Source organism: Bubalus bubalis, chromosome 3 (genome assembly GCF_019923935.1).
Source record: "Bubalus bubalis isolate 160015118507 breed Murrah chromosome 3, NDDB_SH_1, whole genome shotgun sequence".
Taxonomy (NCBI): domain Eukaryota; kingdom Metazoa; phylum Chordata; class Mammalia; order Artiodactyla; family Bovidae; genus Bubalus; species Bubalus bubalis.
Window position 1 is genome coordinate 110,196,754 of NC_059159.1, and position 144,179 is coordinate 110,340,932.

At 38.2% G+C, this 144,179-nt stretch overlaps 3 protein-coding genes across 5 annotated transcripts in view; 2 read left to right on the forward strand and 1 right to left on the reverse strand.

The window, feature by feature from the left end:
* Window positions 1–8,767: 8,767 nt before the first annotated feature.
* Window positions 8,768–57,668, reverse strand: ABHD17B (abhydrolase domain containing 17B, depalmitoylase). Of its 2 annotated transcripts, none has more exons than XM_006073948.4 (4): window positions 57,539–57,668; window positions 16,789–17,258; window positions 13,034–13,213; window positions 8,768–10,301 (listed from the first exon to the last, which is right to left on the reverse strand). In XM_006073948.4, exons 2-4 carry the CDS (start codon window positions 17,253–17,255, stop codon window positions 10,082–10,084), a joined length of 867 nt encoding a protein of 288 aa, XP_006074010.1. In that variant the 5' UTR covers window positions 17,256–17,258; window positions 57,539–57,668; the 3' UTR covers window positions 8,768–10,081. The 2 variants fall into 2 exon arrangements, with proteins under 2 accessions (XP_006074010.1, XP_006074011.1); XM_006073949.4 differs by lacking the exon at window positions 57,539–57,668 and adding an exon at window positions 57,299–57,404.
* Window positions 57,669–58,394: 726 nt separating this feature from the next.
* C3H9orf85 (chromosome 3 C9orf85 homolog) lies at window positions 58,395–117,423 on the forward strand. 2 transcript variants are annotated; one of them, XM_025281607.3, is made up of 5 exons: window positions 58,395–58,742; window positions 93,011–93,117; window positions 94,185–94,256; window positions 116,648–116,761; window positions 117,254–117,423. In XM_025281607.3, exons 1-5 carry the CDS (start codon window positions 58,641–58,643, stop codon window positions 117,396–117,398), a joined length of 540 nt encoding a protein of 179 aa, XP_025137392.1. In that variant the 5' UTR covers window positions 58,395–58,640; the 3' UTR covers window positions 117,399–117,423. The 2 variants fall into 2 exon arrangements, with proteins under 2 accessions (XP_025137392.1, XP_006074012.2); XM_006073950.4 differs by lacking the exon at window positions 94,185–94,256 and having other exon boundaries at window positions 58,456–58,742.
* Window positions 117,424–138,614: 21,191 nt separating this feature from the next.
* GDA (guanine deaminase) overlaps window positions 138,615–144,179 on the forward strand; it is a 254,581-nt gene continuing 249,016 nt past the window's right edge. Inside the window, exon 1 of the mRNA XM_044939952.2 lies at window positions 138,615–138,811. The gene's annotated coding sequence lies outside the window, so the exon portion shown is untranslated. The remainder of the gene's footprint in view (window positions 138,812–144,179) is intronic.

Consider the following 144,179-nt stretch of genomic DNA (forward strand, 5'->3'; position numbering starts at 1 on the left):
TTGAAAAATGGCAAAAATTTCCCACGTTTATTGAAAAACCATAATCTCCACATCCAGGAAATTCAACTAGCTCCAAGTATAAATACAAATAGACATATCATAGTACAAAACTCTGAAAGGCAAAGACAAGGAGAAAATCTTGAAAAAAACCTAGAGGAAAGCCACGCATCACTTACAACAAGAGAGTTTACTTCTGGATTATTAAGAAAATGATAAGAAAGAGAAAATACACTTACAGTACTATCTTTATTGACCCCATAAGTTTGTACTGTCCGTTTACAAGATGAATCATCTTTCTGTTAATACCTACACCAGTATTGTCTTATACGATATAAAACATGGTAGATGGTATATGTACCGCTAACACTAGGTATCAAAAATGAAAAGACAATGTGAAAAAGAAATTCATATTTATTTACAGGTATAATGATTCATACACTGATAACAAAGAAACAGCAATGTGATTGCTTTATGGTGGTCTAGTGTAATTGGCACAATTGCTTCAAGGTAGACCAACCTATCAAAAATCACTGCCGATAGTGATTGCATCAATGAAATTAAGACGCTTACTCCTCGGAAGGAACGTTATGACCAACCTAGACAGCATATTCAAAAGCAGAGACATTGCTTTGCCAACAAAGGTCTGTCTAGTCAAGGCTATTGTTTTTCCAGTAGCCATGCTTGGATGAGAGAGTTGGACTATAAAGAAAGCTGAGCATCAAAGAATTGATGCGTTTGAACTGTGGTGTTGGAGAAGACTCTTGAGAGCCCCTCGGACTGCAAGGAGATCCAACCAGTCCATCCTAAAGGGGATCAGTCCTGGGTGGTCTTTGGAAGGACTGATGTTGAAGCTGGAACTCCAGTACTTTGGCCACCTGATGCGAAGAGCTGACTCATTGGAAAAGACCCTGATGCTGGGAGGGATTGAGGGCAGGAGCAGAAAAGGACTACAGAGGATGAGATGGTTGGATGGCATCATCGACTCGATGGACATGGGTTTGGGTGGACTCCAGGAGTTGGTGATGGACAGGGAGGCTTGGCGTGCTGCGGTTCATGGGGTCGCAAAGAGTCAGACACGACTGAGCGACTGAACTGAACTGAGACCAACCTATAGACTAATGAGTAAACATTATACAATTTTTATGGCATATAGTATTATAGTCATATATCCATTATACAGTATTAGAAACAGTTACTTAAAAAAAAAAAACTCCACTTACCTGTGATAAGCTGATATGCAGTTTCTCCAATTATGAGAGAAGTATAAGAACACTACTGTACTGCAGCATAATTCTTTGAAAGCAAAGTCATAAAACAGTAAGAAAACTGTTAATAATTTTATATTAAATATCACTCACCTTATGCCTATGTAAGGATAAGCTACCCACTCACTTCAGTACAAATCTTGCACAGTGTCCTACATGATGGATACTTAGGCAATGAAAATGATGACACAAAAATATCTCACACAGTTCTTATCCTACAGTTACTAGACTTTCACACGAAGACACTCATATGCATACATAAGTTTATTAACTGTATGACATGGTTATTTACTATTCATTAAGAGGAAGTGAATAATCATAAAGGTCTTCATCCTCATTGTCTTCTTTTCTGGTAGGCTGAGGAGGAGGACCGAGAAGGCAATGGCAACCCACTCCAGTACTCTTGCCTGGAAAATCCCATGGACGGAGGAAGCTGGTGGGCTGCAGTTCATGGGGTCGCTAAGAGTTGGACACGACTGAGCGACTTCATTTTCACTTTTGACTTTCATGCATTGGGGAAGGAAATGGCAACCCACTCCAGTGTTCTTGCCTGGAGAATCCCAGGGACGGGGGAGCCTGGTGGGCTGCCGTCTCTGGGGTTGCACAGAGTCGGACACGACTGAAGTGACTTAGCAGCAGTAGCAGCAGCAGAGGAGGAGGAGGAAGAGAAGTTGGTCTTGTTTTCTCTAGGGTGGCAGAGGCAGAAGAGGTGGAGGTGGAAGGGGAGAGGCACATTTGGTGTAACTTCATGAAAATACATTGTAATTTCTGATTTTTGCCGTTTCTTTATAAATGTTTCAATGTGGCAGCAGTCCCCAACATTTTTGGCACCAGTACTGGTTTCGTGAAGGACAATTTTTCCACTGACTGGTTAAAGGGGGAATGATTTGGGGATGGTAGCTCACCTGGTAAAGAATCTGCCTGCAATGCAGGAGACCCGGTCCAATTTCTAGGTTAGGAAGATCCACCGGAGAAGGGATAGGCTACCCATTCCAGCGTTCTTGGGCTTCCCTGGTGGCTCTGTTGGTAAAGATCCCCTGGAGAAGGGAAAGGTTACCTACTTAAGTATTCTGGCCTGGAGAATTTCATGGACTGTATAGTCCATGGGGTCGCAAAGAGTCCGACACGACTGAGCTACTTCCACTTCACGTGCATTACATTTATTATGCACTTTATTTCAATCAGCTCCACCTCAGATCATCAGGCGTTAGATCCTGAAGTTTGGGGATCCCTGCTATATGGCACCAATCCTTCTTCCACCATTTGCTTTAGTTTCAGTGCCCATCATAGAAGGTCCATGTTGTAAAAGAAGTCAAAACTATCATGAATAATCAGAACTTTTCTGACAATTTGTTTTCTGGCACTGCTTCTTCTATTTCTTCCTCATTGTCTGGCACTGGTTCAGAAGCACTCAGCCCCATCAAAGTGTCTTCTGTGAATTCCCTAGGTGTGGGGTCTATTAGCTTTTGAATTTCTCCAAGATTCATATCTTGAGAATTTTCACCCCCACTTTTTTGCAATGGTCACAGTCTCTTTCATGATTTCCATGACTGGTTCTGTCATAAATTCTGTGAAGTCATGCACAACATCTGACCAGTTTTCTCCAGCAGGACTTTGTTTTGGGCTTGATGACTCTCATGGCTTTTTCTGTGATGACAGCATCTTTATGGTATAATCTTTCCAGACTTCCATGATGCTCTTTGGACTTCTTGTCCATAGTGTTGACAATCCTTTCCATAGAGTACCTTATGTAATGAGCATTAAAAGTCCTTATAACACCCTGATCTAGAGGCTGTATTAGAGATGTTGTGTTTGGGGACAAGTAAACCACTTTGAAGTCTTGAAGTATTGAATCTATTGGGTTCTGGATGGCCAGGGGCATTGTCCAACATCAAAAGAACTTCAAAGGCAGCTCCTTAGTGGAGAGGTACTTTCTGACTTCAGGGACAAGGCATCAATACAACTAATCCTGAAAAAGGGTTCTCATTGTTCAGGGTTTCTTGTAGTACAATCAAAAGACTGGCAGGTGGTATCTATCTCTTCCCTTCAAGGTTGGGGGTTCAGCTTTAGAGATAAGGGCATCCTGAAACATAAACCGGACTGCATTTTCACAAAACAGTAATGTATCCCTTTTTGTCTTAAATCCTGGTGATCATTTTTCTTCTTTACTAATAAATGTCCTCTTTGGCACATTTTTTTCTCCTTCCATAATGGGGTACTTTGGTTTACATGAAAGACCTATTCAGGCAGATAGTTTTTCTCCTCACTGATATTCTTAATGGCATTTGGGAACTTGTGTGTTGCCTCTTGGCTGGCGGGAGCTGCTTCTGTTATCTTGACATTTTTAAAGCCAAACCATCTTTCTAGAATCATCAAACCATCCTTTGCTGACATTAAATTCTTCAGCTTTAGATTCTTCAACTTCTTTTTGCTTTGTCATACATTAACTTTGCTTTTTTCTCAAATCATATTGGAGTCTCTAGGTACGCCTTTCTTATAATAATCCTTCATGCACATAAAGGCTGTATTTTTCAACACGTGATAAAAAGATATTTTGCACAAAGTAGAGGATGTTCACGCCTGCTGGTGTAGCCACAGCATGTTTTGTGAATTTCCTTTTCTGCTTTTATGATGGTTCTTATGCTGAAACAGCTGCATACCTCAACCTATAGCTAATGGTACATAGCAAGCAACTCGATTTTTTCTTGTAATGTCATGACATTTTTCTGCTTTTTGGGTGCACTTCATATATGTCCCAGAGTGTTAGTCAAGGTTTACAGTATTGTACCAAACAAGAAAAATATGTGAGAATGACAAGTGATCAATTTTTACTGCTCTATGCAATTTACTGGAGAGATGAACTGCTGACATAGCAACTTAAGCAGATGTTCACTTTAGCTCACAATATCAACAGGAGGTGGCTACAAAATTAATACAGTAATAGTGCATGCATTGGAGAAGGAAATGGCAACCCACTCCGGTATTCTTGCCTGGAGAATCCCAGGGACGGGGGAGCCTGGTCGGTTGCTGTCTATGGGGTTGCACAGAGTCGGACACGACTGAAGTGACTTAGCAGCAGCAGCAGCAGTGTGTGTATTATGAGTTTACTACATTTTATATTTACATTTCTCTCAATGAGAATGGCACCATGGATGGTCTGTTTAACTTTTGATAAATTGTAAGTTTTTATAATAGATTTATATTTTATGATAGTAAAAGACTAGTATTTACATATTTATATGCTTTTATGACATACCTCTTTCTTTTTAATTATTTCTAAGTTATGTGGTTTGTGTTTTCAAGTTGTCACAAAGCTCCAAAAAATTTTCAATATATTTGTTGAAAAAACTGCATATTAAGTAGAGCTGTGCAATTCAAACCCATGTCACTCAAGGGTCAACTGTGTTAACAATGCATTATTGAGTCTGCTTTATAAACTATAAATATATTACTAAAATACTTTAGACTTGGTAGAAAGTTTCAGATATTATACTATTTGTAACACTCCCTGACTCCCCTCCCACTCCCATAGAACAAAACAAAACTGGCAATATCTGCATATTAGGTAGAGCTGTGTAATTCAAACCCATGTCACTCAAGGGTCAACTGTTTAACAATGCATTGTTGGGTTTGCTTTATAAATATATAACTAAAATACTTTAGACTTGGTAGAAAGTTTCAGATATTATGCAATTTGTTACACTCCTGACTTCCCCCCACTCCCATAAAACAAAACAAATCCATCAACATCAGGCATTACCCAAATATGAGGAATATATTTGCTGTTCTGAGAGCCAGGCTAAAAACATTTGAGAGTTACTCTAACTGGTTAATACTGGGATCCTAGGATTTCTTAAAAAAGAATCAGTTCTTCCCAGTGAAAATAAAAACCATTAAAAATCATAAAAGATAGCATAGCAACACAAAAGATAACTTTCTAAGAAAAGGAAAATATTCACCCATAATCCTACTGCTGCAACATAATAATTTTTCATTTTATTTATTCCCTTCTGGTTTATTTCATAGGCATTTACATTTTATTGACTATAACCATTTATATTTTTCTTTTTACAGTTGATATTACAGTAGCTACTAGAGCAAGTATAAATATCATTTTTGATAGCACTGCATGTATTCAGGGATATATATATATATATTTTTTTTAAATTTTCTCATGTCTCTCTACCACTTGCCTATTCTATAGGTGAACTTAGAAAAACTGCAACACAAGATTTTCAGACTCAAACCAGCTAGGAAAAAAATATCAAAATCTCAAACTTTAGAAGTTAAAAGTTTTGATTTATAGTCTCAAATCCATGATACTTTGTAGGTAACCTGGAAAAGAGCAGTACATTTAAAATTTTTGATTCAGATGCCCTTATACTCATAAACCTATTTGCTACCTTTATTACTTCAATTAATATACTGTGTTAAGCTGTAACTTGGGGGAAAACAGTTTAACTATTAAAATTTCTGTCTAGAAGCATTATAATTGTATTATGCCAGTTCAGTACATGGTGGCCTACAAGAGGAAATAAAGACAGAGAAAAATAATTTCAGGACCATCTGGCTTCTAATGTAAGAACCAGTTTAACAGACTTTAGCTTACTGATACTTATACTCTTGTTATTTCCTGCTCCTCCCTTTCTGTCCCCCGACCAACTAATGTCAAGTGGGTCATTTCCAGGATAGAGGTATTTGCTTCCTTCCTTTGCATTACTCATTCAATTAATTCAGTCAGAGGCATAACCATTTATAGATGTAGTAGACATCTCTCTATTCTGCAAATTATAACTCAATTTCAGCTGTCATATGCATAGTTCCTTTTTTGATTACTCAACATTTGGGATATACATTGGTAAAATGCGATATGCTATCATGGTATATTGCCTGTTTTAAACCGAAGCAACAAATTTAAAAGCCTGTTCCGTCACCAATTAGCAGTAACTGCTTTGATGCTTTTTTCCCCCAACATTAACTGCCTATTCTTGGCATGCTATATAATTTGTAGTAAATGTGCTGCTGAAGGAAGTATTTGTTTGTTCATGTGACTATAGTTAAATGGTTAAATCTTCACCAGGTTTTAACACAACCAAGTAGCTGTTATTGAGCCTTGTAAAATGAATTAGTATTACTTAAAGACAGAAATCATTAGAGGAATGTTCAAGGTATAACCTACCAATTTACTATTCAATGAATTAACTAGCTGAAAGAGAAATGTAGGAGCCTCTTTAAAAATGCTTATGATTAACTCTGGAGAACAAATAAGTTTATATTGTATTACAGTTCAAGAGGACCATTGGCATAGTAGTGCAGATAAATTTGGTCAAGAGAAGATAATGACAGTACAACTCCTGACAATTAGATTGTAGACCTTGCAAAGTAACTTCTCATGTTTGGGCTTTCTCACCTGTAAAATGAAGGGATTAGGCTTTATGACACTTAAAAGTTTTCAAGATTTAAGAGTTTATCTGGCTTCCCATAATACCTGTTCTTGAAGTTTTTGCCATAATGTCTACTTGCACCTAAGAACATCCTATTTACATGACAAACGTCATCAGTTTACAACTTAAATTTTTTTTTCATTTATCAAGTTTTCTTAAAGTGAGCAACACCTATGTATTTATAGAAATCACCAAGAAAAAAACTACTGTGGGATATATTCTTAGGTGGAATGTAGGACTGGTGAGGAGAAGTGTGAAGATGATACACCAATTTAACTTCTGATTCTTCTTTTTTGTTATGTACACTGCTGACCATTTTCTCAGAACCCAAGACTACTATCCAAACTGTACAGTGTAGATATGCATAAAAGCCACATATCAAAATATGTTGTTTGGTGCTCCTGTTGTCAAGGAAGGTTAAAAATTGATGAGACATTAGATATGAATGGCGCTAAGAGGTTTTCACATTTCATTAGGAATGTAAGGGATCAATCTGTGCCATCTTTTCATTTCTAGTAGTAAGCTATGGTCCAGTGACTTTCCAAGGTCACGGATCTATTGTCATTTGAGAAGAGCGCACAGATATGATTGCCAATTCTACATCATACTGTCATTCTTCCAGATGTCAGAGCAGGAGATGCTCTGATTAGGCAGAACTCTAAATGAAATATAATATCTTAAAGACACTTTACAGATGGGCCATCTAGCTCAATTTCTCATTTAAAATCTGACATTTCTTCTGTAGCCCTGTGTCAGATGTCATTCAGCTTCTGTGCCAATGGTTAAGGTACTCACTTTTCCTTCAGAGGTGTTCCCTTTCCTTAATGGACACAGAACCATACATTCTTTCTTACACTGAGCTCTAATCTGCTGTTTCGCAACTTTCACCTAGTTTTACGGAGTCAAAAAGGATAAATTGTACATGCCTATCAAATATTTGAAGACAGCTATCATTCCTTAGTCATGTAATTCTTTGGTTATTCTTTGGGTTTCGGTTTATGAGACCCTTCCCAACTTGGTAAAACACCCCAGGATTTGCTCTAATTTGTGAATGTCCTTTCACCACATCTTGAAATTAGTATTGCAGATGTGGTTTAACAAGCATTTTGTACATGAGATTATTTCTCCATGATCAATTTTTCATTACCATGAGCTTACTTAAGGTTGTAATCAACTGGCTCACATGTTATTTCTTGCAAGCTACAATCTCCAGGTATTTTTCCTCCATAAGCTCTTTATAAGTATAGTTTCATATTTCTATCAGTGGCTTTCTGTTTTCAAATAATCATACCATGTGCAATTGTGCCCCTAACTAGCTTGCCAGCCTCATCCTTATGACATCCTTTCCCCTTGACCTCTGACCAGTCTTCTTAATTTCAAACACACCATATCCTTCGTCTAGGCTTCCACATACTGTTCCCTTCAGCCAGGAATGTTTTTTTTGGCCACCCAGGTCCAGTCTTTTCTTAAGTTATCCTTCAAAGCTCAGTTCAGATACCACTTCTTTGTGGGACTCCTCAACTTCTCCCTCCCCATGTTCCCTCTCAAGAATGCCTTTTACCTATTATAATACCCTATAAATCTTCTTCAGTCTTACACAAACAGTAATAATACGCATGCAATAGAGTGTCTGTCTCCTCAGTTATACTGTGAAGTCTCTGAGGACAAGGTTGATGTCTACCTTTATTTGGCATAGGGTTTTGAATGACTTAAACATTCAGTAAGTACCTCGTGAATGAGTGAGTAAATACTGAAGTAGTATGATCAATATTTTGATTTTCCCAGGTGATTATATATATATATATATATATATATATATATATATATATATATATATATAAAACCCACTTAGCCAAACTCTGGGGTATGTTGTACAAATAAGGAACTATCTAGGCTTCAAGACAATCATAAGAAGGAAGAAGTCTCTTTAAAAGAAATAAATTATAATAAAATTTAGAAAACTATAGATCTATATACTATAAAGATGAATGGTATTTTTTTCCAGTCCTTATTTTAAGTAGGAAGTGAGGAGCATGGAAGAAGGAAAACAAGCACAGCTGAGTGGCATATTTTTGTTTTACTATTAATTCGACACATCTGAACCAAAGCATTCACAATATTTGATATACTTTGAAAAGAATCATATACTATAGTCTTAGACATAACCACAGAACAAGCAGAACAATTAAAACTACATAAGGCCTTAAAATATATCCACAGTGTGTATATTCATTCACTTACAAATTAGACTACATACCATTAATTTTAATTTTTCTTTCATTGTTTTATTCAAGCAGGATTCATTCAAGGAAAGGCAACTTAGTTTTTGTGTGTGAGCTTTATTTTATTTTTTTTTTTACTACATTGGTTATTATAAAAGTTATGAATTAAACGTTTTCTTATCTCCTGCATCCAGGAGTAAATCCATGAAATTCTCAGAAAGTAATCCAAAACAACAGGTCTTATTCTTAAAAATAGTCAGAGTGAAAACGGATTGAATAGCCAGTCTGTGTGTGGTCTTAAGGAACATCTAAATGGACTTTCAGATTTTCTAATAATGATAGTATTGCATTTCTACGGGATTAGTCAAAATTTAAAACATTGTGTACAAAATCATTCTTGAAGCTCTAAATGCCTTTTAAATTACTAAATTGAAAATTTTAAGTAGTTGCCTCACAGTACCAAACTTAAAACTCAAAACTAGTTCAAATTCAGTTCTATTGTGACTTCTCATTTAAAGGTAACTAGTTGGTAAATTAACAGATGGCATAAAAATTAAGACTTATATCATTTTTTTTTTAGGAGAAAATGTATGATAACCAGGGAATACAGAAAATTCAATGTATTTTACAATAAAATAACCTTTTAAATCTCTATCCCTGTACAACAGGGTTTAGGTCATCTTTAGTGAACTTGCATGTTTTCATATAGTTTATTATGAGTACTTGAACTGTTTTAGATATATAGCTTTTTATTTAAAGAATATTACATTTGTATACCAGGATAAGATTTAGTACATTGAGATGTTTTAAAAATATTTATAAATTTGTTTCTGATATGCAAAAGCATTTGGCAATACTTTTATAGCATTTGATTTTATAGAATTAAAATTTCATACAGTACTCATCTTGATGTTTAAAAAAAATTCACAGAAAAAATATAAATTACACAGCTTGACTGCATGATACTGTTATTTCCAGTTTTTAGTTTGGTAATTAAAACCTTCATTAAGTCTGTTAACAAATCATTACCTGTACATTTATGAAGGCAACTGACACGATTTGCAAACAAAACCTTCAGGTTTTATGTTATTTACCAAAGAGTGCAGTTCAGCAAGAAAAGAAAACCCAATATGCAAATTTACAGAATATTTTACAAATTTACCAGTTCCTGTGACACAAACTGTTTCAATCTTTCAAGGTATTGTCCATAAAGTTCCACATCATTGTGACCTGCCCCTTCAACCCACAGAGGCTCCACAGGTCTTTGGCAACGCTCAAACAATGCGAGACCATGTGAAAAGTCTATGACTTCATCTTCAGTCCCATGAATTATTAATACTGGAGAGGTTATCTTAGAGATTTTGTCAATGCTGTAGGAAAAGAGAAGGGGGAAGAAGTCAACAAATTAAGTATGAGAAGGAAACATAAAACAGATTTTCTTGTGTTATATTAGATAATTCAAACATCAGAACCACCTGTAAATCAATTCAGAGGGATAGATACCTTTTAGATTAGAAATAAGATTCAAAAGTCATCTTTACTCCCTGCTTTAAGATTATCTGAAGATGTTAATTTCATGCACTTCTGTTTGAGAGAATGACTCAATTATTACAGTCACCTTAGTTTACTTTTCTACAGATATTTTTTTCTTTTTGGCTGTTCTATGGCATGTGGGATCTCAGTTCCAGGGCAATGGGAAGTGCAGAGTCTTAACCACTGGACTGCCAGGGGAGTCTCTCCTTTCTACAATGTTGATATTTAGAATAGAAACTTAGGTTGCAAGGAGAGGAGGAAATCAAGGGCTATTTCAGCTATGTGCTAACTTAATACCTCTCTGCACTCATATTTTTTTCTCCCTCCTAATCTCTTACTAAAATGATAGCAAAATATATTTTTTTAGGGTATTTAGTCACAAAAATAAAAATAAAATATAACATTTTGGAACAGGAAAGCAGACGAGAATGTGAGAAAATAGATTAAAAGTATAGGAGAAAACACAATTTTAAGAGGATAGAAGGGTAAAGTGAAGAACCAGCGCAATTTGTACCACGGAATACGCCAGAAGGAACTGACATGGGGATGAAGGCAGGTGATTCAAATCTATAGAATTTGTTCAAAGTCTCTTTAAGAAGTAGTTAGCCACCCCTGCCCCAGTTCTTTTCTTTCCCCTTGCTTTTGCAGCTGAGTAACTTCCCTGTACCTAGTGGACTAGGGGATTACCAGACACAGTTTAAGGCAGAGATATCAAATAACAAGTAAACATATACATGCTGGCATCCAGGCCTTTATTCTTAAGGCACAGATGTAGGAAGAGTCTTCTTTGGAGACTATATAATTTGCCTTAAGAGGAAAGATAAATAAATTCTGATGAGCAGCATGGGAATCCCCAACTAATCGGCTTGACCAGATCACTGGATAGTGAAACTCAGTCAACAAGTCTTAATCACCCACTTCAAGTCAGCTCTTTAATTCCTTACTTTTCCATATGAGCACACAACCAAGAATTATCAGACATCAGAGGAGAATACTTTAAATGCAACACAAGGATAAAAATAAACAATAAAAAAGGGCAACTTGGAAGAGACAAACAATACAAAGAAACCTTACAAATAACAATTCTTTAAAAATTTCCTGAGAGAAAGAGAGAGAGACGCCAAGGCATTTAGGTATTATAAGCATAAAATGAGGATAGAGTCTTGAAAAAGAAGAAAATCATCAATGAAATAATTCAAGGCAACATTTGGTAAGGAAAAATGCTTGGGTATATTATTTGCTGCCAACTATTCCATAATAGAGGAATTAAACCAAAAAGGAAATGTATGATGTTTTTCAAACAGTTCACTGTTAGTGCTTCTGTTGGTGTAGCTAAAATGAAAGAGGGTGTCAGACAGACACATAACTTGGCAGTGGTTTACCCCAAATGTCTCCCTATCATTCCAACCATTCAGCAAAACAGTATAACACACATACCCTCCAATCTTCCATTTTCTAAAATCAAAACAAATCCCCAATAAATGTAAACACCAAAAAACCCCATAGGCTTGCTCTGGTGATAGGATCATACGCTCCCATAAGCTTGCCTACCAAAGTAAGCCTTTAGGCTAATGAAGAAAAAATAGTTTTGAAATAACCCTTGCTGTTCTTATAAATAACTGAGTGATGTTTTGGCCTTTGGCCCATCTATCATTCACAAAAAACCTTCGTATTGCTGCCCATTTGAGAAAGAAAGACTGAAATTTGCCAGGCTCTCACTTCTTGCCTTTTCCCTTTACTGGGAAAAACAGGCCATCAATTTTTTTGTAATGATGAAGAGGAGCTAGCAGGAACTATCATTCTACGTTGAGAGACATGAAGAAATGTAGTCCTCCTTTTAAATCTAACACTTATGTTTGCAGACTTATGGGGCAATAACTATTCTGGTTCATTTAAGACAACATTTTTGCAATTCATTTCTTTTGTAAAACATATCACTAATGAGATATCATTCACTTATTTTTATGCACATGTATCTCTTTTTCCCTCTACTTGTTCCTCTCCTTCAGTATTATGCACCTCACTGGATGGCATTATCACCCATTAGCAACTCAACTCAGAAATTTGGGGGGACTTCCCTGCTGGTCCAGTGGTTAACTCTCTCAGCTCCCAAAGCAGGGGGCCCAGGTTCGATCCGTGGTCAGGGAACTAGATCCCACATGCTGCAACTAAGACCTGGTGCAGCCAAATAAATGAATAAATATTAAAAAAAAAAAAAGAAATCTGGGAATTATATTCAATTTATTTTGTTAATATACACTCTAACATTTATTCTATCAATTTTACTTCTCAAATTCATTCTCTTGTCTCCAATACGAGTGCCACTGTCTGGGGAATAAGGCTCACAGCACTTTTCGCCTAGGTTACTGTTGCGCAAACATTTCAGCCTGCTGACTGGTGTCCTGCCACCACCCTCTTCACAGATTAATTATTTCACAATTTCGATAATATATGTAAAATATTAATAGGAGTTCAAGGCTGAGAGAACTGTATCATGAATACCTTGAGCGATGGAAAAAAATTCCTTCTAAAGTTTTTTGAATTAAACTACTTGCATATTAATACTTACTTTGGGAATGCATCAAAACAGTAGGTCTTCTTGGTATCAGGAAAAGCAACTCGCATTCCTGAGGTCAAAGGAGAATGAAGAATAACAGCAGCACTCTCATACCGAGCAGCAAGATCCACAGATGGTACTGTCCCTATACTTTGGCCATATATAATCACATTTTCAGGGCGAATGCCATATCTACATAGTACAGAAGTTTAAAAAAAAAAAAAGGGTTGTAGAGTCAGACTGGTATGAAATGTTCAGTCACTAGTAAGTACTTAGTCTTATAAAAGAATGACTTAGAATGAGACAATGCCAACAAATTTATATTTAAAATTTAAGTTTCTTAGTCACCACTACCATATCTAATGCCATAATAAAATCTATATTCATTTATTTCATCGGTTTCCATTCCATCTTTTGAAAAAATAGTAGCTGAGGTCTCTTAGAATGTTAACCTTAAAGAATGAATTTATTAAATCATTTATGCAATTCAATGTAGCTTACTATTAAATATATTTGGAACATACTATGTCACTAATATTTTAATGGAGATTCAGTTTTTATATTCCGTTCAATGTAACAGAGGTTCTTTATTTCTCTAGGTATTAAAAGTGGCTCTTTTTATTTTCTGAAGTTGGTCATAGTTAACAGTAGGGAATGAATAAAATATATGTATTATAGCCTAGCGCAAACTACTTATTTTCTTGAGATTTGCATTTATTCACCCACAGAAATGGACTAATGTGGAAAAAGATCAACAGATGAATGGGAATTTCAAATGCCACATGCTTTGGTGATTTATGAATAGACTTCATGACAAAATCTCAAGAGAACTACCTTAATTCCTTTAAAAATGCTTCAGTAATACTGGGTACACACTATGTTTCTACAATATAATTGTCCTAACTATAAACTACTGGCAGTGTAAGTGAGGTACTGTGGGAGCTTATGAATGTGCATTAAGGGCTAGAGTCACATCAAATACACTGCCTTTCCACTTCAGTGGTCTGACAGCAGTCATTTCTGGATGCTGACAGTTATTTGCACACCAGTTTTTAGTTTTGTGAAAAGGTAATAGAATCTGAATATTTACCAGGAAAAGAGTAAGATAAACCCTTGTGCTTCCTATAGCTCTTGCCAGGGGCACAAGACTATTCGAACTATCTAGGTGGTGACGTACCTCCTTACAATTTCTTCAAATCAGTTCTACACAAGAATTTGGACCCTGGCCCAGAGACTGGGTTCGAGTTACTCCAGATTGACTCTAAATGTAACAAAACTAAGAAAAGTTTTTTTTTGTTTGTTTGCAACAGACTTAGCTTTATAGGAATGAAGGAATCAGGAAAATGAACATCTGGTGGCAATGAAGGGTTTTAGGCTAAAGCTAGCAATGGCAAGGCTCCAAAGTAGCAGAAGCAGCTGCCAATTTAGCATCAGAGGACTTGAGGCAGAAACAGAATTTCAGAATAGTACATGTTGGAAAGGACTTTAGAGACCATCTAATCTAGGTCAGCTGCTTACTGAGCAGATGTTCAAAGTCAGAGTAAGTTAATGACAGACCTATAATTAGGCTCAGGTATACTGACTCCAGGTCCAGTGCCTTTTCTATTACAGCACACAGATAGGAGCTCAGAGACTGGGGGAAAGGCCACAGAGTGAGTATTAGTCCCTTATTTCCTGTTGATCCATCAGAAGTTCAGTGATGTGGGTTATAAATATTCAATTACCCTTAAAAGGAAGTTACTCAAATAATAATTAAGCTCATTAATTATTTTTTCCCTTCCTGTTACTTAAAACCTAACTTTTTACTTTAATCCAGTAAAGGAAATGAAAGGCATGCATTCTAATTACACATATTTTATTAGATGATAGAATTCAAGAACTGGAAAGAATCTTGGAGATGATTTAACTCAACCTCTTCATTAAGCAAAGAAACAGAAAAGTTAAAGTTTTCAAGACTTCCTATACTTACTAAGTCCTCTAACCACATTTAGGGTTCAACGTAAGAGAAATTACAAGTCTGAAATTCTATGGTAAACGAGTATGTGAGATAATTTATCTATTCTGTTCCTGCTCTTCAATCATACTGGTCAAATGTATAAAAAGATTAACCAAGACAAGAAATCATTTTAGAACGTTTCTTTTAAATTGATATCAGAGAAAACTTAAAAAAGAAAAATAATAAAGCTGACCACTTACAAGAGGGGATTCTTTTACGTAAACATAGAAAGAACACCTGCTAAGTCACTTCAGTCATGTCCGACTCTGTACAACCCCACAGACGGCAGCCTACCAGACTGCCCCGTCCCTGGGATTCTCCAGGCAAGAACACTGGAGTGGGTTGCCATTTCCTTCTCCAATGCATGAAAGTGAAAAGTGAAACTGAAGTTGCTCAGTCGTGACCGACTCTTAGCGACCCCATGGACTGCAGCCTACCAGGCTCCTCCATCCATGGGATTTTCCAGCAAGAGTACTGGAGTGGGGTGCCATTGCCTTCTCCGAGAAAGAACACCTAACTGGATAATGTTTTACTTCAATAAATTTATACTTTTGTTTTACTTAGCACTAGTAAGGAAGGCTTTCTGCTTTTAGCACTATACTAATTCACTGAAGTTGATTATAGTATGTGAATTATATTGCATAAATCTGTTATTTAAAAAATTATATTTTCCTGACAGGTATTATACTATATTCAACTGGCTGACTCTGAAAGGAGGCACTCACTTTTGTTTGTATGCCTGAGGGGATTGATATCAGTGTAACTGAAGCAGTTTTTGCAGTCATTTACGGTGGTTGGGACGTTTATAAATATTTACCCTTCTATGCCTGCCTTCCTCCCACCCCGAAGCTACTTAATTACTACTTACCATCTCTTTTTTTTTTTACTTGTTAGAAATATGTTCTCATATCATTTCAATTGACTTAATCTCCTTTATACACTTCTGTCCAGAACTCTGCTATGAGACCATAATTCTATTATACATCTTGGGGGAGGGGGGTAAATGTTTCTAAAGACATTTTCTAAAAAGATTATACCTACTAATAAAATTGAGGAAGTTCTTCCCAGCCAACTGAAACCATTAATATTAATATTTAAAGATTAAATTAGTAATGGGAAGTTTTCTCTATGTACTCTAAAATACTCTGGAATTCAGGCAGCTTATTAATGTATAATGAGGAATAATTTGTACTAAGGTATTATTTCTGTTTAGTGTACATTATCTGTCTGATGAGAAAATACACTGAAGTATACAAAACTGCAATATTTTTCAAGAAAAAATTGTATCTTGGCGACTAGAAGATGATTAATGTAATTTCTATTTATTTTTAATTATATAAAATAATGCAAATCCTGCTTAGGATCTGAACAAAAGCAATCTAGTCTCTTATTCTGTTAATGACAGATCAAGTGAATGATTATTAAATCACTGTTTTTTCTCTCTTGAAATTCTGCAACTTTGAATAAACATTTTAATACCACAATCCAGTAAGTTTTTTTTTTCTCTAATAAGTTTCTAAAGCCAAACATTTTTCATTGGCTTAAATAAATTTTTAAGAATCTCTCTCACACACACACATACACACATAATTTATCAAACTTTTATGCTATTATACAAAATTTAAAATTATAATCTAAAACTGTAACTATTTATAGATTTATACTGGTAAATATAATCTCTACTTAGTACTTCAAGGTGTATTACAAAAACATGTTATTCTTACACAAGACAATTTCAGCGTGTGGAAAACAATTTCCAATCACTATTTACCTTGTCCTAAGAGCAAGCCAAGCAGCTTCTATGTCTGCATAGAGGTTCTTCTCTGTTGGTTTCCCAGAACTTGCACCATATCCAGAATAATCATATGAGAATATATTACAATTAATCCGTGATCCCAGTCCTATGTAAAAGCTGCTCATCTGACCAAGATCAACAGCATTTCCATGTGAGAAGAGTAAAGTATATTTGGCATTGGGTGAGCAACGTACAAACATGCAGGCAATTCTGTTGCCTTTACTGGTTCTAGTCATGAAACACTCAATGGCATCTTTTTCTCTAGAAGAATATTGCCAGTCTGCTCGTTCTGATAGGTGTAAAGTCCAACGGCTTCCACTTTCATCACACATCAGCGTATAAGTTGGATCAGGTGGCAAAAATGCTAACTTTGAAGCAATTTTCCCTGGACAAGGTGGACAGCAGAAGAGGCAACATAGCTCACTAAACGAAAGATTATTCATCTTCTGAAAAAGAAAATAGTCAATGTTTTAATCACTGAATGTGCATTCTGCATTTACATACAATAAAAGTTAAAACAAAGACACCAACCAGTAAATTCTACTAGTGGTCAGTGTCTACTACTGTTATATGAAGTATCCTTGCCCCAACAGATTTTTGGCATCTTTGTAGAAACACATTAAATCCTGAGGTGAGGCAAATACTCCTGAGAAGAAAACAGATTCAAATACTACATGACACATTTCAAATAGTAGTGATATCTTGTAATACTTAACCAAAATATGAAAAATGATATTCTTACCAGAGAATAGGGGTATAAATTTGCTATTTCTCCACAAAAAAACAACAAAGGAGGTATGAAATATCTTTAGTTTGTAATTTCAGTGAAAATTTTCAGAATCTCAAGAGAAGTTAGGGATTTAACATAATAAACATATAATAATAGCACTGGTGAAGCACTTACTGTCTATCAGGCACTGTGCTAAGTGTACCATGCCTTTTAGCATGTTTAGTCCTCTAAGCAGCCCTCTTTGGTAGTCTGAGAAAGAAACCTGCACAAGGTCAATCAGCTGCAGAGCCAGGATTTTACACCAGGCTCAGGCATCATTCTACATCACTAGGTTATACTGCCTCAAAGGCTCAGAACACTACTTGACTCAGAAGCCTATTATTTTAGCCATAGTGCCAGTGGCCTAAATAACCTATAAGACATTAAAATCAATATATGTTATGTATGTAATTATTGCCCAAATCAAGAAGGCATTATTATGGAAAAAAAGGTAAAATCTGCTCAAGGAAAACTTTCAAATGGTTGGACAGAAATAAGTGGAACGTTTGAAGTTAGAGTTGAGGGTAGCACTTGTTAACCATATAACCTTGAGCAAATTATTTACCTTTTTGACCCTTATTTTCTTCGTTAAGTAAATGCCTACAATGAACAGACTGGTCGTGAAGAACAAATACAATGATATTGTTAAAGCATTTAACATGGTAATAATGGCTATAGTCCACACTCAGAAATGGTCCCCTTTCTCCTGTGCCTTTTTCATCAATATTTTAAAAGTATCCACAGTTCATATTAACTCAGGAACATAAATAAAGTACTACTTGTTTGCCCTACCAGCATTTCCTTCTAATTATCCTTTCTTAAATTCTTATCTCTTTTTAGTGGCAGACCATTACTTAGTTCCAGAAAGAAGGCATTCAAAACAAACACCTTCCAGAGTAACCAGAGGTCTCTCTGGTCTTGTCTAATGTCATCTAATTTTCTCTAAAAAATCTAAATAAAGGATAGGAAAAAAAGTACTTCATTATACAAAAAAAAAATGGAAAAAAAATCACTCAGAAGAGTGACTAAAGTGTTGAGTACATAAAGGGATGCCTATTTCATTAATTACTGATTCAAAATCTAGTTTATATTGCTTAATACAAATGTGTTAATTTCCATGTATAAATTGAGTAGGTAGAAAGAAGCAGCAGAAACAGCAGAGAAAGAAGCAAGCAAGGGTAGGAGTGATATAAAAGCCCTTAAAAGATGAGTAAAGTAAAGGCAGAAAGGGAAGCATTTTACTTGCATTTCTATCTTTATTCCCTTTCAGCCTTCAAAATGAATACAACCTGAGTAAGTCAATGTCTTACTGTGGTTGGAAAGAGTCAGATAGAGCAGAAATGACAACTAGTTGTCATCTATGATGATAATTCTAATTGGTTCCATGAAGGGTTGTGCTGAGAAGGATTCTGAGGGGATACCCAGGGTTTGCCAGACAAAGAATGTGCTACAAATTAGTGATGTCTACTGCAGAATTTGGTTACAAATCTATTATCCTGGCCAGGTGAACAAAAGATCTGGCAGGGATGGTAGAGAAAGAAGTTCAAAGGGTCAGTTACAAAGAAGATGATCTGGAAAAAGATGAGGTAGAAGGTACAATATATCAGTGCCATCTGTTTAATACTCTGCCTATGGTTATTTCTCACTTCCAACTACCTTACATGCCACCAACTGCTCACTCTGAACAGCCTATTAAAAGCTTATTGGCTATACTATGTTCCTGTAATTTACTTCTTGAACATGAAGACTTTTATATACTATAGTAATTTTGAAATAAATCTGGCTGACTGAACATACACAACGCTGCAGAGATGCTTCTGAAGATAAACACCAAAGAAAAGATGAAGACGAGAAAAATCTGCTGTGCCACAGTCAAGTCTAATGAAAGAACCTAATTTTCTTAATGGTGGCAGAAGAAATTATTCCCACCTCCACTGCCTTGAATCCACATAACTAGTATCCACTTAATAACAAAACCTTGGAAATTATTGCTTTCCTAATAACAGCTCTGATAGGGCAGCAACACAGACTTGCTTAAAAGTTATTCTCTCCTTTCCTATAAATGTGAAATTTTTCCACAACAGAAAATATAAATAAAACAAACCTAAGTTTTACTATAATCAGAGCTGAGCAAACTACTGAGGGAGAATATCTTATTCTTGATAAGTCACTGAAATATCTTGTTAAATTTAGATAATTTAAACCCAATTTTTTTTATATAACTCACTTGACTATAAACATGTCATTTACCAGTTATTTCTTGGCAACAAAATAATCACAGGTAGAAAACAACAGTTATGACCAAACAAAAATAGGGATTTAAAATAAGTTATAATAAACTTATTTACACAGAGAGAGAGAAGAGAAAACTTAAAGATGAAGCAGAAAAAAATGTCAGAAAGAAAAATCCAACTGGAATCTCTGCAATAGAAAAATCAGTATCTGAAACAAAGAATTACACTGGTGGATGGGTACAAGTATCAATAAGAGTTTAAGAACACATTAGTGAACTGGAAAATCAGGATGAGGAATTCCCAAGTACAGAAGCTTTCAGGAGGATAAGAGATGGAAAATAAAGAAGAAAATTTAAGAAGGATGTAAGTAGAAATAAAAACTAATATCAATATTATATAAGAATCCCTCCAAAAAAACAGAGGATAAAATAAAGACAATCTTAGTAATTTTTCAGAATAAAAGAAAATTCAGACCGAAATAGCTCAGGATGCCAAGAAGGTATTTAAGAAAACATTCACAGTTAGACAAATTACAGTTGATATTAAAACTGAAACAAAAATCTGAAAGCTTCCAAAAAGAAGAAATTATTTACAATGGAACAAGAATCATCTAACTTGTCAATAGTGACGCTAGAAACCAGAAGATGCTGAATGGATAGGTTTAAAATAAGTTAAAAACTTTGAAGCTAGAATTTCACAGAGAGACAACATACCAATTTAACATGAGGACAAAATAAAGATATCTGCAGGAACACAAGAACTCAGATTAAACCAAGATCCTCTTTGAAAAATTTTAGTAAAAAGGAAAAGAAATCCAAGAGAAGTCTGAGTTATGAGTTAATATAATGTCTGTTTCTTTTAGTAAATAAGCAGTGAAGGAAAAAAGCAACAAAGTATATCCCTAATAATCCAGAATCAAAACTTCAGAGAAATACCAATATGGAGAGGATTGGAAATAGTACAAATGTGCAGGGGCACTGTCATCTGAACTGATCAGAATATTAATATTGATGAGCTTAAGACACAGAAGAAAAGCATGAATATGATTTCTTTGGGGAGTGACCCATCACAGGGCATGCAGGATCTTAGTTCCTTGACCAGGGATTACACCCATGTCCCCTGCAGTGGAAGCATGGAGTCCTAATCATGGGCTGACAGGGAATTCTGATTATGACTCTTAATAAGTCAGATATAAGCACCAAAAAATATTTGACAGTTTCTAGGAAACACCTGAAGTAATTATAGTCATTCATTACAAATGTTTAGCTTTATATATTTATCAGGATGTTAAACTTCAAGAAGGCATATAAACACAAATAATTATGGCAAATTAATGGCAGATATCAACAAAATAGAGAACAAAAAGCAACAGAAAAATTAACAGACCAAAAAAAAAAAAATTCTTAGAAAAGGCTTCCACTACTTTTAACAGCAACTAGCAGTAACTGAGGGTGGTAAACAATCTGCCTGCAATGTGGGAGACCTAGACTAGATCCCTGGGTTGGGAAAAGGCCCTGGAAAAGGGAAAAGCTACCCACTCCAGTATTCTGGCCTGGAGAATTCCATGGACTGTATAGTCCACGGGGTCGCAAAGAGTCAAACATAACTGAGCGACTTTCACTTTTCATAGCAGTAACTGAGCACTTACTAATCCTAAAGTGTCAGGCACTGTACTAATCCTTTTCACATATTAATTCACTTAATTCTTTCAATAATCCTCTTACATAAAGACTACCCTTATACTTGTTTTCCAATTGAGGAAAGAGAGGCACAGAGTAGTTATAAACCTGCCAGGGGTGACACAGCTAGTAAATGGTAGAACTCATAAGTGGCAGAATGACTCTGGAACCTGAATTCATAATCATAGTTTTATGGAAAGAATATTCAGACAAGACTTATCAAGAGAAAAAGATGAGCAAAATCTAAAATGCTAAATGAAAAACAAGACAGATTTATAGACAAGCTTTAAAAGTAAAAAATATCATGAATAAGTTAAATGACTGGTGAAATATATGAATTTCTTGAGTAACAGAACAGCAACAACAAAAATACCCAATAAAAAATGAACAAGATCTGAAAAGACATTTTCCCAAAGACGATATCCAAATGGTGCATAAACACATGAACGGATGCTCACCATCATTACTCATTAGTGAAATGCAGTTCAAAGCCACAACATACCAGTTCAATCCCACCAGGATGGCAATTTAAAAAAAAAAAAAAAAAGGTTGACAAGGATATTGAGAAATTGGACCCTTCATAACACTGTTGATAGGAAGTAAAATGGTACAATTATTTGGGAAACACTTTGGCAGTTCCTCAAAAACTTAAAACACAGAGCTACCACTTGACTAAGAAATTCTAATCCTAGGTATACACCCAAGAGACATGAAAACATATGTCTACACAAAAACTTGTAAATGAACGTTCACAGTGGCATAATTCATAATAGCTAAAAAGGCAGAAACCATCTAAATGGTCATCGTCTGATAAACAAAATGTGGGATATCCACATGATGAAATACTGAATAAAAATAAGAGCCAAGTATTGATGCATTCTACAAAGTGGATGGATCTTGAAAGAAGCCAGTCACAAAAGATCATTTTATGATTCTATTTATATGAAACATCTAGACTAGGCAAATCTATAAAAACAGAAAGAGATTACTGGTTTTCAAGCACTGTGGAGCATGGAAAGTTGGGGAACAATGGCTATAGAGTATGTATGGGGTTTCTTTTTAATGAAAACACTCTATATTTGACTTGGACGGTGGTTGCACAGCTTTAGTAATAGTAACCTTTAAAAACTGTATTAAAAAAAACCCCCAAAACTAGTTGTATCCTTACCTCTCAGTATGTAGAACACAAACTCCAGATGGATTATAACCCTAAAAGTCAAAACTAATACAACTCAGGAAAAAAAAAAAATCCATAAAAGAGAAAACACTAGCAAATTTAGCTTCAACCAAATAAAGAATTTCTATTCGTAAAAAAATGCTTTGGGAAGTATGATTTCTTCATCCAAAACCATCCAGTCAGAGGGTTAATATCTAAAATAAGAAACTTCTACATAAACAAGAAAATAACAAAAAGCTCGAGAGAGGAAATGGACAAAACATGAATAGACAGAAAGATACACAGGCTAACAAATACACGAAGAAAGGTCATTCTCTACCACTAGTGCCATGCAAACTATCTGACACGTAATGAAGTCTCTAACATAATTTTATAGATGAATGAGTTAATAAATTATTAGCGAAGTGAAGTGAAAGTCGCTCAGTCCTGTCTGAATCTTTGTGACCCCATAGACTATACATATACAGTCCATGGAATTTTCCAGACCAGAATTCTGGAGTGGGTAGCCTTTCCCTTCTTCAGGGGATCTTCCCAACCCAGGGATCAAACCCAGGTCTCCAGCATTGCAGGCGGATTCTTTGCCAGCTGAGCCACAAGGGAAGCCCAAGAATACTGCAGTGGGTAGCCTATCCCTTCTCCAGTGGATCTTCCTGACCCAGGAATCAAACTGGGGGTCTCCTGCATTGCAGGTGGATTCTTTACCAACTGAGCTATCAGGGAAGCAATAAGTTTATTAAGATTAACTCAGTTCTCCTCACCTCAGAAGTTCCCACAAAAGGCAAAAAGTTTACAAATCAACATGTTAAGAAAGCAAGCCAGCACATTTTGTGACAATTACTTAGGTGTTCTGTATGGTGGCAGCAGAGAACCAAGCAAATAAAAATGTATGAATCTGAATGAGGCAGGAAAAGCATTGCTAGTTACTAAAATCGTTCAGTGCATTATAAAGCACAGAATATTAACAGTCTCCCAGGGAAAAGGAAATCTTGCCCCTTTGGCAATCAATTCACAAAATGAAAGGTCAGCTCAATGTTAAAACAGATGGCCCATTGTGAAAATTAAGGTTTTCCTTTTGGCGGGGGACTCAGTTACTTTACTTTTATAGCAGAAGGAAGTTCCGAAAATTGAATGAAATAATAATTTAAGAACTTGCTTCTCCTGGTAACTTTTTCCTGCTCAATGACAATGGAAAAAAGATGAACACCTGAGTCCTTTCTCAGCAAAACAGTAAGACTAGTGTTAAAGATTGTCCTTAAATAAAATGACATACTATAATCTCCTTCCTTTCTTCTGACACAAGAAATTACTGAAATGACTTGTGGCAATTCCTGATGTAATAACATGTACTGAAAAAAAAACCTTACTTTGATCTCTTTTGTAATAGTTTCTTGGTAATGCAGATTGTCTCATTTACTACCATGTACAAAGGATAATTGATTCTTTTAGGGTTCAAGAGTTTATTGTAATGAACTGAACTAGAAATTAAAGACTTATGTTTTTTCAAACTGCCAGAAGAAACCTGGAAAAGTAAAAATTAAGTTAGAATTATAGCAGAGCCTGCCTAACACCAGAGATGTATAAACAAGGTAGATGTTTGAATATTAAGAGCAAGAGGTAGCAAAGATCAGAATGAAGTCAGAAGCGATGGCACAGAAGATACTCAACTATGAAAAAGAAAGGGAAAAAAAAACAAAATAAGATTTCAGGTTAGTTCTGTGCAAGCAGGCCATGATCCCAGCACACCCCAACTGACTAATGCAAAGGAAATTACCATTAATACTACTATACAGAGGGGGTTAATCACATTCAGCTCAGTAGCCTAGGGGTGTGTCAAAGTAAGGCAAATTAAGCTCACTTCAGTCTTCCTGGAGGGCACCAAGTGACTGAGGTACTGCCGCCCTAACATCCAGCATGTTATCCATAGTAACATTTACCAAAGTGCAGCAACAAGGAAAATATGTGTTACGGTTTTTTAGGGAGCCATATAAATTACAGAGTTCAATGCATACAGAGAAATGGAATAGTCATCATTAAGGAAATTTGGCAACATACTTATTTTCCAGTCAAGACAGAGCACCCAGGACTTCCCTAGTAGTCCAGTGGGTAGGAATCCGCCTATCAATGCAGAGGACAGGGGTTCAATCCCTGGTCTGGGAAGATTCCACATGCTGAGGGACCACTAAGCAAACTACTGACCCCATGTGCTGCATCTACTGAAGCCCATGCACTGAGAACCTGTGCAATGAGAGTTCATGGTCTGCAACAACAGAAGCCACTTCAAGGAGTAGCCCCCGCTTGCAGCAACTAGAAAAGCCCTCGTGCAGCAGTGAAGATCCTGCACTCCCCCGCCCCCCAAAGAGCATCCAAAATACTTAGAATGATCAAAATTTCTGCTGTTACTTAGAAACTAGGTGCTTACTATATGTTGTTTTAATTGGAGTATAATTGCTTTACAAGTTGTGTTGGTTTCTGCTGTACAATAATGTGAATCAGCTATATGTAAAAATATATCCCCTCTCTCGTGTATATGTGGTTTTAACACATTTTCTTATTTGTATATATAGTATGTAGAAACACAGCTTGTGTGTGCGTGCTAAGCTGCTCAGTCATGTCCGACTCTTTGGGACCCCATGGACTGTATAGCCCATGGGGATTCTCCAGGCAAGAATACTGAAGTGAGTTGCCGTGTCCTCCTCCAGGGGATCTTCCCAACTCAGGGATTGAACCTAGGTCTCCCGTATTGCAAGCAGACTCTTTATCATCTGAGCTACCAGGGAAGCCTGAAATACAGCTTATGCAACTGTTATCTCTTTGAGGTAGGTTATGTTTATTTCTTCTTTTTGATCATTATAAGAATCAACAGGGCTTCCCTGGTGGCTCAGAGGTTAAGAATCTGCCTGCCCATGTAGGAGACACAGGTTCAATTCCTGATCTGGTAAGATCCTACATGCCATGAGGCAGCTAAGCCTGTGGGCCACAACTCCTGACTCCTCAACAAGAGAAGCCACCACAATGAGAAGCTCATGCACCGCAGCTAGAAAGTAGCCACCACTGGCAGCAATGACCCAGCATGGCCAAAAAAAAAAAAAAAAAAAAATCAATAGCAGAAGTACTCGACTGTATGTGAGACCAAAAGACTTGATTGAGTGACTTTACTAGGAAAAAAAGACTTAGGAAAGGAGTTTTTCAAAGCACTGTATTTTTTTACTATTTCAAATTGAAAGGAAAAATTTCACAAAACTATTCACTGAATCACGTCAGTTACTTTTTAAGACAGAGTTATATAATTTTTAAATATGAATAAGATTCTAGAGAAACTTAGTAACTGGACCAATGTATCATTTGAGAACACCTATGAAATGTGGTTTTTGTTGGTACAATTGAACAGATGCCCTAATAATTGTTACGTTTTAAAAAATTTAGGAGTTTCTCAAATAGGCAATGGAGAAGGCAATGGCAACTCACTCCAGTACTCTTGCCTGGAAAATCCCATGGATGGAGGAGCCTGGTAGGCTGTAGTCTATGGGGTCGCTAAGAGTCGGACACGACTGAGCAACTTCACTTTCACTTTTCACTTTCATGCACTGGAGAAGGAAATGACAACCCACTCCAGTGTTCTTGCCTGGAGAATCCCAGGGACCGGGGAGCCTGGTGGGCTGCCGTCTATGTGGTCACACAGAGTCAGACACGACTGAAGCGACTTAGCAGCTGCAGCAAATAGGCAAAATGTACTGGGCAATGTCAAAGTAAGTTTCCTTTCCTGTTGGTGAGAAAAGTTCAGGTTAGACACATAAAAATGCTGAGGTCTACCAGAGATACCAAAATAATCTCCCTCCTAGTGTTAGTATGACGGAGAGGGCAATGGCAACCCACTCCAGTACTCTTGCCTGGAGGGTCCCATGGACGGAGGAGCCTGGTAGGCTGTAGTCCATGGGGTCACGAAGAGTCGGACACTTACTGAGCGACTTCACTTTCACTTTCATGCATTGGAGAAGGAAATGGCAACCCACTCCAGTGTTCTCGCCTGGAGAATCCCAGGGATGGCAGAGCCTGGTGGGCTGCCATCTGTGGGGTCGCACAGAGTTGGACATGACTGAAGCGACTTAGCAGCAGCAGCAGCAGCAGTGTTAGTATAATTTATTTTTTTTAGTAAAACAAAGTTAAACTGTAAGAATCGGAAATCAGGAAACTAGATCTATGGCATGATTATAGACAATGGAAATTAAGGCTGAGGAGCCTATAAAAGCTATGCCAAGCAAACTAATGTGCTTCAGCAGTCCTACATACAGGTCAATGAAGCCATTTCTGTAATTCTTATGTTTTCCTTTAGTTTTAAAATTCTTACTGCACTAGTACAGGAGCCACTACCTATCTATGGCTACTTAGTAATTAAAATTAAACATCCAGTTCCTCATCCACACTAGCCACATGTGCTTGTTGTTGTTCAGTCACCCAGCCATGTCTGACTATTTGCAACCCCATGGAAGGCAGTGTGCCAGGCCTCCCTGCCCCTCACCATCTCCTGGAGTTCGCCCAAGTTCATGTTCATTCCAAACTGCACAGTGCAGAATGAGGATTTCCATCACTGGAGAAAGTCCTAGCAGGTAGTGTTGAACTAAAAGAATTCTAACCCAGGCAATGCAGAACCACAGTTTACATGCTTAATATCCACACTAGCTTTAAATGCTGGTGCTCCTTCCTCACCAATCTTCCCATCAAAGTACATATAAGCTATTTTTATAGATTCTGTTGGACAAGTAACCATCTAGAACTAAATGAGACTACCTACACAATAGACTGGTTCCAAATAGGAAAAGAGTACGTCAAGGCTGTATATTGTCACCCTGCTTATTTAACTTATATGCAGAGTACGTCATGCGAAATGCTGGGCTGGAAGAAGCACAAGCTGGAATCAAGATTGCTGGGAGAAATATCAATAACCTCAGATATGCAGATGACACCACCCTTATGGCAGAAAGTAAAGAGGAACTCAAAAGCCTCTTGATGAAAGTGAAAGTGGAGAGTGAAAAAGTTGGCTTAAAGCTCAACATTCAGACAACTAAGATCACGGCATCTGGTCCCATCAGTTCAGTTCAGTTCAGTTCAGTCGCTCAGTTGTGTCTGATTCTTTGCGACCCCATGAATCGCAGCACGCCAGGCCTCCCTGTCCATCACCAACTCCCAGAGTTCACCCAGACTCACGTCCATCGAGTCAGTGATGCCATCCAGCCATCTCATCCTCTATTGTCCCCTTCTCCTCCTGCCCCCAATCCCTCCCAGCATCAGAGTCTTTTCCAATGAGTCAACTCTTCGCATGAGGTGGCCAAAGTACTGGAGTTTCAGCTTTAGCATTATTCCTTCCAAAGAAATCCCAGGGCTGATCTCCTTCAGAATGGACTGGTTAGATCTCCTTGCAGTCCAAGGGACTCTCAAGAGTCTTCTCCAACACCACAGTTCAAAGGCATCAATTCTTCGATGCTCAGCCTTCTTCACAGTCCAACTCTCACATCCATACATGACCACTGGGAAAACCATAGCCTTGACTAGATGAAACTTTGTTGGCAAAGTAATGTCTCTGCTTTTGAATATGCTATCTAGGTTGGTCATAACTTTCCTTCCAAGGAGTAAGTGTCTTTTAATTTCATGGCTGCAGTCACCATCTGCAGTGATTTTGGAGCCCAAAAAAATAAAGTCTGACACTGTTTCCACTGTTTCCCCATCTATTTCCCATGAAGTGATGGGACCAGATGCCATGATCTTCGTTTTCTGAATGTTGAGCTTTAAGCCAACTTTTTCACTCTCCACTTTCACTTTCATCAAGAGGCTTGTTAGTTCCTCTTCACTTTCTGCCATAAGGGTGGTGTCATCTGCATATCTGATCAGATCAGATCAGTCGCTCAGTCGTGTCCGACTCTGGTCCCATCACTTCATGGCATAGATGGGGAAACAGTGTCAGACTTTATTTTTTGGGGCTCCAAAATCACTGCAGATGGTGACTGCAGCCATGAAATTAAAAGACGCCTACTCCTTCGAAGGAAAGTTATGACCAACCTAGATAGCATATTCAAAAGCAGAGACATTACTTTGCCAACAAAGGTCCGTCTAGTCAAGGCTATGGTTTTTTCAGTGGTCCTGTATGGATGTGAGAGTTGGACTGTGAAGAAAGCTGAATGCCGAAGAATTGATGCTTTTGAACTGTGGTGTTGGAGAAGACTCTTGAGAGTCCCTTGGACTGCAAGGAGATCCAACCAGTCCATCCTAAAGGAGATCAGCCCTGGGTGTTCTTTGGAAGGAATGATGCTAAAGCTCAAACTCCAGTACTTTGGTCACCTCATGCGAAGAGCTGACTCATTGGAAAAGACTCTGATGCTGGGAGGGATTGGGGGCAGGAGGAAAAGGGGACAACAGAGGATGGGATGGCTGGATGGCATCACTGACTCGATGGACGTTAGTCTGAGTGAACTTTGGGAGCTGGTGATGGACAGGGAGGCCTGGCGTGCTGCAATTCATGGGGTTGCAAAGAGTCGGACATGACTGAGTGACTGAACTGAACTGATACAATAATAGAAGATTATCATTTTAACAAAAATGTTACGTCTAATCCAATCTTAACTTAAAAGCCATTTTATTTAACAATGTTATTAAAAGGTTCCTTGTACGTTGGAGTTGCAAGTAAATCGTAAGAAAATATTAAGAATGTTTGTGACTACTGGCTAACTGATTTCTCTGAACACAATCCATAAAATATTCTAAACATTTAAAGATCCTGATGATACACTCAACCAATGCCCGAACAACTGAATCAAGTCTTCCTGTTTAAGCAGAAGGACAGTTTGATGACTTGAATATGCTAATATCACAGATTCCTATAAAACTCTTGGTGACTATAAAGTACAATTTCAAAGTCATACCTCTACATGTTGTTGCTGCTGCTGCTAAGTCGCTTCAGTCGTGTCCGACTCTGTGCGACCCCATAGACCGCAGCCCACCAGGCTCCCCTATCCCTGGGATTCTCCAGGGAAGAATACTAGAGTGGGTTGCCATTTCCTTCTCCAATGCATGAAGGTGAAAAGTGAAAGTGAAGTTGAGCATATGCTAAAATATGAACAGACACACATTTTCCTACCCATAAACATGGCATTTTCGGCACTTCTAATGAAAAACTTTCTAAAACATGCTTATCTTCAAAGTTCACAATGTACATTGGTGAAGATATTCCACAAATAAACATTATTTTCTTCATATTTATAAGAAGTAACATGTGTTCCCGGGACATTTTCAGGTGAACACTTAAAACACACTACATACCTTAAAACACCCATCCGCAGCACGATATAATCAAAGTAGTTAATAAGGTTCAGAAAATATTATATTCAAATAATTATTAAACAGGCAGCATAATTGAGATGACTATGATATTAAAAAGTAACATTACAATTTAAGACATGGTTTAAAAAAAGAAAAACAACAAAGTTTAAAAAATAAAAAGTAAGTCTCCTTCCAGGCTAAATAAAGTAAGTACTGGTTGAAAGTCAATTTAAGAATTCAGTTCCTAGATAATTCTTCCCAATTCAGAAGACCAGAGGTTTACATTGGAAGAATCTTCTGAGGAAACAGAATAATCTGAAAGATACAATGATACTTATATGGGAAGGGTACATGGGGAAGTTGTGGGAAGGAGAATGTAACAGTTTGGGACCTTTTGTAAGTGGGATGTCAACATATAAGAAGTAGCAATATAATATTGTTATTTAGGAGGTAAATACCAAAGAGACAGAGCAGGGCTCCGGCTTGCTAATTTTTACAACAAATCTTGTAGAATCATTTGGCTCTTTAACCATATGCTTGTATGAATTTGATAAAAATAAAGATTTAAAACAAAAGTCTCTTCCCTTATTCCACCAGAAACTGAAACCCAAACCAGGCTTCATCCCAGAAATTATGATGTTGGGTCATTTGTTTTTAGATCTGATGTTTAATACCACACTCATATGTTTATCCTCCACCATCATAATGTTTATCGTGAAAAATTTAGAGAATCTACCCTTTCTCCGTTCCCTGCTCATTTTGATGTTACTTTTTAAGTTTTTATAGGTTATTTTTATAACTTTCAACATTATACTTGAATCTTCACTTCTTGTTCCACCAACTTTAGGAAGTTTCTACTGGCTTCCCATATAATCAAATACCATTATAACTGGGTATAGAATTACATTCATATTAAATTTTATATCATTTGCAGTTTGTTTTTTATAATTATTAAATTTTTGTTTTATCTATAGGATGATTTTTTTTTTTTTAAACGGGTAACAATAAAAATTATCTGCAATGTTATCCACTGCCATCCAGGTAGTGTGATGTTTTAGGTCACTAAATTCCAAGTGTTAAGGTGCTTTTATAACTCTGATAACTGCTTAAAAATAAGGCACATTTCAGTTTGTTTCATATTTGGACTTTCTAAAGAACCTTTAATTCCCTCAGACCTGTGCCTTTTTTTAGTCTTTACAAAATTCAGAAGCTTTCATAACATTTAATATATTCCATCTTCTTATTCTGAGAATTTGTGCAATAGAATCTCTGTTGTTTCTGAAGATGTTCTTAGATCCCAATGAATTTTGTTTTAATTTGAAACAATTATGTTCTGGGACATTTCCCAGTCCAGCTGTGTGCCTATCCAGGATTTCTTTTCATCTTTCTTCTATTGTTTCATACCATGTTTTAATCCTTTTGTGGGATTATTTTTTGTTTGGTTTTGCTAGAATACACCTCCAAGCATTTGCCCTCCCTCCTTCACAAGGGCCCGGGGAAAATAAAGCATATTTTAGCGAACACTTTTAAAAAGTTCTTATTTAGATTTCACACCTACGGCAAATTAGGCATGCTTTAGAATTACAAATTCAAAAAAAATTTCCACCCCAATTTAGATTATTAGCCCACATGATGATGTGGGTTAGCATTCAATATTGATTGCTAATACCAGTCTGATTTTTTGTTCCTTTAAAACAAAAACTCTTTCCTCCAAAAAAAAAAAAAAAAAAAAAAAATCAGATTTTCCTCTATCCTTAGGTTTGAAATTCTACGAGACTATGTATGTCTAAATGTGTGTTGTTTTTCATTCATACTGTTGTATATTTAACAAGTCCTTTTGATCTGAAGCCCCAAGACTTAAAGAATTTTTCTTCTACTGTTTTTTAATTCCCCCTCCATCTCCTTTCCTTTCTACCAGGAATTCCTATATAGGAATCCCAGGACTATTATACTTACAAACTTCTTCTTTTTCTCCTTCTCTTTCAGTTCTATTTCCTAGGGAATTTCTTCTTGTTCAGTTCAGATTGCTACTTTGGTACTCTATAAAGTACAAAAACAATTTTTACTTAAAAACCTTTTGGTTTAGGGGTGCAATACCCTCTCAAATCTCTTAGAATACTGAGCCAAATTTTTGTTGTTCTGTCCAACTGTGTTTTTGAGATGATGTTTATTCGCTTTGTTTGTTCATCTTTTATTTTCACGCTGTTAGACGCTGTTAGGCTGCTTCTTCACTTACAATTCATATTCACGAACAAAGAATTAAAATGAGTATCCTTTATATTTGTGTAAGCATGCTGACACAGGAGTCACACAGAAGTCACTCAAAAGCCAATGACAGCTGAGCTAAAGTTTGTAAAACAAAACAAATCAAACAGTACTATCACTCCTGACATTTAGTGATATAAATCTGCAGGTATGGTATTTTGCTAGGTTATAAAAGCCAAACTAGAGTTTATTTATCAAAATACTTATATAGCTAGATCTTGTAAAAAGAAAAAAAAAACATAATTCTCATAACAACCCTATGAAAGAGATGCCTTTATCCTCCCCACCAGCCCAATTTACAGATGAGAAAGCTGAGAAGTTGGATTTCCCCAAGATAACTATAGTGAAGCCAGGATTCATACTTAATAGTTTGACTCAGAGTCCATGTTTTTAATCACTGAGTTAAGATTAGTCTTGGGAATGAAATGTTTTGCTATGTATGGTGTGGACATGGAAAGAGTATAATGAGTCTAGTGGACAAAGAAAAACAACGAGGAAAAGACCTTCCCATTTCATATACAAAACCCAAAATCAAACCACGTAAAATTTAAAAATTTAAGACTATGTGAAAAAGTTTTTTTGGGGTTCAGAAGGTAAGAATATGTACCTGGGGCAAGTAGGAAGTTGTCTTCACCACTAGATGGCAAAAAAGTATAACCTGAATTGGCATTTATAAATTGACAGCTTTGATGTTCTTTTCTGAAGATTATGAGTCACTGTTTAAAACAGGAAAATTTTACTTGTTACATGAAAGAAAGTGATATAATTTAGTTCAGTTCAGTTCAGTGGCTCAGTCGTATCTGATTCTTTGCAACCCCGTGGACTGCAGCACACCAGCCTTCCCTGTCCATCACCAACTCCTGGAGCTTACTCAAACTTATGTCCATCGAGTTGGTGATGCCATCCAACCATCTCATCCTCTTTCATCCCCTTCTCCTCCTGCCTTCAATCTTTCCCAGCATCAGGGTTTTTTCAAATGAGTCAGTTCTTCACAACAGGCGGCCAAAGAATTGGGGTTTCAGCTTCAGCATCAGTCCTTCCAATGAACATTCAGGACTGATTTCCTTTGGGATGGACTGGTTGGATCTCCTTGCAGTCCACCGGACTCTCAAGAGTCTTCTCCAACATCACAGTTCAAAAGCATCAATTCTTCGGTGCTCAGCTTTCTTTCTACTCCAACTCTTATATCCACACATGACTATTGGAAAAACCACAGCTTTGACTAGATGGACCTTTGTTGGCAAAGTAATGTCTCTGCTTTTTAATATGGTATCTAGGAGAAGGAAATGGCAATCCACTCCAGCACTCTTGCCTGGAAAATCCCATGGACAGAGGAGCCTGATAGACTACAGTCCATGGGGTCGCAAACAGTCGGACACAACTGAGCGACTTCACTTTCCCTTTCAGGTTGGTCATAACTTTTCTTCCAAGGAGCAAGCCCCTTGTAACTTCATAGGCTGCAGTCACCATCTGCAATGATATTGGAGCCCAAGAAAATAAAGCCTGTCACTGTTTCCATTGTTTCCCCATCTGTTTGCCATGAAGTAATGGGACTGGATGCCATAATCTTAATTTTTTGAATGTTGAGTTTTAAGCCAACTTTTTTCACTCTCCTTTTTCACTCTCATCAAGAGGCTCTTTAGTTCTTTGCTTTCTGCCATAAGGGTGGTATCATCTGCATATCTGAGGTTATTGATATTTCTCCTGGCAATCTTGATTCCAGTTTGTGCTTCATCCAGCCCAGCATTTCACATGATGTACTCTGCATATAAGTTAAATAAGCAGGGTGACAATATACAGCCTTGATGTACTCCTTTCCCTATTTGGAACCAGTCTGTTGTTCCATGTCCAGTTCTAACTGTTGCTTCCTGACCTGCATACAGATTTCTCAGGAGGCAGGTCAGGTGGTCTGGTAGTCCCATCTCTTGAAGAATTTTCCAGTTTGTTGTGATCCACACAGTCAAAGGCTTTGGCATAGTCAATAAAGCAGAAGGGGATATTTTTCTGGAACTCTTTTGCTTTCTTGATGATCCGGCGGATGTTGGCAATTTGATCTCTGGTTCCTCTGCCTTTTCTAAATCCAACTTGAACATCTGGAAGTTCATGGTTCACGTACTGTTGAAGCCTGGCTTGGAGAATTTTGAGCATTACTTTGCTAGCGTGTGAGTGAGTGCAATTGTGTGGTAGTTTGAGCATTCTTTGGCATTGGAACGAAAACAGACCTTTTCCAGTCCTGTGGCCATTGCTGAGTGTTCCAAATTTGCTGGCATATTGAGTGCAGCACTTTCACAGCATCATCTTTCAGGGTTTGAAATAGCTCAAATGGAATTCCATCACTTCCACTAGCTTTGTTGGTAGTGATGCTTCCTAAGGCCCATTTGACTTTGCATTCCAGGATGTCTGGCTCTAGGTGAGTGATCACACCATCATGGTTATCTGGGTCATGAAGATCTTTTTTATATAGTTCTTCTGTGTATTCCTGCCATCTCTTCTTAATATCTTCTGCTTCTTTTAGGTCCAGACCATTTCTGTCCTTTATTGTGCCCATCTTTGCATGAAATGTTCCCTTGGTATCTCTAATTTTCTTGAAGAGATCTCTAGTCTTTTCCATTCTACTGCTTTCCTCTATTTCTTTGCACTGATCACTGAGGAAGGCTTTCTTATCTCTCCTTGCTATTCTTTGGAAGTCTGCATTCAAATGGGTGTATCTTTCCTTTTCTCCTTTCCATCTTTTCTCAGCTATATTTCAGTGGCCTTCAAATGTGTAAGGACTCTAGGAGTCTTTGGATACATTCTGCAATATTGTCAAATTTCTTTCTTAAAATGTACCCAAAATGGACTGCCAAACTGCTTTCAAAGATGGCATTAGTTTGCAGGAACATTTCTACAATCACCCATGGAGACTGTCATTTTGATTAACTTTGATACTTAATATTCTGTTGAGATGTTTTTGAGTGGCAGTGAATCTAGAAATCAATTTGGGAAGAACTGAAATCTCTGAGTGTTTGTATTCCTGTATTCTATATCTATTTAATCTTTAAAAAAATACCAGGTTCTAATTCTTTGTTGATGTATAGAAATGCAAATATTTTTCTGTACTGAATTAGTATGAACAACAAGCTAGCAATAGTCCTTCATGCTCAGGTTGAAGGCATATCCCCAGGTCAGGAATAAATCGCTACCAGAATTATAATCTGGATTGTGTGTACTGCTAAAATGGAAAAAAGAAATTAAAGTCAGTAGTATAAAGTAGAAATTCCCATCTAGAACTGAGAATATTAATTATATAGAAGTGAAATTTGGGATAGAATGAGCATTTATAGAACCAAGGGGTATAGGTAGGTTATAAGACTTAAAAAGCATAAAATGACTATGTAATAGAAATTCTAACTCGAGTACTACCAGATTTTTGAGAAGAGAGATTTCAGGTCATTCTGTAATTAAATGTTTTGGATCCCTTTTTCTAAAAATTTTACATACAGATTCAGGGTTCATAGAACCACACATAGTCTTAATAGTGCTGTTAGTATCCAAGGTAATTTTCAGGTTTGATCCCAAGTTGATAGCACATTAACTGCTTTTACATGAGACTGATTAAATAGTACCTAGCTCAGAACCATCCTGATAAGGGTTTGTCCAATATCAATTCCTAACTTTTTGTGTGTGTGGCTGCACCATGAGGCATGCTATGGAACTTCCCTGACCATGCATCAACCCTGTACCCTCTGCCATGGAAGCTCGGAGTCTTAACCACTGCGCCGCCAGAGAGGTCCCTGTCCCATGTCAATTCTTAAGAGAAATACATTATTATATGATCCAGATACACTGCCATTTGGGGGTAGAAGATGTTAACAAGAAACAGTTCTACCTTAGAACACTGAAAGGTGGTATGACAGGCACTGAGAGCTTGACACATTCTTCAAATTGAAAATAGAAGCAGTCCAAACTTGCATATATGTATTAAATACCAATTCCCAAAATGACAGGCTATTCCACTAGATCAGCTCTAGATTTAGCGTCCTAAAAATGCTAATTTGGTGAAGGAGTGAAATTTAGGTTATTTAAATTAAGTTGGTTTTATCCTAGTTTTATTTAATAAAGCAGTACAGAGAAGTAAAACAGATATAAATCTGTTTAATCATGCAAGGCGGAGAAGGCAATGGCACCCCACTCCAGTACTCTTGCCTGGAAAATCCATGGACGGAGGAGCCTGGTGGGCTGCAGTCCATGGGGTCGCTAAGAGTTGGACACGATTGAGCGAATTCACTTTCACTTTTCACTTTCATGCATTGGAGAAGGAAATGGCAACCCACTCCAGTATTCTTGCCTGGAGAATCCCAGGGATGGCGGAGCCTGGTGGGCTTCCGTCTGTAGGGTCGCACAGAGTTGGACACGACTGAAGCGACTTAGTAGCAGCAGCAGCAGCAAGCGTGCAAGGAAAAAACAGAAAACTACATGGTTTCAGGGTGGATCAGAGTACAATTTTAAGTGTTCCTACAGACACTATTTTGAAAGAGGTGTTTTTGTCAAGCATTGGGACAACCTGTGGGTTTCCCTGGTGGCTCAAAGGTAAAGAATCCATCTGCAGTGCAGGAGATGTGGGCTCAAGATCTGGGTCAAGAAGATCTGCTGGAGAAGGAAATGGCAACCGACTCCAGTATTCTTACCTGGAGAATCCCATGGACAGAAGAGCCTGGGGGGCTACAGAGCCATGGGGTCACAGAAGAGTCAGACATGACATTGGGACTAAACAAGAGCATTGGGACAACAGAACCACATTATTCCTTGTATCAATCCCTGATGGCTGGGAGAAATATTAATAACCTCAGATATGCAGATGACACCACCCTTATGGCAGAAAGCGAAGAACTAAAAAGTCTCTTGATGAAAGTGAAAGATAAGAGTGAAAAAGTTGGCTTAAAACTCAACATTCAGAAAACTAAGATTATGGCATCTGGTCCCATCACTTCGTGGCAAACAGATGGGGAAACAGTGCAAACCATGAGAGACTTTATTTTTTGGGGCTCCAAAATCATTGCAGATGGTGACTGCAACAATGAAATTAAAAGACCACTTGCTCCTTGGAAGAAAAGTTATGACCAACCTAAATAGCATATTCAAAAGCAGAGACATTACTTTGCCAACAAAGGTCTGTCTAGTCAAGGCTATGGGTTTTCCAGTGGTCATGTATGGATGTGAGAGTTGGACTGTGAAGACAGCTGAGCGCCGAAGAATTGATGCTTTTGAACTGTGGTGTTGGAGAAGACTCCTGAGAGTCCCTTGGACTGCAAGGAGATCCAACCAGTCCATCCTAAAGGAGATCAGTCCTGAATGTTCATTGGAAGGACTGATACTGAAGCTGAAGCTCCAATACTTTGGCCACCTGATGCAAAGAACTGACTTATCTGAAAAGACCCTGATGCTGGGAAAGATTGAAGGCGGGAGGAGAAGGGGATGAAACAGGATGATATGATTGGAGGCCATCACTGACTCAATGGAGATGAGTCTGAGTAAACTCTGGGAGTTGGTGATGGACAGGGAGACCTGCTGTGCAGCAGTCCATGGGGTTGCAAAGAGTCAGACACAACTGAGTGACAGAACTGAACTGATGTGGGGAATTCTGGCATTTAAGCAGCCTCAGTGCGAGTACAATATTTCTTAACAAATATCAGTACCTCTCTACACAGATTGGGTAACAAGCCAGTCAATCCTTACTCTTATGGCCTTCAATTTGTCTACCAATATAAACTGCTACTTTCACCATTTCCTTTTTTCGTGGTTGCCAGCTGCTTTTCTTCAGCTATACTCATCTGTAAGTAAAGGTTTGAAGAAATACTACCACTCCTAGAAAATGTGTAATAAACATTCAGTCACTATAATTTGTCAAAGTAAAATAATTTGTGCTTAATATCTTTCTGGCCTCAACAAATCAACATTTTGCCACTGTTTCATCAAACATGGAAATTTTGTGCAACTAGAATAACTAGGTCAAAGAAGAAATGCTCATATGTCTAATAAGGGAAAATAAGAACAACACATTCAATAGGCTAAGAGTCAGTTTTAATTCTTTAAGATCTTGGACAAATCATTTAACTGCTTTGTTTCTTCATTTGAGAAATACATGGTAATAGGCCTAATGTTCATTCAAGTCTGTTAATTCTTAAACTCCTGTGCTCTTTTGTAAATTGGTCATCAGAATTTTAATTGTATTATAATGAATGATATATATATTCATTAATAATAAACTGATGTTCTACATCATTGAAAAAGATTCTGATGCTGGGAAAGATGGAAGGCAAAAGAAGGGGGTGGCAGAGGATGAGATGGTTAGATATCATCACTGAATCAACGGATATGAATTTGAGAAAACTCCGGGAGATAATGAAGGACAGGGGAGCATGGTATGCTTCAATCCATGGGGTCCCAGAGTTGGACAGGACTTAGTAACTGGACAACAAAATGTTCTACAGGGTCTTTTCATCTTATCAAAAAGTAAGTGCTATGTAATATGGGGTAGACTTTAAACTTCAGGAATCAGATAAAAGTAGATAATACTTAGGAAAGACTTTATGAAGAAGTTATAATTTGATAGTCAGTGGATATGATTTCCAAAAGGACAGGGAAAACCCTCCAGGCTAGGAGAGCACTACACATAAAAGTATCACAGTCAAGAAACAACTAAGGCAAAGGGTACCTGGTGGAAAAGAAGAAAAGACATCAGAAAAGGGGGAGGGTTAAACAAACGAGAAACTTAAAAAATAAAGCTCTGTTTAACAATGTGTAGAAAACCATTGTAGTTCTTTACACATGGAACAGAGAGTGATGCAGTCATTTAGGCAACTGCATATAGACCGACACTGACTTGGATTTACATTAGAATCTGACAATACTGATGACTTTGGAGCACGGAAAGTTGTGTACTATATAAATCTTAAGCTTTCAAAAACAAACATCATGACAGGCATACCCTTCAAACTGCTACATGGAGGTATGTCAAACACATTATTTAGAAAGTATAAAATTAATAAATAAATGGCTATATAGTGCAAAATGTATAAACCACACATCATTTAATTAAATATCAATATGTGACTACATTTAAAAGTAATTGTTTATAACTTTCTACCACACAAAATAAACTAAAACTAATCTTGATTTACTGGATATTTTAGTTAATATAAATTTTGTCTTGGACTTCCCTGGTGGTCCAGTGGTTAAGAATCCATCTGCCAATGCAGGGGACGTGGGTTCCATCTCTGGTCTAGCAAGATCTCACACCCCACAGAGCAACGAAGCCTGCGCACCACAACCACTGAGCCCGTGCTCCAGAACTTGCAGGGTGCATCCAAGAGTAGACCCCGCTCACCGCAACAATGAGAAAGCCCGAGGACAGCAACGAAGACCCAGTGCAACCAAAAAATAAATAAGTATTTTGAATAATTTGTCTTGAATTCTCCTTGTAATGAGGCAAGCAGCAAGTAAATATTGCAGACCTTTTTGTTGTTGTTGCATTTTCTTTTAGAGATAATTTCTAGAATAGGTCTGAAAAGTATTTTAGTTAAAACTGATAGAGAACAACGATGTTTCTACACTGTATGCCAAGTAATGCAGCCGGAGAAAAGTAGGACAGAGGGAAGAACAGAAGCTTGCAAAAACCAGTTGAGGCAAATCCTTGACATCTGATTTGAGAAGAATCTGATGGCTAGTTTCAGATACATGTCTAGTGTACCTCGAGTATAAATACTTTCTTGGGAGGAGAAGAAAGCAAGCATTAAAGATGGGTAATCCACTCACCCTTTCAAATGTCATCAATTGGGTTATTAAATATCACCTTAGGCATGATATAGTAAACTCATCTAATAATTTTTGGCATTTCATACAATTTTTACCTTTTGAAGAAGTCTTGTTTCACATTATATGTACCTCATTTTTATAAACTAAACGAATGGTAGAAACAGCACCAACTCAGGAAATTAGGAAACTCAGGTTCCAGTTATAACTCAAGTGAGCTCTTGTGCTCCCAACTATCTCAGTTTTAATGTGAGAAGATTAAACTAAAAGATCTGGAGCTTTTCCAGCAAGAATATTTTATTATGCTAAATCCTCCTTCTCCTGTGTAACCTGCCTGGATTTTGGGGGCATCATATCCCATGTTCACACTGTTGCTCTTTATGCAACTGGATATGATTCCTTTCATCTCCTTGACCATACAGAAGGAAAAATCTGATTGTATATTCTACTGCTGCTGCTGCTAAGTCGCTTCAGTCGTGTCCAACTCTGTGCTACCCCATAGACGGCAGCACACTAGGCTCCCCCGTCCCTGGGATTCTCCAGGCAAGAACACTGGAGTGGATTGCCATTTCCTTTTCCAATGCATGAAAGAGAAAAGTGAAAGTGAAGTCGCTCAGTCGTGTCCGACTCTTAGCGACCCCATAGACTGCAGCCTACCAGGTTCCTCTGTCCATGGGATTTTCCAGGCAAGAGTACTGGAGTGGGGTGCCATTGCCTTCTCCGTATATTCTACTAAAAAATGCCAAAAATGTAAAAATAGCCTTTAAAACATAACACTTCTAAAGAGAACACAAAATGTGAAACCTGCGGGAACATTACCGAAATTAAAACAGTATCAAACAACAGGTAGTTTTCAATGAACTTGACCTCAATTATCATAAAATCTTTATACTAAATAGAGAGTTCAATTGGGAAAAACAATCATTTTTTGTCACCCTTAATTGTAGACCACATGCAATTCTTTTGATTTACTGAGGTTACCTTTCCCACTTTTTTGTAGTAATTCCTAGCTTTTACAAATGAAAGGACAGACCAGAGTTACCAAGAAAAAGACAACAGAAGGAACAACTCAGAATGTGTGTGTAAACAAATAGAAAATATTTGAGAGTAAATGTGAATTTCACTCATATATTCTAACCTAAAATTTTCTTTTCTACATAGCCTACATGACCAGATTACCTTGGTCAAGAACTCCTTGATAGCTTCACTCTGTACTTGTAATAAAATCTATTTTCTCCATAGGTCCTTAAAGGCCTTGTGTGATCTGGCCTTTCCCTACTTGTCCAAACTTATCTTGATACCTTCACCTCTATGACTGTGGTTTTCCGCACCCTCTTTCAATTTCCTGAAAGCTGTATTCAACTGTACTTGCATACGTGCATTGTTCACTTCCTCTGACCTCTAGCATTCTGGTCTCAAATGCCACTTTTTCCAGAAATCTTGTACACCTTAAATCTTAATCATGTCATTCTTTTTCTTAGCATGTAGTTCTTTTCCTTTACAGGTGAATACTGTGCTTAATTGATTAATGCCTACTGTCTTTACTATGAGCTCAGTGACCATATATTTTCTTCAGTAGTATACAGGCAGTACCTGATCAACAGCAATATACTAACACAATGAGAAAAATATAAGATTAAAGAAAATAAGAACTTGCAGCTATATCTAAAGACCTGACAGAATATAAACTGAGATAATGCTAAATATAATTAAAATATGTTTTGTTATTTTGAACCAGGATTCACAACACCAGTGTATGTAATTTATGGCTTGACTCTTTCTGGAAACCATAATAATTGACAAATTATGTTTCTATTTACATTGTACCCCATGCATTAAAAAAACACCTTCTGATATATTTTAAATCCCTGTGAGAGGCAGTTAAATAAACAGACCAGTAGGTTAAGGATAATTACTACATGTACAATTTACTAATGTGCTAATGTTCTATCTGGCTAATAATCATTATCTGGAATAGCAAATCCATTTCCTGATTATAAAGCTGCAACACTATATTTTTGCATATTAAACTGTTATCACCAGTGTCCTTGGACAAGGCTAGAAAATCCTTTTTCAAAAGACTTATTTGAATGGTGGCAAAAAAAAAAAAAGTTGAAATGCATCCCAGTTGATTAATTTGGTAACCACGTTAGAGAGCCTAGTATTCATGAATTACTCTGAAGAGTTAATTTAAATTTTGTTTTGGCAAAAACTGAACATTCTCTTCTATTGACTGAGAGTTTCTTTTAAAATGAAATGTGTGCTACTAGGAAGGATTTATACTCTTAAAGCATTCACTTTTAAATGATTTGGGACAAGAGTGATTAGCTCTTGCAGCCCCCAAGTAGAACACACTGTCCCTAAGTGATAAGGTATCAGTTAGTGCCCCACTGTAAGCCCCTGAACACTAATTTTCCCCCTGTTATACATACTCTTCCTGCTTTCCAGTGCAATCACGGGCAGCAGAACTTCAAACTTCAAGAGAAGAACATGGAACTTAGCTCAGTTCACATTGGTAGAAACTCTAAGACTAACATTAAGTTACACATGTTGATTAAAGATGTACCATTGTAAGTGAAAGTGAAAGTGAAGTCGCTCAGTCGTGTCCGACTCTTTGGGACCCCATGGACTGTAGCCTACTGGGCTCCTCTGTCCATGGGATTTTCCAGGCAATAGTACTGGAGTGGATTGCCATTTCCTTCTCCAGGGGATCTTCCTGACCCAGGGATCGAACCCGGGTCTCCCGCGTTGTAGACAGACACTTTACCGTCTGAGCCACCAGGGAAATCCCACTGTAAGTTAGGCAATATTCTCCCTTCTACAAACAAATGAGTTTATGCATATAGGATAATATTCCCAAAGTAGGACAAGGTAGGTAAGCAATGGTACAAGATCTGTTAGAGCAATTTGATTTTCTGATTCTTAAAGTATTTAGATTTACAGTGGCTTTTAGCACTTCAAAAAATAATCTTATAAACAAATCCTAGAAATATCTAACAAATTTACAAAACAGTTTGTGAATTAATGCTTTGAATTTCTTGGAGTTGCTTTTGTTTATCGGTGATTTTATTAACTTCTTAAAAGTTTGGAAGTGAAAACCAACAGAGATCAATTTGCAGCAAACCAAAATATGTTTCTAATATGTATAAGTTTCTAATATGGAGGAAATATTTAGTTCTTTTGAACACAAAACATTCAGCTATAATAACTGAAGCTTGTTATAAAATGATAACACTGTACTTTACTTTTGTATATAAAGTTTCATTTCATGAATCTGTTGGCATGGGTAGTGTGAGACTGGTGCTACCCTATGATGGGCTTCCCAGGTGGCTAAGCAGTAAAGAATCTGCCTGCAATGCAGGTAATGTGGGCTTGAGCCCTGGGTCAGGGAGATTCCCTGGAGGAGGGCGCAGTGAATTTTCATTTCACTGAAATGAAAATACTCATTTCAGTATTCTTGCCTATAGAATCCCTGGCATGCTTACGGTCCATGGGGTTGCAGAGTTGGACATAATTGAAGCAACTGAGCATGCACGTACTAGCCTACACAAGTTTTTACCATTCTTCAGCAAAAAGAGAAAACTTAAGGACAAAAGTAGTGAGTTAATAAATTAAGATGGTTGCCATCTATTTGGAGATTAAATCCTTTTGACAATTTTCTAACAAAAATATCTTTCTTCTGAAAAATGAAAACTCTTGTAAGAAACAAAAAAATGGTAATAGGTACTAAGTTTTTATTTTTGAAGTGACTGTACTGGGTGAAACTTACATTGGAAGCCTCTTCCCTCTTTTTGGAAATTTGGTTTGTCCCTTCAAAAATAAAAAAATTTAGAACTACTGGGCTTTAAAACTAGATATAAATGCAATCAAATCCCAGCTCAGTTACCGTCTAAGTTGTACAGGTTTAGATAAATTATAGTACTTCTCTGTGCCTCAATCTTATTAATATTTGTAAACTCTGCAGAGTTTCTGGGAACAATAAACGAGACATCTAAATTCCTGCTATGCTAGATGCAGAAACAGATGTTCTTCACTACTTGGAGAATGCAGGCATGTATCTGATCTCTTTCTGGACCCTAGAAATCAATCAAATCCTGACTTCCTTCTCACTGCTAAGTGTTCCTTTTTCATGAACAACTTCTCCACACATATCCTGGAAAGTTCAATGTATCTGTTTAGAGACCCTGCCTTATCCTTGCTGATGTTTCCTTTATCTTTAGCTTCTCCTGCTCTTCTATTTATTTCTACTATTTATAAACATATTCAAGAGTCTCCTCTTTAAAAAAAAAAGTATGTATCTATATCTAGATTCTACTACTTCTCTGACTGTCTTTCAGAATCAAACTTCTCTACTCATTTTCCACTATTTCCCATGAGGCCCAAAATGAATTGTGACCTAACATCTATCATGAAATTGTTGATTGTTCGGGATTATTGGTAACTTCATAATTTCAAGCGCATTGGGTATTTTTTAGTCTTGCATTTACACAATCACTTGTGGAATTAAACACCATTGTGCCCTCCTCTCCTTGAAATTAGGTTTTTCTGGTGATCTTTCAAAGGTTGTACTATTATTATTATTATTAATAGGCCTCCTAGGTAGTATAGTGGTAAAGAATCTGCCTGTCAATGCAGGAGACATGAGATGCAGGTTCAATCCCCTGGAGTAGGGAATGGCAACCTACTTCAGTATTCTTGCCTGGAAAATTCTATGGACAGAAGAGCCTGGCGGATTACAGTCCATGGGGTCGCAAAGAGTAGGACATAAATGAGCACACACTATTATTATTATTACTATTATTTACAGATCAGCTTCTTTTATCTTCCTCTTATCTTTTGTTTAACTCACCCAAATCCAGGATTTATCTACCACTTTGGTCTTCCTTTGTCTTCCTGTCTCTTGTTCAGAGCCATATCCCTGGCTTCAACTATCATTTATACACCAATGGTGTCTAAACCTAAATCTTTAGCACAGACCTCTCTCTTAAGCTATAGACCCTGAATATCTAAATCCATACTCTCTTCCCTCCTCCTCCCTCTCCCTTTTATTCTTCTAACTCAATCAAGGCCCAACTCCTACATATCTCTCCATCACCTAAGTCACATCTTAGCTAAACTACTTTTCAATTTAATGTCATAAAGTCACTCAGAAATACCTTATTTCACACTCCTCTAATGCACATGCTACACTGCTGTCAACAGATTTCACATTTTTATTTAAAATCCTTCAATGGGTCTTATATTGCTCTTGGATAACCCTAAGTTCTTTAGCATGTCATACATGATTGTCCCACCCTCTTCCCTTCCTTTTTTTAACTTAGCAGTGGCCACAGGATTGGAAAAGGTCAGTTTTCATTCCAATCCCAAAGAAAGGCAATTGCCAAAGAATGATTAAACTCTCGCACAATTGAACTCATCTCACATGCTAGCAGAGTAATGCTTAAAATTCCCCAAGCGAGGTGTCAACAGTACATGCACCGGGAACTTCCCGATGTTCAAGCTGGATTTAGAAAAGGCAGAGGAACCAGAGATCAAATTGCCAACATCTGCTGGATTATAGAAAAAGCAAGAGTTCCAGAAAAACACCTACTTCTGCTTTATTGTCCATGCCAAACCCTTTGACTGTATGGATCACAACAAAACTGTGGAAAATTCTTAAAGATATGGGAATACCAGACCACCTGACCTGCCTCCGGAGAAATCTGTATGCAGGTCAAGAAGCAACAGAACTGGACATGGAACAACAGACTGGTTCCAAATAGGGAAAGCAGTACGTTAAGGCTGTATATTGTCATCCTGCTTATTTAATTTATATGCAGAGTACATCATGCGAAATGCAGGGCTGGATGAAGCACAAGCTGGAATCAAAATTGTCAGGAGAAATATCAATAACCTCCAATATGTACATGATACCACCCTTATGGCAGAAAACAAAGAGTAATTGAAGAGCCTCTTGATCAAAGTGCAAGAGGACAGTGAAAAAGCTGACTTAAAACTCAACATTCAAAAAATGAAGATCATGGCATCCGATCCCATCACTTCCTGGCAAATAGATGGGGAACAATGGAAAGTGTGACAGACTTTATTTTCTTGGGCTTCCAAATCACTGCAGATGGTGACTACAGGCATGAAATTAAGACGTTTGTTCCTTGGAAGAAAAGTTATGACCAACCTAGACAGCATATTAAAAACCAGAGACATTACTTTGCCAACCAAGGTCCATCTAGTCAAAGCTATGGTTTTTCCTGTAGTCATTTTATGAATGTGAGAGTTACATCATAAACAAAGTGAGTGCCAAAGAATTGATGCTTTTGAACTGTGGTGATGGAGAAGACTCTTGAGAGTCCCTTGGACTGCAAGGAGATCCAACCAGTCCATCCTAAAGGAAATCAGTGCTGAATATTCATTGGAAGACTGATGCTGAAGCTCCAATACTTTGGCCACCTGATGCAAATAACTGACTCACTGGAGAAGACCCGGACGCTGGGAAAGATTGAAGGCGGGAGAAGAAAGGGACCATGGAGCCTATTATACAGAGTGAAGTAAGCCAGAAAGAAAAACACCAATACAGTATACTAACGCATATATATGGAATTTAGAAATGGTAACAATAACCCTGTGTACAAGACAGCAAAAGAGACACTGATGTATAGAACAGTCTTATGGACTCCGTGGGAGAGGGAGAGGGTGGGAAGATTTGGGAGAATGGCATTGAAACATGTAAAATATCAGGTATGAAACGAGTTGCCAGTCCAGGTTCGATGCACGATACTGGATGCTTGGGGCTAGTGCACTGGGATGACCCAGAGGGATGGTATGGGGAGGGAGGAGGGAGGAGGGTTCAGGATGGGGAACACATGTATACCTGTGGCGGATTCATTTTGATATTTGGCAAAACTAATACAATTTTGTAAAGTTTAAAAATAAAAAAAAATAAAAAATAAAAGAAAAGAAAGGGACCATGGAGGGTAAGATGATTGGATGGCACCACCAACTCGATGGACATGAGTTTGAACAAACTCCATGAGTTGGTGATGGAGTGGAAAGCTGTGGTGTAGTCCACCAGGTTGCAGAGTCGGACATGACTGAGTGACTGAACTGATACTTCCCTTCCTAATACCTATCCTTATTTCTGAGCAATTTCCTTTCCATTCATTCTACTAAACATTTAGATAATCTCTTAGGGGCAACTTTTGTGTGAGTGCATATGCATGTATTAGGTCATAAAAGCAAAACTTCTCATGGATTTTAACAAATAAAAATTGAAAGCCATTACCCTAGGGAATTCTATCAGAATGTCCTCCATGTATATTTAAAGATCCTCCTCACTCACATTGACTTCACCGCCCCAAATCTTCATTAATAAAAGTGACATTGAGGTCTGTTAAAAAGCTGTGAATGAAATGTAACTTGTAGTGTTTCAGATTTATAAGCTTGCCAAACCAAGTTACTGAATGGCATTATTTTCTTCTTGATAGCTGATGTGGGGAAATTAATTTTTTACTTTTAGAAGTGAAGATGGCAAAGCTAAAGAGTGAAAAATTATCAGTACACCAAGCAGGATACTAAACAGAAACAAAATATCTAGGTCATCTGCTAATGCCATTTTGGGGGAAATTTTATTACAGGAATTATTTCAATTGATTTTAATTTTCAAAGCACATTTAAGAATAATCTAAAATCAGAGGTCAAACAAATTTGTTGCAATTGGTAAACTGATAATGTCTTCTATTTTTGTTCCTGGAGGCATTTGCTTTTATTTCAGGTTTGTTGGGATTAGAATGCAGACTTGCCTATATCAAGTTAGTGACGTTTTCTTCAACCCCCATTCTTCTTCATCCTGACCTACGTCAAACATATACTTATGCTCTTAATCCTATTCTTTTACTGTGGCTACCTTCTAAAAATAAATCTTAGTTATGCCAAGACAGACATAATGAAAATAATTTCTTTGCAATATGTATTTTAAGGGTAAAAACCCCTAACTCTATTGCCAATTCTAGTACCACCTCCTTACACACTGTAAGAAGCTTTAGAGAGAAAACTGAAAAGAAACTCATAACTAAAATAGCATTTGCATCTAATGATTTTCTAAAGGCCACTAATTTAACAATATAACAAACTACATATTTTTGCTTTTATGCTTTAAAGAGAGTCAACTTAGCAATACTGCAGAAAGAAAAAAAGAGCATAGAGAAAACATAACCATAATCAGATTTGGCCCAGATTCTCCTTGACTTTTTGTGTAACTTTATGCCATTTAGCAGTTTCAATTCCTTCAGGTACAAGATGATACATTTCTACCACCTCCATCACAAAAATGATGTGTGGTGATTAATGAGCTAATGCCTATAATACAATTTGAAGCTCTAGCATAAAGACACTATAAATAAAAACTTTCCAACAAATCTGAATGAAATAATTTTCAAATTAAAAAAAAAGTTTAAAGGAAGGTACAAATGACTATATGTTAATGGTATATATTACTGGGTTGGCCAAAAAGGTTGTTCGGGTTTTTCCATAAGACAGTATGGAAAACTTGAATGAACGTTTTGGCCAACCCAATACTACACTGACTGGCTCTTCTCATTATTTCACAAGAGGTGAGATAAAATTTATCAACTGACACAGGTTATTATATATACTGTGACAAATGCTATAAAATAAAGTACAGAGTCACACAGAGTTGGACACAACTGACCCGATGCAGCAGCAGCAGCAGCAAAATACAGAGTGGTACATGAAATCTACATGATGAGAGATGAGGGAAGGAGGTAGGTGTTTTCACTTGTTATCTCCTTTTATCTTTTTTAAAATTTTCAGTTGAGTTCAATCACTCAGTCATATCCGACTCTTTGCAACTCCATGGACTGCAGTGCACCAGGCCTCCCTGTCCATCACCAACTCCCAGAGTTTACTCAAACTCATGTCCATTGAGTCGGTGATGCTATCCAACCATTTCATCCTCTGTCATCCCGTTCTCCTTCCGTCTTCAATCTTTCCCAGCATCAGAGTCTTTTCAAATGGGTCAGCTCTTCGCATCAGGTGGCCAAAGTACTGGAGTTTCAGCTTCAACATCAGTCCTTCCAATGAACACCCAGGACTGATTTCCTTTAGGATGGACTGGTTGGATCTCCTTGCAGTCCAAGGGACTCTCAGTGAGATTCTTCTCCAATACCACGGTTCAAAAGCATCCATTCTTTGGCACTCGGCTTTCTTTATAGTCTAACTCTCACATCCATACATGACTACTGGAAAAACCATAGCCTTGACTAGATGGACCTTTGTTGGCAAAGTAATGTCTCTGCTTTTTAACATGCTGTTTTAAATTTTATTTTTATTTATTTATTTGTCTGCATTGGGTCTTAGCTGAGGCATGTGGGATCTAGTTCTCTGACCAGGGATCAAAGCCAATTCCCCTGCATTGGGAATGGGGAGGCTCAGTCACTGGACCACCAGGGAAGTCCCTCTCTTAATCTTAATAATACTTTTCTCAGAATATCATCTTTCTATATATGAAGAAATCAGGGCTTCAGGTTGTTATATCAATCAACTTGTCCAAGTTCATCCTCTTATTAAATGGGAGAGCCAGGAACACAGTTTTAACTTAACACTATATTCTGTCCACTCTTCCAAGACTATGTGCATGGTCAAGGTCCTCACTGCTATCTCACATTTCCGTTTATTCTCCCCTTCTAAAAGGTCAAAACCGCCTCATTTGATTCCCCCTTACCACTCTCTACCTTTTAAAAGTATTTATCACTTTCTAACATATTAGATATTTATTATGCATATTGTGTATAATCCTCTGCTAGGTGGTTAAGCTCTAGGAAGTTAGGGATCTTTGCTTGTTTTGTTTACAGATGCAACCCCTCAAACCTAGAACAGTGACTGATACTCAGTAGACACTGGCCCATTCTTCCTTTCCCTTTTTTCATCTTTAACTGTATGAGGATGTGTTTAACCATTTTCATCTTTAATTCCTGGGAAAACAAAACAGTTAGGACCTATATCAGAGCTAAATTAACATTAAAATAATATTTGAATTTTGTCTGAAATTATGTTAAAAATTAGGATCATAAGTATTATTTAAAATATTCTAGTCAGAATAAAAAGAGATGACAAGACACGTTAAACTGTAAAATGTAGAGATGCAGATGATGAAAGATTAGTACCTAAGAGTACCTGATCATTTTCAGTGATGTTTTAGATGATGAATGTGAGGCAAACATAAATAAAAAGGAATCAGAGTACTCTAAAAGCAGTAGTTCTCAAACCTTTTATTAAAATCCAGTCAAATTTTTAAAAAAAGTTGGAATGACAAGAGTTATCAAATTTATGTTACAAACTAAATATAATCTAGTATCACTATGATTTCATAAGAGCACATTAACATAAAAATAATTTCAGTATAAAGGGTGCTCATTTTTATTAAGTAAATTTAGATTCACAAATATCTCATTATATAAAAACAGCTCCACATGTATTTAACATCTAAATGTGAAAAAGTAAAACTTTTACAACAAACTATAGCAATCTTTACAATCTCAAGAGACTTCCTCTACAGAGAAAAAGTACCATCATGAGAGAATACATTTGCCATTAAAATTAAGAATGTCTAGTCATCAAAAGATACCATATTTAAAATGAAAAGGCATTGTAAAGACTAGAAAATATTTCTAAAGCCTACTAAGTACGATTATCCTAAATACATAAAAAGTACTTACAAATCAATAAAATAATCTCAAAGAAAAACAGAATAGGCAATTCATAGAAAAGGAATATGAATCGCTAAAAACCAAGTTAAAGTGTTCTTAACTACACAACTAACGGGGGAAGATATATATGAAAATTACAATGAGGTAACATTTTATATTCCTTAGAATGTCAAAATTTAAGAAGTCTTAAGTATTTGGAATGGTGAATTTAACTCAGATGACCATTATATCTACTACTATGGGCAAGAATCCCTTAGAAGAAATGGAGTAGCCATCATAGTCAACAAAAGAGTCTGAAATGAAGTACTTGGATGCAATCTCAAAAATGACAGAATGATCTCTGTTCGTTTCCAAGGCAAACCATTCAATATCACGGTAATTCAAGTCTATGCCCCAACCAGTAACGCTGAAGAAGCTGAACAGTTCTATGAAGACCTACAAGACCTTCTAGAACTAACATCTCCAAAAGATGTCCTTTTCATTACAGGGGACTGGAATGCAAAAGTAGGAAGTCAAGAAATACCTGGAGTAACAGGCAAATTTGGCCTTGGAGTACAGAATGAGGCAGGGCAAAGGCTAACAGAGATTTGCCAAGAGAATGCACTGGTCATAGCAGACACCCTCTTCCAACAACACAAGAGAAGACTCTACACATGGACATCACCAAATGGTGAACATCGAAATCGTATTGATTATATTCTTTGCAGCCAAAATGGAGAAGCTCTATACAGTTAGCAAAAACAAGATCGGGAGCTGACTGTGGCTCATTCATGAACTCCTTATTGCCAAATTCAGACTGAAATTGAAGAAAGTGGGGAAAACCACTAGACCATTCAGGTATGACCTAAATCAAATCCCTTATGATTATACAGTGGAAGTAAGAAATAGATTTAAGGACCAGATCTGATAGACAGAGTGCCTAATGAACTATGGACGGAGGTTTGTGACAATATACAGGAGACAGGAATCAAGACCATCCCCAAGAAAAAGAAATGCAAAAAAGCAAAATGGGTATCTGAGGAGGCTTACAAATAGCTGTGAAAAGAAGAGAAGTGAAAAGCAAAGGAGAAAAGGAAAGATATACCTATTTGAATGCAGAGTTCCAAAGAATAGCAAGGAGAGTTAAGAAAGCCTTCCTCAGTGATCAAAGCAAAGAAATAGAGGAAAACAATAGATTAGGAAAGACTAGAGAACTCTTCAAGAAAATCAGAGATACCAAAGGAACATTTCATGCAAAGATGGGCTCAATGAGGACAAAAATGGTATGGACCTAAAAGAAGCAGAGGATATTAAGAAGAGGTGGCAAGAATACACAGAAGAACTGTACCAAAAAGATCTTCACGACCCAGATAATCATGATGGTGTGATCACTCACCTAGAGCCAGACATCCTGGAATGTGAAGTCAAGTGGGCCTTAGGAAGTATCACTACGAACAAAGTTAGGGGTAGTGATGGAATTCCAGTTGAGCTATTTCAAATCCTAAAAGACGATGCTGTGAAAGTGCTGCACTCACCATGTCAGCAAATTTGGAAAACTCAGCAGTGGCCACAGGATTGGAAAATGTCAGTTTTCATTCCAATCCCAAAGAAAGGCAATGCCAAAGAATGCTCAAACTACCACACAATTGCACTCATCTCACACACTAGTAAAGTAATGCTCAAAATTCTCAAAGCCAGGCTTCAGCAATGCATGAACCATGAACTTCCAGATGTTCAAACTGGTTTTAGAAAAGGCAGAGGAACCAGAGATCAAATTGCCAACATCCGCTGGATTATCGAAAAAGTAAGAGAGTTCCAGAAAAACATGTATTGCTGCTTTATTGACTATGCCAAAGCCTTTGACTGTGTGGATCACAACAAAGTGGAAAATTCTGAAAGAGACGGGAATACCAGACCACCTGACCTGACTCTTGAGAAACCTGCATGCAGGTCAGAAAGCAACAGTTAGAACTGGACATGGAACAACAGACTGATTCCAAATAGGAAAAGGAGTACGTCAAGGCTGTATATTGTCACCCTGCTTGTTTAACTTATAGGTAGAGTACATCTTGCGAAATGCTGGGCTGGAGGAAGCACGAGCTGGAATCAAGATTGCCGGGAGAAATATCGATAACCTCAGATATGCAGATGACACCACCCTTATGGGAGAAAGTGAAGAAGAACTAAAGAGCCTCCTGATGAAACTGAAAAGAGGAGAGTGAAAAAATTGGCTTAAAGCTCAACATTCAGAAAACTAAGATCATGGCATACAGTCCCATCACTTCATGGCAAACAGATGGGGAAACAGTGGAAACCATAAGAGACTTTATTTTTTGGGGCTCCAAAATCACTGCAGATGGTGACCGCATGAATGAAATTAAAAGACGTTTACTCCTTGGGAGGAAAGTTATGACCAACCTAGATAGCATATTCAAAAGCAGAGACATTACTTTGCCAACAAAGGTCCATCTAGTCAAGGCTATGGTTTTTCCAGTAGTCATGTATGGATGTGAGAGTTGGAGTATAAAGAAAGCTGAGTGCCAAAGAATTGATGCTTTTGAACTGTGGTGCTGGAGAAGACTCTTGAGAGTCTCTTGGACTGCAAGGAGCTCCAACCAGTCCATCCTAAAGGAAATTAGTCCTGGGTGTTCATTGGAAGGACTGATGCTGAAGCTGAAACTCCAATACTTTGGCCACTTGATGCGAAGAGTGGACTCATTTGAAAAGACCCTGATGCTGGGAAAGATTGAAGGCAGGAGGAAAAGGGGACAATGGAGGATGAGATGGTTAGATGGCATCACCGACTCAATGGACATGAGTTTGGGTAAACTCCACGAGTTGGTGATGGACAGGGAGGCCTGGCATGCTGCGGTTCATGGGGTTGCAGAGTCGGACACAACTGAGTGACTGAACTGAAGTACTTGGAAGGTGGAGAAACAGACCCTTTCATTCATTACTGATATACTCTGGAGAGAAAACTGATTGTATCTAATGAAGGTGAAGAAGCAGCTCCTATCCTATGTTCCAGCAGTCTGATACTATTGATAGATTTATATCCCAGGGCAATCTCTCTCAATAATGGCTTTTTAGTTGTAACAAATGGGGGGCACTACTCAATAGATGCCAGGGACACGACGCACTTGTGGTATGTAAAGATAATGCTGCCCCATGTCCAGTGACTTCTGAACAGTCTGCTGGACACTCATTTAAGGGACCAGAACAAAAAACTAAGGTCAGATATTAATAAATAGGACTTAACACAAAGTATAGTTGCATTGTTTTAACAAAGATTAAGATGTAAAGAGTGCAACCCCCGTGTAAAGAGAGAAGACTGCATTTTTATTTTTGTTCAAACTTTACTGAAATTATAGTTATTTCAGAAACTTATCAAATCAAATCCCTCTATCAGTATTCCAGTGGCCAACTAAACACATGTGTTTAATCTACTTTAGCAGCTGTCCTAGTCAAGGTGATCCCATCTGTTCAAAGTATCTGACTACTACTATTTCTTCTAGCAGCGCTTCTTAGACTTCTAGGTACACTCAGTTCACCTGGGAATCCTGTTAATATTCAGCATCTTAGTTATTAGGGTAGGACCTGAGGTTCTGATTTCTAACCAACCCCCAGAATTCCGATGTTTTTGGTCTATTATCACACTTGGTAGCAAGATTACAATGTGGTTGAACCTGAGCATTTCACAGTGCAATACATTACTTTGTTATAAATTATTTCTTTATTTTAGTAAGCATATTTCTTTTATTTTAGTAAGCATATTACTTTATTTAAAATACCAACTGTAGTTTATTATTATGAATTTCATTTAGGACAGTATTGGGGAGGTTGTAAAATATTTCTATAAAAATGAGATATAGGTTCAAGAGCCACTCTGGAGGAAGTCTTCCACTTTACCTAAATAAATATATACAAGAATATTCCCTACACTGTGTTTAATAAGAAAACAACTGGAAACCACTAAAATCACTAACAGAAACTTGATATAGTCACATAATAAAACACATACCAAATGACAGTAATAATAAACTAGAGCTACCAGAATCAGCACAGATAAATCTTGGCTTGTTCAGTGAAGAAAGCAAGCTACAGATACAAAAACCATACTTAAACAGTCTTAAACCAATAAAAGAAAAACCATATAATGCTCACGGATATAAAGGAATGTAGTAACGTATAAACACATGGATAGGAAGGATACATGTCAATTTGGGGTTTGTTGCCGAGAGTGTGGAAATAGGATTTAAGAGGGGTACCAAGTACAGGGGAAGCTTTGTTTTGTAGTTATAACTTTCCAACTGGGTAATGAGTGCATGAATATTCATTACGTTATAAGTTAACCATACTTCTAGTACTTTCTTGTTTCTCACTTCACCTGAATTGGCAAAAACTTCCTAGACAGAAGTTTGGAAAACACTGCTCCAAAGGAAAGGATTCAGAATCAGAAGTCAGGAGACCCAGATTCAAGTCTCAGTTCTGGTTCTTACAAATTGTGTAGCTTTAGACAATTTAAATAATTAAACCTCTCTAGGCTTCATTTGTAATGAAGTCATAAAGTATCATTTTTCCTCTCCGACTCAGAAGTATGGGTTTGAGAGGCATATTGGTATGCGAGAAATCTTTAACAGCATAGGAAAAGTAGGAGTAATTTTTGAGAATTAAGAGCAAAACCTTGGCTATAGTAGAAATAAAATCTATCAGTAAATAAACCAACCAACTCAATCTATCACTCTACTTTCTTGTCATCACTGATTCTAAAGATATGACACCAAATTATATATTCTTAACATTGGAGAAAATTAGAGTTTATCATTCCTAAGTGATAGCATATGGATAGAGCCTCCCTATTATAACTATGTTTATCCTAATTCTTCACCAAGGAACTGAAATTCATAATACGAAAACAAACTTAGAGAATTGCATTAAAAAGTACTGTTATTCACTAAAACAACCAATGTCACATAACCAGAAGAACTGTTGGTTCTCACTGCCCTTTCCTCACAGTGAGCAGGTGGCACATTTTATTAGCCCTATATCACAGATGGAGAAACTGACTCAGATGTGAGATAGCATGCCTGGAGTTGTAGACCAATTCAGTGACAAAACCTGGAACAGACACTAATTGCCTAGTTCTTCTGTGTTCAGTAAATTGCCCAAAACATTACATTGCCATGATGCTTTATGGTAATTCTGTTTGTCACAGGAAATAGAATATTCTTTGTCAGAGGTCATACACATTTCAAAACAGGCAAAGATACTCAAGATGCAAGCCACTGATCAACTACAGTACTGCACAGCAAGAGACAAAATTAAAACTGCCTAGCCTGCTAAAAATCTAATCCTATCCTTGCCAATTAACCTTATTAATACTAGAGTCGGAGAAAAGCGAGGTCAAAATATGGGTGAGGGTGCTATTTATTTCCTCCTGGATCTCAAGTAATATAGTAATTATTGCCCAACAGGGACCTTATTTCCTTTTTAAGTTGAAGCATGGCTATCTCCACTCCTCTTCTCTAAGTTAGCCTCCACCCCTACTTCCAACAAGCAAAGAACTGGGTACCCAGTTAGAACACTGTCAATTAAGATAATTACCAAAATATTGGCTACAATTAGATATTAGATAAATCATCCAAATGAGTTTATGCTATAAACATATGAGACAAACTCTTTACCAAAAACCCTCATTTTATTATGTCTTCTTGTTAATGTAAACAGATGAATGCTGTTACATGTACCTGACTTTTTACTCAGATTCAGTAGGTAGTTTTAAACGCTGACACAAGAACTCCAAAATTCTTTTTACATATTGGAGCCTTAAAAAAAAGAATCAATGAATTATCTTGCGGATCAAGAACTGTATATTACAAAAAAATTATTAAACATGAATACCTTTTCATAAGCTAAGAGCAAAAAATTAAAGGTCACTCTCCCTGCATTCCGTTACTCACTCTTATGCTTAACAAATACAGTTCACACCAACTTTGATAAATCAACGTGTCGTTTTAGAAGGTTGTGTCCTGGCATTGGCAGAAATCACCATGGATCAAAGCTCTGAACATTTCTTTAAAAAAAAAAGCCAGGGTTAAACTCTCTTCTTTAAAACACCTCTTCACAACTGTACAACCTAACTTGACAGAACTTTTCGTTTCAGGGTTCAAAACAATTCCAACAAAACACTAATTTTTCAATTCAAAAACAATTCCTGGTGAGCTTATCCTAGAGTTCGAGTTGAAGCTCGATCATCGAGAGAAAAAGACCCTAGAACGGCTGGACCAGAACACACAAATCACCAAGGACCCGGCATGATTCGATCTAAAAATGAAGGCTGGCACATTCGAGGACATTCAGGAGACAGTTTTCAGACGACGCGAATTTCACAATGAGCGAGGGTGGGAATGTGAACCTGACCCCATCCTTCCGTCCACAGGGAGAAGAGCAAAAAATGAAATGAGACTTCTCTGCAAGGAGGACCCCAAACCTTCCCCAATCGATCTGTCCGTCCCTCTCCCGCCCTCCGACTCCCGCAGCCTCATCGACCGCGAAGACTTTCCTACCTCTCCGCTTCACCGAACCAACAATCTTCTCAAAATCCCAGATCCGATCGGGAGTGGCTTCTCAGCCTTTCCCAGCGCCTAGAGGAATCCCTGTCGCCAACAACAAAGACGCCTCCCGTTCCCCTCCCCCCGACCGGCCCCGGCTCGTCCCTCCCGCGCTGCGTCTCGCGGCCCAGCGCCCCCTCCTCCAGCCCGGCCGCAGCGCCCGGGCCCCCACCTCCCCGCCGCGGCCCCACGCACCTGCACCTGAGGGCCGCAGCCAAGGCGTCAGGCTGAAAGGGCCGGGAGGGAACCTCTGCCGCCGCGCTGTCCTTTACGAGGCGCGATCCACGCTGCTGCTGCCGCTGCCGCTGCCGGACTCTGCCCGCCTGCGGGCGGGCCCGGCCGAGAAGCCGGGAACGAGGGCTGCAGCCCCCAGCGCCGGGACGTGGAAGGACGGCGGCGCCCGGGGGGGCCGGCTTAAGCTCCTGAGTCTCGCCTCGCGCCGACCCTGTTCCTCCACACGGGCTCGCGTTCTGCTGACTAACGGCCCCGGCGCGAGGCGCTGGAGCGGCCGCCTCCGCCGCCGCGGTCGGCTGCTCTTGGGCCTCACGTCCCGCGCGGCCGTGGTCGCAGCTGCCGCAGCCGCCGCCACCTCCCTTTCTGGCACTGCAGACACCACCCAGACCCAGCCAGATCTTTCTTTTCTCTAATTCTCTTTTCTTCGCTCCCCTACAGCCTGATGGCCGCGGGGCTCGTTCTCGTGGCGGGAGGCTGGAAGGGAAAACCTGGGGTTTGCGGAGAGCTCACTAAGCTAGGAGTTGGTCACTAACTGTAGGAAGATGCCAAAGCTGACCCCGGCTCCAGCCTGCGAGCGGGTAGGGGGAGGGACGGAGTCTAGTTTAGCCCGACTTCCACCAATCAAAAGCAACCCGGAGGTGTAGCGCTCCGGAGAGGCTGAGCAGAGTCGGCAGGAGGCGGGGATTGCGGAAAAGGAGAGCCAATAGAAGCAAGGTCTCCCCGCCCCTCGACTTTGATGGACTGCCACATTCGGACCAATGGGGGAATTCTCACTTCGAAGAAAGCGGGATTTTTACGCCGGGTTTGAGAAAGAGAGGCTGCGCGAAGGGGGAAGGATAGAGACTGGGCGGTTTGAAAAGGGCCTTGAGGGCGCTGAGAGGTCTGAGGGTGTCCTTTGACCGCCTCGAGGAGTCACGTGGGTAGGCCGGGGGCGGGGACAGAAAGGCTGGTTAAGTTGCTTCCGGGTCAGTGGTAGAAGCGTGAGCTCCGTGGGCTAGTTCCTCGCAACTTACTCTTGCCTGCATATTCCTTGTCCCAGAAGGAGGCGATTGTCGTTTCTGCGATGAGCTCACAGAAAGGGAACGTGACTCGTTCCAGGCCTCAGAGGCACCAGAATACTTTTAGCTTCAAAAATGACAAGTTTGATAAGAGTGTTCAGACCAAGGTAGGAACTTGCCTGTTGCACTAAATCTGACTCCAGGGAGGAATGGTTCAGTGGAGGGGAGAGAAGGAGGAGTTGGCGAAGCCAAATGTGGACCGCAGCCCAGAGTTTTGGCTGCACTGCAGCCCTTTCTAAAATGATATTCCCACGTCCTTTCTTTGACCTGCATGTGTTGTCTCCTCGTAAATATTTATATTTGGCAGTCAACATTTAACTAATTGTATAGAGTGAACGGGACCCTCATCAAATCTAAAATGCAATGGGAAAATCGCGTCGTTGAACGTTCCCATCTGGATTACATATTTGCAGTAGGAAAACGAGGTTTATGGCGCGAGTGTCTTTTTCAAAGGTTGCACTAAGTCTATGCAGTCACTATTTCTTTTTGGAAAACCCCAGGCCCATAGGTTTGTAGGGAGAATGTCAAAGTTCTTAAGCGCTCTTAGCCCCAGTGTCTGCACCAACATAGTGGGAATTCCTCTCTCATTTGTAAGATTGTTTTGAGAATCAAATTATTTGATCAATGTAAAAATGCTTGTTTTGCTGTTTATATTTCTTTAGAAGATTTCTTTAAGCTGGAAGCAAATTCAGACTGAATAGAAAGCCAAAAGTCTTGGGTTATATGCACCTACTGATTTGCTGTTAAGTATTTCCCCCTCCTCCCTTAGCTGTAAGGAGTGGAGATAATCGAAGACACGAGCAGCTTGGGGGCAGCCTCCAGTATATTTGGTAAACCTGATATTAACATAAACTGGAACCCAGATTTGCTAGATGTATGGCTTAAGCAAATTATGTAATATTTAGTTTCTTTGAGTCTTACTTTGATCACAAATGAGAAACCTGCCAGTATTATTGTGAAGTTAAAGTAAATCCATGTATATGAATAATCTTGATCATAATTAGTGTCCGACAGGTGATTAATTTCTCAACATTAGCTGCTGCTGCTGCTGCTAAGTCGCTTCAGTCGTGTCCGACTCTGTGCGACCCCATAGAGGGCAGCCCACCAGGCTCCCCCTTCCCTGGGATTCTCCAGGCAAGAACACTGGAGTGGGTTGCCATTTCCTTCTCCAAGGCATGAAAGTGAAAAGTGAAAGTGAAGTCGCTCAGTCGTGTCGGACTCTTAGCGACCCCATGGACTGCAGCCTACGAGGCTCCTCCATCCATGGCACTTTCCAGGCAAGAGTACTGGAGTGGGGTGCCATTGCCTTCTCCCAACATTAGCTACAAAAGCAAAATGACTGTTTAGGGTACCCAGTGACTTCCTTTTCCTTTCCTCTTTCTATTTTAACTATACAGATATTTAAGGGGCATCTTTCATGTACAAGGACCTATTACATGTGTACACAGTGTTCAAAAGAGTTGACTTCAAGGAACTTACGGTTTTCTGGGTCATGGGACAATAAGCACAGAGATGTATAATTATAAATTCTGATGAAGGGAAGCGCAGTTGAGTGAAGAGTAGTGGGTATTATTTTTGATTGGATGCTCAGAGGCCCTCTCCTTCCTCTTAATTTGGTTCAGATTCAGAAGGAAAACCTGGAGCAACATTTGGGAAGACTTTACCAAGTTTGTACCTGTCATCAATAGGTAAAACAGAGTAAAAAGCTGTGCTGTTCCAAATAGATGTCTGTCTTGTCCTGTATTCTTACTCTTAAGTTTTTGCACAAGCATTTACCTCTATTGTTTTTCATCAGGTGATAAAAAGCAGTTTGTTTAATAAGTGAAAGTGTTACTGACTCTTTGCGACCCCATTAGCCTGCCAGTCCATGGGATTCTCCAGGCAAGAATACTGCAGTGCGTTACGATTACCTTCTCCAGGGGATCGTCCTCATCCAGGGATTGAGGCTGATTCTTTACCATCTGAGCCACCAGGGAAGCCCTGTTTAATAAGTAGCGGCAATGTAGCTTACTGTGCTTCTTGTCCTTGTAAGTACAAGGCTTCTGGAACTTGTACTTCTTGTCCTAGCACTTCTTCCTGGACTTCTGTACTTTTCATTGTGTGTTTTCTAGTATTATCTAACAACCTTATCATTATGGTTTCAAATCTTTTCATGCATCTCAAGTTCAGTTGCTAAGTTTCATTCTGTTTATTTTATCATTCATTGCTTTGTCTCTATTAAGTTGTGAGGAAGTCTCATTTGTACATTGGTGGAACCACCAGGTGCTTTGTTATTGAAGGTGCTAACAAAAACAGCAAGAAATATTTTACTGAGAAAGGATCATTAGGTTGATTGTTCCTGTGTCTTACGGAAGTATAATAAGGAATGCCACTGCATTCATGGCAAATTCTTGAACCAGCTACGTTCAGCTGTCGAAAGCCAGGATTTTGTTGTAAGCATCTGACGGTGTCTTCATTCCTGTGCTTTACACCAGAAAAGTGTTTGACTCAGTGACATCTAACAAAGGAGTGCTAAGATGTGCATGGTTCTCTGTAACTCTCCATGGAGGATTATAATAACAACTGACTACTTTGTACCTCATTATTTTGTGGGAGTCTTGCAGGATAGTTCCCCTTCTCCTCTGCCAAGTAGTTTATCAGGACTGAAATTAAAAGTTGGATAATGAGATGTTTTATTGAAGAACAGCTTATAAATTTCAGACAATATCCCAAAAAGACACAGATGATAGTTGTCTTAAATATATTCTTAAAGAGGAGAGAAGCTTGGCATTCCAAATGCCAAACTTGAACCAGTGAGTCAAAGTAAAAGAGATAGGTTTCAGCTCAACATAAGGGAATTGTCTAATAGTGATTAGCATGCACTAGAAGTTTATAACCTCCCTTTCTCTGGGGTTATTAAAAGAAGCCTCTATGGCCATTGGCCTGCAGTACCCTCTTGTGACTTGCAAAGGTGGGGTGGAAATGGGAGTAGTTTCATATCTCTTCTAGTCCTTGGTACTAAAACATTGATTATATCAAGACAGGCTTGTGTCCCTTACTGGAAAGGCACTGATGTGTAGTGGAAGGAACCCTGGACCAAGAAAACAGACCCACATTGTAGCTCCTGTTGTGTTTATTTTGCTTTGTGATTTAGACAGTTTACATACAGCTGTTAACCTATGCTACAGGGGCTGATATTATCTTTTGTGTTACCTTCCTCTCACAGTTTCTGCAGAGATGATTACAAGAAATATTTTTAAGAAATAGTGATACAAATATGCACTAAACATTAGTGTATGATCATTTATATGGACTTACAGTTGCTCAAAGCATAAAAAGTTGATTAGAAATGTTTGTTGAAAAATACTGAAACACGGAAATGTGTAAAGTAAGTGAAAGTACCTTTTTCCAGGCCTATTCGTCTTCAGATGTAGTCATTGTTAACAGTTTGATGTGTGTGTTTTTAGACATCTAAGCACAATATAGTACATATGAAATAAAATACATTTCTCCTTTTTCATTTAGAAGATTGGGTATGTCAGAACATAGAGATTAAGCTCTTTCTTTTTTAATGGTTGTGTACTATTCTGTCTTACATATGTAGAAGCTTAATTACTTTTCCTATTAATAAACTTTTGAGTTGTTTTCAAATTTTCACTATGACAAATGAAGCTGCAATGAAATTCTTGTATTCACGTTATTTGTTCCACATCATTTATATGGTACCAAACATTGTGGTAGATACTAGGGGTATAAGGTTGAGTGTAATATACAGCCAGGCCTTTAATTGAAGCATATAGTTGGGTGGGTAAGGTGACAGGCATTAAGTAATCTTTTGAGTTTGTTAATATGAATGGAAGTAAGATCTGTGAAGGAAAAGTCCAAGGGAACCTTGAGAGTGTCTAGCAGGAAGTCTTGATTAAGTTAGGAGGGTTTAAGAAAGCTTCCCTGGGATCTGAAGGATGGATAACATTTAACTGAGTGAAATGGGAAGAGCATATATCATCTTCTTAAGGATGCTGTTTGTTTCATACGTGTAGTCAACATTGTTTTTACTAGCATGTTCGAAAGCCTTAGAACCCCAGGATCACATGATCTTATTGATGGGGCAGGAGTGAGTTCTGTGGTCAGTACTAGATCTCACTTTTAGGGGGTAATAGTGCCTGCAACACAGGAGACCTGGGTTCTATCCCTGGGTCAGGAAGATCCCCTGGAGAAGGAAATGGCAACCCTCTCCAGTATTCTTGCCTGCAGAATCCCATGGACAGAGGAGTCTGGCAGGCTACAGTCATGGGGTTGCAAGAGTCGGATATGACTTAGTGACTTAAACCACCAGTGTACATTACTTAGACATTTTACAGTTTAAAAAAAGTGATTTAGCCAAAACTTGCTTGGCTGTGCACTTTGGTTTACATAACACCAGTTGCACCTGAATTAATTTGGGGGGGGAACACATTTAACGTGAAGTAATTTGGAGCAGGGGAACACATCCCTTTCAGGAAACTCTTGTTATTACCTTGAAAAAGAAAAGGAAGATCTGAGGCTATATTCTGTAATTAGTTTTGGAAATGAAGTTTTGTTAATAATAGCTAATGCTTTGTACTTAAGTGTGTTAGCAACTGTGAATACTTGATCTAGATTATCTAATTTGATCTTCAAAATAACCCTAAGACAGATGCTACAATTTTCCCATTTTTGCCTATTGGGAAATGAGTGCCCAAAATTGTGTTACTAGTATGTGGCTATCCATTGATTAGGTGAGGTCTGTGCTAGGAGACCTCAAAGAACAGGTAAATCAAAAGCCCCTTTTTGTGTATGTGTGTTGGCTGTTGTTTTTTAAGACTGTGTTTTTGTCTGTAATAGAGGCATTGTAACATTAGATTAGGGTTGGAACAGAGATGAGCTTTAGTGCCACTGACCCTAAACACTGCCTGTTTGAAATGTTCCAGGGAAGGCGTCTCTCCTTGCAAAGTGTTGCCCCTGGAGTGTCACATAACACAGGTGTAGGCTGGTTGGATTGGAGTGGGTCCCGTCTAGTCAGCCAGGGCTGTGGAGCAGGGATAGGGCTCTTCTCACTCATTTTGTGTGAAAACAGATGCTAGTTCTGTCAGGTCCCTCAGCTTCTGGTTTAGACAGAAGTTTAAAGGTGATATGATTACATTTATACAGCAGAACAGGATTCTATGTTTACAAGCACCTTTATTCACAATAGCCCAACAAATAAAAAAATACAAATATCCTTCAACAAGAGAATAGATAAACAGATTGTGTCAGTCATATAATGAAATACTACTCTGCTGTTTTTTAAAAGCTATTGATAGATGGCAGACATGTAGATAAGTCTCAGAAACATTGTGTGAAGGGAAAGAAGTTGGGTATTTCTCACATCTATAGAAATCTGAACAGTAGTTTGCCTTGGGTCGTGGGGGAATTGACTGGAAGGGGCTCAAGACAACTTTCTGGAGTGATGGAAACATGAAGATCACAAAGCACTTATTGAAGCGCATTGAATTGAGCCTTGAAGGTCTGTGCATGATACATAAATTTTACATCAATTAAAAATAGATATTATAGTAAAATGACTGATTAACCACTCAAATATTGTAAAGTTCTGTTTTTGTTGTTTGCTTTTTTGTTTGGGCACATTGTAGAAACACTGCCTATTATCAATATTTTTAAAAAGATAACTATTTTATTAACTTCTCTAGAAAAACAAATGACAGGTCAGCATTCTATCATACCGAATATCTTAGCTAACCACAAGTCAAAATAATTCTAGTAGTTGTCTTCTAATATTTTGTAAGCTTGTAAACTTTTATTTACAAACTCCAGTCATGACACTTAAGTATTATCTCTCTGTAAGAGGAATTGAGATGATCATTACATAGTGGATCTTGGGAATTCCCTGGTGGTCCAGAGGTTAGGACTCTGTGCTTGCAGTGCCGAGGGCCTGGATTTGATCCCTGGTTCAGGAACTAAGATCCCAAAAGCCATGTGGCGTGGCCAAAAATAAACAAACAAAAAACCAAACGAAAACTGATCTTGTTCATAGATTACTGAATCTGGATCTTATTTAACAGGGTAGAGTCATAGTAATTTAGTTGGCCATGATGCCTGCTCTGTAAGATGAGTGAATAAAACCCTATTATGGAAAAGGGTACTAGTGGTAAGGCTCGTTTTGTTCAGGGTAGCTTGGACTCAAGTGATATGGGATCTTTGTCTTATCTCCTCTAGCCCAAATATGCTGTGCTTTAGGAAATGGTCTCGTATTGGTTTAGGCAATCTCTGGTGTGAGTAATTTTGGTATGAGAGATAAAGTGCCAGTATGAGAATAAATGTTATTTCCTAATCTGTGGCTTTCAACAATTTAAAGAAGTGAGTAGCCATTAAATAAATCTTCAGCTTGGCAATGATTTCCATTATAGTTGTAAGGTAACCATCTTTGGCACTCTAGAGATCACCTGGGACTCCTTTTGATCTTTTTTCCAAATTGGGAAATGTTCTTGGTATATTCACCAATGCTGTCTATTACATGTTGTTTAGTTGCTAAGACGTGTCTGACTTTTTGTGACCCCATGAACTGCAGTGTGCCAGTCTGTCCTGTCCATTCGCTTTCTCCTGGAGTTTGCTCAGACTCATGTCCATTGAGTCAGTGATGCCATCCAACCATCTCATCCTCTGTCACCCCCTTCTCCTCCTGCCCTCAGTCTTTCCCAACATCAAGATCTTTTCTAAAGAGCCGGCTCCTTGCATCAGGTGGCCAAAGTATTGGAGCTTCAGCTTCAGCATCAGTCCTTCCAATGAACATTCAGGACTGATTTAGTCCTCCAACACCAAAAGCATCAATTCTTCGGTGCTCAGCTTTCTTTATAGTCCAACTCTCACATCCATACATGACTACTGGAAACACCATAGCATAGCTTTGACTAGACAGACCTTTGTCAGCAAAGTAATGTCTCTGCTTTTTTAATATGCTGTCTAGGTTGATCATAACTTTTCTTCTAAGAAACAGACGTCTTTTAATTTCATGGCTGCAGTCACCATCTACAGTGATTTTGGAGCCCAGGAAAATAAAATGTCACTCTTTCCACTTTTCCCCTCTATTTCCCATGAAGTGATGGGACCAGATGCCATCATCTTAGTTTTCTGAATGTTGAGTTTTAAGCCAACTTTTTCACTCTCCTCTTTTACCTTATCAAGAGGCTCTTTAGTTCCTCTTTGCTTTCTGCCATTAGTGGTATCATTGGCATATCTGAGGTTGTTAACTTCTCCCGCAATCTTGATTCCAGTTTGTGATTCATCCAGTCTGGCATTTCACATGATGTACCCTGCATAGAAGTTAAATAAACAGGGTGACTGTATACAGCCTTGATGTACTCCTTTCCCAATTTTGAACCAGCCTCTTGCTGCATGTCCAGTTCTAACTCTTGCTTCTTGACTCACATATAGGTTTCTCAGAAGGCAGGTAAGGTGGTCTGGTATTCCCATCTTTTTAAGAATTTTCCACAGTTTGTTGTGATCCACACAGTCAAAGGCTGGAGTGTAGTCAATGAAGCAGAAGTAGATGTTTTTCTGGAATTCCTTTGCTTTTTCTATGATCCAACATGGATTTAAGTTAAAAGTATCCTCCCCCAGTTCACTTCTTATTATATTCAGCATACTTTTTCACTTGACAAAGTAATTTAATCTATGATGTACTGAGCATTATAATAGTAGGAATATTGTACTAATTAAAAGTCTTTAAAATTTTTTTAAAAAGTCAGTGCTAGTGAGTATTCACTACTTTGAATATTTTTAAGTACTGTGTTCTCTATCTTTTACACAAAATAATCTCATCCATGTTTTGGGATATTTCATTTACCTACAATTCCAAGGTGCCTACACTTGGGCAGGATCAATAAATCGATCCTACAAGTTCCTTAGTTTTAATGCCTGCTACAATATAATTTTTCTACATCAATTGTATGTTTTAGACATTTCATTTTATGCGTAATAAATGACAACTAAAATTAATTTGTTTTGATTTAGTCTATGTGTTAAGGCATAGTACTGTACTCACTGTTGGATTATAAAATTTTATAATTACATTGTCAACACTTGTTTCTGTTGCTGCTGCTAAGTTGCTTCAATTGTTTTCTACATGAAGGTAAATACTACAGGGTTAGAAATACAGTATTCTCAGAATTCTTCATCTAGGTAAATTAGTTCACCTGAGAGAGAGAGAAAGAGTCATAGTGTATATTAACTCTTCCCCAAACGGGGTCATTTTCTGTTTAGAGAAAAGCTGTGTAGTTGGAGTGTCGCCATTGGACAGAGGACCTCAGGGCTGAGAGGCGCGGGCTGCTGCAGCATTCGTTAGGCATTTGTTAGTTTAAGCTGTGGGACTCTTTCCACACCTGCAGAAGTGTTACAGGCAAGTTTACAGAGAACCTTGCTTATCCTCAGAACAACCCTGCTGTCAGCTCACTCCATCCTCAATTGTTGTTGGTCTTTTGCTCACCACTGACTTTTGTGAAAGGAAGAAATGAAATGAGAAGGGGATAAACGAATAGCTAGCATGCTTAAAATTCCTTTCTGAAATTTTCCCTATCACTCCAGGGCAAATAGCACTTAAATACATTGAATGAATTAAAGAAACATTCCTCTTCTCACCTTGTCTGGGTGTGCAAGGCCCTCTACATGATCAAATCAGATCAGATCAGTCGCTCAGTTGTGTCTGACTCTGCGACCCCATGAATCGCAGCACGCCAGGCCTCCATGTCCATCACCAACTCCCGAAGTTCACTCAGACTCACGTCCATCGAGTCAGTGATGCCATCCAGCCATCTCATTCTCTGTCGTCCCCTTCTCCTCCTGCCCCAATCCCTCCCAGCATCACAGTCTTTTCCAATGAGTCAACTCTTCACATGAGGTGGCCAAAGTACTGGAGTTTCAGCTTTAGCATCATTCCTTCCAAAGAAATCCCAGGGCTGATCTGCTTCAGAATGGACTGGTTGGATCTCCTTGCAGTCCAAGGGACTCTCAAGAGTCTTCTCCAACACCACAGTTCAAAAGCATCAATTCTTAGGCGCTCAGCCTTCTTCACAGTCCAACTCTCACATCCATACATGACCACAGGAAAAACCGTAGCCTTTACTAGACGAACCTTTGTTGGCAAAGTAATGTCACTGCTTTTGAATATGCTATCTAGGTTGGTCATAACTTTCCTTCCAAGGAGTAAGCATCTTTTAATTTCATGGCTGCAGTCACCATCTGCAGTGATTTTGGAGCCCAGAAAAATAAAGTCTGACACCGTTTCCACTGTTTCCCCATCTATCTCCCATGAAGTGGTGGGACCAGATGCCATGATCTTCGTTTTCTGAATGTTGAGCTTTAAGCCAACTTTTTCACTCTCCACTTTCACTTTCATCAAGAGGCTTTTGAGTTCCTTTTCACTTTCTGCCGTAAGGGTCGTGTCATCTGCATATCTGGTGATTATCATTAGGATTCTTTAATTGCTAAGCCAAAAGGGAGTTTATTGAAAATATACCGAACTGCTTTCATGAAGCTTAAAAAAGGTATTTATTAGTTTGTTTTGGTTGATTTTTTAGTGATCAAGGTTCCCCGGTTGGCCATTATTGCTGGGAAATTTTATACTCATTTGACTTTGTGTAGATTCTAATTTGCAGTCTTTGAACTTTTCAATGCCCTCTTCCCTAACCATTCCAATTTGCCTTCTGGAATTGATAGTTTACTATCATCAGAGACATAGTGTTGAAAATAAAATTTCTTTCACTTTCTTGCCCTGACTGTTCCTGGGAACTCTGTTTCCATGTAGTCTTTAAGTAAGGATGTTTTTTCACTCTGTATCTTCAACCCGTCATTTAGAACCCTTTTTCCCATTTACTTCTTCAGTTCAAGTTTTCCTTGCTCAAAACCCCACCTCTTCTGAGATACATGGTATCAGACTGTTGATCTCCTCCAGATCTATCCTTACATCCTCTTGAGTATCTAGCTCACTGCCTTTCCACATTTTCCTGCCATCTTACTTAGTGATTGCTACAGTCCCATGGAAAATCAAACATCTGATCTCTCAGTTTCTATATCCCCCACCTCAGAAATCTCTTCCCGTGTTCAAATATTAAACACTCATTGCTGGTAACTGCTCCTCTTACAAACTTGAACAAACAACAGAAACTGACCGCCATCTACTTACCTGGTTTTCTTATTCCTCAAATAATTTTTTAAAATTCCACTGGGTGCTCACGTGCATTAGCGTTCCCACTTTTCACTGTACCTCTTCCTTTGTCCTTTCCCCTCCTTATCCAGCATGGACACCATGTTCTATATTCTTCAAATCCCTTATTTTTCTTCCCTTCTGTGGTACTTGCCTGACAGAATCCTAACCTTGCTTAGATCCAGCTTTCTATCCACCATTACATCTACCAAACTACCCGCATCTGTACCCATACACACTTCTTCCTGGTATAGTGGATGGAGTGCCTGGCCCTCCCTGAGACTAGTCCCTTTACTTGCCCTGTGGAGCTCATGTATTCTAGCTTACCTTGTGATTTAAAAGGCTTAAGACTCCTCAGTTGTCCGTGTTCTGTTGTGTCATTAGTCTTTCCATCTGTAATGGGTTATTTCTGTTTGTTTTTAAATCCTCTTTAGATAGAATCCATGTTCTTTTCTAGCTCCACCCTATTTCTTTCTTCTTCTTTATAGAAAAGTTCTTGATCTCCATTTCTTTACCTCCCATTTTTTTTCAATCCCCATTTAAATAGTTTTTGCACACCTGCGTGCTAAGTTGCTTCAGTTGTTTCCGACTCTTTGCAACTCTGTGGAGCCCTCCAGGCTCCTCTTTCCATGGGATTCTCCAGTCAAGAATACTGAAGTGGGTTGCCATGCCCTCCTCCAGGGGTCTTCCCAACCCGAGTATGGAACCTGTCTCTTATGTCTCCTGCCAATGCAGGAGAGTGCTTTACCACTAGCACCACCTACACCATTGTGAAAACCACTCTTGTCAAGGGTCATTGATCTCTGTGCTGCCAAATCCTTGTAATGCTCAGTACTCACCTCACTCACTTGACTGGCAGCATTTGCTTCTCTAGCATTCTCCTGAAATAATTTTTTAGTTCAGTCCATGACTTTAAATACTATCTTTATGCTGATGCCTTCCAGATTTGGAACTCCAGGCCAGCCTCTCTCCTGAGCTGCAGAGTTGTTGTATATTTAACTACCTACTTGACCTCTATTCTTGAAAATCAAAAAGCTTAACATGACAAAGAAATAACTCAATTTTTTTCTTGCTCAAACCTTTTCCTCCTTCTGTATTCCCCAACTCTGTTAACAACTCCAGTATTTACTGAGTTCCTCAAACCAAAATATAACAATTACCTTTGACTCTTGGCCTTTTTGTACATTCTGTGTTTCAAGTTTGTCAGTAAAACTGTCAACTGTTTAAATTATGTTTAACTTTTATAACCTTCTCATTACTTTTAGTTAAAGAGTATGATTGACTAAGACCTTTTTACCAGAAAGGATAGTCAAATAGACTGATTTCAAGCTGTGACTTAGAATTCTAGGACTGTCAATTTAGGCCATCATTCCTATAAGTGGATGCAGTCTGTTTTGGTTTTGATCATTTTACTTTGAAGAATAAAAACATTTTGAAGTGTATATATTGGATAGGAAAAAAAATTTGTCAGTTTTCAAATATGTGTTTTTGGGTTTTGGCCAAAGGTGCGTGCATACGTGTGTGCTAAGTTGATTTAGTTGTATGCCACTCTCTGCAACCCTATGGACCGCAGCCTACCAAACTGCTCTGTCCATGAGATTCTCCAGGCAAGAGTACTGGAGTGGGTTGCTGTGACCTCCTCCAGGGGATCTTCCCAACCCAGGGATCGAACCTGCGTCTCTTATGTCTCTTGCATTTGGCCAAAGGCATCCATCAATCTCTTATTCAAGATAGTGGCAGCGTGATGTGGTAGGAAGACATTGATATTGGAGTCCAGAGATTTAGGTCAAATTCCCTAATATTTACTTGTTCTGTAATCTTGGACAAATTTCTTAAGTAGTCAAGATTTTAGTGGGTTTAGTTATATTGTGAAAGTTAGGTGAGATTTATTCAAAGTTTACCTCACGTGATACCTGGCATGCAGTGTTAAGCATTCTGTAGATGCTATTCTGTAGATGCTAGTCCATTCCTTCAGTTTATAGGATGTTCATCATGCTCACATGCTACTCCTGCTCACATGCTACTCCCTTGTTTATGCACTTCCTGGTTAATCCCACTGGAATGTCTCCCTCCTTCCTGGTGGCATTTATTACCCTCGTGACATATATGATGCATGTCTTAGTAGGTATTGGTATATGTGTCTTGGCTTCTTTCTCTTACACATACATCACAAATGCCATCTGTCTCTGGCAGGAGGGGCTCAAGTATTTTTTTAAACTACTAATGGTGTAATATGTATGTCTAGTAGCAGTTCAGTGCTGTGGGATGAAGGAATGGAAATCAAGTAGTTCTTACTGACATTTTGCAATTAGTTGTTGGTCTTTGTTAATTCATCTGTCTTTATTGTCATCTGTTTTATTGTTATATAGCAAGCATTTGCAAAAGAGTATGATATGAATCCTTCATTCAAGAATCTCAGACTAGTAACTACTCTAAAAAGTGAAAAAAGATAAATATGGGGCATTTTCATTTATTAAACTTTTGTTGAAGTATAACATACAATGTGTAGGAAAGTGCAAAAATCATAATAGAATTAAATGAATTTTCACAGACTGAACACAGTCATGTAATCACCACTCAGATCAAGAGAATGTAACTGGTCCCTCCTAGTCACTACAACTCTCTTCCTTTAGTAACGATTATCTTGATGAAGATGAAGTATTTTTGAATAACCTTAAAGTCATGGCTTTTGGAGTCAAAGGCTTTTATAGGTGCCCAGATAACCAGCCTTTCTTTACAGAAATAGTATTAGTGGATGTAGACAAGCATCCTGATGGATCATATTAACTACTTAAATATACAACAAGACTTCATATAATCCTTCTTTGAAATGTAAAAATTGGTGTGATTTGATTTTCCGAGTGATTGATTTAGTCCCTATAGGATTCCTGACTTCTAAAACTATCAAGAGTAAATTTGAACTTTCCTTTAGCTTTGGAGCTGATTATTTCAACCTCATCCTAAATCTCTTCCACTTGATCTACTTCCTCATGAGGTTGAATTGCATTTTAAGAACTTTATGGTGGACATTTTCTTAGATATTTTATCAGGTTCATTCCTAACTGGAATAGTTGTATTCCAGTTATATTAGTTATATTCTGAAGATAATATAATTCAAATTGTCCTTATGAAACTGAGTTGTAACACATTTTGTTTTTGTTTTGGCAGAGTTGTATGTTATTAACAAAGAAATATTCTTATAGGTGATAGAACTATGTCGGTAGAATAATTTTCAGTGGTGGTTCATTGGCATTAGAATTGTTATAACTTTATATTAAGCACATCTGTTTTGAAGGCCATTTTCAACAGGGATGTGAAATACCAAGCTAAACTAGGGATTATTTTAAATGTTTGCTGTCCTATAAAGATTTATATATTATTAAATGTTCCGCCCTGTCTTACCAGGTGGCTGACTTATTTGTTTTGACGTTACTCATGACCCTGAAGTCATCACATTGAGTAATATATTTGACATCATGGTATATACTTGCAAATGTGAATATTCTATATACCATCATTAGCCTTTATCACAAGACATTGTGGTAATATGATATCATGTTTCCTGTAAATGTGAATACTTGTAGGACATAATGCTGGATCTAATTTTTAATAAACTTAGAATAGTCATGTGGGGTAAGTTGTCATTTATCATCCGTAAAAATGATATTAGGGTTACTTTTACATATGTGATGCTTTTGCTCTAATTTAAACTCCTCATTATCGAACCGTGGGTGGTTCTTTGACCCTCATATGATGATTTCAAGGTCAACTGTTTCCTAATATATTTAAATAAAAATCTCTGGTTTCTTGTGATAGTTAATTCTAATCTTAGAGATTCTCTAGGGACACCTTTATTAATGCCTTCATTCTCTACCCAGTAAGAAAAAAATCAGTCAAATTTTACTAAGGCTTCTAATTCAAAATGACTGACTGAAAACATGCATTTATCTCTCTGTTTTTAAAATGAAATGACAGAGGGAAAAAACAAAGTTGAAACATTAGAAAAACTGAAAAAACAAAAAGAAATTTAAGATATAAAGTAGATGAGATTAGACTGATTCAACTAAGCATTTTTTGAATCTGTGTTATAATACAGATGGAAGTCAAGGTTTTTCCAGTAAAACTCTGGAACAATGTCAGTGTCAGAATTAATAAGATCTGTACCAATTTTTTGCATCAAGTGGCTTTCTCTATCATTTACCTTCAAGATAAGGTCAGAAGAGCAACTCTCTAAACTGGAGACATGCCATGAAAGACAAAGTCAGAGCAATATTCTTGATCATTTCTAGTCTCAGAGCTTAACGAGGAATCCCTAGGCTTAGAGGCAACATGCTTCCTGTGCTGCTAAAGCTAAAGCTATCAAGCTGTTAAGTTTTTTCCTGTCAGCCAGAGGCAGAGATTGTATGTTTGGATTCCAGAACAGTAGCATTTCTCAATTCTGCTCTAGTAACCCATTCTATATCTGTTGATTATACTATAATAGTACTGTCCAGAACAACTTTCTATGATGGTAGACATATTTCAGATCAGTTCTACCCAGTACGATAGCCATTAGCCACATGTACCTGTTGAGCATTTGAAATATGCCCAGTGGAACTAAGGAACTGAATTTTAATTGAAATTCCATTTTAATAGTTACATGTGGACAGTGGCTACCATACTGGATAGTGCAGATCTAAACCCTCAGTTATAAATACGAGCAGACTACTGAGAAGCACTAAACTTTTTAGGAAAACCAAAACTATGAGATGTAGACTGGAAACCCTACCTCCTATGCCTGGTTAACAAAGGTAATAGAAGACACAGAGGAGAACTTTGAAAAAGTGTAATTGGTATCCATCTTTAATGACTCAGAAAGCTCTCAAAATCCATAAAACAAAGATAGATTGCTGCTAAAAACAGCAGCAGCAGCTGCAGAAGCTATGGCATTTTGTAAAAATGACAGTTATGGTTACAGAAATGTAAACATCTTAATAAGATGGCTAAATAGCAGTACGGACAAGACTGAAGACCAAATCGGCAGTTTGAGAGATCAAGCCATTGGATCTGTCTAAAACCTAGTATGAAAGGTCAAAATGATAAAAATTCTGAAATGAAATTTCAGATAAGGAGGATCAAGTTAGGAAAGCTACTATCTGAGTAAAAGAAATCCAGAAGATGAGGAGGGTGAGGAAGAAATGTTAAAAAGTAATGGAAAAAAACACAAAAATTTTCCAAAGTTGACAAAAATCTTAGACCTTCAGGTAGCAGAGTTCTAGACATCATGGTTATATTTTGGAACTCCAATCGTAGAAGTGCAGAGAAATTCTACAGGCTTTCAAAGAGAGGGGAAAATGAGGTTACCCATAAAGCAACTGTGATCCTGTGGTCATCAGACTTCTCATCTGCTACTTGGAAAAAAAATAAAGGAAAAGGTATACAAAGTGTTATAAAGAAAGTATTTTAGAATTATTATTTTTTTAAAATATTTATTTATTTATTTGGCTGCACCAAATCTTAGTTGCAGTATGTGAGGTCTAGTTCACTGATGAGGAATCAAACCTGGGCCCCCTGCTTTGGGAGCACTGAATCTTAGTCACTGGACCACCAAGGAAGTCCTGAATTAAGAGTTCTTTATAGAGCTAAGCTATGGTTTGGAAATCAAGGCAAAAGAATCATCCAGACTATAAGTTTGTCAAAAATAGCTATATTGTAAGTAATGTACTCCAGGGTATTAGAAAGATACGTGGTAGAAGAAACAGCAGTAAAAGGAGAACTCAGTAAAACTAAGTTAACTTTTCAGTAAACATTCAGTAAACATAAATACTGTTATATGTGAATCATAAGACAGAAGAGGTAAACTATTTGGAAGACAAAATCTATACTCATTTCAGCCACACTTGGGAATTAAAAACAAAAGCAAGCTAAAGGTCTTGTCTTAGGGTGGTGGAAAAGCCATGGAGAAGAGAAATCAGTATCATCATTAAAGTCTAAAATGCCTGTTATTTGTTTGGTGTCTGTGCTGAACTACTGGAGATGAAAATAAGACCTTGTTCTAGCGTTTATGGTGTTGATAGTGTAGCTGGAGAGTTAAGACCAGTGTACAAGAAGTAATAGTGAGCAAACTGGAAGTTTTACTAGCAATTTTTGGAAGGGCTGAAAAATATGATCTGTGTGAATATCTGTAGATAATCTCTCCTGCTTCTGCTTGCAGTTGAACCCAACTTCTGGTTCTAATACTCAACTGGTAGAAGTACAAAGAAGGGATGAAAGAAGATGAGTTGCTGTTGTTTTAAATCAAGCCTGTGTGTCACATTAGACTTTGATCTGCAACCTTTTGAGGACTTATTTTACAAGATTTTAACAGTGGTCTTTGAAAACATAAGATGTCTTTTTTGTAACAAACTTTGCAAATTTGTCATGAGTAGTAGGGATATATATCTTCCTCTATGTTCTGTTGGGTTGGGACTGAATGAAACAATAGAGTTTTTGAATCTGCAAGGCTACCAGTAAGCCTTGAATCTCTGATGACTCCTCCACCTCCCAGTCTGTGTGTGCTGTGTCCTAAATGGCTTCATTTGTGTCTGACTCTTTGCAACTCTATGAACTGTAGCCTGCCAGGCTCTGTCCATGGGATTCTCCAAGCAAGAATACTGGAGTGGGTTGCCATCCCCTCCTCCAGGGGATCTTCCTGATCCAGGGATTGAACCCACATCTCTGATGTCTCCTGCATCTGCAAGCAGGTTCTTTACCACTAGCGCCACCTGGGAAGCCCCATCCCTCAGTCTAAATCCTTCCAAAAGCCAACTTTGAAGAAGCTTGCAGTTAATCTCTTATTTTAAACACCCTTTTAACTCTTGACAGTATATTGCTCACTATTCAGATTTACATCATCAGATGTAAATCTACATCAGATTTACCCTTTACTTTTGTCTCCCAACTAGATTTGAAGCACTATGAGGAAAGAACTGTGTATTGGAAATCTTCTGAATCCTTGTGTTGCCTAGCACAGTACTGAGTAGACACTAGCTCGTACTTTTTTTCAAATTGTTCCTGTAGACAGCAGAGATGTGGTCATGATACATCCTGTACTTACTTCTAAGCTGTGATACATTTTATAATTTGACTGTTTGAAAGAGTCCTAAATTTGGAGTCAGGGTAGCACAGGAGTAGACACTTCGGATTCCTCCCTGTGTGGCTGTGGAGTCACTCTTTTACCATAGGTAAGTTATATCAATGCTCTATAAATTAGAATAGCAATAACTAGCAATACCACTTTCTTCCTTCCACACAAGGCTGATGTGAGAATTAAATAAGAACTACAGGACAACTTTAGATTAAAAAAAAAAACTATAGAAATAAAATAGTGTTTTGTTGTAGGTGACTTGCATCTTTCATTTCAGAACATACTTTAATTTTAATACCTTAGCTTGTTATATTCTTGTCATAAAAAATATCTTTCTTTTTAAGAATGAGAAAATGCTCTCAACTGAAGTTAGGTAAGTCACATGTGAATAGGTGGACTAAACGAATCATGGCACAAACCTAATTTTTTCCTGATGTGACTTGACTCCTCAATCAATCGTCATCAGGTACAGATTATTCTTAGGACATTCTAATGTGACCAGAACAAGGCAACTGTCTTTGAAGAAGTTAACTAGCTTCAGCATGGCAATTGCCCTTGTATCCTGTCCCCAAGTAAATGATGTACAATGCTGATTTATTTTAAAAGATAAAATCATTTGGTTTGGGGCCACTGCCAATTATTATGCTTGGAAGAGTTAATTCCATAAATCCGAAAATATGCTATTAGAAGGAAATTAATATCATTGTTCTTTTTTGTTTAATACATGTTAAACAATTGTTGGTTAGCAGTTTTGTCTCTTTTAAGATCACTAACTTGGGGCATACCATACTGGTTGGACAGGATCTCAAATTGTAACTAACTTTTAATGAGTGCTTATAAAAACACATGTGTTGCCTCATGACACTACACGATTGCTGATTGAGCAGGGCTTTTTGCATTCCAGTTGGATTGTACATAGTTGGCCCGTGTAGCGCACTACTTAGTTTACCTTTTATTATTTAGGGTTCAGTGTACTGAGAATCTGTGAAGAACAAGGTAGAAAAGTAAATCCTCCTCTTTCAGAACATGGCTTAGCAAAGATAATATTTTCTTTCCTAAATGAATTTTTCTAACTTAGGGATTTTTTGTGCCTTTTTAACAAATGATATATAATACTGCAAGGTTCCTGAGCAACAAGCCAGCAGGTTTGGCCCTATTTGCAAAACAATGTACCAGTGTTAGAATTTGAGTCAAAACATAGGACAAAAACGTAGACAAATGTAGCAAAATTTTGTGCTTTTACTTTTTTTTTTCTTTACTATTTAGCAAACCTTGAAAGCTATAGGGGAACACTTTCTTCTTCTAACTTTAATAGAATGCCCTCAAATATAAGGCATCTTTTTATGAGTTCTGCCTCTGCTGTCCTGATTAATTGTGTGACCTCGAGCAAATCTCTTAATTCTCTGAGCCTCAGGTTTCTCATCTGCAAAATGAAGATAATTATGCCTGCCCCTAGCCACAGGAATGTTCTAAGAATAGCAGCAGGGAGAATTTTTATAAAGGATTAGACGTGTGGTTTATAGATTTATGATAGCAGTCTTTTATGTAAAAAATACTTAGTTTGCTATTATTTTTATAATGAAAACCAAAAAAGACCTGTTTTATAGTAAACCACATAGATAAATAACTTTTCCTGAAGCATGCTTTTGTCTAGACACCTGACCAAAGTACAGACATATCCCATAGATATAAAATCACTCAAGGACTTGTGTAAGCAAAAGAACATTGACCATAACTGTAAACAACCAAGCAGGGAATTAAATGATAAGTACAGTAGATTTCTTGAGAATATAGAAATACACGTATTTAGCTCTGTCTCCTCTAGTTCTGATAGACACATCCTCTGTTGGAAAAGAATGTATCAGGATCTCTTTTCCCTGTCCTTCCCCAAAATGCTCATTACTCTCCTGTTAATTAAGTTGTATTATTTTCTGTATTTGATGATGAGAGTAACATGGGGATGTGAATAGTGGCGGGAGAAACAAAAGTTGATAATCACTGATCTAGAAATTACTCAGATTTCCCAGCATGTTCGGTAAAGTGTCTGTCTACAATGCAGGAGACCTGGGTTCCATCCCTGGGTCGGGAAGATCCTCTGGAGAAGGAAATGGCAATCCACTCCAGTACTACTGCCTGGAAAATCCCATGGACAGAGGAGCCTGGTAGGCTACACAGTCCATGGGGTCGCAAAGAGTCGGACACGACTGAGCGACTTCACTTTCCTTTCCTTTCCTAATATTAGATTCCATAGCTAATTGAGATTTAGTCTGATGTTTAAATTTTATTAATACCTAAGGCAGGTGTTCTTTGGAAGGAATGATGCTAAAGCTGAAACTCCAGTACTTTGGCCACCTCATGCGAAGAGTTGACTCATTGGAAAAGACTCTGATGCTGGGAGAGATTGGGGGCAGGAGGAGAAGGGGACGACAGAGGATGAGATGGCTGGATGGCATCACCGAGTCGATGGACATGAGTCTGAGTGAACTCCGGGAGTTGGTGATGGACAGGGAGGCCTGGCGTGCTGCAATTCATGGGGTCGCAAAGAGTCGGACACTACTGAGCGACTGAACTGAAGGCAGGTTTAAAACACAGGGAAGAGCAAAGAAGAATTTCCCAGCTTTCAGCATGTTTAGATCTGGCCTAAATTCCAGAAACAGCAATAAAGGCCAGAAACTATTTCTATAAATTCTATTTTTCCTGACCATGAGGAAGTCAGAGTAGAAAACAGATGGTTTCTATACAGTGCCGTAGCAGTGTGAACCATGTCTGAATTAAGAGACTTTAAACATACAGACTGAGAGTCTAGGATAAATTACATTTGGTATGATGTCTTTTGATATCAGACTTTGGAAAAGCTTCTTCTGGATTCTGGATATGTGTCTCTAACATAGCTTTTCCTGTCAGTTCTGAGGCTATTCTGGAGACTCAGATATTTGATACATTAGTATACACATAGTCTAGTCAATACTGTATGTTTCAAAGGTTCCTTTTGAGTTACTTGGTTGGAAATCAAAGTGCATCTTCCCAGTGTAGAGATGCTCTCGATGGAGAAACTAGAAATGAGACTGAGATTCTAAAAGAGAGACAGTATAGAGTGATGGAGCAAAATACAGAATTTGGAGTCAGAAGGTGTGGTCTTGAGCCCTGGTTATATGACTTTGTAGGTATGTAAGTGTAGGCAGATTGTCAAACCTGTTGGATTTTTCTCTTCATCTATAAAATAGAAATAAAACTGTTTTTCCCCTAATGTCTTGAGGAAATCATATGATTAACTGAATATTGATTAAGATGATAATGAATGTGAAGTGGCTCAGTCTTCTCCAACTCTTTGCGACCCCATGGACTGTAGCCTACCAGGGTCCTCTGTCCATGGGATTTTCCAGGCAATAGTACTGGAGTGGATCGCCATTTCCTTCTCCAAGGGATCTTCCCAACCCACGAATCAAACCCGGATCTCCCGCATAGACAGACGCTTTACCGTCTGAGCCACCAGGGAAGTCCAAGATGATACTATATAAATATTATTGTTCTCACTTACAGTAACCAGTGGTGTTTCAACTACAGTAATCAACTTTTTTTCTAAGGAAAAGCATATCACCCCCTTACTAGTAGTACTCTCAGTAGCAAAGGTAAGGTTGGGAACATATTCTTCTCTCTGGAAATGTCGACTTGCTTCAGCTGCCTGTGGTTCTTAACCTTTGACATGGTTAAGAATCTGGAGAGTTGTATAAAATACAGATTTTATCAATCAGTAGATCTTGGGGTTGAGTCTAGGAATCATCATTCTAAACAAGTAGCTCACAGGAGGGAGAAGGAAGTGGCAACCCACTCCAGTGTTCTTGCCTGGAGAATCCTGTGGACGGAGGAGCCTGGTGGGCTGCTGTCCATGGGATTACACAGAGTCGGACATGACTGAAGCGACTTAGCATGCATGCATGCATTGGGGAAGGAAATGGCAACCCACTCCAGTATTCTTACCTGGAGAATCCCAGGGACAGAGGAGCCAGGTGGGCTGCCGTCTGTGGGGTCACAGAGTCGGGCACGACTGAAGCAACGCAGCAGCAGCAGCAGTTCACAGGAGATTCTAACGTACATGGACTTCAAACCACATGGTCTTCTGTTAATTACCTTCTCCTGTATTTGATACTCAGATTGATATGCTTATCTGTGTGACTAGCTTTCCAGTGATCATACTTTCCTCATTTGTACATTAGATCTATCTGAGGAAAGTGGGAGGGGCTGCTATCACAGGAGGCTATTGTCTGAGCTCTTTTTTGCTCTAGGGCATTCCCCATCACTTTACCACAGGTTCTTGCAGTATGGTCTATGCAACGGAAACTCCTGAGTTACAAATCACCATCTCAGGGAGTAGTGGGGCCTGGAAATCTGATTTTTAATATGCTTTCGGGTTGGGTCTTATGTACTTTAGAGTTTGAGAATGGACTTAAAAGCCATTTTCCCCTAAAGGCTTGGCTTTGCCCTAATTCTATTCTGGTCATCATTTCTCTAACTACTTACCAAACCTAGATCATTTTTTTGTCTTTATTATCTCCCATGCCTGTCCCCATCTTTCTGTCCCCACTGCTACAGCCAAATTTAGTGTTTTAGTATATTATTTTTCTACTATAGCAGCTTCCTTACAAATCCCCATACTTCCCTCTAGTCCTGTCTTTAACTGCTGCTTAGGATCTTATTCAATCAGATTCCTTTCCTGTTTAGTACTCAAAATTCTTTAGTTGGCAAACATGCTCTCTTATAATTTAGCTCATTCCTTCCATTCTCCTCACACCCTGTTGTTTGGCTCTTCCTGACTGCTCGCAGTTTCCCCAAACGGCCGTATACTTTCTCATACTTCATGTGTCCTTGCCTTGCAGTGGCACTTGGCCTTTGTAAGGTAGAGGATGATCCCAAAGCACCCTTTGTCTATCTGTGTTTTAATTTCCACACTGCCAAAGCCATCTCTCTGTTTGACTGCTTACTAGCTCAAGGATAAAGACTTTACTACTCTCTTGTACCCCTATATCTAATATATGTCTGGCCATTCATTATAGGCCTTGTGTACGTCCTTTAAATTGAATGAGATGGAAAATACTACATGGGATTTTGGAGGGTTGTTTGGAACACAAACCTAGATTTGAATGAAGAATTGAACTTCGACATGAGAGTGTGGTGCAAAAGGACTGGCAGAGCAAAGCCACAGGAGATGGCAGATTGTGGTGTCTGCCATATTTGTTTACTTGGGAGTGCCCAAATGCATAGGCAAGAAAGACAGGTGATAGCACCAGAAAGGAAAGTAGAGATCATATTGTGGTGAGGTCTCAATTTCAGTCTTCAGTTCAGTTCAGTTGCTCAGTTGTGTCCGACTCTTTGCGACCCCGTGAATTGCAGCACGCCAGGCCTCCCTGTCCATCACAAACTCCCAGAGTTCACTCAGACTCATGTCCATTGAGTCAGTGATGCCATCCAGCCATCTCATTCTCTGTCGTCCCCTTCTCCTGCCCCCAATCCCTCCCAGCATCAGAGTCTTTTCCAATGAGTCAACTCTTCGCATGAGGTGGCCAAAGTACTGGAGTTTCAGCTTTAGCATCATTCCTTCCAAAGAAATCCCAGGACTGATCTCCTTCAGAACGGACTGGTTGGATCTCCTTGCAGTCCAAGGGACTCTCAAGAGTCTTCTCCAACACCACAATTCAAAAGCATTAATTCTTCGATGCTCAGCTTTCTTTATAGTCCAACTCTCACATCCATACATGACCACTGGAAAAACCATAGCCTTGACTAGATGGGCCTTTGTTGGCAAAGTAATGTCTCTGCTTTTCAATATGCTATCTAGGTTGGTCATAACTTTCCTTCCAAGGAGTAAGCATCTTTTAATTTCATGGCTGCAGTCACCATCTGCAGTGATTTTGGAGCCCCCAAAAAATAAAGTTTGACACTATTTCCACTGTTTCCCCATCTATTTCCCATGAAGCGATGGGACCAGATGCCATGATCTTCATTTTCTGAATGTTGAGCTTTAAGCCAACTTTTTCACTCTGCACTTTCACTTTCATCAAGAGGCTTTTGAGTTCCTCTTCACTTTCTGCCATAAGGGTGGTGTCATCTGCATATCTGAGGTTATTGATATTTCTCCCGGCAATCTTGATTCCAGCTTGTGCTTCCTCCAGCCCAGCATTTCTCATGATGTACTCTGCAGATAAGTTAAATAAGTAGGGTGACAATATACAGCTTTGACGTACTCCCTTTCCTATGTGGAACCAGTCTGTTGTTCCGTGTCCAGTTCTAACTGTTGCTTCCTGAACTGCATATAGGTTTCTCAAGAGGCAGGTCAGCCAGGTCAGGTATTCCCATCTCTTTCAGAATTTTCCACAGTTTATTGTGGTCCACACAGTCAAAGGCTTTGGCATAGTCAATAAAGCAGAAATAGATCTTTTTCTGGAACACTCTTGCTTTTTCGATAATCCAGCGGATGTTGGCAATTTGATCTCTGGTTCCTCTGCCTTTTCTAAAACCAGCTTGAACATCTGGAATTTCACAGTTCATGTATTGCTGAAGCCCAGCTTGGACAATTTTGAGCATTACTTTACTAGCGTGTGAGATAAGTGCAATTGTGCAGTAGTTTGAGCATTGTTTGGCATTGCCTTTGTTTGGGATTGGAATGAAAACTGACCTTTTCCAGTCCTGTGGCCACTGCTGAGTTTTCCACATTTGCTGGCATATTGAGTGCAGCACTTTCACAGCATCATCTTTCAGGATTTGAAAGAGCTCAGCTGGAATTCCATCACCTCCACTAACTTTGTTCGTAGTGATGCTTTCTAAGGCCCACTTGACTTCACATTCCAGGATGTCTGGCTCTAGGTGAGTGATCACACCATCATGATTATCCGTGAATTTCAGTCTTAGGAATGCCCAAGGAATGTAAGTTTCTGACCAGAGGAGGCATATGGACAGATGTCTGTTAGACATAACTGTTGACAGCTTGGTCTCCATTTATCTTTTTTAGTTTCTAATCCATCTTCTATTTGGGAGGCTGCTTTCGCAGTACAGATAGAAATGAGGACCTGATATACAGAAGTAGGGGGGATGTAAAGTAGAAGACAAAGTTGGGGACATTGTGGAAAAATTAGTTTTGTCAATATTGGCATTTTGGTAGGAGAGGGAGGAGGAGTCAAAGGTGACCTGAGATTTTATGCCTGAGACTACAAGAAGAGTTTAAGATGACGTTTGGGACAAAGGAGAAACAGATTTTACTGCTAAGATAGTGATTGTGATTCAGTCCACAGATTTGAAGTGTTTCAGTGATTTCCATGAGGAGGAAAATGAATCTCCTTCATGCAGACTGATATATCAGGACCTCCAGAGAAGCATTAGGATTGTGCATTGTTTTGGAAGTAATCTTCATTGAGCTCATTACTGAAGCTGTAGTTATAGGTTATGTTGACTGTGAGTGAAGAGTATGGAAGGGATTCCCTAGTGGCTTAGACAGTAAAGAATCTGCAGTGCAGGAGACCCAGGTTCAATCCTGGATCAGGAAGATCCCCTGGAGAAGGGAATGGCTACTCACCCTACTATTCTTGCTTGGAGAATTCCATAGACAGAGGAGCCTGGCAGGCTACAGTACATGAGGTCGCAAGGAGTTGGACATGAGTGAGTGAATAACACACACACACACACACACTCACACAGAGTGTGGAAAGAAAGGAGCACTGCAGAGACATCTAAGTTGAAGAAGAGACAGACACAGGGAAGGCAGATCAGTGAGTGAGTTGATGACTAAATATTGAGGAATGGATCATTTTAAGGGGTAATCAGAGGAAGAAGTATTAGCAAAGGATCTTGAGACGGAGCAAATGAAGTTTGAAGTACAGTCCTACTTTGTAAGGTGAGTCTTTTTTTCAGGAAAGACAAAAATTATTCCTGGATAAAACCATTGACATTTTGACTATTTACAGCAAAATTTTGAGAGAAAAAACTTACCTCCCATAAAACTACTCTGACAATAAAGCTGTTTCCACTTTAGAGAGGTTATTTTTGGGTTATTTATTTATTAAAGTCCTGTAGTTAATAATGAAGATGGCTTAAAGATAATTAAATGTACATTATCTTAAAATACTAAATACCCAATATTTTAATTTTTGTAGGGCAAAATTTCTCTTGTCTTTGGGAGATTATTCTATGTTCTTATTATAATTTGTTCTTAGTGTTGCAATGTGAGTCCTTCTATAAAATTTTTTTAAACATTCATAATATATCCTCCTGAATTGTACCTTTTAGTATAATATGGAGAGAATTAAAAATCTTTTACCAGAGTGCTCTTTGTTCCAACTGACCACACCTTTTAAAAGATGTGATTGGTTTATCAGTGCAATGATTTGGTGGTTCAAATCCTTCAGAAATATTTGCTTGTTAAAATTCACAGCACCAACTTATTTTAATATTTACTTAAAAGTAAATGAGTGAAATATACTTTGGAAAACAGAAATGGCTTTCTTAATAGGTTTTGCTACTGCCAGAAGATACTGCAATAGCATGTTTCTGCCTGTAGGCAGGTGTGGCTCCATTTAAGTGTGTGTTTGCAGTAAGCTTGTCAGTGAGAATATGAGTAGTTTGCATGGCTACTGAAATAAATCAGTAGGTAGTTTGTACATAGACCCTCTCTGTATAATTGTAACAGACAATAGCTCTACCCACTTTTTGAGAGAATAGTCCTCTGTTTAGGATGATCAGGGCCCATTTTATATTCAGTCTTTGGATGAAAATGCAATTGTTTGTTTTTGCAGATGTCGTTTGTTATAGGTTTCAGCAGTAAAAAAAAAAAAAGTGAGCGAGGGAATCCAATATTGTTTCTTGACGAAAAACGCTAATATTGTAAATATGTGGAACAAGAGAAGAATTTGAGTATTTTTAGTATGTATTTTCAATTCTCTGGTTGGTATTGGTGTTTTAAGGGCTTAGATGAATATAGTGTGAAGGAGACGAAGATGGGCTAGACTTCAGGGGAAAAAATAATTATTTTAGTGTATAGTAGAAATATACCTCACTTTATCCCCTAGGTATCTCTTGATTGGAATTTTATATTGTGAAAAATCAAATATTGGTAACTGAAACATTTATGTATTTGATGTCCATATGTATTTATATCAAATATTTTAGAATTTTAAAGTTATAGTTTGCTTATAAATGTTGAGAGCCAATCTCTTTAGTTACATTGAACCAATGTAGTTTCTTAAAAAGAAGTAAGCCTATAGTAACTTTGGTTTTCTATTTTTCCTTAAATGACAAATGGATTTTATTACTAGAACTCACTTCAAAAGTATTTCTGGTCTATTTATATGACTAGCTCATTTTGTGAAATAATAAAATACATAAAAATAGTAAGACTCAGTAACTTGTCTAAATAAGGTATTTCTGAGAGTAATAAACATTCAAACTATTGCTTCGTATCACACTGAAATAGTTTGTATGTTTGAAAGTTTTAAGTGACTAGAAGTCATTGTTAATATTTTGGATCATATAGTAGTGTTCTATCTCTAGTAATTGTGGTATTGTTGATTATAGCAGGGATTTCTTTTTTCCTTTCTTGCCTGAGCCGCACAGTGGTGGGGTCTTAGTCCCTGACCAGGGATTGAACCCAGGCCCATGGCAGTGAAAGTGCTGAGGCCTAACCACTGAACCACCAGGGAATTCCTGGCAAGAAGGATTTTTAATTCTCTTTTTGAAAAGAAAAGTGGCAGTGTCTTCTGTTCTTTTTAAAATTTTAACTGCCAGGATAAGAAAACAAAGCAAATTTTTATAGACAGGACTAGGAAATATTTGCTTTAATGTCCAAATAATTATGTACCGTACTTAATTTAAGAAGGGGACAGTTATTCTTTACCATGAGTTTTCACCTGTGGTAAAATTCCTGTCATTTTACTCTTTTATTGAAATGTGATCAGAAGTTGTTATGTGTAAATATAATGTGATGAGAATTTGCATGTTCATTAGAAGTTTTCTGGTATTTATAACATAATACATTGAAAACCATATGTATTCAGTCAGTTGGAAATAAGCAAACTATCAGAAAATAGGTTAAATGGAAGTATTACTCTGAAAGAATATAATATACAGTCAATAAAAACATGTTTTAAAAGTATATATACTAATATGAAAAAAAATTGATGAGAAGTTATAAAACACCATGTAGATAAAAATACAAATTTCTATAAATATATATGCTTAAAATTCTGAAAAGTGTAGAATCCCTGAGGGATAAGATTTATCCTCTTTTTAATTTTTATAAAAATTTCTATAATTGAATATTTATATATAGATGCTCATATAGTTTTAAATCTTAAAACTGATCACTAAAGTTATTTTTTATCCACAAAAGTAATAAATTCTTAGCATAAGAAATTTATATAATAGAGTATACCATTGTTCATACACAGTGGGAAAAAAGTACTAAAGGGAAAAGACTAGTTGCAAAACCAAGTGGCAAGGAGATGAACAAAATTTACAGACTGCTGGACAGAATACAGAAAAGAGATTTCTGTGTGAAGTTTGGACTCTGTTTTTTCCCCTGCCCCATTCATAATTTATTGAGTGATAAATTCTATTTCCTAAAGTGTTACGTAATATAATAAACCAAAGGCCAGCTGTAAGCATAAGTAATTTAATTTCATCTAGTTAGGATAAAATTTTTCTCAGTTTGTGACCAAAAACCACTTTTAAACATATAATTGTACTTAGGATTATTTAAAAATAAGGACTTGAGCTTATTCTACAGGATGTGTTTTTTTATTTCTGGCTGCGTTGGGTCTTCGGTTCAGGGTGCGGGCTTTCTGTAGATGTGGAGAGCAGGGCCTGCTCTCTGGTTGTGGTGCATGGGCTCGGTGGCTTCTCTTGTGGAACATAGGCTGGAGGGCTCTCAGGCTTCAGTGGTTGCAGCTCGTGGGCTCCGGTAGTTGTGGTGCACAGGCTCGCTCCTTGGCATGTGGGATCATCCCAGACCAGGTTTTGAACCTGTGCCCCCTGCGTTAGCAGGCATGTTTTTAACCACTGGACCATTAGGGAAGCCCCTGTAAGATTTTTAATAGTCCAGTGTTCTTCTAACATATAGAAAATCTTTACTTATATTTTAAGTCCCTTTAACCTTTACCTGAATCCTCTAGCAACTGAACTAAACACTGAAGCCAGACAAAGATATTAAAATAAACAACTGTGGGCCAGTATTCCTCAATGGAGAATGCAATGGCACCCCACTCCAGTACTCTTGCCTGGAAAATCCCATGGACGGAGGAGCCTGGTAGGCTGTAGTCCATGGGGTCGCGAAGAGTCGGACACGACTGAGCGACTTCACTTTCACTTTTCACTCTCATGCATTGGAGAAGGAAATGGCAACCCACTCCAGTGTTCTTGCCTGGAGAATCCCAGGGATGGGGGAGCCTGGTGGACTGCCGTCTATGGGGTCGCACAGAGTCGGACACGACTGAAGCGACTTAGCAGCAGCAGCATTCCTCATTGAACATAAACACAAAAATCTTCAGGGGAAATTAGCATATTGTATTCACCAATAAATAAAAAGGATAATACACCTCAGACAAGTGAGGTCTATTCCAGGAATGCATTGTTGATGGATTGGAATATTTAACATTGTTAAGATGTCACTTCTCCCCTAAATTTATTTATAGTTTCAATATAATCCTAATTGCAATTATCACAGGCTTTTTGTTGTTGTTTTTGTTGAAATTAACAAACTGATGTTAAAATGTATACAGTAAAGCAAAGAAAGTAGAATAGCTAGATAGTTTTGAAAAAGAATAAATTTAGCAGATGCACAGTATTGATTTCAAGACCTTAAAGCTCCAGTAATCAAGACAGGGCACTACTGAAGAAAAAGTAAACATAGATTAATATGATAGAATATTGAGTCCAAAATAGACACACATATTTAACTTTTGATGATAAAAATACAATTCAGTGATGCTAGAAATTGGACACATAATTTATAAAGAACCTCCTACCACTATTTTGTACCATGTACAAAAATGAACTCAAAATAGATCATAGACTAAATGTAAAGCCGAAAATTACTGAACTTCCAGAAGAAAGCATAGATGAAAATCATGATTCTTCAAAGACTTCTTAGATTTGACATTAAAAGCATTGTCCATAAGAGAAAAAAAGAAAAAAAAGTTGTCCTTCATTGAAATTGAAAAGGTTTTCTCTTAGAAAAACATTGTTAAGATAATGAAAATAAAAACACATAAAGCAAACAATGAGTTAAATTACACCAAGATAAAACAATCTGACAAATATAGGATGTGGAGTATTCCCGAAGATAACGTGCCTGGTATTTTCAAAAACTTCAGTGTATAACTGATTCACTTTGCTGTATACCTGAAACTTACACAACATTGTAAGTCAACTATATTCCAATAAATTTTTTTTTTTTCCAAATACTTTTATTTATTTATTTGGCTGTGCTGGGTCTTAGTTGCAGCCTCAGGTTCTTCCATCTTCGTTGTGGCATATGGGACTTTTTTGTTACAGCATGTGGGATCTCGTTCCCTGATCAGGGATTGAACCTGGACCTCCTGCATTAGGAGCTCAGAGTCTTACCCACTGGACCACCAGGGAAGTCCCTCCAATAAATTAAAAAAAAATAATAATTGAAAAAAATACCAGTGTAGAGGATAAAAGAGGGAGATCCTGCTAGACCAAAAGACAGAGAACAAACTGAACTTGAGTACTGATTGGGGTGTGGGGCGGTGAGGGATCATTGAGGAAATTTCAATGTAGACTGGCTACATTCAATGGTATTAGTGATTTTTTATTTTTCTGAGGTGTGATTTTCTGTATTGTGGTTAAGTAGGAGAAAGTCTTATTTCTAGGATATATATGACTGAGAGGTGAAGAAACTTGGTACTTGCAATCACCGACTCAATGAACATGGGTTTGTGTGAACTCCGGGAGTTGGTGATGGACAGGGAGGCCTGGCGTGCTGCAGTTCATGGGGTTGCAAAGAGTTGGACACGACTGAGCGACTGAACTGAACACATGAAAAGTGAATAGATAAGATGGAAAGTGTTAACAGTTGTCTCTAGATTACATATGTGATCATGTGTTAGTATTGTTTTAATTGTTTTCTGCATGTTTGAATTTTTTTGTAATGAAGATGAGTGTTTTTAGAACTCGTTTGGGAGGACGTATTCTTTGAAGATGGCCTTTTGATTTGCAGTGCATTTCTACAGATATTATGAATATCAGATATCTGTATTTACGTTGCATACCTGAAAAATACTTGTAAAGAACCCGCCTGCAATGTGGGAGACCTGGGTTCAATCCCTGGGTTGGGAAGATCCCCTGGAGAAGAAAAACAGCTACCCACAGCAGTATTCTGTCCTAGAGAATTCCATGATGGGGTCCCAAAGAGTTGGGCATGCCTGAGTGACTTCACTTCACTTTCACCTGAAAATAACTTTTTACTAGACTGCACTATATAACACTGTCTACTTGAGCACTAGGATAGAAAACAGCTCTGTGAAATGCTTTGTAGTGTAAGGATGTTTTTTGAGAGCATTGTTTACTGTATCGTATGGCATTGTCTCTGGGAAAATGAAACTTCAGGTTTTAATAATAAGAAAAGATGTGCTGCTTCTGAGAAACTGGAGTTTTGGCACGTTACAGATCTTGAGTCAGGTAAGTGAGCAAAACATTTTTTGTGGCTACTGGAAAATTCACATCTCACTGTGGCCTATACCTAGCAGGTGCTCTTCCCAGCTGTACTTCTGGCTGCTCTGTGATTTTCTCTCCCAACTCTAGTTTTTCCCTTAATCTGATTCCCTCATCTATTTTTTGGTTATATTTATTTTTTAAGATGCTTTATGTCCAACAATAGTCTAGCCATATTAAAAGGATTTAAGAAAATAACAGGTAATAATTTGGAAGTCACAGACCCAAATACTGATTTTCAAAGTTATTATTATTAGTCAAATAATATCTTGCTCCTAATAATCCTCTAATCAAATTTAGAATAAAAGAAGTATTACTCGAAAATTTAAAAATATATACTTTTAAGTATAATTAAATATGGAGTAACACGGTTGTAGCTATGTTGGCAGCAAATACCTTATTTTGGTGTAAGGCAGGGGAGAGACGAGGTCATTCTGTTCCATGGAAATGGAAATTCAGCTGCAGTTAGAATTGGCATTTTTCTTGAGAATTTCATTTTTTAATTTCTTTTTTTTTCAACTAATGAAGGGAAGTAAATGTGCCGTTGTTTTATCTATAGCATTTCTGAAAGGATTATGATGTACAAAAAGTCCTAATGAAAATTATATTAGTTGCTCTTGAATGATATTCGAATTCTTCCCCTTCATACACAATAGTATCTCCCTTCTATTAAATGATACTTTATATTTTATAAAATATTCTTCAGCATCAGCATATTGATACAGATGTTATATTTACAATTTGCTCTTGCTACCTTCTTGGGAGTTGAAGTCTTCACATCACGTAGTTCTTTTTGGTGATTAATGTTTTATATTACCACTGCTGCATCGTTGGACAGCAGAATGTTTAAAACAACACTATAAAATATGTTGTATGAATTAATAATGGCTAAGACGGTTTTTAGGACTTTATGTATATATATGATGTAGGGGTGTCCTCTAATACATAAGTTTATGATACTTATTCTAACTTTAAAAGAAGTATTCATTGATAAAGAAGGTTTTCTTTTTTTAGCTAGGATTCTTCCACTGATGATTTTTTTCCTTTAAAGATCTGAGAAGTAGCTTGTTAAACTAAATTATCTTTAAAGGCTTTTGTAGTTATAAAACTAAGTTTTGATTTTATATTTGGACATGCTTAAATGTTAACCTTAGTAACCTATTATTTTCTACCATAAGGGACATGCTAAAATGAATTGCCAAAATGGGCAGGGTTAGTTGTAAACACAGTTGTGAGTAATGTAAGATTGCCAGCAGCAGCAGCAGCAGCCACCCCCTTTGCTCCAGGCAGAGTGATTCCTTAAAACTAGGGTTAAGCTTTCCTCACTTATGTCTCTGGAATTCACTTTTTCTAGTTTGCCAAAATACAGCAAAGCCAAGGTACACAGTTTTCTTTCTGTAGCATTTTTAAATGAAAGTTTTATTCATTCTCATTTATTCATTCATTTCTTTCTCAGTGATTTCTTAACACATGAAAATCAAGTTTAATCTTGCAGTAGTGTCTGCTGGTCATGTGACTGCCGCGCAGCATCTCCATTTATACCGCTCCACACGCCACTCACGGGGCAAGCTCCCACAAAGACCTGTTTTGTTATACTGTCAATCTGTCGATCCACCCTAAAGAAACCAGTTTCTAAACTATGCACGGCTTTGTAAATCAAGATGAACTGGTCAGAAATTGGATACGAAGCAAGCGAGAAACCAAATAATGCTCGCCAGTTAACAAGTAAAATGTGTTGTATATAATAAAATCGCAGGTAATGAAATGGTGTGCGTTCTAAGAATATGCTAGCTAGAAAGTTTACGTCACATTCATACTATAATCATAGATCATCATTAGTTTATTTTTTATTATTGTTGGAGTTAGGAAAATATTAGTGCTTTTGGTAAGACATTCTAGGCAACAGAGGGCAGTGAGAGTAAAAGATGAAATGGGAACCTTAGTTCTGGGTACTTCTTGGCAAACCCTGTAAGCGATAACTAGGTGCCAGTGTTGATAAGAAGAGGAATTTGGCATTAGGCAGATTTCCTTCTTTCTGGCAACAATGAGCCACAGAAAAGAGGGGATATAATGGCATGCAGGATTTATTTTCCCAGGGACTCTCCATCTAGATCAGGAAGAAAAGAATACCCATACACAATTCATAAGTAATAGAATATGTTTTTTACCACAGAATTAAATTCAAACATAATGTATTCACAGCTCAATTTATGGTTTTTTGAAAATACCCTTGAAATATTTTCTCTTTGAATAAATGTTTTGTTATTATTTTACCCTCTTGTTTAGAGCATTAAAGAATATCAAGCGCTGTTCAGAAGTTTTGTTTTCTTTCAGATGATTTCTAAACCATGTGCTTTTAACTCAGTATTCAAATAACCTTCCAGAGAACCTGCATCTTTTGAGATGCTTTGTTTTACTCCTTTTGAAAAATTTAGAAAAGAAGCAAAGAGAACGAGAACTTAAACTATCCTTTTTTCATTATTCCAAGAGTAGGCAAAGACCAGGCTTCCACAACCAAAACAAGTTAGAGAATTCTCAGAGTACTTAGTGAAAATATGTAGTCTAGGTCTTGAGTCAAATGAACATGTTACAAAATACAAAGCTGTTGTGAGAACACATGACACATTTAAAATTTTTTCTTCCTTCTTATTTCCCAACACATTTTGAGAAGAATATTATAAGGAAAAAAAATTGTTTTCCTCATAAAGCCCGTTTTCTACCAGTCATATGCACATACTTCTGTTTTGAAGAAACCAGGTTATCAAGGTAACTTTTCTAAGACATCTTTACATGAGAATACAGAAAGATTAAATTGAATAATTATATATCTCCTTGCTTCCAGCTGCTTCTCCCTGGCTCTCCTTTCTCAAGTTGTTTAGTCTCTGCCCTCCCCTGCAGACTACAATTCAGGATTATCTAATATCTCAGTTTAATTTCTCATTTCTCAGTAGTAAGACTTGAGTTGTCAAAACAGTAGGCTTAGAATATGATTGTATTTTCTTCTACTTTTTTTGAGATGTAGTTTACATACAGTAAAGTGCATATGTCTCAACTATATAGTTTGAATTGTAAAATGAATATGCATCAGAATCAGTGGGGATGATGTGCTTAAAATACTCCTGCCAGGAAATTAAAAAGTTCCCTAGATGATTCTGAGCTACATCCTGAGTTAAGAATCTTTGCCTTCATAAAGAGCCAAATTGATGTACATAAAAACATGTAGTACACCGTAAAATGTTATGCAGGTTAAATTTAGGTTGCTGTTTAAAAAAAAGCTTAAATTTCTCATATGCCATTTGGGGTTTGTAATGCTGACTCAGTAGTGAAATTCTCAATTTGTTTTTCTGTTTCTTTTTAAGAAAATTAATGCAAAACTTCATGATGGAGTATGTCAGCGTTGTAAAGAAGTTCTTGAATGGCGTGTAAAATACAGCAAGTACAAACCGCTATCAAAGCCCAAAAAATGGTAAGTTAAGTTCCTTAATTACCTCACCAGTAGTATCAGTATCATATTACTTCATTTCCTGATTTTCAAAATTGTGTCCAGATAAATATTAGGGGGAATAGAGAAAAAATTTCCATTCTTTCATGTGGACTAGAATTTCATCTTACATGCTGCATCCTGGCTTGTGAGGCAAATAGATTGAAAAGGTAAATTCATCATTCCTTTCCCCCTTCTTCCCTAAGTAAATAATACACCATTTTTGTAGCATCCTGTTCAAAAATGAGACTAGGGTTTTTATTTTGCAAGATTCTATCTCCCAATGACAAGATAATGATATTTGCTATTTAATTTACTAAAATAAATAATTTTTACCACAGGGGATCTTTAAAAGCATCTAACATTTTAATTGGACCCATGAAGATTACTGAAATGGCTTAAATTGAGTATCATGAGTAAATCACTAGATTGATAACTTATAATTTCATTCCTTTGAAATTTTGCATCTACACAAAAACAACTGGACTTTGTTTCTCATTTTTCTGTCCTTTACCTTCCTCTGTAATGTTGGGATTCTGTTTTATCAGCTTTGTGTATATCGTGATGCTGCCTCCTCACATCCTTTGGCTCAGGCTGAGTAAGGGCCATGCTGCTAAGTCACTTCAGTTGTGTCCAACTCTGTGCTACCCCACAGACGGCAGCCCACCAGGCTGCCCCATCCCTGGGATTCTCCAGGCAAGAACACTGGAGTGGGTTGCCATTTCCTTCTCCAATGCATGAAAGGAAAAGTGAAGGTGAAGTCTCTCAGTCGTGTCCGACTCTTCGCGACCCCATGGACTGCAGCCTACCAGGCTCCTCCCGCCATGGGATTTTCCAGGCAAGAGTACTGGAGTGGGGTGCCATTGCCTTCTCCGGAGTAAGGACCATATTGGAGGGTAATTGGTGCCTGAAAGAGAAAACTGATCATTTTAAATGTAAGAATTAGCAAGAGTATGTGTGATATTGTTTTGACAATTATGAATTTTAATTTGATAATTTATATAGGAGCTATTTGAATGCATTTGTTCATTGTTGCTTTATTTTCCTTTTAGCTATTCAGTACTGACATCTTCCTTAAATGTATTCCCTCTTCCTTTTTGGGAGGAAATGTTAAAGTTTGGAAGGTTAGTCTAAATAATAAATATGTTATAACCTTTGCTGTTCATTTCTTTTGAAAATTTATGTCAACTTTTTTGTGGATTTTTAGCTCAAGCTATGGGGTAATTTGTTTATTTGAGAATAACAGCTTTGAATGTTTTAATTTGGGCAATTTCTTTTGCTCAAGATGCTTCTTTTTAATACTGAATGGTTAAAAACCTCAAGTAAGGATAGACTAACTTCAGCTTTTTAGAATTTTTATTTTTGTATTGTTCTTTCAGAGCAAATTTTTAGTATTTATTTTAGGTATAGTTGACCCCTTTAAAAATAGCTCTGCATTTTTCTCTCTCCTGTTTTCCAGCCGTTTCTTTGTATTCTCTAGCATTTCTTCCCCAAAGAAAACACATCTAAAGAAAATTTAAAATTTATGCTCATTGGCCCAAATTAGCAATAGGGAAATTTGGCAACTGTTTGTACTATTCAATGCTAGATTTCCATGAATAAATTAACTCTGTCCCCTACCATCAAAATTAGTTGCTGATTCACAATTAACCATGTAGTTTTAGTTAATAGACCTAACACAAAATTTGTAGCTTTTTGAATATTTTCAACAGGTCTTTTTTTTTTTTTAATTTTTATAATATAAAGGTATTTTGAGATTTCATCATCAGTCTCCATTTTTCTCTTGTAGTACTATTTCCTAAAAGAATTTGAAGTATAGGTAATAAGTATTTATATAGCCATAGAGTTGTAGTAGATTCACAGTATAACAAAGGAAGTCATTGAAAAATATTTGTTCCTTACCCATTATCTGTGTTTTAATCTCTTTAATTTGTGCTGCATCCTTTATGTTTATCTTCATTGAATGTACCAGCATGTAAAAGATCATATCAATTATACATTTTCCAGGTGGTATAACTTGCTGTAGAATTTCTGAACTAAGTGATTTTACATAGCTCTGGAATTTTCACTCTTTTTGTGTATTGCTTATGGTCTTAATATTTTTATGGCTCCAGAAGAATTTGCATACTATAAATCCTAGAAAAACAAATATTTTATTCAAATATAAAGACTTAGTTAAAAATAAACGTAAAAGGAAACAGTATTAGTAGCAAGTCTTATGTTTAATTCTGGAGAACTTGTAACACAACAACCTAAGAATGACTGAGTGTAGACACATGGACCCAAAGGTCAGCAGCTCTGTCCTGTCTTGGAGTCACTGGAGTTAGGGAAGCTCATGGAGATGCTGCTAGTACTGGTAGTATGTGACCCAGAGGCCTTGAGATGAGAGCCAGAGAGGAGCTGCTGTTCTGTGTCACCCTGAAGCAGATGAAGTCAGCCATAGAATAGCTAACAGTGAGTGCAGAATGAAGGAGATACAATGTTGTACAAATACCAAAGTACAGGTAACAAGACTTTAAGCCTGAAGGAAGACCTCTAGTAACAAAGAAGCCCAAACTAATTCAAAACAGTGATAGAGCTCTTGAGAGACTTAAGAAACTGCTAGTTAAGACAAGGTCTGAACATGTTACCTAGGAAGTCAACTTGCCTGGCCTAGAGTATAATGAATTTCAGATTACATTAGAATTCTAGATTATATTAGGCATTTTAGAAAGCCTAGCTTTCAAACTCCAAACCAAGATTGAGAGTGTTCTGAAGAGTATAAATCACCTATGTATACTTTGTTGTCTCTGCATATCCTTGACCAATATTATAAGGATTTAAATCCATTGATAAAAGATGATTCAAGTAGCATAATTTATTTAAAATTTTAAATGTTTTATTCAATCTAATCATTTATAAATTAAATTTGTCCTTTGTTAAGATTTGTAGAGGAAGTTTACTTTGACACTAGAGGTGTCTTTGTGTAAAGATTCCTTTTCCAGCACCCTGAATATTCCATTCAGTTAAAATGTTGAGCATTGTTTCGCTTATCTGTCTCATGCCACAGATTATGTAACCCAATGAGGTACATAAAAAAACGTTCAGCAGAACATAAAATGTAGGAGGAGAAAGTGCTGTTTATAAGTAATAATTCTTTTAGAATGAAGTAATATTCTGAATATTGGGAAAATTGAAGTATTTTCTCCCATTTGTTTGGCATGTGAATCATCAAAAACTACGCACATCTAGCAAATATCCATTGCCTATGGGATCTGATATCAAACGTTAGATTCAAGGAAAAAAAAGAGCTTGATATCTAAACTCCTCAAACTTCTTTGATTCATGGAAAGCAAAAATTGTATGGTGTTTGTAAGTGGCAGAAAATATTTTCATGTTTCTCTTTCACCTTCAGTAAGGTAATGTGCTGCAAGATTTGTATAAGCATGTTCTCCCAGTTACTGGAAACAACCCTCGACCATCTGAATAGATGTCTGAACTTGAGTTAAAAGAGGAAAGAGTTGAAAACTGTGTATTTGCTAGAAAGATGGGAGGATGGCTGTGAGGGAAAGGGGATAAAATGCATGTCACCTATTAGTAATGTGTGAACAATGGGATGCTGATACAATACTACCCTTTGATAGGATAATTTTAAATGTCATTGAGTACACAAAGCTTTAGGTCTTTATAGAAATAAAGTGAAAGGCTCATAAAGATAATGTTTAGTTTTTTATAGCTTCTCATCTCTGTAAAAGCAATGAGATGAACTGCCATCCTTGTTTTACACTCTGCTCCTTAATCAGAGGTCAGCGTAATTGTACCAGGATTTCCCTATCATTTTGGCTCATATCTTTTGATTTTAAAGCAAGAAATTGCTACTCCCTGGTGGAGGGCTGTTGTGGTGCTGCAACAGACTTCTCCCTTGACATCTGAATAGTATAATCGTTATTAAGATTACTATTAGATGTAAGAATTGTGGTTCAGAACAGGACTAAATCTTTTTGTATAAAACCTCATCTTTCAAGAGGCATTCCCTGGTGGTCCAGTGGTTAGAATTCTGCACTTTCACTGCCCAGGGCATGGCTTCAATCCCTGGTTAAGGAATTAAGATCCTGCAAGCTGCAAGGCAAGGCCAGGGAGAAAACAAGCAAAAAAATCTCCTCATTTTTCAAGTGCCCTGGTTTTAACTTTTGGAAAATAAAAACCCAAAGATAAATTAAAACCATTTGTAACCATTCCTGGTCAGTCCCAGTCCATTCATGAACACTGTAAATAATTTTAGGTGTAGAGCTGAAAGTTACTGGAAAAGCAAGAAATCTTAAAAATGATTTGTATAATCACTTATACAAAGTGATTTGTATAAGTCTTAAAGAAGAAGGAATCTTGATATTCTTCACTTAAAACTCATTTATAGACATTTATATTATTTTCCAGGTACTAGAAATACAGATGTTTAAAAACTGCCCTCTTCCTCAAGCAATGTAAGGGAATGAACTCTTACATATACTCCTTTCTTTTTTTTTATTCTGGGCTCAGAGGGATTAAATGTCTACCCAAGATAAGAAAGTAAAGCAGATGGAGTTAAGATTCAAATGCAAATTGTCCTATTTCAAAGCCCCCTGTTTCTACTCTCCCACAGTGAATTCTCAGTATTTTATTATTCACTTAAAAAGTCCTTTTCCCCTCTTCACCTGAGCCTAATATTAAATTTAATAGAAGTCATCTATGTTGTTTATGGAAGTTTCCAACTTCTGAGTCCAACATATATAGCCCTGCTTTTTTTTTTTTTTTTTTTTTTGAAATAACATGTATCTATAGACAATAGATTTTACTTTGAGGTCCTGAAATGCCTAAGCTGTTACCTAGAAACTTCTTATGCCTTGTGTTTCAGGTAACCAAGCAACCTTTTTTTCCTGTTAATTTCAAAATGTGGCATGCTAATACCCACATTTGTGTTAAAATCTCTAGCCTGCTTTCTTTTCTCTTTCTACCCATTAAAAAACAAATCACCAGTGTATGTAGTATTAGCTCATGTTTAACATTGCCATGGTATTAGAAGAGAAAGGAGAAGCTAGTATAAAATAGCAACAGGCCACAAACAGATTAGAGTCTGGGAGGGGAGGGTTTTGCCTCCCAGGGAACTTTTGGCGAGGTCTGGAGATATTTTTGGTTGTCACGACCAGACCATCTGTGAGGGATGCTACTGGTATGTAATAGGTAGAGGCCAGGTATAGGCTTAGCATCCTACAGTGTATAGAACAGCCCCCACAACAAAGATACATCCAGCCTGACATGTCAGTAGTGTCTTGGTTGTTGCATACAAAATAGATGGATACTCACAGAGTCGAGCCACTGAAACTTCATGTGTATTTTAGTTCAGTGGTTTTCAAACTTTTCAGCTGTAGAATTTTTGAATAAAACAAAAGCTTACCCCAGAGTCTATAGAATATGATAGGCCAAAGTGGAACTGTCCTGAATGAAGAGAGGGGAGTCAGGACCTTATATGCCATAAGAAGAATGTTGATTGAAAGTAGATTTCATCCTAAAAATATTTCAAGTAAAGAGGAGAACTGGTATAACATATCTTAGAACCACACTGCTGTGGGGATGTCTGGACAAGTAGTTTCAGGACATGTGAGTACTTTATGCCTAAAAACACTGCTACAGAGTCACTGTTCCTGGTCCTCACATTCAGCTATTGTACTCCTTGATAATTTTGAAGTGTATTGCCTCTTAATTTTTATCGCCACAGACCTCCCTGGTACAAACCTCATGTCTTCATACTTCAGTGCATTAAATAAATGCCTTGTCCTCTGTCTCACCTCTATTCCCTTGCTCCAGATGAATAAAATAGTGTTTTCAAAAGGTTTACTTCACATAAATATTTCAAGGGCCTTGTGGGGGAAGAGTTAGGTCTCCAGTAGCAGAGAGCTAAGTTTTATATGTTTACTGTTTTATGTTATATTGGAGCATAGCCAGTTAACAGTCTTGTGATAGTTTCAGGTGGACAGCAAAAGGACTCGGCCATACATATAAATGTGTCTGTTCTCTCCCAAATTCCTGTCTGTTCCAGGCTGCCACTCAACACTAAGTAGAGTTCCCTGTGCTATACAGTATTAACTTCTTTATTTTTAAAGGGAAGAAGTATCATACTCTTAAAATTCTGTCTTATTAAAGAGTACCACTGCCCTCATTTTCCAAAGAAAACAAATTAATGCAAAAAGAAAGCACCAGGTATATCCACCAGCTAAAGGTTAAATCATGATAGTACCTAGCACTCATTCTTTGGTGCTGAATTATTACATTTGTCCATCAGCTGGCATTTATTACTTGCATTTTTTCATTGAGCAAACACCATAACATGAATCTCCTTTAACCAGTTATAAGCATATTTTAGAGAGATAGATTCCATTTATAAGTATCCCAAGTTGTACTTGCTTTCAGTGCTTAGGAACTGAGCATACTATTTAGTTCACCATGAGGTACCTGAAAAATGATGTTTGCAGTATGCAGTGGTCAGTCCAAATTGAGCCCTTATTCCTCCATATAATCTGAATTTATAGTATCTGAGTGAAGATCCATTATTTAGGTGGCTAATTCTACAATCCACAAGTTTTAAAACATTTTGCCTTGCCTCTCTTGATGTATTGTAAAACTAAGCACACTTATCAGTTCTTTCTATTCCAGAAGCATAACTTCTGTTATTAAAATAAACCTTTGACAAGTCTCTGAGCCATCATTGGCATAAAGCTATAATGCATGCAAGGAAGAAATAGATTCAGGGGCTTCCTTGGTGGCTCAGTGGTAAAGAATCCACCTGCCAATGCAGGAGACACAGGTTCGATCCCTGGTTGGGGAGGATCCCCACATACTGTGGAGCAACTAAGCCCTTGAACCACAGCTACCGAACCTGTGCTTTAAAGCCTGGGAACTGCAGCTGCTGAGTCCAGGTGCCTCAACAACTGAAGCCCAAGTGCTCTAGAGCCCAGGAGCCACAATCTGATTGTATAATCAGATTTTTCTTATTTAACCTCCAAAAACCAAGAAACCTGCCATGGATTTGAAAGATAATTTAGCAAAATTTGTATGTTACTTTGGGGCTTCCCTGGTGGCTCCGTGGTAAAGAATCCACCTGCCCATGCAGGAGACACAGGAAATGTGGGTTTGATCCCTTTGTTTGGAAAATCCCCTGGAGAAGGAAATGACAAGACCCTCTCCAGTATTCTTGCCTGGGAAATCCCATGGACAGAGGAGTCTGGCAATCTGTGAGGTTGCAAAGAGTTGGATACGGTTGAGCAACTGAGCACACACACACATTTGTGGGTGTTAGAAACAAAATTCTCTTGAGGAAGAGTCCATGGTAATGATGGAGGATATTACCCCAAGCGTAGTTCTTTTCTGACAAAGAAATGGGATTGCTAGGGATAACAGACAAGAAATTTGGTTCAGTTTGCAGTTATTTTGAATAGCAACTTCACTGTATAAGACACTGCTATGTATTATAGAAAATACGAAAATGACTCTCGATACTAAGAAATTCCTAACCTGTTAGGGGAAGTGGGCCTACAGATAACTCATTGAAAGATTGCAAGTGCTAGGTGTAAGTAAAAGGAGACAGAGACCAAAAGGATGCAAGTTAAGACTGCTGAGGAGTAATAAAATGAAAACAGGAGAGATAAATCTAGAAAAGGTAGTGGGTGCTGTAAACAGTGAAGAAAATGGCACCCCACTCCAGTACTCTTGCCTGGAAAATCCCATGGACGGAGGAGCCTGGTAGGCTACAGTTCATGGGGTCGCGAAGAGTCCGACAAGACTAAGCTACTTCACTTTCACTTTTCACTTTCATGCATTGGAGAAGGAAATGGCAACCCACTCCAGTGTTCTTGCCTGGAGAGTTCCAGGGACGGAGGAGCCTGGTGGGCTGTCATCTGTGGGGTCACACAGAGTCAGACATGACTGAAGCAACTTAGCAGCAGCAGCAGCTGTAAACAGTGTTTACTGGAAACACTATGAGGAAGGCACCAGGGAATGGAGGGAAAATGGACAAGAACCCCCTGTTCTCTTTGATGGACATGCAGATACTTACGAACTGTCTATATGTCTTGTTTTGAAGTCTACATAAGTGGCCATTTGTTCATTCATTCGCTCTATGTTGCCTGTCAAAAGAAGATCTGCTTTGCATATACATTTAATGAAGAGAAAACAAGATAGGATTTTGGTTTAGTCGTTGGATTTCTAGCTTTAAAAAGTGTGTTGATTAGTATTTCTTTGATTTTTTAAATAAAAATAAACGTTGTTATATACTACGAGATGATCCTCTACTTCTGCTTCATTGACTACACCAAAGCCTCTGACTGTGCAGATCACAGCAAACTGGGGAATTCATAAAGAGATAGGAATATCAGACCACCTAACCTGCCTCCTGAGAAACCTACATGCAGATTAAGAAGTAACAGTTAGAACCAGACGTGGAACAACAGACTGGTTCAAAATTGGGAAAGGATTATGTCAAGTCTATATATTGTCAGCCTGCTTATTTAACTTATATGCAGAGTACATCATGTGAAATGCTGGGCTGGATGAAAATCACAAGCAAGAATCAAGATTGCTGGGAGAAATATCAACAACCTGAGATACGCAGATGATATCACTCTAATGGCAGACAGTGAAGAGGATCTAAAGAGCCTCTTGGTAAGGGTAAAAGAGAAGAGTGAAAAAGCCAGCTTAAAACTCAACATTCAAAAAGCTAAGATCATGGCATCTGGTCCCATCACTTCATGGCAAGTAGAAGGGTTTGGGAGATTTTCTTGGGCTCCAAAATCACTGCAGATGTTGACTGCAGCCATGAAATTAAAAGATGCATGCTCCTTGGAAGAAAAGCTATGACAAACCTAGACAGCCTATTGAAAAGCAGAGGCATCACTTTGCCAACAAAGGTCTGTGTAGTCAAAGCTATGGTTTTTCCAATAGTCACATATGTATGTGACAGACCATAAAGAAGGCTGAGTGCCAAAGAATTGATGCTTCCGAATTATGGTGCTGGAGAAGACTCTTGAGAGTCCCTTGGACAGCAAGGAGATCAAACCAGTCAATCCTAAAGGAAATCAACCCTGAGTATTCATTGGAAGAAATGATGCAGAAACTGAAACTCCAGTATTTGGCTACCTGGTGCGAAGAACCAACTCATTGGAAAAAACCCTCATACTGAGAAAGACTGAAGGCAGGAGAAGGGGGCGACAGAGGGTGAGATGGTTGAATAGCATCACCGACTCAATGGACATGAGTTTGAGCAAACTCCGGAAGACAGTGACGGGAAAGTCTGGTGTGCTGCAGTTCGTGGGGTTGCAAAGAGTCAGATACAACTTAACGAGTGAACAACAAGATGATCAGTCCCTCCATACATACCAGTGTATGACAAGAAATTATATAATATGTATATATGTATGTGTGTGTGTGTGTGTGTATATATATATATATACACAGACATATATATGTAGTATTTATGTATGTACACGCACATACACATACAGAGTGTGAGCTTAACCTCTTTGTTTTAGCTCTTCAGCTCCAGCGTTGCTTATAATAGTTTGAGGCTCTTACAATAGTTTGGTTAATGAGTAATTTGAGAGTTGTGTCACCACATTCCAAGAGTATTAAAATGTCCTAGAGTGGAATTTTAGTCACAGGCCATTCTACGTCATATCATAGCACAGTGACTGTAAACCCTGGCTTTATTAGTCCATTAGACTAAAGTCCTTGAGTCTTAGTCCTTCTAATTAAGGAGAGTCTTTAGTACTGTCGTCACTCGTGCACCTGTGCAAAAAGCCTACTTTTTGACATTAATATTGATTGATATAGCAAGCTTTGATTTTAAATTGCCTGCTCCAAGTAATAGTTTTGAGAAGTCATTTCCATTTTGTCTTTTTTCTAAACTACTGTTGGCCGGAGGTGACTATTTTGTACTCTTTTAAGAATTATTCTAAGTCAAATCCATTGCAATAAGAAGTAATAAGATATCTCCATTTATTTCAAATACATTAACTGTGAAGAGAATTAAACTTCTTCTACTCAAAGTTCTTGAGATCTGTAGACATTGTTGCCTTAAAAACATTTCCTAAGTAGCATATGATGTAATTCCTTAGTGTGGTTTCCGATTCTTTTTATGTTAGCACAGATTTCTTAGAGCCACTATAGGAACTGCCACTTTATAGACCTCTGTCAGTGTTCAGTTCAGTTCAGATCAGATGCTCAGTTGGGTCCGACTCCTTGTGACCCCATGGACTGCAGTGTGCCAGGCTTCCCAGTCCATTACCAGCTCCTGGAGCCTACTCAAACTCATGTCCATTGTGTCCGTGATGCCATCCAAACATGTCATCCTCTGTCATCCCCTTCTCCTCCTGCTTTTAATCTTTCCCAGCATCAGAGTCTTTCCCAATGAGTCAGTTCTTCGCATCAGGAAGCCATAGTATTGGAGTTTTAGCTTCAAAATCAGTTCTTCCAATGAATATTCAGGACTCATTTCCTTTAGTATTGACAGGTTGGATCTTCTTGCAGTCCAAGGGACTCTCAAGAGTCTTCTCCAGCACCACAGTTCAAAAGCATCAATTGTTTGGCCTTCAGCCTTCTTTATAGTCCAACTCTCACATCCATACATGACTACTGGAAAACCATAGCTTTGACTAGACGGACCTTTTTTGGCAAAGTAATGTCTCTGCTTTTCAATAGGCTGTCTAGGTTGGTCATAGATTTTTTTCCAAAGAGCAAGCGTCTTTTAATTTCATGGCTGCAGTCGCCGTCTTCAGTGATTTTGAAGCGAAGTCTCTCACTGTTTCCATTGTCTCCCCATCTATTTGCCATGAAGTGATGGGACCGGATGCCATGATCTTCGTTTTCTGAATGTTGAGCTCGATAAAGCACATGAAATGTTCCCTTGGTATCTCTAATTTTCTTGAAGAGATCTCTAGTCTTTCCCATTCTGTTGTTTTCCTCTGTTTCTTTGCACTGATCGATGAGGAAGGCTTTCTTATCTCTCCTTGCTATTCTTTGAACTGTGCATTCAAATGGGTTTATCTTTCCTGTTCTTCTTTGCCTTTAGCTTCTCTTTTCTCTGCTGTTTGTAAGGCCTCCTTAGGCAACCCTTTTGCCTTTTTGCATTTCTTTTTTCTTGGGAATTTCTTGGGAATTTCTTGATCCTCAGTGTAGTTCCTATTATTTGTCCACGAAGGGTGGAGTAGCACAGCTCACTGTTTACGAAAGTACCTAGTCATCTCTTGTGAGAGGATTATAAGTGGAGCTGAATTATCGTAAAGGTTAAAGTGTAATAATAAAACCAGGAAATGAAGCCAGTACCAGAAAAGTTGTGGCAGAATGTCCATTCCAGAAATACTAAAAATATCAGATCAGTTCTTTTCCAATTGATGTTTATTGTCTAGATCAGTGGCTCTCAAAGCTTTTGTTGTCAGGACCTCTTTCTTTATATTGTTAAAAATTACTGAGAACCCAGATAGCTTGATTTATATCAGCTTTTATGCATTATATCTAATGGTATTTATTATATATAATGATATTTATTGTTTTAGATATAAAAATGCTATGCTAAGTCGCTTCAGTCGTGTCCAACTCTGTGCGACCCCATAGATGGCAGCCCACTAGGCTCCCCCGTCCCTGGGATTCTCCAGGCAAGAACACTGGAGTAGGTTGCCATTGCCTTCTCCAATGCATGAAAGTGAAAGTGAAGTCACTCAGTCATGTCTGACTCCTTGCGACCCCATGGACTGCAGCCCACCAGGCCCCTCCATCCATGGGATTTTCCAGGCAAGAGTACTGGAGTGGGGTGCCATTGAAAACTGAGACTTAAAAATAATTAATTTATAAATAATGTGAATATAAGCAACCGTGGAGAAGGCAGTGGCACCCCACTCCAGTACTCTTGCCTGGAAAATCCCATGGAGGGAGGAGCCTGGTAGGCTGCAGACCATGGGGTCGCTAAAAGTTGGACACGACTGAGCGACTTCACTTTCACGTTTCACTTTCACGCACTGGAGAAGGAAATGGCAACCCACTCCAGTGTTCTTGCCTGGAGAATCCCAGGGACCGGGGAGCCTAGTGGGCTGCCGTCTATGGGGTCACACAGAGTCGGACATGACTGAAGGGACTTAGCATAGCATAAGCAACCGTTAAAGGTTAATGTCATGTTCCTAGTACGGGTTGGAAAAGAATTTCCAGACATGAGACAGAATGAGAGGGAAATAAAGTTCATTAGAATGGGAGACACTGTTAGAACAGCAGGCTAGCTCAAGGGAGAATTTCATTGAACAGTGGTTCTTAGTCCACTTTTATACCCATGGTTCAGGGAGTGGGCTAGGGGTCTTGTGGGTTATTTGCTGATTGGATGAGGCATGTATACTGGGTGCGGGAAGAAGGGGAAGCAAGCCTGTGTGGGTTAGGAGGGGAGACAGGTTATACTGCTCAGGAGGACCTGAAATCTCTTAATAATTACAACACGGGGGAGGGAAGGACGATAAGGGCCTGGTTTTTCTGTCCCTGCGTTCCAAGACCCTTCTTGGTTTTATCTGCTCTTTTGTCCTTGGGTCACCACATTTAAAAATAATAATTTTTTATGAAAAATAACTTTTGAAACAAAAATATTAGTGAGACAAGTGGCATTGTTTTCTATATTTACGAATTTCATTAGTGTCTGACTAGTAGAAGGAAAATGAAGCAGTACATTTTTAAAATAGTGTAAGTAAATATTGATGGAAGTAAAAGAGGAGAGTGAAAAAGTTGGCTTAAAGCTCAACATTCAGAAAACTAAGATCATGGTATCTGGTCCCATCACATGTTCATGGCAAATAGATGGGGAAACAGTGGAAACGGTGTCAGACTTTATTTTTTTGGGCTCCAGAATCAGTGCAGATGGTGATTGCAGCCATGAAATTAAAAGATGCTTACTCCTTGGAAGGAAAGTTATGGCCAACCTAGATAGCATATTAAAAAGCAGAGATATTACTTTGCCAACAAAGGTCCGTCTAGTCGAAGCTATGGTTTTTCCAGTGGTCATGTATGGATGTGAGAGTTGGATTGTGAAGAATGCTGAGTGCCGAAGAATTGATATTTTTGAAGTGTGGTGCTGGAGAAGACTCTTGAGAGTCCCTTGGACTGCAAGGAGATCCAGCCAGTCCATCCTAAAGGCCAGTCCTGGGTGTTCATTGGAATGATTGATGCTGAGGCTATAACTCCAATACTTTGGCTACCTCATGCGAAGAGTTGACTCATTGGAAAAGACCCTGATGCTGGGAGACATTGGGGGCAGGAGAAGGGGACGACAGAGGATGAGATGGCTGGATGGCATCACCGACTCGATGCACATGAGTTTGGGTGAACTCTGGGAGTTGGTGATGGACAGGGAGGCCTGGGGTGCTGCGATTCATGGGGTCGCAAAGAGTCGGACATGACTGAGTGACTGAACTGAAATGAACGGAAGTAAATATTAATAATCTTTTCCAGATAATTATAGAAATTCATCTTTGATACAATGTAGAATCTGAAACCATATCAGTAAACACTTCTTATACTTAAATCCATGGGTCTGTCTTGCAGTTGAATGGATCTTTCACCCATGCATGGTTTTGTAACATTATGCATTTTGCTAGTTTGGAAAATATTAATTCATTTAATTATATAGATCTTCCAAATGTTGCTGTGTTTTATTATGCAATTTAAAATGTTGTGTTGATACTGGAAGATTGTCATTTAAAAGTGTGGGTTTTTCATTTTTGCTAGTTAGCTGTTGGTTTGTGGAGGTGACAAATAGAGTGATTACTAATACAGCTTGGTGCTGCTGTCTTTGTTCTTGCTAAGTTTCAGCACTTTTAGTAACTATTATAAAAAATGAGACTCGAAGTTAAAGTGACTTTCAGTGATTATATGCCAAGGATATGTCAAAGCTAGGCTAGATCTAGTTCTCTTGCTTCCCAAATCAAAATACATAATATTTTCTAGTATTTACAGTGATCTTGAAAATAAAATTTTATCTCTTGAATTTTACCCTTAAATGGATAGTAAACATTTTTTAGCTTTTATTTTCTTTTATCTTCTTTCTAAGGGCCAGGGTGACTGGCCCTTAAGGAGAACCATTGTCCTCCCTTTCTTACGGGGTCCTTCTTATACCCCACCAATGAAAAATTCTCTGAAGGGATGGTTAATTTTTAGCCTGTAGTTGAGTCCTGTAGCCGGAGGTCTGGAATCTGGTGGTCTCACAGCTTTGAGAAGATAGGTGCACCAGTGGGAAAGCAGAAGGTCATTTGAGCAATTTGGTCAAACTCAAGGATCACTGTGATTTTATTCGTAGTTTGCAAGGTCAACATAATGAGCCATCTTATCAGTGAGACCCCAGATGGGCCCTATCAGTTAGTAAATGTGGTTCATAGGAGTAACCTGTGGTTTTATTTGACCAGGTTCAACTAAAATGGTTAGTTGTGGTGTATGCATGGACAAGATTTATTGTTTCTGGGAATTGTAGTCCATGAAAATATGAAAAGAAGGCCAAGCCACCATTATTTTAACATCTCTGCAGTTCTCTTAGTAATGAACTCATAAAATATTCAAAATATAGCTATTTTCAGGGGAAATTAGGTTAAATTTATATTTAGGTCAATTTCAAGTTTTTCCTTACTACTCGTTTTGTAAGAAAAAATAAGAGTGATTATCTAATTTACAGGTGTTTTTAAAGGTGTTTCAAGATACTGCACAAGTTCTATGACAACTTGGAATGTATATATTTTATCATTAAAATAATGTCTAAACCATCTTGTCCTTAAGATCAAGGTTCTTAGGCTGGACAAATGTGATGTAGAAGAAGAAAAACGCTGAAACTCAAATTACTTTCACATCTTCTCTCTCTCTCCTCTCCGTGAAGACATAAAGCCTAAGTTAAGAGGTTTGAAAGCAGAGGGGCACAAATATCTCAAGTCTGTGATTGAAAAACTTGAAGGTTGTAAACATATAAAAAATGTATATAATTTACCTTTCAACAAACATTTCACATTTATGAAAAGGAAACATTTTAAAAATGTGTCTATGTGTGTATTTCCTTAGAGGTAGATTTATATTCACTAGCCTAATACAACCTGTTTTTCCAAGTGGATTTAAATTTGAAAAGAGCATAATTGCTTACAGCAAAAAAATTCCTTGTCTCCTCAACCAGCTTTGGGGATATTGGAAAATCCCCCTATCTAGGCAGTAGTACTTTGATGTGGTCAAGAGTTCTCAAGTGCTTAGGTGCATGAGAATTTCTTGAGGAGTTTGTTAATGGACAGATTCTTGGGACCCATCCCCAAGATTCTGATTATGTAAATAATGGGTGTAGCCCAGACATCTGCATTTTAATAAGCTATGCCGGTGTTTGAGCCAGTGCCAAAAGTCACTGTCTTGAGGATTAGATGGGCCAGAGAGTGTAGAATCTGCTCTCTTTTGACTCTGGATTCCAAAACAGGATATCCCATTTTCGAGCCTATTTTACATGTAAATTTTAACATTAACAGTTCTATAAATACAGTTTTATCCTTGAATTAACAATTTGAATACTTAACAATTAGTTTACCCCGGGAGTCCCTGTTATAAAACAGCATATTCATAGAAATGAATTTCTTTGAAGCCTCAGAAGAACCTAACCAAAACAGTTTCTTTAAAATTATTTTAAAAACTTAAAAAAATTGAAACCAAAAAATACTGAGATTTTTTTTCTAGTCCATTTGTATTGGTAGGACTTTGTATGTATTCTAATAGCATGAAATTTTAATCTAACTTTTATTTCAAAGTAATTAAGTAAAGCTGTTTGGAAAGTCAAAACACAAGCATACCAAATAATTTAGCAAACAATTTTCAAAATTATTTTCACTTTGATTGTGAAGACTTTTTCTTTTTAATTCTAATTTATATTCCCCAAAGCTCTAACATGCAGTAAAATATACATGTTGTAATAAACTATTAAAAAACAAAATTCAACTGAGTGACTTTTAAAGATTTTATTGACTTTGTCTCATTTAGAAGATGGAAAGGATCTGTGAGGAACTGTAGAAAATGAAAGACTTTTGTAGGTAGAAAGGAATGGTAACAAGAAAGTCACACTAGACAGAAAAGCAGGTTGGTTATTGCAGAGTCACTTTTCTTGAGGGAATAACAGGGGTCTTATCAGGCTGAGTACCTAGCTTGTGCTGATCAGACAATTCGTGATTGATTTAAGGGGCTTCCCCAGGTGGCTGCAATGGCAAAGAATTTTCCTGCCAGTGCAGCCTACTCAGGAGACATGCTTTGGATCCCTGCATAGGAAAGATCCCTTGGAAGAGGAGATGGCAGTACACTCTAGTGTTCTTACCTGGACAATTCCATGTACAGAGGAGCCTGGTGATCCATGGGTTCACAGAGTCAGATATGACTGAACATGTATTCAAGATTGGTTTAAAATTCCATTTCTGGGAGAGCCAAAACTGAAATTAAGTCTCAGTTTGATGATTTGGGGGGCTTCCCTGGTGGCTCAAATGGTTAAGAATCTGCCTGCAGTGCAGGAGACCAGGTTTGATCCCTGAGTCAGGAAGATCCCCTGGAGAAGGAAATGGCAACTCACAACCATCATTCTTGCCTGGAGAATCCCATGGACAGAGGAGCCTGGTGGGCCCCAGTCCATATGGTTGCAAATAGTTGGACATGACTGAGTGACTAACGCTTTGACTTGTGATGATTTGGGGCTTAGCCTACTGCTGCTGCTGCTGCTAAGTCGCTTCAGTCGTGTCCAACTCTGTGCGACCCCATAAACGGCAGCCCACCAGGCTCCCTGTCTCTGGGATTCTCCAGGCAAGAACACTGGAGTGGGTTGCCATTTCCTTCTCCAATGCATGAAAGTGAAAAGTGAAAGTGAAGTCGCTAAGTCTATATGGGGGCCGGTTGTTTTGTTTTAACAACAGTCTTGTAAGTTTTGACAAATGAATACATTTTTAAGAGTGACATCACAGTTAAGATACAAGACAGTCCTATTACCCCCAAACATTCCTTTATGCCACTTGGTATCCTGCTGCCTCACTCCCAGTCCCTGGCAAACACTGATCTGTTTTCTTGCCTTCTTGCAGAATGTCATATATAGGAGTCACCTAGTATATGGTCTTTGAGGCTGACTTCTTTAACTTAACATAGTGGATTTGAGATTCATCTGCATTGTTGTGTAAATCAGTGGTTGGGCCTTTTTATTGCTGAGTAGTATTCCTTCAGGATGTATCAAAGTTGTTCGTCTGTCCCCTGGCTCATGGTCATTTAGGTTTTGCTTGTTTTTGGTGATTGTGAACTATCCTGCCATAAACATTCATATGCAGGGTTTTGTGTGAATGTATGGTCTCATTTCTTTTGAGTAAATATCTAATAGTAAGCTCACTGGGTTTATGTTAAGGGTATGTTTAGAATAAATTGTCCAACCATTTTCCATAGTGGCTGTATCATTTGCATTCTCAATAGCAGTATGTGAGAGTTCCACATGTTTAACATCCTTATCAATACTTAGGATTGTCAGGCTTTTTTTTCCCCCTTGAAGTCTTCTTGCTTTGTTCTTTTTGAACCATAAGTGTGAATAGCTGTATCTCATTTTGATTTTAATTTGCATTTTTTGATGACCAATGATGCTAATAATCTATTCGGTGCTCATTTTGCATCCTTATTTCTTTTTTTCTATACATATATTTAGCTTATGTTTTGATTAAGTTGTTTTGTTTCACTTATTACCGAATTTTGAGAATTCTTATATATTGTAGGTGCAAATCGTTGATCAGATATGGGTTTTACAAATATTTTCTGCCAAATTCTGACTTATGTTTTATCCATTAAAGAGTATCTTAAAGTGGAGAAATGTTTTATTTTGGTGAAGATCTGTTTCATTTATCAGGATTTATTAATTATTATTTTCTTGTAGGTAAAAAATCTTTGGTTAGGATCACAAATACTTTTACTGTGTTTTCTTCTAGAAATTATGTAATTCTTGGTTTTATATTGGATTTATGGTCCATTTTCTGTTAATTTCATGTATATCCAACTGCTCTGTGGTCATTTGTTTAAAAGTCTCTCCTTTCTCCATTGAATTACCTTTGTACTATGTTGAAAATCAATTGATTATATATGTTAGAGTCTGTTCTGTCCCATTAATCTATCTGTCTATTTTTCACCAGTACCACACTACCTTGATCACTACAGCTTTCAGATAAATCTTGAAATCCAGTCTTAAGAGTGTTCCCACCTTCTTTTTCTTTTTTCAGAATTGTTTCGGCTAATATTTTTCCTTTGCTTTTTCTTGTAACTTTAGAATCAGCTTGTCAATTTTATTTCTAATGCTTTTTTGGTATATTCTGTGAGATTTTCCTACATAGACAGTGATTTTTTTAAAAAATGAAGACATGAAAATTCCCTGGTGGTCCGGTGGTTTGGACTTGGCACTTTCACTGACATGGCCCTGGTCAAGGAACTAAGATCCTACAAGCTGCATGGCACGGCCCAAAAATAAATAAATAAAATTTTTTAAGTGATAAAAATGAGGACAGTTTTATTTCTTGCTTTCCAATCTCCTGCCTTCAGTCTTTCCCAGCATCAGGGTCTTTTCCAATGAGTCGGCTCTTCTCATCAGAAGACCAAAGTATTGGAGCTTCAGCTTCAGCATCAGTCCTTCCAATGAATATTCAGGGTCGATTTCCTTTAGGATTGATTGGTTTGATCTCCTTGCTGTCCAAGGGACTCTCCAGAATCTTTTCCAGCACTGCACTTTGAAAGCTTCAATTAAGTTTTGTCAGATACTTTTTCTGCATCTATTTAGATAATCATGTGGGTTTTCTTTCTTAGAACATTGATTTGACGAGTTAACATTTATTGATTTTAATATAAAATCAGCCTTTAACGCACTTGTATAAACCCCACTTGATCATGACTGAATCCTTTTTACATATTGCTAGATTTGATTTGCTAACAAAGTTTCATACCCATTTTTATTACCAATAGTCGTCTGAAATTTTGTCGTTATCTTGATGTTAGGGTCTCATCAAATGAGTTGGGGACTGCTTCTATTTTGTTTTCTAGAAGCAGTTGTATACAAAGGAAATGGCAACCCACTCCATTGTTCTTGCCTGGAGAATCCCAGGGGCGGGGGAGCCTGGTGGGCTGCCATCTATGGGGTCACACAGAGTTGGACACGACTGAAGTGACTTAGCAGCAGCAGCAGCAGTACTATCTTTTAAATGTTAGTAGTTCAGTTCAGTGGCTCAGTCGTGTCCGACTCTTTGCAACCCCATGAACCGCAGCATGCCAGGCCTCCCTGTCCATCACCAACTCCCAGAGTCCACCCAAACCCATGTCCATCGAGTTGGTGATGCCATCCAGCCATCTCATACTCTGTTGTCCCCTTCTCCTCCTGCCCTCAATCTTTCCCAGCATTAGGGTCTTTTCAAATGAGTCAGCTTTCTGCATCAGGTGGCCAAAGTAATGGAGTTTCACCTTCAACATCTGTCCCTCCAGTGAACACCCAGGACTGATCTCCTTTAGCATGGACTGGTTGGATCTCCTTGCAGTCCAAGGGACTCTCAAGAGTCCACTCCAGCACCACGGTTTAAAAGCATCAATTGTTCGGCACTCAGCTTTCTTCACAGTCCAACTCTCACATCCATCAATGACTTCTGGAAAAACCATAGCCTTGACAAGACGGACTTTTGTTGGCAAAGTAATGTCTTTGCTTTTCAATATGCTATCTAGGTTGGTCATAACTTTCCTAACAAGGAGTGAGCGTCCTTTAATTTCATGGCTGCAATCACCATCTGCAGTGATTTTGGAGCCCAGAAAAATAAAGTCAGCCACTGTTTCCACTGTTTCCCCATCTATTTCCCATAAAGTGATGGGACCAGATGCCATGATCTTCGTTTTCTGAATGTTGAGCTTTAAGCCAACTTTTTCACTCTTCTCTTTCACTTTCATCAAGAGACTCTTTAGTTCTTCTTCGCTTTCTGCCATAAGGGTGGTGTCATCAGCATATCTGAGGTTATTGATATTTCTGCCGGCAATCTTGATTCCAGCTTGTGCTTCCTCCAGCCCAGCATTTCTCATGATGTACTCTGCATAGAAGTTAAATAAGCAAGGTGACAATATACAGCCTTGACGTACTCCTTTTCCTATTTGGAACCAGTCTGTTGTTCCATGTCCAGTTCTAACTGTTGCTTCTTGACCTGTATACACGTTTCTCAAGAGCCAGGTCAGGTGGTCTGGTATTCCCATCTTTTCAGAATTTTCCAGTTTGTTGTGATCCACACAGTCAAAGGCTTTGGCATAGTCAATAAAGCAGAAATAGATGTTTTTCTGAAACTCTCTTGCTTTTTTGATGCAAAAAGTAATTTGATCTCTGGTTCCTCTGCCTTTTCTAAAACCAGCTTGAACTCTTACAAATAGCTGTGAAAAGAAGAGAGGTGAAAGGCAAAGGAGAAAAGGAAAGATATACCCATTTGAATGCAGAGTTCCAAGGAATAGCAAGGAGAGATAAGAAAGCCTTCCTCAGTGATCAATGCAAAAAAATAGAGGAAAACAACAGAATGGGAAAGACTAGAGATCTCTTCAAGAAAATTAGAGATACCAAGGGAACATTTCATGCAAAGATGGGCTCAATAAAGACAGAAATGGTATGGATCTAACAGAAGCAGAAGATATTAAGAAGAGGGCAAGAATACACAGAAGAACTGTACAAAAAAGATCTTCATGACCCAGATAATCATGAACCTGTGATCAGTCACACTCAGCTAAAGCCGGGCATCCTGGAATGTGAAGTCAGGCGGGCCTTAGGAAGCATCACTACGAACAAAGCTAGTGGATGTGATAGAATTCCAGTTGAGCCATTTCAAATCCTAAAAGATGATGCTGTGAAAGTGCTGCATTCAATATGTCAGCAAATTTGGAAAACTCAGCAGTGGCCCCAGGATTGGAAAAGGTCAATTTTCATTCCAATCCCAAAGAAAGGCAAAGCCAGAGAATTCTCAAACTTGCTCACAATTGCACTCATCTCACATGCTAGTAAAGTAATGCTCAAAATTTTCCAAGCCAGGGTTCAGCAATATGTGAACCGTGAACTTCCAGATATTTAGTAGAATTTAGCAGTAAAGCCATTTGTGCCTAGAGTTGTCTTTGTTGGAGAGTTTTTAAAGATTATAAAGTTTTTCTTTAATGGCTAGAGTTTTTAGATTATCTGTTTCATCTTAAGCAGGTTTTTATACTGTCTTTCCAGAAATTTGTCCATTTCAATAAAGTGGTTGGATTTATAGGCATAGTGTTGTTAGTAAATTTTTCTTATTTTAATATCTGTTGCATCTATAGTTTTGTTCCCTTGTTCTTTCCTGAAATTGGTTTATTGTGTTTTCTCCTTTTTTATCTTGGTCTGTCTGGTTACATGTTTATGAATTACATTAACCTTTTCAAATAGCCTGCTTGGAGTTTTATTGGTTTTCTTTTTTTTCTGTTTTTCAGTTTCATTGATTTCTGTTCATATTGATATTGCTTTGAGTTAATTTACTGTTCTTTTTTTGTTTTCTTAAGGTGGAAGTTTGGATAATTCTTTTGCCTAATATAAACATTTAATTATATAAATTTCCCCAGAATGTCTTTTTAGCTCTATTCCACAAATTTTGATGCTATATTTCATTATTATTGAATCAAAACATTTTCTAATTGCTCTTGAGACTTCCTCTTTAACCTATAGGTTGTTTAGAAGTGTTTTAATTTCTGTATATTTGGATATTTTCCAGAGGTTTTTCTTTTACTGATTTCTAGTTAATTTCATTGTGGTAAAAGAATACACCTTATATAAACTTTGGTTTTTGTTCTTACTTCATTGATGTTGGTGTTATAATGCAGAGTATAGTCAATTTTAGATTCTGTTCCATGTGTACTTGAAGAGACTATATCGCTCTTGTTAGGTGGAGTGTTCTATAAATGTCAGTTTGATTGATAGACTCTGTTGACCAGGTGTTGTATAGTTTTACTGCTTTTTGTCTACTCATTGCTTCACTTATAAAGAGAGAAGCATTGAAGTCCACAGTTTTAATTGTGGATTTGTTTGGTTCAGTGGTTTTGCATCAATTATCTCAAACCCTGTTTTTAGGTGCATAAATAAATATTTAAGATATTGCATACTTTGGGAAATTTGATTCCTTTATTGTCATGTAATAGTCTTTCTTAAGCTTAACAATTTTTTTTTCTTTGCTTTGAAGTCAATTTCTATAATAATGTAGTTACTCCAGCTTTCTTCTGATTAGTGTTTGCATGTTTTGTTTCATTTTTTCCTTTCCTTCTACTTTTAACTGTATACAGGCATATCTCAGAGATATTGGGGGTTTGATTCCATGCCACCTCAGTAAAGCAAATACTGCAATAAACTGAGTCACATGAATTTTTTGGTTTCCCAGTGCATATAAAACTTACATTTATACTATACTTTAGTCTATTAAGTATGCAGTAGCATTATGTCTAGAAAAATCAATGAGCACTTTATTTTAAAAATACTTTATTGCTAGAAAATGCTAACCATCATCTGAGCCTTCAATGAGTCATAGTCTTTTTGCAGTAGTAACATAAAGATTACTTATCTTAGATCACTGTAACAAATATAATAATTATAATTTAAAAGTTGAAATATTGCAAGAGTAACCAAAATGTGACACAGAGGCACAAAGTGAGCAAATATTGGAAAAAATGATAATGATAGACTTGCTCAACAGAAGGCTGCCACAAACGTTCAATTTGTATAAATAAATAAATGCAGTAGCTGCAAAGTAAAATGAGGTATACCTTTTTACGTTTAAAGTAGATTTCTTGTATCTTGTATCTTTCACTCCATGTTTTTTTTTATTTCTAGTATTTCCATTTGACTTTTTAAAAGCAAATTTATTAAGGTTTAATTCACATACTGTATAGTTCATCCATCTAAAGTACATAGTTTAGCAACTTTTAGTATGTCATAGAGTTGTATAACTCAATTTTTTTATAACACATCAGTTTTTGAACATTTTCTCATCTCAGAAAGAAACCTTATACCTGTTAGGATTCAGTCTCCATTCCCTCTCCCCAACACCAACAGTCTCCCCTCCCTTGTTTTCTGTCCCTGTAGATTTACTTATTTTGGACATTTCATGTAAATAATCATATAATATCTAGACTTCTCTGACTGGTTTCTTTCACTTAGGAATTTTTTTCAAGCATGTTGTAACATTTATCGGTGCTTAATTTTTATTAATAAATAATGTTCCATTGTAAAAATATGTATTCTTATTTATCCATTAATCAATGTTAAGTACTATTATTTTGAGTTGTCAACCATTGTCTAGAAATGCTATATAATTAAGCTAAAGTGACATATGAGAGAAATATCTTAAGAGTTTGAGGCTTCTCAGCTATACAGTTAGCCACACCCCCTTATTTCACTAAATAAATCTTAGACAATTAGTAAAAATTAAGATTTTCTTTTCTTTTCCATTTTTAGTGTTAAATGTTTACAAAAGACAGTGAAGGATTCTTATCATATAATGTGTAGACCATGTGCCTGTGAACTTGAAGTTTGTGCCAAGTGTGGAAAGAGAGAAGACGTTGTTATTCCGTGAGTATTTCTTTTTATGTTTGGGGTTTACTCTTTTAGTAAATGGTATGTGAATTTTCTTTTAAGGAAACATTGAGTAGCTCTGAGAATCTTAAGATACAGTATATCACAGTAATGTAGACTTTTTCTACCCAATAGGAAAAAATAATCTTAATTATTTAGTGTTTCTATCATTATAATGAAAGCAAAACATCATTTTTAGGAAATTAAAATATTTACCTGTGAGAGTCACATTTATTATACATTACAAAAGAATTATTCATTGTATAACTTCTTTTCTTTAATGGACAGCACAAATTAATTTGTTTGATCATGCTTTATTGACAGCAGTATTATAATTGGTTGGTTCTTCAATTAAGTTAATCTTCAAGGATCTTTTCCTCTTTATTTCATTAAGCTCTTATTAATCAAGAAGTGTAGTGTAAAAGTCTTTTCAGTCTACACAAACAATGCAATCTTGAGAAATAAGAGTTTTTTTCCTTCCATCTTTAGGTTTAATAAAGAACCAGAAAAGACAGAAAATGTTGAAAATAATTTACGTTCCAGCCATAGAAGAAGCTGCAGAAGGAATGAAGAAAATGATGATGATTTAGATTTTGATATTGATTTAGATGACACAGAAGAAGAAGACAATTAATATAACTATATTAAAAGTCAGTTTTTGGTTTTTTTTTTTTAGAATTGGCCTCTTTTTTTAATTTTTTTTTAATTTTTTTATTTTTTAAAAATTTTATTTTATTTTTAAACTTTACAATATTGTATTGGTTTTGCCAAATATGAAATGAATCTGCCACAGGTATACATGTGTTCCCCATCCTGAACCCTCCCCATACCATCCCTCTGGGTCATCCCAGTGCACCAGCCCCAAGCATCCAGTATCGTGCATTAAAAGTCAGTTTTAAAACATGAAATTCTGACCATCCTTTAAAAAATTTTTTTTCACTCTTCGTTTTTGGCTGTGCTGGGTCTTTGTTTTTGCACGAACTTTTCTCTGGTTGCAATGAGTGGGGTCTTTTCTCTAGTGGCAGTGCTCAGGCTTCTCATTGCAGTAGTTTCTCTTGTGGAGCGTGAGCTTCAGTAGTTGTAGCATGGAGGCTCTAGAGCTCAGGCTCAGTAGTTGTGGCTCATGGACTTAGTTGCTCCCCAGCATGTGGGATCTTCCCAGACCAGGGATCAAACTCTTGTCTCCTGCATTGGAAAGCAGATTCTTTACCACTGAGCCACTAGGGAAGCCCTCTGAACATCTTTGGGAGACATGGTAGTGCTTAGTCACTCAGTCATGTCCAGCTCTTTGCGACCCCAATGGACGGTAGCCCGCCAGGCTCCTTTGTCCTTCAATTCTCCAGGCAAGAATACTGGAGTGGATTGCCATTTCCTCCTCCACGGGAATCTTCCTGACCCAGGGAACAAAATTGGTCTCCTGTATTGCAGGCATATTCTTTACCTTCTGAGACTTTGAGGGTTTAAAAAAAAAAAACTGTGGAATCCTAGTAAGAATATTGGAAAAACCTATAGAAAATACATGGACAGTATGAATAGTGTATGATATTTGAATAATGATAAAACTTTTATCCAGAGTTTTCTTATAATACATTTTAAAGTAGCATATGCTAGTATATCTGCCGAAATGAGTATTGGAGTATCTTATTGCAGTTTATGAAAATTATTTAGAAGAATACACTATCTAGTATCAAACTAACCAAGATTCAGAATTGATGGTTGTATAAGAACTATCTCATGGAAAAATAAAGTGACATTCTTATGTTGCTAGCCTCAAAAACTAGGAGGTATATTTCGATAGACTGATCTCAGGTAAACGTCCCAAATTTTAAAAAGCCCTCTTGCTTATGCTTGCTTATTATAAAGCAAAAGTTTATTATTTTTAATAGTAATGTTTAATAAATCAATTCAGTCAGTCATGTCCGACTCTTTGCAGGAAACTCTTTGCAGTTGTGTCCGACCCATGGACTGCAGCAAACCAGGCTTCCCTGTCCATCACCAACTCCCAGAGCTTGCTCAAACTCAGATCCATTGAGTCGTTGATGCCATCCAACCATCTCATCCTCTGTCTTCCCCTTCTTCTCCTGCCCTCAATCTTTCCCAGCATCAGGGTCTTTTCCAATAAGTCAGTTCTTCACATCAGGTGGCCAGAGAATTAGAACTTCAGCTTCAGCATCAGTCCTTCCAATGAATATTCAGGATTGATTTCCTTCAAGATGGACTGGTTTGATCTCCTTGCAGTCCAAGGGACTCTCAAGAGTTCTCCAACACCACAGTTCAAAAGCATCAATTCTTTGGCACTCAGCTTTCTTTATCAGGGCTTCCCTGATAGCTCAGTTGGTAAAGAATCTGCCTGCAATGCAGAAGACCTGGATTCGATCCCTGGGTTGGGAAGATCCCCTGGAGAAGGGAAAGGCTACCCACTCCAGTATTCTGGCCTGGAGAATTCCATGGACTATATAGTCCATAGGGTCATAAAGAGTCGGACACAACTGAACAACTTTCACTTTCACTTTCTTTATAGTCCAACTCTCACATCCATACATGACTTTTGGAAAAACCATAGCTTTGACTAGATGGACCTTTGTCAGCAAAGTAATATCTCTGCTTTTTAATATGCCGTCTAGGTTGGTCATAGCTTTTCTTCCAAAGAGCAACTGTATTTTAATTTCATGGCTGTAGTTACCATCTTCAGTGATTTTGGAGCCCAAGAAAATAAAGTCTGTCACTGTTTAACAAATACATAGCAATTTTTCTTTGAAAGTGTTTTTGTGTATTTTATTACATTATTTTTACATTTTTTCTCATGAAATTTACATACAGAAAAAATGCATAAAATATGTATAGTTTAATAAATAATTATAAACAAATACATCTTTCTACTTTGAAAATGCACAAACCTAAAGAGTAGCAATGTAGTACAATGAACCTTTGCATACTCTTCGCTTAGATTCACAGTTAACATTTTGCCACCCTTTCTTTATATTTGTATAGATATATGTGGATATATTTTTTATTTGCTGACACAGTTGAAAATAAGTGTCAGGCACTGGTTTTGAAGTTTATGTGAACAGACTTCTACAATGCCTGTTAGTTTGTATCTGTTCTTATTTCATTATTATGAAATTTGTGAGATTGATCCATGTTGTTGCAAGAGCTCTAATTTTGTTAGTTTTACCTTAGTGTTTTTTCTATTGTATTTACATACCACAATTTATCCCCTCTAATAATGAGGGACATTTGAGTTATTTAAAAATTTTCCTATTACGAACAATACTGTTTCTTGGTATAAATGTCTTATTTCTTGGTACATTTTTTAAGTATGTAATAGAAGAAGATTGAAATGTTTCTTGGTATACTTGTTTCTCACTGCTGTCGACTAAAAAAATACAGTCACAACCTGAAAGTAGAGAGTTATTTTATTTGGTGGGAATGTTTAGGACTCCAGGCGTGGGAGACAGCATCTTAGTAGCTCTGAGAAAACTGGTCCAAGGAGGCAGGAGGGAAGTCAGGCTATATACAAGTTTGTAACAAAGACAGCAGGTAGTCTTGAACATCAAAGATCAGGTTTCATGTTAAGGAATTTAGCATTCTCTGGAAAGGTGCAAGCCTAGGGGCTCACGGAATTCATTCCTTTCAAATGCACCTCAGATACCTGGGCCCAGTCCTGTCCCCTAGTTCACCTGGCTTCTTGCATTCCCCCAGCTCCTCAGCAGTCAGTTGGGGCTGGCAGCATCCTCCTGATCACAGCCTGGGGCGCTTGCATTCACTTTTGGAGGCCCGAAACCACTGACGGCTGAAGAAATATTTTCATTTCACACTACATTTTCTGTTAGGTATATCTAGCAGTGGTAGAGGACATAGGTATATGCATGTTCACTATTACATGTGCTATGTAATGCTATCTTGCCAGAAGGATTATTACCTCCCTTCCCTCTAGCAATGTATTAGAGTTCCTGTGCAACCTTTCCAACACTTGGTATCATACTGTTAACATTTCTGTCAATTTGATGTGTGTGCAACATATGCCTTCATCTTATTAATTTGTATTTCTCTAATTACTAATAAGCTTGAGCCCCCTTTAATGTTTATTGACTATTGACTTTTGGATAATTGATGATATTAAGGAATCGTTTAATGGTAAAGCATGATGTTATTTGAGCAATACATATTGAAATATTAAAGGGTGTATGGTCAATTTACTTTAAAATATTTTAGCATAAAAAAGTAAAGATACAGAGTACATTTCAGTGATATCAAAACTATGTTTCTTAGAAATAAATTTTAAAAACATTCAAGAACTCTGTTGACAAAAATTAAAATCTTATCAAGACATTAAAATTAAATGGAGACATAAATGGAAAAAGATAAAAATAAATGAAGGGAGATCTCATGTTTGTGATATAGAAGCCTTTAAGTTTACAGTCTACAGACATTTTTTCTACCATAAATTTGTGTGGCTTACCTTTTGTAAATTTGTTATCTGAACTGTGTAACTTTTGTGGTTAAAGAGCCAACTTAATTATTATTAGAACTACATAAATTCTTTCCCATGTGAGTAAGTATAATTCCTCAGATTACCTTTCTGAGAGAGAAGTTTAACAAAGAGCATCACCTAGTGACATATACTAATATCTGCATTTCATTCTTTAATTCTAGGAAAAGTTTTATTTTTTTCAACAGACAAATTTAATTGTTACATTTAGTTCATTTACATATCTTTAGATAGTATCCTTTCTAATCTAAAAATTATTTTTATTGGAACTCAGTATGGATCTAATCCTGGCTCTGCCACTTACTCTAGCTGTATGACTTGATGCCAATTAATTAATCTTTCTGTGCCAACTAGGAGAGCACTAAACAACTGATATTATTATTGCTACTGTGATTTTTATATACATATTAGTAATGAATTAGTAATTATTGGAAATGAAATAATTAGTAATGAAGATGTCAATTTGGTTGTTTGCCTACATTCTTCAAAAGAGTTATATATGTATTCCATATATATGTATATAAATATCAAATGCAGAATGTTAGAAGGTGAAAAGTTCTATGGAAGAAAGGCATGGTAGGGTGATTGGAAGTCTAAGGGCACAGATGGGGTGGGAGTGAGGGTGCACAAGTGGATGGAAGTGTTGATTTTTAAATAAGGTGCCTAGAAAAACATGTTGGGGAAGAATGTTCCAGGAAGAAGAAACAGCCACTGCAGAGCCTCTAAAGCAAGGCTGTGCCGGGTGTGTTTAAGGAACAGCAAGGGCCGAGTTATTAAGTTGGAGAGTTGAAAGAGATAAGATCAGGAAGGTAATGGGAGGCCATATTATGTGCAACCTGCTTTTCTTTGTTTTTCAGTCGTTCAACTGATTTCTAAGGTATGGAATATTTTTAGTTTTATTGAAGTATAGATGATTTACACAGTTGTGTTAATTTCTACTGTCCAGTAAAATGACTGTTATCTATATATTCTTTTTCATATTATTTTCCAGTACAGTTTATTATAGGATATTGAATATAGTTTCCTGTGAAAACGAAGTGTTGCTAGTATGCCTTTATTTATTTACTTATTTGGCCATGAGACTTGCAGGGTCCTAGTTCCCTGACCAGGGATTGAACCTGTGCCTCCTGCAGTGGAAGTGTGGAGTCCCAACCACTGGACCACCAGGGAATTTCTGCTAGTAAACTTTTAAATCCACCTCAGTTCAGTTCAGCCGCTCAGTCGTGTCCGAGTCTTTGCCATCCCATGGACTGCAGCATGCCAAGCTTCCCTGTCCATCACCAACTCCCAGAGCTTGCCCAAACTCATGTCTGTCAAGTCGATGATGCCATTAACCATCTCATCCTCCGTCATCCTCTTCTCCTGCCTTCAATCTTTCCTGGCATCAGGGTTTTTTCCAGTGAGTCAATTCTTTGTGTCAGGTCAGATACTGAATTTTGCAGTTCCAAAATGTTCATTTCATTCTTTTTCTAAATGTTTAAAAACTGAAATGTTCTATGCTACCTCTCTTCTACATCTTTTTCTCTATTATTTTAATGATTTAATCACAGTTGCTTTGAAGTCCTTATTTTTTCTTGCTTTTATTGATTATTTTATCTCTTGGTTATTGGTCATTCTTCCCAGCTTTGCACATCTAATAATTTTTATTGTATGCTAGCAATCATAGATGGCACATTATAGACTTCTTCTGAAAAGTAAATTACTGCCGATCACCTGCTGCTGCTGCTGCTGGTGCTGTGTCACTTCAGTTGTATCCGACTCTGTGCAACCCCATAGACAGCAGCCCAACAGGCTCTGCCATCCCTGGGATTCTCCAGGCAAGAACACTGGAGTGGGTTCCCATTTCCTTCTCCAAGCCAGTCACCTAGATCCCTTCAAAACTTGGGTTTAAGCTTTATTAGGGGTAGTCTGTTTCAGTTTGATGCTTATTCCTGTCTCTTTCCCCTCGAGTTTTGTCTTTATTCCTAGGCATCTATTTTCTGAGGTCTTAATGCTATTGGTGTTCACCAAAGGATCTCCCCGCTGGGTAAGCCCAAATGGCAATGCTGGGTGACCTCTGAAGTATCTGCCTAGCAGCTGTTCTATGCTAGGATTCTGGAGGTGTGTCCTGCATGTGTATAGCTTAGGAGACTAAGGAGTGACTAGAGGAGAACCACGGAGAAGGCACTGGCACCCCACTCCAGTACCCTTGCCTGGAAAATCCCATGGACGGAGGAGCCTGGTAGGCTGCAGTCCATGGGGTCCTGAAGAGTCGGATACGACTGAGCAACTTCACTTTCACTTTTCACTTTCATGCATTGGAGAAGGAAATGGCACCCCACTCCATTAGCAGCTGACAGTCTTTCTCACTGCCATACTTTAATATTCTATTATTTGAGAAAATTTAGAGCTTTTCTCTCTTTTTTTTCTGAAGAACTTTTGGATCCCAGATATCACTGCTGAGAGTGCTTAAGTTTTAGGCCACTGCAGCAAAGAGTCGGACACGACTGAGTGACTGAACTGAACTGAACTGAGATGTGGTGGTTTAGTCGCTAAGTTGTGTCCAACTCTTTGTAACTCCATGTCGATAGCCCACCAGGCTCCTCTGTGCGTGGGATTTTCCAGGCAAGAATACTGGAGAAGGTTGCCATTTCCTTCTCCAAGGGATTTTTCCCCACCCAGGGATTGAACTGCCTGAATCCAAATCACTTTTTTGTACTTTATTCCATGATTGTTGATTTCCATATGTGAAAATGGGGCTTCCAAGTGGCTTTAGTGGTGATACTTGTAATCTTTCTAATTAGTGATGTCACTTTATAGTGAGACCTACTTGAACAATGGAAGGGATATAGGTATTTACAAGCAATTCTGAATATACGTAATAGCTGTATTGGGAAGGTAAGTTGTAGTGATTATCTCCTAATATGGTAATAGTTATTAGAAGAAAAAGTTGTTACATGTACTTGGTGCATATATTTTTATATTGTAAAAGATAAACAGTAGTGTTCTTAGTAAGTGTTCTGTGTTTTTCAGATGACTTAATAACTAAGGCTTGAGGTTAAGTAACTTGCAAAGTCAAAAAGATAATAAGTAATAAGCCTGTTCATACCAAGTCTATGTGACTCCAAAGCTTATATTATTTCAACCACATTTATGCAAAATTACAAATATTCCATGTTCTTAAATGCTTTTCAAGCTACATTAAAAAAAAAATTATAGATATCCTCCATATAACTTGTGGCACAGAATTTTTGTCACTCATTATGTTCAAATATGTCGTAATATTGAATGTTGCAAGACTATTCCACAGTTTTTACTGCCAACCCTATGGAGTCAGGGATGTGTGTTGGGATTATTTATGCTAAAGAGCTCCACAGTTTCATCAATTATGGAAAAATATGCACTTCTGAATCTCATAAGACAATTTTTAAGTAATTAAAGCACCAGGCTTTCAAAAGTTATCACTATATAAAACTACACATGAGGTTACTGGAAATTCTTGGATGGGGGAGAAAGAAAAAAAATATTGATACTAAGTTCCTATACACTGAAAGTAAGAGACAAATCCTTCTATTGAAAGTGTTTGTAATAAGATGTCAGGCTTGCTATTGGCTATTTTTAGTATTTGTGAGGGATAGGCCATTGAATAACAACATCTGCCAATTTGTGAATACAATAGCAAGCTTTAGAAAAAATATTTCTGGCAGTAGCAACTTTATAAACTGCCCTTCATTTCTTTGTTAAAACTAAGTAATAACATATTGCCAACTGTAATTAATATCACAGAAAAACAGAATCTTTAGTAAATCAAAGGATCAAAAATTTATATTTTTAAGATTAGCTAGTGAATTAAAAATATAAATTAGAAAAGCATATTACATGACACTGAACTTTAAATTACAAATTTTTTTGTGCAGTTGAGCATGACCTTATCCTACTTTTTATTTTCACTTATTTAGTCACAAATTTATTTGCAGAGTAATTTTCTTTAATCTGTAAAACAGTTGTTTTTTCTTTTAGTATTATGAAGAGGAATCACAATAACATGGAGAACAATGACCTAAATGACTGATAGAGGAAATGAATTGGCTCTGGGGAAATGGCCAGGACCAGCTGAGATTAGGAAAGATGGTCTCCTACAGCACAGAACTGACGTCCCATAGCAGAGGATATTACAGCATGTCCACAAAGTCCAGAAACATAAACTGACTTTTAAACAATGTTATTTACACTTTCAAGTAGTATACTCAGTGTATTTTCTGTTGAAATGCTCTAAACTTAAAGCAATAGGTCCAATGGTTATTCTAGAAAAATAAAATTGATACACTATAGTGTCCAGAACATCTAGAAAGCAGGGAGAAAGATGTATTTATTATACTTCATCCCAAAGTATATTGAACATACTATTTGGAAGTACAACTGAATAGTTAGATGGTGTTTAAAAATAAGTTTCTCTTATGTTTCCCGCCTTTGCAACACTTGCGGCTACCAGCTGAACAAGGCAGGTGCAGCAAGAGTGGCTGCCAGTGTATAGTGATGAAAACAAGACTTACTGAAACAAGTGTTTCTTATAAATAATTTGGAAACAATTTTGGAACCCATTTCTTGGCAATGGAAATGGTACATTTCAGATCCCATTAAGAGATTGATTTATATGTGGGAAATCCTCAACTGGTAGTTCTGGAAATACTTAATGATGTTATGCCACTGTCCATAAAGTTGAAAGGATATCCTTACAGAAAATGAAAATCCCAGAGGAAGTAAGACGTGTGGGAGCATGCCATCTCTGCATGGTCACAATTACCTAATAACAAGGTTTGTACTGGAGAACTGTAGTGACATGACCAGTTACAACTGAAATGGGCCCTGGAGACAGATTTGAGACAAAACAGGAATCCACAGAACAGTTTCGTTATATGTTTGAACAAGCATCCAACCAGGCAACCTTTCTCTATTTTTCCAGTCATAGGACTTCCTCTCTTTCTGTGATCCACCTAAGTACATTTTGTCCACATGTTAGACATACCTATCCTATAGCCCAAAAGTCAAGCATGTTCTTCCCAGCTGTAAACTGATGACAAAGATAATTACCATAGAATTGAACTTAAAGTAGTAAATTTGTTTTGGGTATTTTTTTACTTAAAAAAGAGTCTGCATGATGAAGATTTTGAAGGAGTTTCAACTCGGCTGCTGACCCACCAGTGTTCAAGAAGCCTATGAATCCACAAATGCAACTCTGCATTGATAGTAGACTGAATAAATAATATGTCTTACATGTGTATCTACTGTTCTTTTGTGTAGATGTGGATTAGTTAAATGCATAAAGTTATTAATTATTTTATAGTATTCTTAAAATTATATTTCCTCAGTTTATGCCAAAGTTTGACTCATTTATGTAAATATGCAGGGCTGTCACTGTCTTGGAACAGTGATTGTAGTCTTGGAAATGGCTGAGAATCATTGCTAAAAGTATCAGCCTTCACTGTGCTATAAATTCTGTAAAATTCTATAAAAGCTTTTCCTCACAACAGAGTGATAATTCCATCTCTATACTTTTTAAATGCTTTATTGAGGTATAATTTATATGTTAATAAAATTTACTTAAATGTATAATTTTATGATTTGGTAAATTTACAGTGTTGTACAATTATCATCACGATCTAGTTTTAGTCTGTTCGCATCACTTCAAAAGTATCCGTCATGTTCAGTTTTACTCGCTCCCCATTCCTATTCCCAGCCCCAGGCGGCTAATCTTTGTATCTATAAAATTGCCTTTTATGAACCTTTCATATAGATGAAATTATAAAATGTGTAGTCATTAAGTCTGGGTATTTTCATCTAACATAACATTTTTGAGATAGATCCATGTTGTAACATGTGTCAGTACTTCATCATTCTTTTTTGCAGGATAATATCCCGTCATATGGGCATACTGATTTTGTTTACCCATTCCAATTTTTACTGTTTCCACTTGATGGCTATTATGAGTAATGCTATTGTGAACATTTGCCTTGTGTTTATGAGGACATTCTTGAGTGTTCTCACCTAGGAGTGAGATTGACGGATCCTATGGTAAATTTATATTTAATTTTTAAGAAGCTACCATACTTTTTCAGAGTGGCTTCGCCATTTTATAATCCTGCCATCAGTGTCGAGGGGTCCACATGTTCCACGTGTGGGAGTTCCACATCCTCACCAACACTGTTGATCCATGTTGATCTGTCCCTGTTCTAGTGGGTGTGTAGTTTATTGTGATTTTAATTTGCATATTCCTAATGACTAATGTTGACTCTGCATCTTTTCATATGCTTATCAGCCAGTGGTATACCTCCTTTGCCTATTTTAAAAATTGGGTTTTATTACTATTGTAAGATTTCTTTATATATAGTCTATATACAAATCCTTTATCACGTATAATGTAGAAATACTTTTAAACCAGTCTGTGGCAGATATGTAAATATAATTCAGTTTAAAAATATGATTATTCACATTAAGGAATTATCAATGTAGAGACATAATAATCCCTCTGTTGCTACGGAAGCTTGCAGTTCTGAAGCCTGACAAACTGTCCACTGCTCCTCCCAGCTACAGGCTACATCATTTATGAAAATTTTAGAACAAACTTCGTGCATGCAATTTTGTTTGGGTAGATGTTTAGAACTGGAAGACATACAGAGAGCATGTATTAGTTTAGCACATTGCCACAGGAGGTAAGTTAGTATGAAATTTCATGTTAGGAGTTTTTATGGTGATTATACTGTGGGCATGTCCAGTATGACTGGGGAAAGGAGGGGAGCGGCATCTGTTGAGAATGTGAAGAAATGGCTTTCACTATCTTTAAGTCAAAGTGGGATTTCACTATTTGGTTATGTGTATAAATGTGTGTTGGCTTAAAGCTCAAAAAAGTTGGCTTAAAACTCAACATTCAGAAAACGAAGATCATGGCATCCAGTCCCATCACTTCATGGGAAATAGATGGGGAAACAGTGGAAACAGTGTCAGACTTTATTTTTTGGGGCTCCAGAATCACTGCAGATGGTGACTGCAGCCATGAAATTAAAAGACGCTTACTCCTTGGAAGCAAAGTTATGACCAACCTAGATAGCATATTCAAAAGCAGAGACATTACTTCGCCAACAAAGGTTCGTCTAGTCAAGGCTATGGTTTTTCCTGTGGTCATGTATGGATGTGAGAGTTGGACTGTGAAGAAGGCTGAGCACCGAAGAATTGATGCTTTTGAACTGTGGTGTTGGAGAAGACTCTTGAGAGTCCCTTGGACTGCAAGGAGATCCAACTAGTCCATTCTGAAGGAGATCAGCCCTGGGATTTCTTTGGAAGGACTGATGCTAAAGCTTAAACTCCAGTACTTTGGCCACCTCATGCGAAGAGTTGACTTATTGGAAAAGAATGATGCTGGGAGGGATTGGGGGCAGGAGGAGAAGGGGACGACAGAGGATGAGATGGCTGGATGGCATCACTGACTCGATGGACATGAGTCTGAGTGAACTCCGGGAGTTGGTGATGGACAGGGAGGCCTGGCGTGCTGCAATTCATGGGGTCGCAAAGAGTCGGAAACGACTGAGCGACTGATCTGATCTGATAAATGTGTGTGTCTGTAAATAAACATGGTTGGAGGAGGTGGTTCAACCAGGCACTTCATGAAGGGTCCAAAAGAATAACTGGATCTAACTTCAATAATGAAAACTGTATACAGCAAATCATAAAAGCCAAATGTAGATTCTCATATCAGCCTCTGGTTCTTCCTAAGAAAATGGTGTATAACCATTGCAGTAACTGGAATCAGTTTGGTCCATCATGAGACTCTTATTTGGTGGCTTTATTTTCAAGGTGACTCTTGCCCACCACTGGATTGGATGGCCACTTTTTGCCGTGCATCAGAGAACTGTTAAGTCTTTGCCTATGTTCTTATTCTAAATGAGTCTGCATCAGTTGTTTTCTATAGAAAACATTTTAAAAATGTCACATATAAAAATGCCCTACACCTGCAGTCTGCCTGATGAAGTTTTTTTTTCTCTTCTCTTTTAGAACGAATTTGTTCCTATTTGAATCCTGAGCTGAAAATATTTTCTCCACTGCTCAAAAGCGTGGACACTAAGATCGCTGTATCATGCCAGTAACCATACCCTCTGTCAAAAAAAAAAAAAAAAAAGCAATTGAGATATGATATTGGGTAGTGGTCCCCAGATCTGGGTATACATTAGAATCTCCTGTGATGTGTGTTAAAGTACTGATCCTCCAGTCCACTAGGCAAAGTTCTACAGAGTTGATACCAGCTAATTTGGGGAGCCAGTAGGGAAGGCAGAAATGGCTCTGCAGGCCAGGGTCCATTTACGCTGTCAGTTGTCATTACAGTATGATTAGCATAGCTAGGAGGATGCACTCGCCCTGCTGGACAGCCTGGTACTAGTAGCCCTCAGGCACAGAGCTGTTTAAACCTCAGATGTGGAGACAAGCTGGCCATATTTGAAAAAATTCTATTATAAGGGGCAAATATGGGTGACATTTAGGATCCATGGGGAAACAGGAGGACAGATTAAATCTTGTGCTATGTGAAAGATGTGGGAGAAACAAACTATTGGCAGGAGTCCCTGACTCCTGACGGAATGGCTTGTGGCCATGTAACCCATTTGGGTAGCAGCACTCAGCCTTTGGGAGGTAGCTGAAGGAGGGAAGAAGTGGGAGGGTTACTGAAAGGCAAATGCAGCCTTTCCTGGGCAGGGGTCAGTGTTCAAGCTGCTAAAGGCAACCCCATAATCTCCATTCCCCATCTCTCCTACCTTCCTCAAGTCCTGGGTCTAGAGTATATGATCTACTCACTTGCTCAGCATTCTTAGGTCTTGCAAATAGGCTTGGGAAAAAAGGTTACCTTCACCCACCCCTTAAATGTCTCCTTATTTTGTTTTTTTGGTGGGTAGAAGTCTCTCTTTTCATGTAGCTTCAGATGACATAGCATTCTGAGATATCCAATTTTGGTTCTATCAGATGAAAGGAAAAGTGATTGTGAGGCTCCATTCTAATTATAACTTTGTCACTAACTGGCTCCATGACTCCAGTAAATTACTTCAACTGCCTGGCCTGTAATTTCTCCTTATGTAAAATAACAGAGTTGATCTAGATCAGTAGTTCTCATCATGTAGTCCCAGGACAAGCAGCATCAGCATCACCTGGGAACTTGTTAGAAGTGCAAATTCTTGGGCATCACCTCAGACACACTGAAATACACTTGGGATGGGGTCCAGCAATCTGTGTTTTAGCAAGCCCTCCAGGGGATTCTGATGTTCGGCAAAACTTTGAGAGCCAGTGATCTAGATCTGTAGTTCTCAGTCATGGCTGTGCATTAAAATCACCTAGGCAGCTTTTATAACCTACCAGTCCTGAACTTTACCCACCAAAGAATCTGATTTAAATGATTTCTGGTGGGACCTAGACATTGTGATGTGGTTCTAATGGACATCTAGGTGCTGTCTGTTACCACTGAAAGTTACTATTTTCAAATGTAAATGTGGGCATCCAGACCCACAGCCTTCTTAGGCCACTAGGTCTAGTTGCTGTAATAGAAAGGCATTTTCAAAACTCTGCTCCTGGATGGGCACAGAGGAGGAAAATGCATTTCTTAACTTCTGGTAACAGGTAATTCTGTGATGTAGTGGTAAAGAATCTGCCTGCCAGTGCAGGAGATGCAGGAGTTTGATCCTGAGGTCAGGAAGATACCCTGGTGTAGGAAATGGCAACCCACTCCTGTATTCTTCCCTGGAAAATCCCATGGGCAGAGGAGCCTGGCAGGCTGCAGTCTATGGGGCTGCAAAGAGTCAGGCGCTACTGAGCACACACACACACACACGCTTTATTAAATATTCATCTGCAATTTGTTCAATTTTATTCAAAGGAAAGCCCATCAATGATAGAATGAATTGTATATGCTTACAATAGAATGCTGCTGCTGCTAAATCACTTCAGTTGTGTCCGACTCTGTGCGACCCCATAGACGGCAGCCCACCAGGCTCCCCTGTCCCTGGGATTCTCCAGGCAAGAACACTGGAATGGGTTGCCATTTCCTTCTCCAGGGGATCTTCCCGACCCAGGGATCGAACCCAGGTCTCCCGCATTGCGGGCAGACACTTTAACCTCTGAGCCACCAGGGAAGCCCCAAGCTTCAGAGTACAGTATATCAATCTCTGTGACTCCAAGTTAAGAAGGTCATGGCATGATCTCTGTATATTTAAAGCTCTTGTTTGTTTTGAATATTTGTATGTGACCAGGGCGCACATTCTGCAGCAATATACTTGGGTAATTGATTCTCTTAGGGAGGGCAACCCTCTGCTATCTCTTCCTTGTTCTTCAAATCTTGTAATGAATCTAAGAAATGAAACTGCCTGTTCTTTATTATCTGCAGAAAGAGACCTCACCACCTTTCCTGTGAGTGTGAGGAGGTCAAATGCATCCTAACAAATCGAGGTGAGATAAGAAGAATCAATCTGTAGCAGAGACAAACAAATCTTTGCAAATTGTACTAAGCCATTCAGTGTCAAAATAAGGCATATTAGAAGGGCATTTAAGGGAAGAAAAATGTGTTGGGGAAATGAAAACCAGAGTCACTTAGCAGAATGCACAAAAACCCATTGGAAAGGGAGCCTTATCATAATAGATGGGAAATTACCATCCATTACTCAGCTATCACTTTAAAGCCGCACGCTGAGTGATCTGATTTCATCTTAAGCCCTGCTAATCAAAAGCAGAGGCTGGACTGTCTGACGCCTACCTATGAAATCACTCAAGGAGAGCTGAAATCACTCAAGGAGAGCTGAAATCTTTGTTCAGCTTGGACTACATTAAATGCTGTCAGAGTTTTCCCTGATTCAGTCATTTTGAAATGCTGTGCTCTGTTTCATTATGCTCCAGTCACTTTGATGTCCTTCCATTGGAATTGGGCAGAATACATAGGGCAGATTTTTTCTTCAGATAATTTGTTTTTATCATGCCTTATAACTGGATCTGTGGACATGTTATGGCACAGTTCTGAACATTGAAGTACTGTCATTGATTCACTCATGCTAAACTGTCCCAGGTGCTGTGGGAGAATCCATGAAAGGGTAAGACAGTTTCTGCCCCAGGTAGTTTAGCATATTAAAAAGCAGAGACATTACTTTGTCAACAAAGGTCCGTCTAGTCAAGGCTATGGTTTTTCCAGTGGTCATGTATGAATGTGAGAGTTGGACTATAAAGAAAGCTGAGCACCAAAGAATTGATGCTTTTGAACTGTGGTGTTGGAGAAGACTCTTGAGAGTCCCTTGGACTGCAAGGAGGTCCAGCCAGTCCATCCTAAAGGAGATCAGTCCTAGGTGTTCATTGGAAGGACTGATGTTGAAGCTGAAACTCCAATACTTTGGCCACCTGATGCGAAGAACTAACTCATTTGAAAAGACCCTGATGCTGGGAAAGATTGAAGGAAGGAGGAGAAGGGGATGACAGAGGATGAGATGGCTGGATGGCATCACCTACTCAATGGACACGGGTTTGGGTGGACTCCGGGAGTTGGTGATGGACAGGGAGGCCTGGCATGCTGCGGTTCATGGGGTCGCAAAGAGTCGGACACGACTGAGTGACTGAACTGAACTGAACATAAAAACACAAAAGTTAAGTTTTAAAAACCACGAGATATCTTCCCTTCGTTCCCCTAGGTTACTGTATTCTGCTGCCCCTGCACCGTGACCTGGGAGCCTGACCTTAAGGGTTGTGTTCATGGATGTCCTTATCCTTGGCCTTCCACTTAGATTCCTTCCATGTGTATCCCTGAAAGAAGAGTTCAGATTATTCCCCTGATTCCCTCCCTTTGGGGTCTCCATGGGCAGGCTGAGAAAAAGCAGAGAGAGGATCTGATGATTCTCTGTGTGTAGACTTCTCTGCCTTCCAGTTCTGGAAAGACATTCTCATATCTCCTTCAGCTCTAGGGTGGTAATGATGCCATGTTGTTCCTAGCCTCAGGGCACAATCTGTGCTCTGTGGGTTCCCTATACTCAGCTCATATCCTTATAAATAGTCTTTTAAAAACTCTCTTTAAGTTATCCAATTTTAGTGAGTCATCTGTTTTGCTCTGGAATCTTGACTGACATAAACATTGCTCTCGTAAGTAGCCCTGCTGTTGCTGCTAAGTCGCTTCAGTCGTGTCCGACTCTGTGTGACCCCATAGACGGCAGCCCACCAGGCTCCGCCATCCCTGGGATTCTCCAGGCAAGAACACTGGAGTGGGTTGCCATTTCCTTTTCCAATGCATGAAAGTGAAAAGTGAAAGAAGTCGCTCAGTCGTGTCCGACTCTTTGCGACCCCATGGACTGCAGCCTATCGGGCTCCTCCATCCATGGGATTTTCCAGGTAAGAGTACTGGAGTGGGTGGCCATTGCCTTCTCCAATAAGTAGCCCTAGTGTCTAGGAAATAAACACTCAGAATGGGTTCTGGACCTGGGTTGCACATCTATTTGAAGAAATAGAGATACTGTATTTGCCAATGGCAAATGGGAAATATAATCCCATATTAAAGCAGCATCAAGATTATTCAGATTATCACTGTGTGGACATGAGATGAAGAACAGGAAGAGAACAAGGCATTGGGAGATCAAGTAGCTGTTGCATTCAGTCACTACAGTAATCAGTTCAGTTCAGTTGCTCAGTCGTGTCCAACTCTTTGTGACCCCATGGACTGCAGCATGCCAGGCTTCCTGTCCACTACCAACTCCCAGAGCTTGCTCAAATTCATGTCCATCAAGACGGTGATGCTATCCAATCATCTCATCCTCTGTCGGCCCCTTCTCCTGCCTTCAATCTTTCCCAGCATCAGGGTCTTTTCTGATGAGTCCGTTCTTAGCATCAGAAGGCCAAAGTATTGGAGCTTCAGATTCAGCCTCAGTCCTTCCAATGAATATTCAGAACTGGATGAAGCACAAACTGGAATCAAGATTGCCAGGGGAAATATCAATAACCTGAGATACACATTCCTTTCCAAGGCCCCTAAGCCTTTTATTGTGGCCTATCCATGCTTACCCTCATCTGATACTGTTCTCTTTTCTCGTGGTGTTTCAATCACACCAGCCGTTGCTATCCCCCAACCGCACTAAGTTCATTCCTCCTTTAGGATCTTTGTATTAGCTGCTCCTGTGTCTCCCCAGCTTTTGTCTACCCAGACCCCTCTTACTCTTCAGGTTTCAAATCAAATATCCCTTCTTCAGAGAGGTCTTCCCTGACCTCCTTATCTGAAGTATTCTTCCCTAGAAACGACATTTCCTCATCCTGTTTTTTTCTTTTCCTAGCTTTTTTCAAAATCTGTGATTTTCTCAGTTACTGACATTCTCATTGACTATTGTCTCCCTAGGCTCCATGAGGGCAGGCAGACAATTTGGTTCCCTAATGTACTCCAAGTCCCTCGCATAGGGTCTGCATATGGTGGGCCCTCCATAAATATGAAATGAAAAGAATGGATGAACTCAAAGACATGCCATTATCCTTTTGCAAATTAAATGGCAAAAATTATGAGGAAGATACAGCATACAATGCATGTTTTAATATAAAACATCTTTAAAGAGATTACTGTGATGGGACTTCCCTGCTGGTCCAGTGGTTAGGTCTCTGCGATTCCACTGCAGAACACAGATTTGACCCCTGACTGGGGAACTGAGTCTCGCAAGCTACATGACATGGCCAAAAAAAAAAAAAAAAAAAAGAGAGAGAGAGATTATGCAGTAATCCCAGGGTCTATGGCAGGAAATAGTTTCCCTTAGGCCACTAGAGGAAATGGATACTTAAGCCACTGAGTCTCATTAGATTATGGACAACAATAATTCATCATGAATGTTCACCTTTTACTGTCTTGATCCACCAGGGCTCTGTTTTATATGTGCTACTGTTGCTTTACTTTTCATTACCATGAAATAGATTTAAGTAAATTGTCAATAATTTCCTGCCTTAAAAAGTAAAACAGATAGAATCCATTTTATTCATTTATTTGTGATTAGAAGTAGAAGGTTCTGGATTTTGTAGGCAGAGGCACAAGAATCTTAAAGAGTTTTTGAAAAAACTCTAAAAATATTTTTTAAACTTAGTAAAGAGTTTTTTAACTGGATGCATTTTCAGAGGTCACCTGGTTTAACCTATTTTCCTGGAAGACTTAATAGTAATGTGGAAAGACACTGGTTTATAGACTGACACTTAAGAGCCTGTGTGACCTTCAACTGGACTATTTAATCTCATGGAGCCCACTTGCTTCAACTGTAGAGAAGAATCTAATTTAGAGACTGTTAGTGGTTAAATGTGGAGAAGGCAATGGCACCCCACTCCAGTACTCTTGCCTGGAAAATCCCATGGACAGAGGAGACTGATAGGCTGTAGTCCATGGGGTCTGGAAGAATCGGACACGACTGAGTGACTTCACTTTCACTTTTCACTTTCATGCATTGGAAAAGGAAATGGCAACCCAGTCCAGTGTTCTTGCCTGGAGAATCCCAGGGATGGGGGATCCTGGTAGGCTGCCATCTCTGGGGTAGCACAGAGTCGGACATGACTGAAGCGACTTAGCAGCAGCAGCAGTGGTGAAATGAGACAACTTACAAAGTGCCTAGCACATCGAAGGGCCCTAATAAGTGCTAACTATCAACAGTATTTACAGATGAGAAAACTAAGAAATGAAAAGCTGTGAACTAAAATATAACTGTTATATTAATATCAAATCTGATATCATAGAAGAGTGTTCCCCAGCTGGGTTTTCTCACACATGCTCTCCATAGGGTCACCTGGGAAGATTCAGAAAATCCTGATGTTGAGGCTCCACCCTACATCAGTGAGGTCAGAATCTCTGGAATTGGAACCCCAGGGTCAGTATCTTTTAAAAGCTCCACAGATCATTCCAACATGTGGCCATGTTTGTTGCATTTATTAAAAGCACAAATTTCTGGGCTTGATACCAAGTACGCTATATTAGTTTGTGAGGGCTGCCATGACAAATACCACAAGAGGGTGACTTAAGCAAGAGAAATTTCTCACAGTTCTGGAGCTGGAAGTCCCAAATCAAAGTGTGGGGTCAGTTGGGCTGGTTTCTTCTGAGGCTCTGAGGGAAGAACCTATCTCAAGCCTCTCTCCTTGGATTGTTTTTTTTTTTTTTTAAGTTTATTTTTTTGGTTGCAGCAAGTGGGATCTAGTTCCCTGATCAGGGATAGAACCCAGGTCCCCTGCATTGGGAGTGAGGAGTCTTAGCCGCTGGACTGCCAGGGAAGTCCCCTCCTTGGCTTGCTGATGGCTATTGTCTCTCTGTCTTTGCATCATCTTCCCTCCATGGGAGTCTCTGTGTCCTTCTTTTCCCCTTTTACAAGGGACACCAGTTATATTGGATTAGGGCTCACCTTAGTGACCTTATTTTAACTTGATTACCTTTGTAAAGACTCTATCTTCAAATACAGTCACCTTCTGAGGGACTTAGGGATTAGAATGTCAACATATGAATTTTAGGGGCACAGTTCAATCCATAACATTCCCTAAATCAGAATCTCCAGAGAAAAGGCCTGAAAAACCTAACATTTAGCAAGCACAGCAGAAAGGTCTGGGAACACGGTCTAAGGCAGAAATAAAAATGAAAAGAACAGCAAAGGCCAGACAGGCCAAGGACTGGTGGAAACTTCAGCTCCTGTAGAGCAGAAAACTGAGATGCTGCAGTGTGGTCATTCAGGAATGAGGGACCCAAGGTGCTTGTCCTTACTGTTTTTTTCCCCAAGATGTTGAAAATTTGGATTTTTCTTTAAGTTTTCAGTAAGTGTTCTGCAGACCAAACAAAATATATCTGTAAGCCTGATTCAGCTGATATTTTACGTAGCTTTGGGTTAGAAAAACATTGAGTTTTTACACTGGGCTCAAAAACCATTGCTGGCTACTGCTCAGTGGCTGGAAAAGGAGGGGAGAGGAGGGCAGGTATCATGGGGAGAAGCAAGAAAGAGAAGACTTAGTTTGGCCCAGGTAGTCCACCATGACTGCTGCAGGTGAATCTCTTAATTAATTAATTCAGCTGTTCAGTTGCCTTTGGAGAGTTTTTAGGGTGCTTTATGTCATGACTGAGCTTCAAGTCTCTCCTGGAGGACTGCTTTTTTCTTTGGCCTGCTATGGGTTACTCTACTTTTATTACTCTAAGAACTCCCACTGTTTTAGTCTGATGGCTTGTGTCCCCTTTTTGCTGTTGCTTCTGGAGCTATTAGGAATTCATTCTTTTAAAAATATTTTTTTTTCTGTCATTACAATGGGATTTAAACCAACGGTGAGTGAGTACATGTTCTCATTCCATCATTTTTGAAAAAAATATGAACTACAAAGACAAGTGTAATAAATCCCAGAGCCATTTAATACATAAAATGTTTCCAGGCTACACCCATGTTTCCCTTCCTTGAGAAGGATCCACTATTCTGAATTCATGTTCTGTCATTCCCACGCACTTCTTTATAATTTTCCCATATGTCTATGTATTCCTAAGCTATACACATGTGCACACATGTGTTTGCATACTTTATATACATATACATGTATGTGCATATCTTTTTGCCTGGTTTTATACTTTATAGAAATGGTATAATATTGCACACTTTTTTTTTTTTTTTTGGCTGTGCCAGGTAGCTTGTGTGGTCTTATTTCCCCAATCAAGGACTGAACCCAGGCCCTCGGCAGTGGAAGCACAGAGTCCTAACCACTGGACTGCTGGGCAATTCTCACATCTTTTTATAATCTATTGTTTTTACTCTGGTTTGTTCCTTTTCACTGCTCTCAAGAGTATTTCATTTTATAAGATTTCCACAGTATAGTACTTGAAAACTTTTCAACCTGGGGAACTTCTTCAACGTGGTATTTTTTGGCTTGAATTCTATTTTGCATTACTATAGCTACAAAAGCTTTTATTTTGGTTAGTGCCATATATTTCAGTTCTTTTACTACTAGTTTTTCCAGTTTGACAATCTCAGTCTTTTAACTGGTAAATTGAGTTAATTTTTTGTGTGTGACTCCTGATGTACCTAGATTTATTTCTGAGTTATCTTTTGCTGTCTCATCCTGCTGTTTCCCATATTCCCTCCTTTTTTGTACTACTGCTTTTCTTTCTGACCCTTTAGAGCTGGAACCCAACAAGGGTCTTCCTGCCCAGTGTGGTTCGAGCCAGTAGAATGATACCAAGTTTGGTTCAGAAGCAAGGGAAAGTTTTATTCCTCTGTCAAAGAATGGACACACGTTAGAGTACTTGCTCTCCTGAGTAGCTGTGGGTGGGGCTACTTTATAGGGTTTTTGTCGTTCGGAGGGGGGCGGGGGGGAGGGGGTGGAATTTTGGCAGATTGGGTGCAGCTGTGCTGCTCAGGCTCCAGCTCCAGGCCCAGCGTCTCTGCACACAGCCCATTGCTGCCATCTTGGATTGAGGCCTCCTGCTCCCCTACGAGGAAGCATAGACCCAGCCATTTCTCACTGGGAGTGTTGGTTGCAGGGCTTCTGGACGCAGCATCCTACAAGCAAGTGAATGCTAAGCACAAAGGAAAAGAAAAAAAAAAAAGGTTAGACTTTACTTTATTATCCAGAATGGGCTTTGTTGGTGATACTTCCTTCAGAATTTATTTTCACTTTGACTTTGTTTCTTCTGTTTTGAATTTTATGCACTCATTTCTTTTTCTTTAGTGAATAACTTTACTTATTTTGTCAACCAGTCAGAAATGCATAAAAAATACTGTAATATCTTGCTACAGAAACTGTGGTCCGTGAAGCAATAGCTTTGGTATCACTTGAGTGCCTGTTAGAAATGCAGACTCTTAGGCCTAGCCCAGAACTGCTGAGTCAGAATCTGCATGTGAACAAGGCCCCAGTTGATTGTGAGAAGCACTAGTTTAGTGAGAAAACATCTTTTATGTTTAACAAATACTAACCTTTTGCCATAATTGCTTCATATATTTATTTTTTCTTTACATATTTAAAAGTAAATTGCAGAAAGGAAAAGACTTGCTTTTTAAATAGTTCAATGGGGGTCTCTTAAAAATAAGAGCCATTTGTACATGTTTACAATGTTATCATCAAAACTTAATGATATTAACTATAATTCTCTAATATGACTTAGTACTAAATTTGTGTTCAGATTTCTCCAGCTATTTCCAAAGAGCTTTTGCAGTTACTTAGTGTGTACTAGGTGGAGAAGGCAATGGCACCCCACTCCAGTACTCTTGCCTGGAAAATCCCATGGACGGATAAGCCTGGTAGGCTGCAGTCAATGGGGTCGCTAAGAGTCGGGCACGACTGAGCGACTTCACTTTCACTTTTCACTTTCATGCGTTGGAGAAGGAAATGGCAACCCACTCCAGCGTTCTTGCCTGGAGAATCCCAGGGATGGGGGAGCCTGGTGGGCTGCCATCTACGGGATTGCACAGAATCGGACACAACTGAAGCAACTTAGTAGCAGCAGCAGTGTGTACTAGGATCAAATCTTGGTCTCTCTGTAGCTTTTGGTCATTATGGTTTGTGTCTCTTAAGTGTGTCTGAATCTAGACTACTCCTCTCCTCCCTCCCACACTTACCTTTTCTTTTTATGACATTGTCTAGTTAAAGACAGGTCAGTTGTCTTGTAGAATGTCTCCAGTTCTGGGTTTGACTGCTTCCTTGTAGTCATGTTTAACTTGTTCTTCTAGTCCCTGTATTTCTTGTAAATTACAAGTAAGAGCCAAAGGCTTGATTAGATTCAGGTTAAGCATTTTTGGCAAGACTATACATCACAGACAGTAAATATTGTTTACTTCCCGTTGCATCATGTCAAGTTGCACATAATGTCTCATTCCATTAAAATACTGATGAGAATATTTATCATTCGGTTCAGATGGGGTAAGCCTAATGCCTTCAACATAGTGTTTGGTTTTTCCTCTTGTGACTCACAAATGACCCATGAAATATTACTTTGCAAATACTTCATTCTCTATCGATTTTTTAATGTTGTTTCACTGTTCATTGGTAATCTTTGCTGGATCCTTTTTTTTTTTTTTTTTTTTTTTAGTTAGGGGCTGCAAAATGGTCACTTTCTAATTTTTTACTTCTTTTATATTTACTAGCTGAAATTCTTTGATAAGGAAGAGGTTTCTTTTTAGCTAGGGCTATTGGGTTACTCAAGTGCAGTTCTTTTTTTTTTTTTTTTAATTTTAATTGCAGGCTAATTACTTTACAATATTGTAGTGGTTTTTGCCATACATTCACATGAATCAGCCATGGGTGTACATGTGTTCCCCATCCTGAACCCCTCTCCCTCCTCCCTCCCCATCCCATCCCTCAGGGTCATCCCAGTGCACCAGCCCTGAGCACCCTGTGTCATGCATCGACCCTGGACTGGCAATCTATTTCACATATAATAATATACATGTTTCAATGCTATTCTCTCAAATCATCCCACCCTCGCCTTCTCCCACAGAGTCTAAAAGTCTGTTCTTTACATCTGTGTCTCTTTTGCTGTCTCACATACAGGGTCATAGTTACTATCTTTCTAAATTCCATATATATCCGTTAATATACTGTATTGGTGTTTTCCTTTCTGACTTACTTCAGTCTGTATAATAGGCTCCAGTTTCATCCACCTCATTAGAATTGATTCAAATGCATTCTTTTTAATAGCTGAGTAATATTCCATCGTGTATATGTACCACAGCTTTCTTATCCATTTGTCTGCTGATGGACATCTAGGTTGCTTCCATGTCCTGGGTGTTGTAAACAGTGCTGCGATGAATTAAGTGCAGTTCTTACTTCAAAGATTGTATAAAGTTTTAATTATTAACTGTTAATCCTTATAATCTTAATATGCATATTTAACAAAATCTAAGTTAATCCATGTCCCCCTCCAATTTAAGGATCTTGGCATTTTTCTTACACATTATTTTGTCAGGGTTTTAATTCTATCTTCTTTTATTTCCATCCCCCCACCCCCATATTAGACTTTATTATTACTGACTTATATAGTCAATCTCTATGTGTTTATATTTAGCAGGATCCTAGCCCATTTCTTTTTTTTAAATTTTAATATTTTTAATGTAAGAACAATTGCTTTACAGTATTGCATTGGTTTCTACCAAACATCAACATGAATCAGCCATAGGTTTACCCATGTCCCCTCCCACTTGTACATCCCTCCCACATCCCTCCCCTTAGCCTGTTTATCCTCTCCTTTCTATCTTCAGGAATGTCTTAATGTTTCTCTAGTCTTTTGGTGGTAAGCAATCCAAATCTTTTCTAAAAAGGAAAAGAGATTTACTGAATATGTGGTTCTAGGTTGACTATTGCTGTCCTTAGTCCCCTTGGTCCATTCTGAATTGCTGGTCACCACTCTGCCTCTCAGTTCTGTGACTTCCTTTGGTGGGGTCCCTGTTTTTTGTATTCCATACTGCCTTCCTTTGTTATTATAACTCCTTTAATGAAACACATATTATAGTAGTTTCTTAAGAAAGGACACTTGAGCTAAATTTTTGGTGCTTGTATGAAAGTGTCTTTATCTTCACACTTGGCTTCCCTGGTAGCTCAGTTGGAAAAGAATCTGCCTGCAGTGCAGGAGACCTGGGTTTGATCCCTGAGTCAGGAAGATCCCCTGGAGAGGGAAATGGCAAACCAGTCCAGTATTCTTGCCTGGAAAATCCCATGGACAGAGGAGCCTGGCCGGCAATAGTCCACTGGATCCCAAGAGTTGGACACAACTTAGTGACTAAACAACGCCCATCACCACCACAAAATTTGGCTGGCATTGTTTGTTAAATATTTGAAAGTAATTTTCCTAATACCTTTGGTGTTGCTTTTCAGAATCAAATATCGTTTTGATTCCCCATCCTTTGTTTGTGACTTGTTTTTTCCTGTTCTACTTCCTATATTATGCCTGTTTCCTCTGGGTTCCCATTTCTGTTTTGATTTAGGCCTCTATTTTTCCTTTTCCAGTCCTGTGGCCACTGCTGAGTTTTCCAAATTTGCTGGCATATTGAGTGCAGCACTTTCACAGCATCATCTTTTAGGATTTGAAAAATAGCTTTTAGGATTTGAACTAGCTGGAAAAGGTCAGTTTTCATTCCAGTCCCAAAGAAAGGCAGTGCCAAAGAATGCTCAAACTACTGCACAACCACACTCATCTCACATGCTAGTAAAGTAATGCTCAAAAATTCTCCAAGCCAGGCTTCAACAGTACCTGAACCATGAACTTCCAGATGTTCAAGCTGGATTTAGAAAAGGCAGAGGAACCAGAAATCAAATTGCCAACTTCCGCTGGATCATCAAAAAAGCAAGACAGCTCCAGAAAAACATCTACTTTTGCTTTATTGACTATGTGAAAGCCTTTGACTGTGTGGACCACAGCAAACTCTGGAAAATTCTACAAGAGATGGGAATACCATACCGCTTGACCTGCCTCTTGAGATATCAGTATGCAGGTCAGGAAACAACAGTTAGAACTGGACATGGAACAACAGACTGGTTCCAAATTGGGACAGGAGTACATCAAGGCTGTATATTGTCACCCTGCTTATTTAACCTATATGCAGAGTACATCATGAGAAATGCTGGGTTGGATGAAGCACAAGCTGGAATCAAGATTGCCAGGAGAAATACCAATAGCCTCAGATATGTAGATGACACTACCCTTATGGCAGAAAGTGAAAAGGAACTAAAGAGCCTCTTGATGAAAGTGAAAAGAGGAGACTGAAAAGTTTGGCTTGAGGCTCAACATTCAGAAAACTAAGATCATGGCATCTGGTCCCATCACTTCATGGCAAATAGATAGGGAAATAGTGGAAACAGTGACAGATTTTATTTTGGGGGGGTCCCAAAATCACTGCAGATGGTGACTGCAGCCGTGAAATTAAAAGATGCTTGCTCCTTGGAAGAAAATTTATAACCAACCTAGACAGCACATTAAAAAGCAGAGACATTACTTTGCCAACAAATGTCTGTCTAGTCAAAGCTAGGAGAAGGCAATGGCACCCCACTCCAGTACTCTTGCCTGGAAAATTCCAAGGACGGAGGAGCCTGGTGGGCTGCAGTCCATGGGGTTGCTAAGAGTCAGATATGACTGAGCAACTTCACTTTCACTTTTCAGAAGGCAATGGCACCCCACTCCAGTACTCTTGCCTGGAGAATCCCAGGGACGGGGGAGCCTGGTGGGCTGCCGTCTATGGTGTCGCACAGAGTTGGACATGACTGAAGTGACTTAGAGGCAGTCAAAGCTATGTTTTTTCCAGCAGTCATGTATGGATGTAAGAGTGGACTATAAAATAAGGCTGAATGCCAAAGAATTGATGCTTTTGATCTGTGGTATTGGAGAAGACTCTTGAGAGTCCCTTGGACTGCAAGAAGATCCAACCAGTCCATCCTCAAGGAAAGCAGTCCTGAATATTCATTGGAAGGACTGATGCTGAAGCTGAAACTTCAATACTTTGGCCACCTGATGTGAAGAACCGATTCATTCTAAAAGACCTTGATGCTGGGAAATATTGAAGGCGGGAGGAGAAGTGGACAACAGAGGATGAGATGGTTGGATGGCATCACCAACTCAATGGACATGAGTTTGAGTAAACTCCAGGAGTTGGCGATGGACAGGGAAACCTGGTGTGCTGCAGTCCATTGGGTCGCAGAGTCAGACACGACTGAACAACTGAACTGAACTGTTTATTTTTTTATTTAGTTAGATTTGGATGCACTGGGTCTTCATTGCTGCTCATGGGCTTTCTCTAGTTGTGGTGAGTGGGGGCTACTCTTTGATGTGGAGCACAGGCTCTAGGGGTGTGAGTTTCAGTAGTTGTGGCTCACAGGCTTTATTGCTCTGAGGCATGTGGAATCTTCCTATACCAGGGATCAATCTGTGTCCCCTGCATTGGCAGGTGGATTCTTTATCTACTGTGCCTCAGGGGAAGTCCTCTAATTCTT

Coding starts and splice junctions, on each gene's coding strand:
- ABHD17B (XM_006073948.4), bottom strand. CDS start 17,255: ATGAATAATCTTTCGTTTAGTGAGCTATGTTGCCTCTTCTGCTGTCCA. Junction 13,214..16,788: donor TGGCTTGCTCTTAGGACAAG/GTAAATAGTGAT, acceptor TGTACTATGTAG/ATATGGCATTCGCCCTGAAA. Junction 10,302..13,033: donor TGTTTTGATGCATTCCCAAA/GTAAGTATTAAT, acceptor CTTTTCCTACAG/CATTGACAAAATCTCTAAGA.
- C3H9orf85 (XM_025281607.3), top strand. CDS start 58,641: ATGAGCTCACAGAAAGGGAACGTGACTCGTTCCAGGCCTCAGAGGCAC. Junction 94,257..116,647: donor GAAATGTTAAAGTTTGGAAG/GTTAGTCTAAAT, acceptor TTCCATTTTTAG/TGTTAAATGTTTACAAAAGA. Junction 116,762..117,253: donor AGAGAAGACGTTGTTATTCC/GTGAGTATTTCT, acceptor TTCCATCTTTAG/GTTTAATAAAGAACCAGAAA.